This window comes from Augochlora pura, chromosome 1 (genome assembly GCF_028453695.1).
Source record: "Augochlora pura isolate Apur16 chromosome 1, APUR_v2.2.1, whole genome shotgun sequence".
Lineage (NCBI taxonomy): Eukaryota > Metazoa > Arthropoda > Insecta > Hymenoptera > Halictidae > Augochlora > Augochlora pura.
Window position 1 is genome coordinate 7432029 of NC_135772.1, and position 144179 is coordinate 7576207.

Genomic DNA, 144179 nt, shown 5'->3' on the forward strand with positions numbered 1-144179 from the left:
TGTTTTTGGATGGATCGTGGTTGTCGATAGGTAGAGAGAAAATAGAGCAAATTACGAGAATCTTAAGGACGAACGAAACTATCACGACGAAACATTACTGATACCATATGCGATTATCAATTACCGTTCGCAAGCAGGCATGCATCGTGTGTGTTGAACTATAATATACCTATGACTTGTACCCATGAGCTACCATTTTTCCCACTCACATATGCACAGATTTTTGTCCATCTCGACGCGTACGTATTACATACATATATCCGTTTTTTCTCCTCACGATACCAGTTATTTTTAAATTTTCAAAACTTCGCTGCGCCGCTCCCATGTGCGAGTGTTGTACAATCGAATGTCAGTAGAAATTCACAAATATAAATAGACGATTGAACTTGGCGGGATGTTTTCTTTCAAAGATCCTTGTGACCATTGCGAAGTAAAATAACTACCACCGCAAGTAAAAAGAGAAACCAGATTTGCCAATCCTCCTGCAATCCTCATTTAAATCATAGATTCAAAATAATATTAATAATATTAATAATGTTCATTTTATTTCTTAAATATGAAGCAGTCTTTGAAGAAATAGGAGCTTGACACAATTACAATAATTACACAATAATGATAACATTAACAAAATGAAAATGCGAATTGTAAACGCAGCAGAGTTGCGAAAATTATGGTTTTCTGACGAATACGCCAAGCATGTAATTTCGATACGTGTGTTTATTGTCATAGAGTGTTCTATATGAATCAGCATGCGCAATTACAGTAGCTCAAATTAAAATCATCAACACAAGCTGGTCCAACACTGTCTTCGGCGAAAACAAGTTTGACAAACATCATCGTTAACCACAAATAGTTTTAACTCCTTGTCTTGTCAAATCACGGACGTTTTAAAAATTTTAAGTTGAAAATGTATTCAATAAATACATATGAATATTAAATACATTGGGTAGCAATCTTAAATAGAAAGATTATTAGTTCAATCTGCATTTTTGTGTTTCTAACATTTCAAAAGAACAAAGTTGCCAATCAATGCGTAACATCGAATTCTTGGTGTCTATACAGTAATCACTTTACCAAGAATTAAGTTAGCTATGGAAATACGAATTTCTTTTACGTAATCATGAGCGCCGTCGATATAGTTGCCCTTTTTGTTGGCGTAAGTTCAGTTGCCTGCGTCCAGGCGCAGCAAACACGGTTTTCCACGTTCTAGCACCACAAACTTCAAACACGTACTTCTATTGACTGTCAATTATTTTCGTAACGAGAAATATTGTTCAAACGTAGGGGCAGTTAGGCCAAATTATATTAATATGAATGCATCCCGTGCAAATAAAGCCTTTAAATTAAGAAGCAAATCTATTTAAATATGGCAAATACATATTACACTTCAACTTAAAATTATGATTGTACTCCATATTAAAAATTATAGTAACACTTAATTTAAAATATTGTTGCCTTTATACTCAAATATTGTAACTTATTTACATAAATATGTAATTTATTATCATTTTCTTATTATTATTTCTGCGACGCAGCTTTTAATTTTTCTTAACGATTTGTAAGATCGTTTTTTAATTTTCAGATTCTTATTTTTTGTACACGAATAAAAACACGATACATAAAAATAATTCGTTTAAAACATTATATAAAGTCTCCCTAATATTCCAAGAACATACAGAAATAAGTAAAAAAGTCTCCAAACACCAGGTACGTATACTTAAAAAACAGCCGACCACAAATTTACAGGCTACTGACCATCTACGACTAAGAAAATTTGACCTGCTTGTCAACGTTTCCACTACATACAAGAAAACGTTACCATTTCAAAGCATATGTATGTGTGGCAGTACATATCATCCGTAGAGCCTTCTTACATCTTCAAATTTATATAGATGCAGTTTTGCAAAAACATCAAGACCTCGTAATGTATAGAATCAAACACAATCTACAAATACTACTCGTCTTGCATTACTAACTGGTAATTAATTATGACTGAAACATATGTAATCGTTCAATAACAAATGAATTGTATCAATAACACTCAATTACAGGGGAACGTAAAATATCGTTGCATAGTCCTTCTATTAATCTTTATGTGTTAAATTACATCGGAGAGGAGCTAGCATTAAGTTCAACATATGCCGAGTGAGATACGTTAATCTCGCCTACGCCTTCTCGGAACGAACACTCAGCAAATCGAATAAAGAAGAAAGAAAGTTCAATTATTTTTCATATTGTTGGTTAATATCTGCAGATTTCAGTGATTCAAAATTACAACGTTGAATCTCTCATTGCAGATGCATCGATCTATCGTTGAACATTATGGCAACATTCTATCTTTTTCCTGATTCCATGTGTACGCACACAACTATACATCCTGAGAATACCTGTATGTAATATATATATATATGTCAGCCGGCACGCCTGTGTGCTGCGTAACCGTAGCCTCGAAACCAAAGCCTGATTTTCTTTAAAGAGTTTCGCTTGGTACGTTTGTGGAAATCAACAGTTTAATAATGCGACTCTATAACGGATATTAATGGAATTGCTCTCCCGGTTTTCCTACCAAATAAAGAGGGTGAATAATGCCCAAACAACCCGTTTATTATTCCACAAGTGATCGATATAATGAAGCCGCTGGGTTCGAGGCTACGGCCGGGAAGCCCTATGCGCATGTCACTTCACTTCGACGATCTCTTTCTGTCGTGGCATCTGGAGGTGAGTGGTTGTTCGTGGTTTTTACACGGGAGTATAATCCGTCGATTTTATTACCGAGAAGGTAGCATCGAACGTCAGGTACGGAATAGAACAACGATCGAAATATCAACGAATTGTGTTGTGACAACAGTTTCACGGAAATATCATTATTATCGGTGAATTACAACGTTGGAAAACAAGCGCATGGCCAATCACCATTTTAGCCGGCTGTTCAAACGCGGACCACATGCTGAACTTTGTTGAAATCGTTTAACGTGGCTTCTAAAAATTGTGTTATTCTGCGGCCGATTGTTAACCATATAAGAAATAAAACACACGCGGAAACGTAAACGACATATTAAAATTCCGTTCGGTATGCTTAAAAAGTTCGGAAAAAGCAAGCAACCGGATGCAGTATGGCCGACGCTTGTCACACTTGGAGATTCGATCATGTTCGTGCATCATTGGAGATGTTCGTTGTGTAATACTACTCTTTGTGCACTCTGCAATTTTAAGAGCAACTTCCTTTAAACGTATTTTCGAAAACTAATAATGAACTGTAAATTGGTTTGAGTCTTCGCAAATGGTGTATGCAGAGCAACATCATGCTCTGCTGGAAATCGTATGCAACGGCGACCTTGTGGGACGACTTGTTCCCAACAATGGAGATCATTTGCCAATCTGCAATATAGCTGCCTCAATTTTTTTTCTTTACCGTTATATAAACAATCATGTTTGTGCAAAATAAAGAATGCAACGAGTGAAATTAACATTATTGCGAACAATGAATGATAAATTTGAACGATGTTCCTGATTCACGTACATGAAACTTATCTCAAGATTGACTATCCGCAGCGCAATGTTTAAGATATTCTCCAAATTCATAACGCATACAATTTGTCTATTTCAATGTTATAACAATTTTAACAATATTAATATAATTCTGAATGTTAACAAGTTAGTTTGCTAATGTAAGAGTAATGCTATCCGGAAGTCGTAAATTTTATCAATAATGCCGGAAATTCTGAAGTAACGTAAAGATCAGCTCGGTAAAGGTTAATTGCAGCTCCTTTCATTAGAAATATTATATATAATTCACAACGTGGCATCATCCGATGCTAAGCGTCAAGCAAATCGTGGCAACGTTGCAATATCTCGCCATCTACAAAATGGCTGCCAGTTCCGTTTTGGAATAGTCAGACGTCGCCACGTGTACGTTAAAATAGACACCTGCTGCATTTACCGAATTTTTATTTGTAAATAACATAATTATATAAATATAATTTCGAAATAAGTTAGCTTTGACGAAATCATATTTTATTAGGTTCGTTTTAATTCTGTAATTAATTTAAACCATTTTATCGAACATGTGGTCTACGCCTATAACCTTCTCGATTTTATAATTTGTTTTGTTCAATTGCTGGTGAAGAAATTTAGTAATAATACTTTTCCTGATTACAGAGAAAACCAGTAGTCTCGCTAAACGTTCAAGATGGGTAAGGAGAAGATTCATATTAATATAGTCGTCATTGGACACGTCGATTCCGGCAAGTCCACCACCACTGGTCATTTGATCTACAAATGTGGTGGTATCGACAAACGTACCATTGAGAAATTCGAGAAGGAAGCCCAGGAGGTAAACTATAGGAAAATATAACGAATATAAAAAATGATCTGGAGTGTAACAAAAATAACGTACAATTTCTAAATTTCTAGATGGGCAAAGGTTCATTCAAATATGCCTGGGTATTGGACAAGTTGAAGGCTGAACGTGAGCGTGGTATCACCATTGATATTGCCTTGTGGAAATTTGAAACATCCAAGTACTACGTTACTATCATTGATGCCCCTGGACACAGAGATTTCATCAAGAACATGATTACTGGAACATCTCAGGCTGACTGTGCCGTATTAATTGTTGCTGCCGGTACTGGTGAATTCGAAGCTGGTATTTCGAAAAATGGACAAACCCGTGAGCATGCTCTGCTTGCTTTTACTCTTGGTGTAAAACAATTGATTGTTGGCGTGAACAAGATGGATTCTACTGAACCACCATACTCTGAAGCCCGATTTGAAGAAATCAAGAAAGAAGTATCCTCGTACATCAAGAAAATTGGTTACACTCCTGCCGCTGTTGCATTCGTGCCAATTTCTGGGTGGCATGGAGACAACATGTTGGAAGTATCTTCCAAGATGCCTTGGTTCAAGGGTTGGGCTGTTGAGCGCAAGGAAGGTAAGGCAGAAGGAAAATGCCTTATTGAGGCTCTTGACGCCATTCTTCCGCCTACGAGACCTACAGACAAGGCTCTTCGTCTTCCTCTTCAGGTAAGAATTGGTATCATACAGGATAATATTAAATTTGTTTTTTTTTTCGTGATGATAACATCTATTACTCATTCGCGGTTTCCACCGGAGGGTTTAACAATCCATTGACGGTTAGAGGTGTCTGACTAAAATTATAATTCTTAGACAATTATTGATAATTTTATAAAACAATAGTAAGAATATATTTTGTTTGATTTACAGGATGTATACAAAATTGGAGGTATTGGAACAGTACCCGTCGGTCGTGTCGAGACTGGCGTCCTGAAACCGGGTATGGTCGTCACATTCGCCCCTGCTGGTCTTACCACTGAAGTTAAGTCCGTTGAAATGCACCACGAAGCTTTGACGGAGGCAGTTCCTGGCGATAACGTTGGTTTCAACGTTAAGAACGTATCTGTCAAAGAATTGCGTCGTGGTTATGTAGCTGGTGACTCGAAGAACAACCCTCCCAAAGGTGCTGCTGACTTCACCGCACAGGTACGTGTTGATAAATACATTAAAACATATAATCTTTATTATAACAATTAGTATAATGATGAGAAATTTCATACTTCATTCGCGGTTTCCACCGGAAGATTTTTGTCTGCTGACGGCCGAAGGCGTCTGAATACTAAACAACATAGAATTTTTTAATACTATTATCATGGGACCTTGTTTAATTTCATCTTTGTCGTAGGTTATCGTGCTGAATCATCCTGGCCAAATTTGCAACGGATACACTCCAGTGTTGGATTGTCACACTGCTCACATTGCCTGCAAGTTCCACAAAATTATCGAGAAGTGTGACCGTCGTACCGGAAAAACTACCGAATTGGAACCAAAAGCAATCAAATCTGGAGATGCCGCCATTGTCACCCTTATTCCAAGCAAACCCATGTGCGTCGAAGCTTTCCAAGAATTCCCACCCTTGGGACGTTTCGCTGTTCGTGACATGCGTCAAACAGTGGCTGTAGGTGTCATCAAGGCCGTCGTCTTCAAGGATGCTACGGGCAAGGTCACCAAGGCTGCCGAGAAGGCCCAGAAAAAGAAATAACTAGTTTCCGTACATATGTATCCCAAGATGGGCGTCGGCGTATAGTAGCTGGAAAGTAGCTTACCTTCTTTCTTCATGTTCCTCGTGCGAGACTGGCTACGCATTGTTTCCATCGCGGACTGCAATATTACCTATGAAATCACAACCAGTGATTAAGAATAGTAGGATTATCAAAGAGTTGCGACGAATGGCTTTTCGTGCACATGAAGTAGCACATTCATCGTACTTCTTTCACATTCGTATATTCCGTTTATCGAAGTGGTTGCGCCGTCACTTTTCCCATCGCAAAGAATTTCGTAGGAAAGGTTGACAGTTCGACGATGGCGAGCGTGAAGTGACCCATATTTTTCTACGAGTTCCATGGTAAAAGAAAGTAAACTACGGGAGCTACTCTTAACATCTGTTTCACAAGAACATCAACAGACATCATAATTTAGCTCGGCTTAATTATATTTTCTAATTATTATACGGAAATAAATCCTATATCTGCGATATTCGAGAAATTTCATTTTTTTTTGTCGTTATTACTAATATATCATTGTCATCCTTATCGTATAGATATCAGTAAAGATATTTTCATTTTTAATTGGCATCTGACATTTTTATCGTAAAAGAAAAACTAATATTATACGTCGGCGCGGAAGTAAACTGCGAGAAACACAAGAGATCGGTAGTTCCAGTGCTGATTTAATCGGGGGAAAAGGGACCTGCTTTTTTATTACTTTTCAATTGCCTGACTCGATAAGGAATTGAATTGCTGAAGATGATATATACACAAAACACTTTTTCTACGAAATATTTCTTTACAAATATACCTTTCCTTTTAACACTTTCTACATTGAAGGGGAGAGTATGTGCGAAGTTACGATTGGGTTTGGAATGGTTCGATACTTTCGCCCGCGTTCTTCCTACGATCGAGATTGATTAACAACGGTTTCTGTACATACCTATAAATAACAATAATAACGGATGAAAGTGAATAAAAGGAACTACCGAAACAATTAATAATTCATTTGTCCAATAATGTCCAATTTTTTATTCCCCCCAAGTGTTCCTCTTTTTGTCATTTTTGAAAATTAGTAAAGCGAGTTTAACAATTTCACTGTCTTTATAGAAAACTTACATGGGTTAGTTTTTAAGAACTAATATTTAGAGAACTACAGATTTACAATTATTTTTTCTACTGTAGCGAAGACCGGTATGAATTCAGTGGAGTGATTTGTGTGAACTACTTTTTTCTGGTAAATTATAACGCAAGAGTAAATGTTTTAAAAAATGCAAATTTATGAATTTTGCAGGAGAAAACATAATTATTGAGATAACGCAAATTGTGTTACTGAAACATTGTACAACTCACGTTACTGAATGCAAGAAACATAATTGTATACATTATGCAAAGTATATGAAAACTAAGCAAATACGGTAAAATAAATATTCGTATAATATGTAACGACAAATGAATATATATGATAAATATTTACACTTAATAAAGAAAAAACAATATTAATTTATAATTACGAAACGGTAATTTTTCCGTTATTTATTCTACAAACGAGTATGTTTACGTGTTTAAATATGATTCCAATATATTTCATGCATTGTCAAGCAGAATAGTTGTCCATTGCATTCTATTATCTACTTCTACAAGATTTTATAAATTTCAATTTTGAAAAGTTCCTCGAAATAATTGTGCCAGCACACTGTCTACTTTATAACTCAAATACATAATTCTTTGTTACCATTTTATTTTGCATAAGTAACTTTAAAGTTATATATATAAAACTACATGTATTGAAAAAAGAGTGAGGGCGGACAACTATTTTGTTTAATAATATATATGCATATACAGGGTGTACACACGTATTAAAAGACATTTAACAAATTTAATTATAATGTGAAAACAACAAAATCAGTGTCACTTTAGAATGTTATATTTTTATATTAATCGTTCTTTTTAAACTAAGTTTCGTTTTTAACGTTTTTCAAACTTTGATGTCAGACATTGTATCTGTAGGAGCATTTCTAATAAGACATTTGAAAAATTCGCATTATGTACAAAAGCATTACATAAGCTTTGTAATGATTGATTATATAAGTAAACTCAGGACTACTACCTTTCAGTTTTTTATAATGTTCCGAACACATTGATATACTTTACAAAAACTATATATCTGCTTGATCTCAATCTATGCTAATTGATTTTTCAAACAATAAATATATAACATTACGTTAGCATTCTTTGGCTGTTGTTAATTGTATACTGACAAGACACTACGATAAGTATTTTATAAAGGCGCAATAGAGTTTGTTATTTTATTACAGGTTCGAAGTTGAAAATGTTTTATAAAAACTATTGATTTCTGTTTTTATGTTTTCCGAATAATTACTAACGTTGTTAGTTGTTTTAATAAATATTGCATACAATTTGGCCTCGACTTTGTTCAACACTCTGTATATTTTTCGAATTATACGCACACTATGTACATTACTTATAAATTTATAAAATTTCTATTACTAATTACTACGTTTTTATAATATACAGACTAATACATACAAGAAACGATGGGTTATTATTAATACATCCTATTATTAATAATAAAATTTCATCTGCTTTCTTTATGAAAGATTTCTTAAAACTTTAAAAATATATTATACACAAATTATCTACCAGCATATTAAATTCTGAGAATCAAAAAATATGTTTAATCTTCTGTTACTTAAATAATTACATTATTTTATTGTAACTTTTGCAACTTTATAGAATTGAGAAATATTAAAATGAGTAAATTGTTAGCCTCAAGAGTACTACGAAGTTTATACTTGACACTATAAATTATAATTCGTTAGACAATAACTATCTATGGAGAAAACTGAATGGAATTATACGCTGAAATAAGATTCCTCAACATAATCTCATTGTCAGATTAATCTAACCTTGAGTCAATGACCTTGACAGTACTGCAAATTGATAATTTCTTTGCTTTATTTTTTAGTTAATGGCATAAATCAAGAATGTACCATGTAAAATTTATCTGTGTTCATATAAAGTGCAGATGCAATATACCAATAAACAGACAAACAAATTGTTTAATTTACGCAATATGAAAGAATTATATAATAGAATATTAAAGGTGACTAGAGACTACGAATGTATCTTATAATGTTTCAAAATTGAAATTGTACTATAAAGTGTATAATTTATAATTAAATAATTATTGTATATATACTCAAAAATGATTCGTACCGGGTGTTACATAAGGTATGACGTAAATTCCGGTATGAATTATTTGTTTCTGAAAGCATAACTTTAGCGCCATTGCACTTAGTAGCAAAACGCTGAAACTGTTAGATAGGATTACCAACAGTTGATATTAACAGTTATTTATATTATACAAAATTTATACATTTACAAACTTCATTAAATTTTATAGATTTAAAGTGTTATTTCTTTGAAGATTTATTTAAATTTGTTACGATAACAAAAATTCGTTGATAGTAAATAGAATTACCGACGAAGTTTCAGGAAAGAATCTTGTCTTCACTAAACACAACATACATATGCCATATGGGGTTTCGCCATCAACCTCCACCTAGTGAGTTTAAGGTAAACAATGTAATTTTCAATTTTCAATAATATATAATTCCAAATATACTTCAACCATTCTACAACAGATTCAAAATCGAAAATTACATCGGGCTAATGGGTATACATTTTTCCTCAATTACTTTTATAAGTTTTTTTTTCAGTTATTTATGAGAAATTTTAATAGGGCATAATAATGTTTTCCAAATTTTATACAATCAAACAAGTTATTCACATTACCGAATCTTTTTTGTTCACAGTGCAGACAATTCGTTATTACCACAGGCTAAAAATCTGTACAGACATTGCATTTTATAGGCTTTTCCGTCTTACCTTTTTAGGACTCTAGAGTCCTCTTACAAATTATTAATTAATGCCATTGTTAAAATAGAAAATTACTATCTATAGAAATTGATATATCTTTATCTGCTACAGGTTATTGTGGCGCCGTGTCAGGATACCAAACCATGAAGCAGACTACATAATTAAACATGGCTTCAATAACAAAAAGTTTGGCGACTTTCGCAAACGTTTTTGTAAAAAGTATAAATTCTAGTGTAGGTGGTGTAAGTATAAATGCATGCTTAAAGTATTGCTTATTAAAGTGTATTGCTATACTTCATATAACGTAAATAAAAGTGTTATCTTATAGTGGATGTATGATTAGTTTCAGCAAATTCGTAACGGATATATTGGTCGGTGGATGGTTCGTGATATAAAACGAAGAAAATTGGCAGAAAAACATGCTACAGAGCGATTGCGATTAGTGGTCTTGAAAAGAAACGATATTTTACCACCAGAAATTCGGGTACGTACATGTACCAAACATAACCTGAATGTGTGAAATATACCTATAAAATTTTTGTTGTGATTAGAGTTACTAATATTATTTTGTATTTCAGGAGTTAGCTGGTAAACAAATAGATGAAACAATTCCTCGTCAAACCGCATTAAGACAATTAACACCTCGTTGCGTATTAACTTCTCGTAGCCATGGTACTGTTCTAAGGTGGAGAGTATCTAGGATAATGTTTCGTCATTTAGCAGATCACAATAAATTAGCTGGTGTACAACGTGCTATGTGGTAAACATTGAATTCATTTAACATATTATTATAAATTTACAATACGTTCAATGTATTAGAATAAAAACCAGTTAAATAAAATTATAAAATAATAGACGCAGTCAGTATTCATGTTTTCTTTACAATTTATAAATGTTTTGATATTTTTTATAAATAATTCTGAGGCACAATAGGTTTGAAAGAAGAAGAGAAAACCCTGTTTTTATGAGTTCATGTGGGAAAAAATAGAACATAAATTGTAATAAATTGGATACATCACATTATATTGCTCGATACTATTCTAGAAAAATATAGGTATACAAATATTTAAGATACAATATATTTATATAGATTCTATTTCATTGAAAAGAATATTTATAGAGCAATCGAAATTTCCCTTCTGTTCTAAAATCTATAATACATTTAAATACATTAAAATAACATTTTTTGTTTTGTGAAAAAACAACAGTTACGATAAGCACCACTTGTATCTGAAAAAGTATAATAAAATGGTATTTTGTTTAATAGAAACATTTAATAAAAATATTCGATCTTTAGAAGTTAGTCTATGTTTCGAAATCTATTAGTTTTTTCGTTAAAAAACAACAGGGGAAACTAACATAAATAGACTGCGGATTTTATGCATTTATGACAAAAATGGGTAGGTACAATGAAAAGTTGCGAATGCAAGAAGAATTTAATAATAATACTGTTACACCATTTTTTATTTATTTAAATTATTTTTAATTGTGTACTTTAATATGCACACCGGATAATAGTTCTATAGACTACTTGATACATGGAGAATGTCTCTTTTAAATTTCTTATTATTTTGGGTCTCAGAAAGTACTAAATATTTTTTAGACATTCTAAAATAAGGGTTGACGACGTTTTTTTTTTAATTTTAACTAATGTACATGTAACGAAAAATACAAGAAGATGATGCTAAAAGTGATTCCTTTTACAACAAAAATTTATTCGAAATTTGTATCTTGCATAAAAATCCACCGTCTAATAATCAACATTATAGTGAAAGCAGCTAGTAGTATAACTACGTATCTGATCAGGCATGCATAGCGCAGGTCCGAGTATACACTTCAATTTTTCTCAATCAAGAAACTTTCCGAGTTAGTATTCGTCGGCACTCTGCTACAGTGAATCACTTTATATTCCTGCAGAAATTTTGACTTGTTGCATTTGTTATCGTTTTCGATAGTGGAACATGAATGAAGTGTATTCCGCGACTAATTAATATTGCGAGATCTTTATGCGGTAAGTAAAGAATTTATTTTAAAATCATGCAGTGGTAACGAGCCGATGCTATGGAATCGATAATATTATGAACCGATAAGAGATAAAAAGTAAATCATTACCACTGTGTTAACGTGTAGTTTATGCAAGGTTGAGTTATATAAAGTCCTAGTAACGTGTGGGTCACGTAATTTTTTTGTGTCAATATTTTGCACGTTTCCAGTTTTTTAATCGAATACAATACACTATTGTTACTATACTATCTTAAAAACAAACAGTATGCCTTCATCCCATTCATTATACTTTACAAGGAACATTAAACTTGTTTAAATAATCCACATTTTAAATTTTGAATTTTTGACAAACCGCTCTTGAAAGATCCTAAATTGTAAATTCAAATAAATATTTTAATTTTACTTTTTGGTGAGAGTGCACTCATGCAGGTAGAACTTATGGCGATAACGTCGAAATATTAATAAATTGCTTGATTTCTTTTCATCACAAACCGTTTTATAGAATCTATCAAGCAGTACCTTATTGCGAATATGTAATAGGAATAAAAAAACTTTGCGCGAGTTAACAAGACTGTGAAGTGTCAACACATTAGTTCATATCCTGAATAAACATTCATTGTCCTCCTTCCAGGAATACACCACATTGTTAGTATCGCTTGCGCTGAATACGCGTCACGCTCGATATGGTAATTAATTAAAAAGTGTGTAAACGGGGAGAAATTGCGTAGCTACCGCCCAGAATTTTTTTACGAGTTTCCCTTTGTTGTTGGTCTTTGTAATTATAGCTGCAATTTAACAGTATATAACGATCGCTAACGGAAGCGCATGATACCAGATCTACTCCGTAAAATAAAGAAATGTCTCGTTTACATGGTAATAAATTATTGCGATTAATCGTGTCACTATGTCTTATCGATACAGCCATTTTATTTGTAAAGCTACTTTTTAAAGCAATATTTAACCTCTCGCATATGTTTTTTACATTTTTTATATCAAAATCAAATTCTCCTGTTTTATGACCGATATTCGAACATTATAGTAAAGGTTGGCAAACAATAAACATATTTTTCTCGTTTAAGAATTTGTTGGAAGCAAAGACATCAAAATGCTACATGAAAATAACAGTTACGTACAAGATAGAAATCCAATTATAATTGTTCATTTTATGATATCATATAATATTACCGTGAAAAACAGGATAGTCAATTTTGACTCGTTCAACGAGACGAATAAGTGAAGATGAAGAAAACCATCAGAGCGTATTCTATTTTAAACTATCTCGAAAACATGAATGAATCTAGCATTGTTCGATGTAAATAGTCGTCACTTATAATTGTTTACAGTTAGAGCCAGTCAATAAGTTCAGACAACGTTGAACAAGAAACGCTTTATTATTTCGTTTATAACTACCATGTGTAACTATTGCAAGTATAAAAGTATCCTTCTACACGATTTTAGAATGTTTTAATTTGAAACTCTTGTTATTAATTTTGTTTTGGTCACTTTGTCGTTTTCTCCTATCTAAATTTTTAGAATGATCGCTTTTCAAGATTATTAATTACCATATTGTAAGACTTAGTCCATTACAACTATTCTATAAGTTTTATAGATATTTAAAAACATTATGTAATCATTTCTTACTTATTTTCTATATCTGTTACTAGACACCCATATGTACGGAGATAAAAATCTATTGCAGTATAATTTAGACGAATGACGATCTAGTCCTTGACAAATTGCCCTCCGTTAGAAATAACTTATTCAAACTGTTCAATCAAAATTGTTTGAAAGTTGTAAGTAATTTCTGAAGTATAAATATTCACAATAGCTCTCCAACGTTTGCTCTAAAAAATTTGAAATCGCTAATAATCATTACATAAAGATAAATTAGTTAATTAGATAAATTCCCGGTTTTTTTATACTGTTCATCTTCAATTTAACTCTCTAATCTTTCAAGATGTATATCGCCATTATTGCTGCTAAAATTGTTGCTAAAATTGTAAATAAGTCATTATATTATGTAAATAACAACTAATATATTTGCTTAAATATCTTTTTTATATAATCCTACTCTTTGACGACAAATATTTATAGTATTTTAGTAAAGTCTGTGTTAAACGATAAAACCTTAAAAAAGGGGTAAGACAACAAAGAGTTGGGAAACTATGACACAATTTCAAATATCGTTTACTATATCAGTATTTGTTAACTCCAAGTTTTCACAGGATTATGTCCGCATCAGAATGTAATGACTTTCAATGCGAATGTTTGTCACGCCATTCAAGTCATGTTTTTAAAGATGGAAATTGCTCTCAATGAAATTCCTAGTAGGACCAGAAAGTCGAATCAAAGAATTTGGCCATTGGCGGTGCAAAGAAAATATGACAACGTTATCCAGGAAACAAGGATGAATGATCAAACACATTTGTCTAGGGATCAGTATCAACCTCGACGAAACTTTCCTCTACATTCAAACGTGAGAATCTGCAATTTTCAGAAATTTTAGCTGACATACATAGGTGCTTATATGTATAGATTTCAATATTATTTTAATTTCAAATGGTTCGAATTTATCTCTTTCTTCGATCTTTCTTCTATATCTGTGATCTCGTTCTTCGATTAACACGTCTTCCTCCTCAATAATTATCCTAATAAAGTGAGACAATTTTTGCTTCCTGTATATCTTAATTAGCTTTCATTTCTAAACATTGATGATAGAAGAATTAAATGTTGTTTCGATCTAGAAGAAATTAAAAACACTTAATTTATGTTATCGTATCTTCGTCACGACTTTGACTCGTGCAAGGGGTTAGTTATTTACTATAATTGTTTACTACCAACATTATTCACTTGTTTTATTCCGTAGGACACGGAGAGTTTTCACTGTGCAATTGGACCTATGTTAAGTATAGCTCAAGTGTTTGGCGTATTTCCGATATCTGGAGTACGATCCCCATCACCATCGAAACTTCGCTTTAACATGGTTTCGTTACTCACCATCTACAGCATTTGCATCATTATGATGTTATTTTTTGCAACAGCCGTGTCAGTGATTTATATGCTGAAAACTTTGAACGCTGCTACGTTTCAAATTCGTGGTAAGTATACATTTCGAAGTCATTTTGCGTTTATTCATACAAAAAGCGAAAATTCATTAACTGTATTACAAAATTTAAATTGCATTTGCAAAGGTATGTAAGGTATTCTAATCCCATTAGTGATCGCATGTCCTGCGATGATTAGTATTCTGAGGTTGTTCCGGAAAATTGAAGCGAACAGTATTTTAATTGGATCTAGCTGTCATAACTAGGTTGTGGATTTTTATACGAAATGGAACTATATTTCTTCTTTTAATACTTTCAATTTTTATTCGATACATAGCACGAGCAAGAGGCGTATCGTTTAATTTGTGATATTTATGGAAAATGATTTATAATATGAACTACTATAACTTATAATATCAACTATAACTAAGTATATATAAGTAATATAATCTGAGTGGCATTCATGTAATACGAATATAATATAAAGTCGTAAGTCGCAACAATAATATCGAATTAGATATTTCATCTATTATACGATTTCGTTTTAATTGACACTGAAAGTGTTAACGGTCTTAATAAATTGAAGATAATGGCAACTTAAACTTAACTCATCTTTACGGCACAATAAAACCCGCAGTTTTTTCTTGAAAAAATGTCTGTATTTTGAAAGTAACTATACCGAACAATAGTAGTTATGTATTTCCGAATACGATAATTGTGAAAATTAAAAAGTAGAATCAAGGCAAGGTTTTTTAAAAAAAAGTTTACTACATTGCCAATGTGTATGCTATGAAAAGTGTAACAATTTTTTGTGTTACATACTAATAAATACATCGGTGTGTCAGAGGCATAAGCTTAAGGATTCGTCAGTCACGCGACTATGATTCTATCTCGCCCACTCTCCATCGAACCTGCTAACTCACCGAGTAAGAGACGTAAAGCCGCAATTTTCTATACTGTCACGGACTCTTATCTGAAAGTTTGCGAGGTTGAACTACCCTGATTCCCGGAAATCATTTGTCCAGCGATTCGTTAAACAATATTACCGGATATCACGAAGTTGAAAGTGCTGTCACATAATGCGTCTATAAGTCAACGTCTCCTGCAACGTGAAAGTGGCAATAAATTCTGTACTTCTGGGCAAACTTTTATATTAATTATGTTGAATTTTCTTTGAAGCCTAATGAAATTGTTGCGCAACGATTCGTTGTCCGTGTGCAAGTTAATGTTTAAGTAATTGGTACAGCCCTATAAAGAATTGAAAGGTTACGATTTATTAGAGTAATCCTGTAAACTCATAGATCTTGACTACTTAAGGAAGATAGATACTCTTTTATAGTTCATAATTCCTTTCATAAAACTGAATGAAAAATAGGTAAAACAATAAATATCTATAGTTCATAAAAAATTGATTCGATGAAGCATAATTTTTTTTCAATCCTCAAAGGTGCGATCGGATTTTTTGGTTCCTTATTTTAAAATTTGTCAATAATTGTTTCTAAATAACAACTAAATATCGGATTATATAATGTTCATTTCCTATACTAATAGAATAATAATTTAGAAATAATTATTAACAAACCTATAGATTCTTTTTGTACGTTTTTGCAAACTTGTAAAATATAAGGAACCATAAAGTTTTATCGCACTTTTGACGATTGGAAGAAAAATTGTACTTCATCGAATCAATTTTTGTGAACCCTAAATATTTATTCTTTACAGTGGATATTGCTATTCCTTGATCACATGGTATACAAATATTTATTTATAAATGATAGGGGAATAAAAAACTAGCAAGACATTGTAGCGAATTTAAGAGAAAGTTAGGCCATGTGTAGGGTTAAATTTAACATAGAATTATTGTGACAACTATCGCATGTATTTCAGGTGGCATAGGTGCAGCAACGGTCGGCGCAGTATTCTATGGGAACAGCCTGCTGGGCTCGATTTTATTTCTCTGGCTATCTTCGCGATGGGCGTCCTTCCAATGCGAGTACAGAGCTATGGAACAATACATAGATAGGTCAATATCGTGCTCGTACGCAGATGGAATGCGTGACATAGTTTATTACTAATCGTGTTGTTGATCGTTTATTAGTGGTCACGCGATTTTAGATAACTATAAATCGTCATTACGTACCGAAGGAAGAATAATTGATTTATTTACCGGTAGCACGACTGCGCATTTATTTACATACAGTGCCGGTTCATCGAAATTACTATTCAGGGTGTCCCGGAAATCGTAGTACAACCAGACATGTGGTGCTTCTACATAAAAAAAGAAGTCAATATTTTGGTATAACATTTTTTCATACGGTGCTCCGTTCTCGTGATAATCGACTTCAAAGTTCAACTTGTAAGCGATGTAATACAATTTGCTTGTCGTGTATTATTTATCAAGTCAAGTGTCGTGCTCGTGTATAGCAAGTTTACAACATGAATGATATAATTTGCATGTAGTAAATGTTACATATTTGAAACATAATGTTACTGAGGCATTCGAAAAATTAAAAAGCGATAACAACTTACAATCTGTCCAGATATCGTTAATTCATCGAGCAAATTTATGTGTATGCAGCAGCGAGGAGGACATTTTCAACAATTATTGTAGCATTGTAATAGTAAGTAGTAAAAAAGAATAAAAAATGATTAATCAGTAGACACACTTTGTATTGTTTCAACCATACAATTATCACTGTTTGTAAACACTATCCCGGTCAGAGACAAGCAAATTGTATTAAATGGTTTACAATTTGAACGAACTTTGAAGTCGATTATCACGAAAACGGAGCACCGGATGAAAAAATGTCATACCAAAATATTTTCTTCTTTTTTAATGTAGAATCAACCCCAGCCCGGTTGTACTACGATTTCCAGGACACTCTGTATATATTTGCGCGAACTCATATTTTTATAGGATACTCATCGCAGTGGTGAACGTGGATGGAGTTTCAAAAATTTTCAACCCCGTTTATTTATTTTGCATACGTAGCATGATTTATAGATATGAGTTAAAAAATACGTACAGTCGTTGGCAAATACACATGGATATCTTTTAAAACGTATTAACTTTTTTAAAATTGTTTCGAAAGATTTAATTTTTTTTTCGAGATCATATAGGAACACTAGTTTGGTAGACAATGCATAAACAAATTTTTTTGCAAACAGTGAAATTAAATAAAATTGCAATAAAACTTAGATTGTCATACTTTTCGACTTCTTTTACACGAGCATATAGGGAAAGTTTAAATAAATTCCCTTGTTAAGTTTTGGTAACTTATATGCATGCCGAATATTTGCTGTAAACTAAAAACAATTAAAAGATGCAAAAATGTTGTCCAATGTATTATATCCAAAAGAATAAGCTTGCGTAGCATTGCAATAAGAATTTAGTTAAAGTGAAATACTCGTAGTTTATCGTGAAAATTTATTTGATATTATTCTCATTATTGTTGGTATGTGATTGATATTACAAATATAGGAAAAGAGTGACTTTGTATGTGTATGCACATCTACGTAATCTTTGTTTATGTATCTCGTGTAGCAACTGCACGGAGAGACTACCCCTTCGATGGAAATTCTTCTTCATAAGTTCTGTAGTTCTATTGTTGGCACTCGTTGAGCATATTCTGAGCGTACTGAATAACATCGAGACCACTGAATGGCGTGAAAGGCACAACGCCACGTTCGGAGACTTCCTAGAAGTGTACAGTCTAAAATCACATTCCTTTATCTTCGACATATGTAAGATTTTATTCGGTAGATGTTATTGTAACGATTGTAATTTTGACAACATTGTAGCTTTTTTTGGTTTCAGTGGACTACAATTTTATTTTTGGATTGTACATATTCTTCGTGAGCAAAGTGGCGACTTTCGTATGGAACTTCACGGATCTGTTTCTCATGCTGGTACGTATTACATAATATCTAATCTGCAATTCCTTTGTGTATACTATTATTATATTATCCCTCATCATCTTATCTTTTGTTATTAGTTTATAATTAAGTCCAAATATGATCAATGTCTAAATCAAAACTATGTTTGTTGTGTAAAATTTTTAGATTTCCACAGGTTTGGCGGAAAGGTATAAGTATTTGAATAAGAAATTGGCGGTCACGGCGACAAATAGTCGAACGACTATCGGTTGGTGCGAGCTTCGCGAAGATTACGCCATCTTAAGTTGCGTCGTGAAACAAGTGGACAATTACGTTTCGCCAATAATTCTACTATCCTTCGCAAATAATCTCTACTTCATTTGTTTGCAATTATTAAATGGCCTTTCGTAAGTATATGTATTTGTTTTATCTTCCTATAGTGGCATAATAATAATTATATTAATAAATAGTTTAGATTTTAAGCGTGAAAAGCATTCTCATGTTGCAACCTGCATAGAAGAAAGTACATTTATTTATAAAATTTACCAAAATATGCTAAACTTTTAATTGTTGGGATGGATTTTATTTTTTACTCGGAAAAATATATTTAATTAAATTTTAAATGAAACAATTATTTCCTATACAAATACATATGTAGAGAGTCATGTATAGTTAGCAAACAAAATATTCAATGTTTAATTAGTAATACTTGATCAAATTTGCTTTTCAAATTATTTTTAATCCGCTTTTGTTTGAAGAACTTCAAACAACAGTACTATTCTAGAGGAAATATACTTTTTTGGTTCATTCACGTTTCTGATTGGCCGAACTGCCGCGGTTACTCTATTGTCTGCGAGGATATATGATCACAGTAAACAAGCGTTACCATATTTGTACAACTGTTCGACATCCTGCTACGGTATTGAGGTATCTTTTTATAAATATCTCTTTTTTAATATTAAATAAGTTTTCTACTCAAATAGTTATCTTTTCTTTCTTGTAGCTCTACTGAACTAAAATACTGATTATTATATATAAAATAGTAGTAGATCTACTTACATTTTTAGCGATATTTTCAGTGTTACAATAAAATGTTCTTCACAGGCGCAAAGATTGCACTATCAATTGACCACGGACGACGTAGCGCTGACAGGGCTGCGTTTCTTCTCTATTACGAGAAACTTTATGCTTGCGGTATAGTTACCTTATTCATAACTTGCATTTTCTCGTTATAACTCAGCTATAATACAATACTGACCCTTGCTCAGAATTACGTCGTTTTGGTAGGGGAGCAAAGGATGTATTCCATTCGCAACTTAGTCATTTATAAAACCTTTGTCTTATTTTTTCTACGTAAAATCATCCCTTGCTCGCTTTTACTACAAATTCCAGCCCACCTTGTATGCTTCTTTAGATTCAAATTTCGATTTACTCTAATTTCGTTCTCTTGTCTCTCGTGACAAATTAAAATATAATATATTATTATAATATATTATTAGTTAAATATATTATAAAGTTAAAGAATCGACACGATTTATTACTTACAGATGGCAGGGGCGATTATAACGTACGAAGTGGTGCTTTTACAATTTAATAAGTGAACAAATTATACGGTGCGTGTCATGTGACTGTAAAAATATAATGTTTAATTAAAAATTCCTCCTGACCAGACGATTTTATTGATACGTGTTTCAGTACCTCAATTCGTGGAGATGGCTTAACAATTTTGACGTTATCACCATCCGGTGCTATCACTAATGCTACGAGTGCCAAACCCAAACATTAGAGATTGGATTGTGGCAATTCAAGCTCATTACCAAAATGTTGGCTTTCGACGCTTAGGAGCATCGCTGTTTGGCACATTGAAGTGTTTTATGAACTTACTCTATTTCTTCCGCACGTTCAACAATCTGATCATTCTGCGTGATTGTCACATTGTATCATTTTCTTTGGCACATACTATACATTGACAAACTTTCGATTTACTAATATTTATAATATATAGAAATTGTCTTTCTCTTTCTCACCGAAAGATTCGTAATGCCATTTTTCTGGTACGTAAGTATTTTATGATTCTTTTTTCTATTTTTTATATACTATGTATGCAGTGACTTTAAAAATATTTTAATTTTCATCTTAAATCCTGCAATTTTGATGTTCAAACTCTTCTTATCTTCACCAATTCTCTAAATGTTCGATGTTCAGTGGGTACTTAAATATCAGCGTGATACAATACAATTTCAACCCACTTCCGATTATTTTACAATCTTGCAGATTTATTAAGATCAATAAAGATAATTCTACAACGTTTCTATTTTATAATTAAAACGAAATTAACGATTGTTCACAAAATATATGGGTGTACAGTGTTTTTGAATCCAATCTTTGAAACTAAATTATGAGATTCATATAGAATTGATGTCATAAATATGTATACTATACATAAATCATCGTTCTTGTCATGGTATGTTCGAAACGAAAATGTGGTGCGTTTTTTATTTTTGATCTTACAATTATTATCGCTCTATTAGATTTGAACGAAGGAATGCATTAATATTTTCTATCGCTTTCGAGATTTGTATGCCTCGATTCTAGAAGTGAATTGTGCTTACATTTGTATCTATTTTATTTTACATATAAATCACAATAAACAAAATGTAAAAAGTAGTATTCCTTAAGTATTACTACAACAACATTTCTTTCGTCGCTCTACATTCACGCGAATTATAATTTAAGAGATTCTGCAGTTTGTCAAGTTGTTAATGTTGGTCTACACGTACACTGGCAAGGATAAATCTCCCATGAATCAAAACTGCAATAAATAAACAAATCGGCAATTATAACACACAACTGTGTTTTTATAATATTCAAGCAAAAATATATCTTATTTTTTCACTTGATAATTTTAGTAGTACTAATCTCTTGTTTTCGGTGCGTAATATCTTACCTCTATAAGTAACTCCACCTGTAAATGATTAGTATAATCATTGTTATAATTACATAATGATATTATATTTTATAATAATGTAACAATTCTTAATATATTTTAATAATCACTAACTTTCTACTAATTTTAATAGTACCTCCTATTTTTGATGCTATATATACATGGTTAAGTACGCCGTTTATGACACTTATGTGTATAGTGAGTACCTGTGCGTCATAAAATGTAGATCAGTTTTTTGCCTCAGGGTTTTGTCCATTCAAATTCCTTTATTCGTGATCTATACAATCAAGTTAAAATAAATATTTGTTTAAAAACTCGATATTTAGAAACAATTATTACTCTCTTATTTGCTAAACGATAATTTTATATACAACAGTTTTAACCCTTTCATAATCCTTCAGAAGTGTTGATACTAGCTAGATATATATAGGGTGTCCTAAAATTATGACACTTCCAGGAAATGAGCGGCTCCTGAGGTCATTTGAAGTAACTTTTTTCTTAGCAAAAATGCAATCTGCGATTTTTGTTTACAAGATATTAATGAAAAACAGTGACGAATGCGAATGGACTAATTGTTTTAGCAACTTTTTAAATAATATTAGGAATATGAAATATTCTCGACACTTGTTCGTCGTATTATTTTTCTAAAAGTTTATAAAATAAAAGAAAATGGCCTTTTTGTTTTATGTCGTAAGTATATTGGTTAGTATAGCGAGAAAGTTAGGAATTATGAACGCACTATAAATTTTTGAATACATATTAAGCCCGTATATTACAATTATCGAACATTCCAGTCTTCATGTGTATGTATACATTGTGATATCAAGGACGACATTGAACAAATCAATACTATATTTATGAACGAATACTACAATTATGATCTACAGGGTGTTTTATTTTACAGGGTGATTCGTTAGAACGGAATATTAAATTTTTTTATTCAAAATATAACAGCTGACACGATATCATCTTGGGTTTGATAAATAAATGAATAAATAATCAAAAGAATAAATAAATATTATGTAGTCGACTCTCATGACCTTCGATCGTGGACCGATGCATTATACAAGGAGTCCCGGAAATCGTAGTACAACCGGGTCGGGGGTGATTCTACATCAAAAAAGAAGAAAATATTTTGGTATAACATTTTTTCATCCGGTGCTCCGTTTTCGTGATAATCGACTTCAAAGTTCGTTCAACTTGTAAAGGATTTAATACAATTTGCTTGTCATGTATTTTACTGCTCTGCTTGTCTTTGTCTGGGAATTGTGCGGTTTAAACAATACAAAGTGTGTCTACTGATTAATCATTTTTTATTCTTTTGTACTACTTACTATTACAATGCTACAATAATTGTTGAAAATGTCCTCCTCGCTGCTGCATACATAAATTTGCTCGATGAATTAATGACATTTGGACAGATTGTAAGTTGTTATTGCTTTTTAATTTTTCGGATGCCTCATTAATCTTATTTTTCAAATGTTACACATTTGAAATATCGTTCATGCTATAAACTTGTTCTTTGATAGGACCCGATATAAGCTAAACGAGCTTTGAAGTCGATTATCGCGAAAACGGATCTTCGGATGAAAAATGTTATACCAAAATATTTTCTTCTTTTTCAATGTAGAATCATCCCCTGCCCGGTTGTACTACGATTTCCAGGACACTCTGTATATTTATACACTCACAAATTATCTTTATCGAATTCAGATTCATATTGTATAGTCTTTTCTGGATTTTTCTCAATGGTAGCTGTTATATTTGGATATAAAAATATAGTATTCGGTTTGAAAAAATTAGTTGACCTTGAAATCCTATCAAACACCTTTTGTAGGAACATTTCTTTTTTAATTTCAGCACCTTCCGAGATAATCTACTGTTTTCACTGAAACAAAATACCTTGTATATTCATACGAAGACTACATTTTTAATATTTTTTCTACCGGTGGTTGTTTTACAATCTCCTAAAAGTCGACAAACTATTTAGTTTCTCCACTGATCCGTCGCCTTCATTAATTGAGGATCTTCTTCATATAGCATAGTTACGCGAAAAAATACTAACGAGCTTCCGATAGATAAAATTTTAAGGTAAAATATTCAGTGAATCAAATATTAAGAATTTTGGCTGATTGTGGAAAGGATTATTTCATAATGCTTGTGCAACAATTGATGGCAACTTAATGATCTTTTTAACAGTATTTTACTTACATTGTTCCCAACTGTATTGCGTATAGTGTGAATAAGTGCGACAACTATTACTAAATTAAATATATAGAGAGACAAATTATAACATATAGCATAGAATTCTTATTATAAAAATAAAATCTAGCAAAGACCTTGCAAATAGTGTACAGAATTGTTATATTTACAAACAGCAATTATAATAAGCATCCGGAAGTTAGAAACTCAATCAATCTACCTGTCTATCAGTTGCTAATATAATAAATAGACTGTGGATCCTCGTGCAAAATCAAAATGTTCTCTATTAACACATTGTATGCGGGTCACGTTCTAGTACGTTTTCTGACGATTGATACTTATGATTGTTATTTATATATTTGTTTATATATATCAATATAAAATAAGAAAAGTTGGTTAAAGAATTAAATAATATTCGATCTATTAAGGTTTAACTGAATAATTAAAACGCGCGAAACGCTCGCTCCCGGCACAATTCCACTGCAACATGTATCTGCACACAACGTGTTAAGTGTAAGAAGCGGATGTCAAATAAAACTGCATTTCATCATTTACCAATTTGAATAAATTAAAAATAATATGACAATATTCTAAAATTCCTCATTTATCCATTTGTACCAAAAATGTATAAAATCCGCAGTCTAGTAATGAAAAATTGTTTTTTGTCTAATCGTATACATATATAAATATATATATATATATATATTAAGCGACTCTACGGGCAAAAAATTATTTAATAAATTTTAAATATACAGTGGAAATTTTCTCTGTACAGAAAAATCATTTTCTGTCGATTCTTTCTATATTTTCGCTAAATTAACTTAATAGTTAAAAATAAATATTGACTATAAAAGAATATCGGCATATTCGCTATTCTTACAGATTATATACATAGTATTTATAATTACAGACAGATTGACGTACAACAATAGTGAACGATAACAATAACAATCACAGTATACATGGAATGAGAGCCAGTTGAGTAACTGGAAGGCGATAGCGGAGGCCATAAAGCATCGAACGTTGTATATACAGTAGCAGTTATATCTCGTATGTATGCATAGCAAATGAACAACTGAGGTGGAATGGGGATAAATTGGAATCTTCTACGCTTTGTAAGCGTCTTGAAAGGTGCTTGAAAACGCGTTTACTTCACCTCACAAGCGTTCGTTACGTTTGCTGAGTCCATTTGTTGAGCATAATTGAACTGAACGAGAACTAATTCGTAGGTGACTATGGTCCCTGCAACCTGGAATATATCGTCGATGAGTAATGCTTATATTGTTGTAACGAGGAGTGAAAAGTAACACAATGCGTATTTTGCGTTTGATATGGCAAATTGCATTTACTTCCCGAGCGGAAGCTAGTTTCGGTTCTCAGTAGGGATTTTTAATATTGTTCATTCAACTTGAAACTAGCTTTTTGATAGAAAAGTAACGTAAGTTGTTTTATAAAGCTGACAAGATTGATTTTATTCCAATTTCATATGAGTACATAACACAATTTATAACTGAAGAAGTTTACTTAAACTTCTAATAAAACTATTCTTGTGATTTTAGTTACCGAAAAGAAAAAATTGAATTGTAAAAGTATGTAGTTACTTTTAGTTTATTTTTAGTAGTTTAGATCTAGAACGCTATCATATCATGTATAACAAAATATTCTGACTATTATGATAAGAATCTATAGATAAACGTAACGAGATACAGAGCTAAGGTGATTGATACGTACCGTTAGTACAAGGCTTCTGGTCACTGAGAAAAATTTCATGCCTGTCAAGCAAATACTGTCCGTCGTTACCTGGGTTAAGAATCTCATTACCTAATAAAATAAAAAAATTAATTTGTGAAACATTTACGTGAAAAATAGATTCATGAAAGATTCTGTCAGTAACTTGAAACAGTGAAAATTCTTTTATAGTTTTATATATCGACGTAATTTTATTGGGAATAAAAATTGTTTGCTCCTATTGTAAAAAATATCAGCTAAATAGAAATTGATTACTTCTTCAAATCATAGTGATAAATAAAATACAACGTAACAGCATTCATATCCATAATAAATGCATAACATTCACAGTCAAACTATTGGAATTAAAAGTGTAAATGAAAGTAAGTTATAAACATACCAGTTTAAACGAAATTGATTGTTTAATACGTCAACTTTCAATCTTTAAATCTTTCAATCTTTAAACTTGATAATACATATTTAGAATAAAAATGAAATGGAAGTCGTACTTCGGTATTGAAACTGCTCCCAGATACGCTGTATAAAATTGGTGCCGGGAGCAAGGATTCGTCATGAATCGATGCAGCACACAAAGAAACCAACGTCGTCCTTGCCAGCAGAAAGCCAAAGGAAAATCCGAAGTAAATTTCTTCAATATAACTCCGCATTGGACTGTTTTAAAACATTCGGAATTAATTAGAATTTATTAAAGGTTACTGGAAAATAATAATGCAGCATCCAAATCACGATCGAACCAGATGAGAACAATGAATGAACGTAATAACGAAATAATGTCTTTATTTTATATGAATAAAACTGTTTCTCCTGGCATTTTTAAAATTTAATTGAATTCAACCACTAAGTAGATATTACATTTCAATTATTCCAACAGATATCCATACTTTTCTGCGAACTGTCGTTATTATGTTTAAATTCGGCCTGTTTTGACTGTTCGATTGTAAAGAGACGTAATATATTATATATTCTGTTATCTAATTTTGCGTTGCTGTTGAATTCTACTGTCATTATCAGTAAACTGAATTTCTATGCAAAATAAAAAATTTTCTTAACGAATTGTCGTGAACAGAAGTTAAATAAAAAATTTCTTTTTCTAATACAATAATGACAATTTTGCTATGATATCATAATGCTATGATAATTCTTCTAATTCTAATTAATAGAAATTCTTCTAATGACCACTTAGACAATTTTAACATAAATTCATAAAATCCGCAGTCTAATTGTCACTTTAAGATTAAACCTGCCCAGCTTAGAACGTATCTAACGAGTATTACTTTGCAGGTATGACAGGACTGCATTTATTAAAAACTTGCGCAATTTTCATTATAATGTATGCTTAGATTACGAGATTTATTCAATCATTGTGTATGAAAGAGTCGTTACAATTTCAGCATTTTTAAAACGAAAACTGTGATACTGGATGTTTTATCCGTTTCGGTAGATTTAGTGATAAAAATAAGAAAAAAAAATAGAATAATTCAGTTTGTATAAAAATAGCAGCGTGAAAGAGGCATTATAAATTAAATAAGGACCCAGAGGATGAAGGTATATGAAATAAAGAGTGTGCAAGAATATCGCGTGCGGACTATGGAAGTTGATTATCAAATGACGGAAATAAGATGCTTCGAATAAAGCAACGTTGCGAGGCACATATTTAACATTTATTGTTCGCAATGCGTACTTGAACGAGAAGAGAAGTTGTATGCAGATGAAGTAGAGATCGGTGGCGAAGGATAGAAGAACCATAATGGAGATATGAGAGTCCAATTGCCTCGTCAAGCTTGCCAAGTGGTTATAGTCACTTCTTGCTTCGGCCCACCACCATTCTGGCATCGCCTTAACAATGAAATGATACTAACGACCAAGATTCGCTATTAGAAATGATACTAAGGTTGTTCCTCTGTGATGGCATTAAATTAGCGGCACAGTTAGTTACAATCGCAGTTAAACATGAAATTAATATTTTTAGCAGTCGAATGCGTACTTGGTAGGTAATTATCAAAACACATGTATTTATATTTTACTAATTGTCGATGTTGGTTATCCGTTTTTATCGTACGTGTAGATTATCGATACTTTTGTGGATTGCTTGTTATGTTCGAGATTATTTTTTTGGATAGTTGTTGTGAATATCTAATTGTGAAATTAACTATACATTTTAAATAAGATGGAGGTTACTATATGTTCAAAAGCAATTAAATGAATTAAAAATAGAATGTATTTTTTAAAAGAGAAATCATTGTGTGATTGTATTAATGGTTAAGAAATGTTGGTTTATTTATTTTATTTGTTCATATATTTATTATCTATTTATGATGTCTGCCAATTCTATATTTTGTTTTCTTTATATAATGAATTGTTGCCAAGATTAATTGTTATATAATTTTATTTTGCCATTTTTATATTTTTCTACATGCTGAATTATACTATATGAATTGTTATCTTTTGATTTTAGCGCCCGCAAATAGCGGTTTTGTAATACACCCGGGCATTCTTTGTAAACCCGGGGGAACATTCATTGATGAAATAAATCACGTAGTATCTTGATAACTTTGGAGAATAAAACTTTTTTTATAGCAGCGTATAAAAAGATTAGTAAGCCTTGTGAAAAATAGCTACTATCAAATTCTACAGATTTTTAAGATAAAATAATTTGTCAAAGAGTAAATGATATAAATACAAAGAGAATGTACAAAAGTTAATGAGCCAAGTGAATGGAACAATATAAAAAGCTACAAAATAGAAAATATGTTAATGTAGGAAAGATGTAATGAATGCTGAAGATGTAAAATATATTATAAACTATATCAGCAGACGCTACGTGGAAATTAAATAAATTTTGCTAACAAAATACTTAATTCTTTCAATATTTCACATAACCTTAAACAGTTTAAAAATTAACTAATGAAAATATAATCGCGTGAAAATGATTAAAAACCCACTCTATTTAAAATCTTGCTTGGTACTGTACATTGTCAAAGAAATGCACTAACATTACTATAGCTATAGCTATAGCTATATAGGAAGAATTTCTGTTTTAATTGAAGCCTAAGGTATGGTATTTTAATTTTGAAACATCGAACGTACCTTGCCTTTTATCGAGGACAAACGATTGTTTAATTGACGAAATTGCTCCACCAAAGCAATGCTAATTAAAATGAGGAACAGATCGACGAAGTTCCAAGAGAATGTACTCAAAACGTTGATGAGGTCCACTAAAATTCCCTTCCACAGACTGTACGAAATCATAGTGAATACCTAAACGAAAATGTCATTTAAGAATAAAGTTTTCAATCGATGTTCGTATTCGTTTTAAATTATTAAAAACTGAAATGCTTTTTTACCTGTGGAAATTGGGACTGGAAATAAACCCCGACAACATCTGAATTGCCCTGAACAATTGCACATTCTTGGGCTCTAATTGAGCCATGAAGAATGGAGAAGGTATGCTCCACTAAAAACACATGCAATAATTTATTAGACATCAGAAAACGACATTAAAATCCACATTTGTATACTCGTTTGTACGACAAAAGCTGGTACTCGTGTAACTGAATTGATGCATTATTCTCTTCACTGTGTTATTGTTATATCTTCACTACGTTAATTCCTTGTATTTCAATTGAAATGTCGGAGAGCTTGTAATTTCGGGAAGCATATAGAAATATTAATTTTCTTAGACATATTCTTGTATAATTAAATATAATTGAGACATTTTAGCATTGAATGTCAAATTACTCCCTTTGTTTAAATTAAAATACATTTGTCGGCAAAAGTTAAGACATGTGTTATGGGATAACATTTGTGTGAACAAGAATATTAATTTTTTTTGTTTTGAATATTAATTTTTTATTTCTATTTTATTTCTGGGTATCATTTTGTTTGTTCGTCGGGTGCACCAAATAAAACAATGTTTAACTATAATATGTATTATATATAATGCTATAATATTCGCTACAATGTGTAATATATGTAAAGTTTCTTACCTTTTATCGTTAAATGTATTTTTAATGTAAACAATATTACTTGGAAGTCGAAAAATATTTGATTATAGATATCTATTCGGATACTTTCATAGGATACATTTAGCATAGTGCAGATGACCCAGATATTTGCATCGAGCAGCGAGGCGCCAATTAAGAGTTCAGTGCTGAGAGACTTTCATGGTCAAGTACTTGGTAGAGACTACTCCGACGAGTTTGACTATACGTTTTCAGAATATTTAACACGTAGTCGCCTACGCCACCGATGCGCAGTGAACTAGAATTGCAATCAGCTGGGTCTAAATCGAATTTTCTACTTCTCCCAAACATAATGAAATTTTGATTAGCTGTTCTTAAAGGTTCAGAATATTGGACGATATAGACAGAGTTTTGAAAATTACCAAAAATTTTTATTCTAAAGAAGTTGCATTTCTAAACAGAATTACCAAAAATTTTTATTCTAAAGAAGTTGCATTTCTAAACAGAATTCCCAAATACTTTCCAGTTACACGACCACTTACTGGACAATCTATTGCTTACCAAACGTTTACAGAAATCTTTTGGAATTACTAAGGTTTGTCTGAAATGTGAACGACTCCGTCAAGACGGTTCTCACTTACCTAAGGCAAATATCATCACTATTATAGTAACAATCTTGAACTTGGTGGATAAACTTCTTTTTGATACTTTTCTGTATCTGGTGGAAAATTCTTTTTCGAGCTTCTCCCATGTCAGCATCAATGAGGGCCATTGTATTGCCAATTTTAAGAAAAGGAATGATGCAATTAAATTCGTTCCATTGAATACAAAGGTGGCTGGTTCATAATTAAAAAGGAGGTTGTTAATTTCGTGACACAATTCATCAACCAGATGTCACGCGATTGAACTTTTAACAATTGTCCAATTTATTTCATTTCGATATACATGACCAGTTTCATTTTATTACTTTAACACGTTGTAAACTATACATTGCCAAACAGTAATTATAAAAATTTGTTCATTTTAAAAACCAATAAACTGGTATGATTAATGAAGAGTTCGTTATAGTAAATTAATAATCATTTTCTCTTACTCATTTTCGTGGAATTCACACCCGTTGAAATCATCCTCATTATGTTAAAAATCGTCAGCAATATCAATCCAAACAATGATATCGCACAGTATATAATCTTGGGACTACGCCAGGTAAACCTGAACAAGCAGGTAAATTATTATTAACAATTTAGTCTTTAAGAGACTCCGGAAGTTTATGCAAGTGTATTGCTAGCATTTTTCCTTTGGTTAGGGACATGTTTTCTTTATTTATTGATATACATATAGATTTTGCATGCATCTTGCATATTCTTTGCATTTATAGTGCATGAATTTCCGCATTCTAATAGTTACCGACTGCATAATACATCGAATTGCATAATATTTTACAAGCTGAATAACTAAAACTACCGTATTTGATTGTAAACAATTGTGTGGATCGGTAATTTTGACGAGATACTATTTAATATTAAGTTGTAAATATCTCATTCCTTATTACTTAAGAGAAATAAATTACCTGAGATATGACGCATCAGGTGTGTTAATGCCAGATACCGGAAACATGGAAAAACATTGGGCCAACATAATGATCGGTCTCATAGACGCGTGTAAACTGTCAGTTTGTGGATCGAAAGTACTGGCGGGGGACATTGTTGGACCTGACACTGAAAATAGTATTTAGTAATTAAAATAATACAGAGAAAAGTAAACAAATTCTTTGTAAAAGAGAACAAACCAAATTCTATAGCATGATGTAACTTAACACCTTATCAACCGATTATCCAGCCGTAAATATTTTTATATTCTCATAACATGAGCATTGAACACTATTTATTTGATCTGTTTGATTTATTTTATTTTATTTATTTTATTCATCGTGACGGGTGTCTATTATTAGAAAATTATATAATGATATGGGAGCTTGAAGTAATACTTTTACCTCAATAATAGATAACAAATTATTGGTTAGCCTATAAACGATTTCAGAAAACGTTGATTCATTATAGTAATGTAAATAATATATTGATATCAAAAATAATATAAAGAGAACTATTAAAACAAATAATTGGAATGTTAAATATTGTACAAGATATATTGCATAATCACGTAATTTGTAATAGTAATTAGTCATTTCATGTCAGTAAAGCTCCATGATAAAACAATTCTTGTGAGTTATTTAAGAAACTTAACTTTATATTCACGCGATTTAAATTACGGTGATTTGTATTATTCATTATTTCATGACACACGATATGCTCGCGGCAAAAGTTTGGTGACTTACTTTCAGTGGTCACCAAGTTGGACTTAAGACTGTCGAATTTGCGGAACGTGGCAATGTCTCTCGGTGATCTGGAAATATCATTAGCAAGTAGTTACACAACAAACTATCACTTATGGTAGCACGTGGCAATTAACTAATCGTGATGGGCAATGCGAACGTCAATATGAATATGGCGAAGCGTATACGACGTCACAGCACTTGCGTTGATTCACGAAATAATAGGGATCGCGAAACGGTTTAAATGCGATTGTTTCCCGATGAATTTTCGAATGCATTGATCTGTGAACCTTGTTTGCGGCGCGTCGCGATCGACGGTCTGCACGACGCAGGATCGCATGGCGTATAGAAGATAAACTCGTTATTTCAGAGTTTTATCATGCGTTAGCGGTAAAGGGTGGAGGGTGTTTTACACACGGTGGAAGCTCAATAAACGTCTGCTTGTGCAATCATTGGGAATGTCGCGTCGGTTTTGTAGGACTTTGCACACAGGTATATATCACCTGGCGATGGAAAATAATTTGTCTTCTCCATTGTGAAGCTTTCCTTGTGCGAGAACCTTTCTTACATTATGTAAGGAGTACTAAATTTAGAGGACATAGGAGTTTATTCATGGTTTCTTGCAGCATAAAAGTCATAATTTATGTTTTTGGGTAAAATTATAATGACTAGACTGTGGAACTGTATGCAAAATGAAAATTGTCTAACTTAATTGAAAAACATATAATTCAGATGAAAATATCTTCTCTCTTTTGATAATGGTAATAAGTTGGAAATAATGAAATAATAAAAAATATTCTGAGATTCGTCAATAATATATTTACAGATTTACAGTCGATCTATTACTTTTACAGTTACTGTAATCATAAAAATATTTTGATAGAAAACTTTTTCATAAACTTCTTTGTGTATATGATACTAGAAATCGTACGAGGTTTGAATAGATCCTATCTTATGATTGTTACGAAATGACACGCATTAATCGTGTTTCGAGCTCGGTAATTCTAGTGTTAATGTTCTAATGGTTAAAGTGCTAATATTGAAATGATAGAAGCTTAAATATAAGATAGTGAGCATATTAGACAAATTTAGGAATGTTATATTATTTTCAATGCATTAATATTATTTAAAAAATTCGCATTACTTTAATTTTCCTCCATTATCCATAACTCATAGGGTGCACTTCTGTTTATTTTTAGTCTCTCTGAATTTGCCTACTATTTTAAACATACATAAACATCCACATTTTTGGATCCACTACTAGGGAAATACACCTCTGTTAATCAGTTTCTGACAATCAATTTGACTCTTAGGTTATGCAATTGAAAAATTCAATGAATCTTGATAAAAGTTTCTTTAAGAATTTAGTTTCAAGAAATGACGAACTATTGTTTACATGAACTTAATGATCGTTACTTGTATAATTGTCAGACACGACCACTTTGTGAGTGTAGTTGCGTAGCATTCGTATTAATTATTAGAACATGTGCAACTTCGATTTGGGAACTTTCGTAATTTGGTATGAAAGGATGTTTATAAACATGGCACAGAAATGTACTTGAGTTGTTACAACCATGCATGATAATAGAAATTCTCTATTTCAAGATAACTATGCATAGCAAAAGATGTAAAATAATATTGGTCAAAAAAGTGACCATAGAAATAAAAAATTACCATACAACCTATCGTATTGTATTCTGAGAAATAAGACAAGGATATTTTCAAGACATGGCATGTGTAGATAACATGCTGTTGATTAAAATGAAAGTGGGTCGAAGATAATGATCGTGTAGAGTGTGTCATAAACAAAAAAGATGTTCTTCAAGTTAACACTATGTGGCTCTCAACGAAAGAACAATTTGTCTATTATATAAATATGTTGTCCTTCGGATAACCTTCGTATGATCACTACGATATCGACACTGCAGATGGTACTTTTGCAACTAAAATGCTTGTGAGCACGCATGTTGCTCTTTTACGCTAGATTAACGATTCAAAAAAATTAATCCCCAGAGGTTATCTAACAGAATACACATGTTATACATAGACGATGTTGTATTATCATTTATAGTAACGGAATTAAACTATACTGCGCTGTCGAAATGGAATTTTTTATAGATATGCGGGTAACCTTGAAATTGAAGTGTGATTAGCTCTTTCACAGATTATTGTTAAATATAATTGTTATTCCTATTAGTCCTAGGTCGTAAGAGATTGTAAAAAGTTCAAGGTCATCAAATACGATATTATTCTGAAAATAGATTAGCATTCTGGGTTTAAAAGCAAAGTTCTTGATATATTTTTTAATTTTTACCAAACGTTGTCCAGTTTTAAAATAATACTAATTAGATAAACGACAAAGCCCGTCGCTATTTCTGTAGGATATAAATTTAAGAAGTGCAGGATCAAGATTAACAGAGTAATTGTTTATTTGTTAGAATGTATTTCACCGAGATATGACAAAATTTGACTTGTTAAATTAAGAGTGAACCGAATTCAGTGCTGATACTTACAGGACAACAGAGTGTAATAGTATTTCCACTTGCAAAACCATGCAAAATACCGAAGTTTGTAGTTTTCGTTTGAAAATGATAGGGGAGTAGATAACAAAGCGATAATAACTGTTGCCGTGATATGAACATGTAATAAAAACTTGCGCTAGGTTTACATCTATCGTATGATCTTGGCTGAATGATCTTCCAGCGATAATCGTCTATTGACATAAATCTAATGGCTTTCCTCGTGTCCATACAGCTGATATATGTCGCAAACCCTCCAACCAATAGCGAGAATCGACTGCGTTTTTCATAAAAACCTCACTCGTGCGATCCGATTACGGTTATTATGAAAATATTCTTCTTTCCCCAAATAAATTGAACTAAATGTTTTCGTTTAATTCTTTTCAGGAAGGAATAATTTTTAATTTTAATTATTGTGGGAGATGGAATGCTGATTAATTTCACTGCCAAGTATGGTTGTTTTCTATTCTCAAGTCTTCGCTTTGTTTGATTTTTATTCTAATTGCGAAAGCGGTTTGAGTCAGACAAGTAGTTTTTGTTTCGAGATAATATGAGCGCTTTCGTTTGAAGTTCAATTGTATATAAAGATATTGAAATGATATGGTTTGTTGCGACGGCAACACCGAAGGTCGAAAGTGCCTAGCCATCCCTTTAGTCATTAAGTCATAAACATGCGAATAGACCGGCAATAGGTAAAATCATACTGTATCATCAATTTTACTGTAACAAAGAAGACGACACAAACCAGAACTTTCTAGCAAATTTCCCACTCCTCATTCCAAGTTTCTTACGACACACCCACCTCCAATCAAAAACGCTTCATTTCCTCCACCAAAAACTACCCTCCACCAATTAACGGAAAATCGAGGTGACAACAGACAGAACACGACGAACGAAAGACAGATCAAACGTAACGCATTCATAACTAAGATCAAAGCAAACATTCAAACATAACGTAGTCATACTAAGAACGAACGTAACATACATACGTAACGCATTCATACTAAGATCGAATTATAACTCGAACATAACGCATTCGAACACATTCAGAAATCGCGAATATTATACTTGTACAGTGTCGTAAATAAAGTGTAAATAGAAGCAACCAAGCGTCTGTATCACTACGGCATTGTACCAAACGCGTACACAATTTGGTCTTACAAGCCGGATCAACAACCGCGTAAACATGGTTCATTAGCACACGAATATTTTGAGATTTTTTTCTTGCATCATTTTTGCGATTGTCTACAATCGTTGCGCATTTGAAGAGCTCTATTTATCTGTACAGTTGATTTCATTGAGGGTTCTATTTATCTTTTGATGGGTGCATGGCTCGCAATCGTTATCTAAAGCGAGTTGCACGTTGCAAAATATAGTGAATTTGCTATAGTAAACTAAAAGATTGGCTTTGTCAATATCACTTAATCACCTCTTTTGCGATGTGCATTTGAATGAAAAAGATTAAAATTTATTTTAAATACAGCTCAGCCATTAACTGACAAAAATATTCTTGATAAAATATTCGATTAAGAAGATTTAGATACTATAAATTTCCCCCAATATAATAAACTATTAATTTAACTCTGAAATAATGTAAGATTCGGTCTAATTGCATTAAAAGAATCGTATTCGACGTTTACTGTTTATTATCCTGACTTTAGTACAACATTCTTAACTATTTGTTGTCAGGAATATGTTTATCTGTTTCCGAGAAAAGCTAATTTATATTTCTTGTAGTCATTAACTTATTGTTAGTACTGTAATTTACAAGCACGCAGTATTTTTTCTATAAAAACTTGAGGTAAAAGTTAACGAAAATCCAGATGTTAATGAAATCGCCACAATAATAAAAAATGTGAAACCACTATTTATACGTACCCGACATTGATTGACATAATGTTTGGTGTTTTCGCAATCGACAAATTAATAGGCCGCATTTTGTTTAGTATCGCTTTTGCGCCACTATACTTTGACATATTAGAGTGAAATTAATATCATTGTAGCCTACATAACAGAATTAAATTGTACACCGATTACTATCGACTCAAGAATAATTAACTGGATCCGTTCGCTGTATTTTAACGGTCATTTCAGCAAACACGCTACATTCTACATCGTACGAAAATGCAAACATATGAACGAAAAGTCAAACGAATAATTTAAATATAACGATTCGATATAAATTTTAGAATAAACTGTTATGTGAAGGTCAGAATAACTCAAATTGATTGAAATGTGGAAAGCGGAATTTGCAACGCGGCAGCGAGGAGTCTCGAACTCGTTCCGTTGGAGAACGCGTCAGAAAATGAACTGAGGATTCGCGGGACGACTGCATCGGGTATACACTTATATTGTTTATACAGCGCCTCTATAAACTATGCCAGAGAAATAACAGATATGCACCACTTCATAAAGGTTTATATATGGACGGACATTTGACATACTGACGCAAATGGTGTTCAATGGATGCTCATCCTATCGACTGGTTCTCAACTTCATGGTATGTTCCTGCATTAGAAAACATCTCAAAGTGTCCTTTGAAAAACTTTTCTTTCGACGGATAAAGTTTTCCAATTTTTTCCAAACACTGTTTCCTTTAAAGCATGACTTTATAAACTTCATTATTGACAACTACAGAAAAATTACTAAACGTTATTTTCCTTCTTTTCTAGTTGCCAATATTTATGCAAGCGGATGTTCTTTCTTTCAGAAAATAAAAAGTATTTAAAAATTGATATTGGATGGTTAAGAAACTTTGTTTTGATTTTATAGAATACATCTTGTATACACATATTTCTTAATTAGCATACATTTTCTTAATAAGTATACAATAGTTCTCTACATTTTGCATATTTTATATTTTTCAAAAAATAGTAAAATTATATATAATGTTTTCAGAATAAATTACTAGATATTTACTTACATAATTAATTTTATAATACACTGTTATTGTAAAGCACCTCTTTATATCATTAGTATAATTAGAAAAAAGGTATATTCGGTAGATTGACTTCATTTTTAGAAATACTAATCAATGTAATATTATATGCTTTGAAAAATTCAATTTACTGAATCTACCGGAGGTGGGAATAACAGATTTTTGTTTAAATTGGTTTTACACGAATGATAAAGCTCTTCTCTATCGATTCACATACTGACCTGTTTCACTGAATTTTTTACATGTCTTATTTTCTTACTAACAGCTGTGAAACTTATTGATGAACAGTATTTAACGTTTCAACTAGCAATCTAAAAAAATATCGAAGCTGCAAAAATCGAAATCATTCGTATTTCTTTCTAATAGTGTTTGTCCGTAGCGTGGCACAGTCTTATTACTTCAGTATTTTCCATGGTAATAGTGTTCCGCATATGTGAACAAATGATAACCTGACAGGTTGTGCAAACAGAATTTTTCCATTGTCGTACCGCCTGCATTTGTTTCCAGTGAAATAGGGCAGGTAGTATGTGTATTTTCTCCCATAACACCGACCCACTTTGGTATCCTTTCGTTTTTAGTAGTGGAAACCGATAGATCCGATACCCGGTACTCAGTTGTTTGAACTGTACAACGTTCCGCGAGTATCACGTTTTTCAACAATGTTTTTCGACAATAATTAATCTTGTCATTGCGTTTCAATCACCCTCAACTTTTGAGAAATCTAATTTCGTGGGAAAGAAGTCTTTTCATTTTCTGCTTTAATAACAAAAGCTATATTAACGATTCTAAACTATTTTTGTAACATTAACAATGTTTAAATATTTTTGAAAATAATACGTTGACATCCGTAAGTTTCTAAAAATATATTCCTCGTTTTAAATTTTGATTCCCCATTTTTATCATAAATACATCAAATCCGCAGTCTATTCATAACCAATTACTGATTTGTTATGTAGCACTTATTCCCATGAGAGTGAGTACTTGAGATCCACTGGCCACAGTTGCGATAAATCAGTTGTCATATCTTCATAACATGTCATGATTGATCTATGAAGTATTTGAAGTAGCTAACGACGAAGAAGGGATAACACGGGAGGAAGGTAAAGTTTGTCAAAACATCAACAATGGTCGGCTGACATTTCCGCCTTATTCAGAACTGTCGTGACACTTTCTTCTGATCAAACAAAATCAGAATAATTGGTTAGTAATATTTTTGTTTAACACATTAACACCACCGTGGTAGCAGTTTTAGTTGGAACATCATTATTTCTCTACCTTTTAAAAATATACCTTATGAAAAAGTTTTTCATAGGAAAATCGACTACGTATAAATATTCTTTCGTAAAATGAAGCATTTGCTTCGCTGAAATCATAGTTTCATTCTACTTCGTTCATTCAACTTTAATTACTTTTTTATCATCGATACATATTAATTATGTGTAAATTGTATAGTTAACGTTATACTGTAACTTTAAAACATGTAGCTAACTAAGTTTCTTTGCAGGAACACCGACCTCAAAATTTCTTCGGTAAAATCATAATTGTGTTTTACCGTTAACCTAACTTAACGCATTTAGTATCACGATGTACCATACTGTAACTTCGTTACATTGTACATGTTATGATCGTGACAGCGACGTACACAAAGTGCATTAGGTTTCAATAGGCCTAAGAGAACGGTGTGTAAGTATATCAAGCACAGGAAAATACGTAGGAGGACGACGTTAGTTTCGCAAGGAGGAGAAAGTTTAGAATATCTTTCCTGCCACAGACAACTAAAGTAGAAAAATTAAATTAACGTCTCATATCGATAAAAAGTGAGTACGGTAGAAACCTTGGTTTACCCGTGCAAAAGCAACAGAATGAGTATGTCCATTTATCTAGAACACTTATCATATACGAGAATTTGTTTTCATATCACGAATCGTTAAAGAAATAAATCATGGTGACGTATCGTAGAATATAGCAACATCATATATCCACGCAAGTCGCACTAATTAATCGCCATGTTTCAATTAAATATTCATTTTTCCGTGCGAGATACTACGAAACGATCATTTGTCGTTAATTATACACCACTTTATGCCCTATCTGTTTATTCGCAGTCTTGACCTACGATCACAGCCAGCTTTGAATCCAAGATAATTATCGGAAAGATAATGGAGCAAAAGAACAATGTGTTTACACCGCGGTCAACTCATAAGTGTGATTTATATTTATGTATATCGCGTTGTCGTGTATGCGCCGCTTGCGATGTTGATTCTCAATGTGCGGTAACGAGTTCTCAAATAATTTTAATCATTGTACATGGATCTCTCTGCATCAATTACAAGAAATCTAAATCGCGTATAAGAAAATTGACATTTATAAATTGTAACATTTGATACTCATTCAATTACTTCAATACACAACAATTGAAATCGAGAAGAAGTTTTTCTTAATCTATGAAAATTTTCAACATGTATCGCGCAAAATAAAAATCCCGTTGATCCTTTGATGGTTGAATCTACTTTTGATCGATCTCAACATACTATTTAAGTTTTCAGCAGTTAATTTAATTTGGAGACTGTTCAATGTCGCACAATAAGAAAATGAATGAGATTACAATGATATTTTATTCTTTTTGTAATAATTCTAAAATTAGGTTTTCAAATATCAATTTTAGCGCAAATTCTAACCCCCGCCGTACCATGCCCAGGTCTTTTTGGACTCAAAGCCGAGACCAGCCTTGATCGTATGACACGTGATACCATTTGTTTCTTGTATTATTATTTTATTGTATTATATGTTTATTATTTTTTAATAAAAGAAGTATGTTAAGATAATATTAATAATAATATCCGCCGATACTGCGAGGGTTAACAAATAATTTATATAAATATACTATACCTATATCAATAATGACACAAAATAGATATAGCAAATTTTACAACGTCCCCTTATGTTCCAAACAAATTGGTTCGCAAATGATCAGTCACTCATTGTGCGGATCTGTTAGTAAACATGCATTAGCAACTCAATTTGCTCCAATTTAGTCTCAATTACCGTGTATCACGAATCGCAAGGAGCTTCACGCGAACGTTACATGTGAGATCTTTTTATAGAGACGTGCTACGAGATTAATATTCTATCAACATTGCCCTAACTAACTCGTTTCACGAAATCCACTCATATTTTATTCATATCTTAAATAAGGCTACAGCTACTTTTTTCTAGAGAAAACATTGTAGCGATTCATTGTAGTGACTTTATCTCCAGACCCGAAAACATTCTTTGAATACATTTTATATCTATTTTTTTCGATTCTCTGATTACGAAATCTTAAACATGAATTTGACAAGCAATAACTTATTCAATTCTTACATCAATTAATCTTTCTACGGTATTTTGGGTCTATATGAATTAGACTATGTATAAATTTTTACATTAACACCTTACTTGAAGCCTTTCTTTTCTTTGCTTATATATGGTTAATAAATTTAAAAACATAATAATATTGTATTATAATACATTTTCCAAAGACATACAGATTTAGTTGGATCTATATGACGTGAACACTATTAATAATAATTTTATAAACACCGTAGAACTAATAAATTGAACTATAAAGATTGTTAAATCGTTGGCAACTAGTAATAGACTAAGGATGATTTTTAAGTAAGATATGGTTCGATCCAGTTCGAGTGTTGCTTATATCTATCCATTAAAATTAACTTTCTGTGCTATGAATAAGGTATTGTATGATCCACTTCGAATGTCGTTTATTTTTGTCTATTTTTTGGGTTACCTGTTATATTGTGTTTTAACAATAGTACGTTTTCTAGTCAAGTAAAAGATAGATGCAGAGACATACGCTTTTTATTTGGTAAGATTTATTTGGAAGGTTTTATTTGCTAGAAAGAGGGTGAGCGGATGAGCTGTCGTCAGGCAATGATTTATGACCATATTGGATCATTAATTTGTAAGAAGTTGAAAGTTTGTACGAAAAAAAGCACCACAAATCTAATTGAAGGAAATGTACACGTAATGCTGGATCAAAAATAATTTTAAGTGTACCACAAATTCTTCTAGACCATGAAATATGATATGTTTTAAATTGTTTATTTATTGTATACCTTTTGAAAAGGATGTTAATAGGTCGAGCCATAAGTTCGTGCGATTCTAATTTATTTAAATTTGTCGCATAATAATTTCTTAACAGTTATGTCGCATACGTCACTCGATAACTTTGATGTTCGTCTACTTTGCGATTATTTAATAATTCGTTCCTTATAAATAATAAAGTAATTAATCTTTTGAAAACTATGAAGTGTCAAGTTAACAAGGGTGAATATCTCCGACATGTTTTGCTGTACTGTTATGCGGTACCCCAAACATTTACCGTGAGTCACCGATTAGTGTGTGTGCCACTTTTGCCAAAACACTGCGTCATCAAAAGCATGGATCATGCTTTGCCCCCTTTTTAGCCTAGAAACTGCATCGGGTCTAGGTGACCAAAGTCCGGTGACTCCTATTGTGTGAGGGTATAAAAGTGCATGCTTTGCCATGCTCGGGGCTCAGTTTGGCAGTATGTAGTTCCACGTGATCTTCACCTTATAATAAAGTTCTTTGTAAAACCCTGTTTGTGGTTTATTCCGATTAAAATCTCTAACCGTCCAGCGGGTAAGACTATGGAGTCTCGAGAGATCCTTTTCCTTCTCCTCACGGCATAACAGTACGATTACATTGTAAATGTTCTTTCTTGTTAACTTGAAATTCTATAGTTTTCAACAAATTAATAATTTTACTACTCACAATAAAATGATAATATTAATTTTTATACTACTTACAATAAAATGATAATATTAATTTTTATACCAAAATGGAAGCCGATCGATATTCATGATAAATGATGTGATAAATGTCGCTGAAGGAAAACTGAGTTGATCAGTGGGTTAATTAAAGTCGAGGATATCACTCCGTCTGATCTGAGTCTGCACAAACGTTTTTTACGCTGCGTGACTCCCATTGTGTATAGATCATCTGACTGCGTCTAATGTATTTTAATTGCCTTGAACACACCAGCGGTTTCCGTAATGCATGCTACACGATACCGAAAATGTCATCTAAGTGCAACTATATTTTAATGTAGGTATAGCATCTATAATCTATGACGTATAACATACTGTACACACTACATGTTTTGTACTGATCCTTCCCTTAAAGAAGTATTAAATAATTTTAACAAAATAAAAGTCACATTTATGCAAGCATGATGACCGATAGAACGCGGATCTTTATGCAAAATATAAGTTGTTTGTATCGATAGCATAAACGTACACCCATATCGTGAAGTCAATACAAAATTATTTGAATATTTCGCTTATCAGTTATCATTTTTTGAAGCAAAACTGTACGATGATCCATTTACCTTATATAAAAAGCTGCAATCACCAAGCAACCGATAAACTACGAATAAAGTGAAACAGTGCACATCAACAAAGTCGAACTATAATTGCTTTCGAGCACGTGAGCACTCGTTAAATACAATAATATAAAAGCAGACCTGGTAAAACAAATATTTTTCAACAATTTTCATTTAATTTCAGAAGATTTCGTTTCATTCAGGATGCGAATCTTGATTTAGGTGAGGTATGGATGGTAAAAGACAATAACCCAAACACAATTTTATTCGCATAATCTTTAATTTGGCCACATAATATTTTCATGTATTGTTGATACAGAGACGTTTTGTTTCAGTTACACATTAACATGAGTTTCCACGTTTTAGCTATGCGAACTTTCTAAAACTAACACGTGTCCATAGAAGTCATACAAAGGATTGTGCTGGCTCTTGGAAGGTATATCGGACACAAGAATGGGCATAGATTTCTAATTTAAAGATAGTTCTTAATGTAACGGATCCAATGATACCGCGTTAATTGTTAGAAAATGCTGCCAAGGAAATTCTGGCAAATACAATACAAGTTTGTAGGTTCGCGGTAGATTCAATGGTAGGTTTACTATGTCCAGATCGCGACAGTGTTTCCAGTGTACCAAAAGATTCATTAAAATATCCTCAATTAGAGTTTTAAACACTTGAATATCGGCAATTCTGGAGTTGAAACTGGAAAATAATTAGTTTATTATGTAGCTCACGCAGAACAGAATCTCAAAACTTAGTTTATAAGCTTATAGCTTCAATCACTAGGTTACGCAAAAATTTGGACCATTCTCTCGTGTAATAAATAGTGCAAGCGATGCAACATTTACAACGAAAACTCTATCTTGTCGTTCTTGATTCAATTCGTTAAAAGGTACAGTGTATTTGCTGCAATGTAACAACATAATATTATACATCATATATGCATACATGTATTTCATATTTCTACAAGAAACACTCAGCATCGCGAAACTAATTGTGCCTATGTATGCCTACTAATTGTTTCGGAAAATATTCCTCTAGACCAGGGCTCGGAATTAAAAAGCGCGCAACATGAAGATCGCGACGACTACGCTTCCTGGCTTTCGTCGTTTGTTTCGCTCCTCGTGATTGCTACTTTCGGCTGGGAGCACCTCAAGCGCGTGTGCTGATCAATCACCAGCTTAGCCCTCGCGATCCTCATGTTGCGTGCTGGTTAATATCGAGCGCTGTCCTAGACAGCTCGTTTTTTTCAATTATGACGCAGGTACGTCAGAAATGAGTCACTTGCTTTTACAAATCTGGAACCAGTAGCAGTTTGTAAACAATACTACGAAGAAAAATAGGTAGCTAAGCAGTAGACTTATAAAATATACCACAGTTTTAAAAAATGCAACAGCATTTATAAAATTATATGCAAAACTGTGTTCTTATAAATTTGCATCAATAGCGATCAGAATTTTTTTCTTCTACAGAATTTCTCTAACAAATTAAACAATGTACTACATTATATAATATAAGATAAGGACTAAAATGCTGTTATATTGTTTCTAGATTTATGTATAAATAAATATTAAAAGATAGCGCACAGTGTATGTACAATCCCGTGATAAAAAAATGATCATAGAAATAAAACTTGTTTGCCCATCGTAACAAGATTTTCCTGCAAATGTATAGGAATCGTTGTACACCACAGGTCCAATACACCTTCAAGAGTAAGCCCAACCTTTCCTAAAACTATCACCGATTCCCAATGTTGGGATACAAAAATTATCCGCTCTCTTCCTCCTTTTCGTTGACAGTTACGTGCTATGCAAAATCAAATTGACAAGAAGTTCGCCAAAAAAGACTAAATGCATATAAGTCGTTTTAGGTCGTAAGGGAATCATCAGAAACGAAGCACCGTCAGCTTCTCAACAGGATGTCGAACAATACAAAATTTTCAAACAACATGAGAAGTATGACAATATGCTCCGCAAGTACAGTATACATCTATCTCCAACATCTATCACGAACTGTAATAGTAAATAAAATAATGCTTGCACCTTACGTTTATTCACACTGTTTGGTAATAGGCCTGTTTGCCGGTTCGATGCGTGAAATTCAGTACATGAGATCTGGAGATGGTTCGTTACTCTTGATTATGGTGGAAATTAGATACATTAAACGACATGTACAGTGGATGTGTTGCCAGCAAGATACTCATCGTCTGGAGCATCCCTTTTAATACAACAGCCACAACAATTCTTGGTACCTCGTACTATTTCGTTAGGGTTCCAATGTAGGTTTATGCACCGTGTCTTCGGTCAGCAGCTATCGACTTTTTACATCAACTCGCAATTATGAACCTTACATATGAATGCGACGAAGAAACAATTACATGCTGCGTTCATGACCGTGGAAGTTCTACGCGCCGTAGTTCAGAGTTCGTCTGTTCGCGTACACATGATCGCGCGAAGGTTGATGCTTCAGCGACCAGCCCCGTGGGACATCCATAAATACCTTTCCTGCGGTACTGTTCCTCTCGGTGATGATGTGCGTCGTCGATAGAGAGATCGAGATAATCACGGTCAAAATACGCATTCGCGTCAACCCTGTTTCGATGTGCTCGGTGCGTTCGGATCGTGCGCGCCGTTGTTCGATTGACCTGCAATCAAATTGATCGAATTCTTCACTGCGTAGACCCGTTTGTACACGAATGCTTTTTTGTTCTTATCGGGAATGATGGGAGGTCTTGGAGTGGAGGGTTCGGTCCGTTCCAAGAAAAATACATATGAAATCGATGATAGACTATGGAAGAAAAGTATAATGGGGCGTAGTTGAATTGGAATCAGCCTACTAATGTGGTTCAAACAGATTAGGTTTTCTGTATTTTTTTATAGATTTTTCTGTAAAGTATAGTGAATTCAATCAGGTACAGATGTTTTCATAATCCCGTTTTAATACCACATCCCGTTAACATTTATTAGTGTTCATTTTTGTTGACTCATAATGAGTTACTTGATACATAGTTTATTAATAGCCTTGAATATCACCAGTAAGGAATACGTCATACAAGCCTTGCGATGACGAACTAGGTTGGAGTATAATATGTAAGCAATAACGGTGTTATTACTTTAAATTGGAATTCTGTATTGCTTCGTTCTTATATCAAAATTAAATTTTCAATGAGACAGTCAGCAGCTTTCATTTCAGGCAGGATGTATCTGTTTCAAAGCTACAGAATGAATGTAAGTAAAATAATAAACGCAATGTTTTCAAGAAATTAATCATTTGATAAGCAAGTTCCCCACAAATTGATAAAAAAGTTATTATCATGAGGTGTGGATTACGCTTCTTTCGTGTTGTAAAAACAAATAATGTCCTAACTAAATTATTGCACATAATATAGCACAGATGATATATGTATAATAATTAACGTATACTGTAACCATTTTTCTAGAGTTCTTTGCAAAAGTGAAATAAATCTTAAAGTTTGTTGCGAACTTCGACCAAAGTCTAGAGTTTGATATAAAGTATTCTAACGAGTCGCAGAGATTGCGTGATAAATAACCAGCGCTTTTTGATCGATAAGCCTGTATTTTATTGCACGACAACGCTCTATCACGATCACGCATTTCAGAAGAAAAATCCTGGATTTAAAAAAATCAGTCACGCAACACAGTACAACGAGATCCGATACTATTCATCCGATAACCAAACATTTCAATTGCAGCTTTAGACAAAAAATCTAATCGACCTGTTGCTGAAAGTATGTTTGAACAATATATTGGCTGGCCTTTGCTTTGATTAATAAAGTTTCCACTTAGTTCAGTGAAATTATTCTGAACTTTACGAATCAAGAACTGTAATTTATTTCTGGGAACCGTAATTTACTGTTTTATAAGTTTCACGATTCAAAATTTAGTGGGTGGTTAAGGAACAGGAAATCATGCGACGATGAATACATAAACAAAATAAGACGTGTACGATGTTTTATAACTTCACTGAATTGGGAAATTGGAGATAGCACTGTAACAAATAATATTAGATTGAATGATATAGAAAACATTCACGTAAGTGCAATTTCATGGGAATTTAATCATCCGGGAAATCAGCTACATATATCTTTTTAACCGATAAATAATTTCTAATACAAAAATTTTCAGATATCCTTGCGAATAAGATTCATTAAATATTATTTTCGAACAAAGTCTTATGGTTTTTTAGAGAAAAATTGCTAAGTATTATTTTTTCAGTTTCCCGACATTGAATTCTTAAGAAAGATAGTTTAAATTTCATTTTATTTACCGATGTTCACGGAAAGGTCCTCGAAGCGATCTGGTAGCTCTAATATTCCAGCCTCAGCGTAACAACAAAGATCCGTTATGGCATTCCTTCTAGTGGATCTATCAGTTGAAAGAAATTTCCATAACTGGGAATCTCGTCTGCTTGGTGTCACCGGTTCACTTCCTATGGTAAAAATTTAACGTGAAACGTAATAAATATATTTAGATTTTATACTGTTACCTGAATGTAAATCTACTAAATGCAATACATTCACTTCAAATATAACTTGACAGTAACAGTTAAGAAGCTATTTAATATTAGAAATCTATTACACGGATTATTTAACGGTTTTACGGTTTTAATTATGGAATGTTAACATATTAATCAAATCCAATTTTGTCAATGTTAATGAATGTTGAATTTATTTGATTCTAATGTGTGGATTCATTTATTCGTAAATTTTTTCTCGAGTCAGTTTAAAAATAAATTGTCATCCTTTCTAATGTCTAAATTATTTCTTAATTGGAATGCTGTTGTATGTTCCACTATACACATATGTAGAGAACAGTTTTACTATCTTTATGAATTTTTCCATCCAGAATTATATCGGAAATGTGGAATTTTATGCTTTGTATGAACAGCTCGTTCTCCAATGTTTAAATAACTAGACTAGAGTAATCTTTTAAAACGTATTTATGTGAAAATTAAACTGCTTTTCACTTCATCGATATAAATTACGGATTAACAATTCGATTACCTGTATTCTGTATTTTAAAATTAACGACTCTGATTGTATTTTATTCCACGTTTTCGTTTTATCTTGGACAAAATATCACCTATTGATCGATACTGTGTCTTTCATAAAAATAAGATCAAGTGCGACATACTTGAAGTTATGAAAGTCTTGAGATAAGATTACATTTTTGGGTTTCAAGATTGATTTCTAAACATAGTGTGTTCCATCTCAAAGCAATAATGGGACAAGTTTTGTTACAGTTCAGTGTTTATAGGACATTCAATTAATTTAAATGTTTCTTCTCAATCTCTTCCATTAATACTCATGACTAAAGCATCGCTACTAAATAATTTTTTTATCGAAATTAAATAAAATTTTTACAATGGTGTTTTTAATAAATCACACACGTAAAAATTATTTTAATGAATATTTAATAGTTACTCGTCAATTACTATTAAAAAGTTGAAACTATAATTAATTAATGTAATAACTAACGGAATTGGTGATTTGAGAATAACTACAGTTATTAATGACTACAATTATACATCAATTACAATGAATCCTGCAACGATATTCGCTTTAACAGCGCATTAAAAATAATATTAAAAGAGGAACTCACTAGTGAAAATTTTCCCATTATTATCCTGAACATCAAACAATTTTTGGGAATATGAAGATTTATTAAACAATAATTAGGAAATCATAATAATATTAAAATGGTGAAAATACAAATTATATGAAAGAAAATCTCAATCCGCGTAGCAGGGTTAATAACTGGATCGTTCATTGCAATTGATATTATTGGTATTATTATTAAATATTGCCTAACTCTGGTTCAAGGGTAGATCCTCAAACCGGTCTGGTAGATTTAGTAACCCTGCGTCTGCAGGATGGCTTAACATTTCCATCGTGCCTGGAATCACCGAATCATCAGCTGTAGTACCGGGCTCCTGCTTCTCAGATTCATCATCGATGATATCATCATCCTCTTCGGGAGTAACAGATCCCGATCCGTCCGGCGTTTTCTTCCTTTTTCGCCACTGCAAAAATAACGGGCACTTCGAATTTCATCGCTGCCGACTTTTAGCTTTATAAGAAACGTAAACTAAAGAAACACAAAACTAAGAGAAAATTCAATTGTTACCAAAAATTGAACTCCTATAACTTGCTACGAAAAGATGGTACAATATTCTGGCAATACTCACAATTCAAGTACACTAGATATTTTCAGATCTTTTCTGTCTGGCGTTATAAGAATTCAAAGAGTAACAACTTAATCGATTAGAATTCCTTTAATTCTGCAGTTTATATAATAAGCATCAGGCAATGTATAAGCAAACAATGTTTTATTAAACCTTTGTACAATAAGAACAAGTCAGAATCGTCGTTCCATAGCTACATGATCTAGTAACCATTAAGCACCTTCACTGTCTAATCTTTATATTAAGAAATAATCGTCTTAGACAAAATAAAAGTCTGATAAATTTATGAACACAGTAATGACAATTTCGGTTTCGAAAAGTAGCAATAGTGTTGGTGATATGAATATAAATATTACACGAGAAGTAGAATTCTTACCCCAACACTAAAGTAAATGAATGCTATTAATTTCTTCTAAATTGAAATAAGATTTGATTCTTCAATTTAACAAATTTAGGTATTATAACACATGAAAACATACAAGAACTATCATCAACAAAAACTATCTACGTTAGGGAAATTATTAAAGACGAAGAAGTGTTAATTAACTCGCGTGATTAACTTGATGAGGATGTTTCTGAAAATGTCTAAACTTAACCCTCAGGGCTCTAAATACTCCCGGCCGAAACGATCAGTAGGGATGGCGCGCGGTTAGCGCAGACGGTCGCTGGGGACGGAATATTTTTATGCTAGACTGAACTAAGTATTTGAGGCGCAATCAGTAATAAATTATAGTAATCTTTTTGCAAGGGGTTAAATAATTAAAGAGTGTTATTTTGAGTGTTTATTTAAATTACTAACGAGTGCCTCTGTATTATTTTTGAAAAAAAGTAACTGCATATTGATCGAAAAAATCGACAGACGCATATATGCGCCCTTAGTCCACGCCAATGACTTAGAGTAAACGCATATCTGCGTCCTTCGGCCACAACGGTGACTTTCGATAAACGCATATATGCGTCCATAGAGCCCTAAGGGGCTCAATTTTAGTTACTATTTTTGAAAGGTCTACAAGAATTGGATTAAATAAAAATTGTTTACAACAAGAATTTTGAAAAAAAATAATTAAATAAAATTGATTCCCCCATTATTTAACATCTGCCAAGTACTAGACATTTTCTTTGGTATTTTTACTTGCGATTAGATAGACTAAATGAGTAAATGTGGTTCTTCTGATACTACCCTTGTGGAGGGTTGAAACGTGGTAGACATTTTTCGATCTTTAAACTACCAAGCAATCCATTAAGTTCATGAGAATTTATAACTACTTTACTTGACTATACTTATTCTAATTTTATACAAAACTTAATAAGTCTTTTAACTTTTATGCATCAAAATAACAGAGAAAAATTGTAGCACAAACAACACCCAAGATAAATGAACAGCTGACACGTAATAATGTTCGTGCTTGATTTTCACTAGCCGAGTACGTGAACAAATGCGAGCCATTGTATTATAATATAAATAATACACAAAATATAAACAATGGTAATTAACTGTATCATAATAAAGTAATTATCGATATGATATAAAGGAAACTACACATGCTACACTATGAATGTGAATAACTAAATAGTGTTGTATAGTTAAACGATATCAATAACAACAACAAAGTAGTATAATATAGTTAAACAACTAGTTAAGCAAAGCTATGTGAACCTGTTTTCTGGATTATTAAACATGGAACACGACAAATGAAAATATCACAAATAAAATTAAAAACAGGCAGTGTAAGAGAAAATAAATGTACTGTAGTACTTTAAGGTTCAACAAAAGAATTTATTGTACCAATTGTTCTTTTTACTTTACTTTGAGAGTTCGATCTGAAAAGATTGATTATGAAAGGATGCAAATTAGACAGTAAATTCGTACATATTGATGTTCCAGACGACCCTGCTTCAGTGAATAATGTAGTGTTGTCACACAGTATGTACTCCGAATCTAAGAACTTATATGTCACGGGTACCCTAAACTTACTACGCAAAAGAACTTCTACCAGAACTAAAATCAAATTTAAGAACTAATTTATTGTTTACATTTAATGCAAAATAAAAATGTTCTAAATTCATTGCTAGAGATAAGAGGTAAATAGAAAATTCGTTTTTTATTAGTAACTGTTGTAAGTTGACTTTAACACTTTATCTATCATGAGCCTATTAATTGGATTTTCAATTACTTTAATGCTAAAGTTAGTTATTAGCTTGAATGTCATGAAATTATTTATATAATAATTACTAAAATTAAGAAAATTATTAAGCAATTTTTAACTGTTTTGGAAATCATAAAAATGATGAGGGTTGTTTGATAAGAATGCATCTTATCGCGTGGCGTTGATCACATGAAATATTCTCCATTATTTTATTACTTTACAATCTTTATTTTGTGTAACTAAATATTCTTATGCAACTCTTCCAACACTGATATTAATAATTTTAAAGCTATAATTATTTCAAGAGGAACTGAAATATTCAGCTTTTTAATGACTATTGACAATTATAATTAACCCTATGCTGTACAATTTTTGTCCCCGATAACTGGAATTTGTTTATCCTTAAGAATTTCCTAAAAAAGAATGTATTCGCCGTTAATAATTTATACCAAAAGAAAATTTATATTTTCATTTTATATCTTCATTTAGAAAATTTCGATTTGAATCTCACTTGATATTATATTACAACAGATTAATTACTTTGAGTTGGAATTACACTGGGAAACAAAATATTGATCTACTATATGGAAAATGTACGTACAGACCTAATAAAGCACCAGTTTTTAACGTAAACAATCTACATATGCCTTTGAATAGGTATTATTATACGATTTCATCGCAATAGGAACAAGCTATACACCTTACGTTCGATAGTTTATACAGTCAGTTTGCGTTGTGTCAGTATGCCGTGAAAGTAGCTGCGAGCATTAATAGCGTTTGCTCGTTACCAGCTACGTATGTAGTAACAATCTATGATAGATGTATTTTTTAGAACTGTAAAATTACATGACAATCGAAATTTGGAAGCCTGAACTAATAACATAAAGTTGTAGGTAGCTCAAAATTTTAAAAAATCGTTGAAAGATCGACATTTCCAGCTGCAGCAGAAGTTCAAATCGGAGTGTGGACGGTTAGATTTTGATTTTATTTTTACTAAAAGTAAACTAACCATTTCCTTCCTGGACAGAAAATATTAACATGATATTTGGCAAATCGTGTGGTACTTGCTGATCGTGATGAGAAGAAACCCGTAATTTTGAGAAGAAGTCAATTTATATCATTTCGATAATAGTTTCAAGAGTAGTTACTGGCTATATTTCATTGTAAAAATATAGTAATCTCCTGATTTCGAATGGACGTAAATTTTCCATTAATCCTATTCTGGAATAAATCATTTCACGTGATACCGAAAAAGTTTATTTACTCATAAATATGAACGATTATAAAGCAAATGTTACAAAATATTACTTATTGTTATTTCAGTGATTAACATTATCCAGGTTGCATTAAATAATCTGTCTCTAAGATCACGTACAGCTGTGATGTAATTGCCCGTTTCCTTATCGCGAAACATAATCGCATGGAATGCATTACTAAAATTACAAGCTTACATGCATAACATCATAATTAGTGGTCTCCATCCAACAAGTGTACTGTTACGATAAAAGTTACACAACCGAATAGATGTACAGTAGAACTCCATTTATATGAACCTTCTAGGAGACAAGATGATTCACATAATCAAATGGCTCATACAACAAGTTCAATTCAGTTAGCCAGGCACTGCGAAAATTTATTCCATATAGATGGAGTTCGTATAAACGAAGTTCCGTTATATGTACTTCTGTATTATAGATATAATAAATGCATTTACAAAATCTTCAACCTTTCGCATGCCAAGTACTTCCCTTCATATTCTTCTTGAAGAAAGTATAATAAATATTTTATGATTCCAGAGCTTTTAATATTGCAAAACGTGGGAACAGAATATACATATTTTAACTAATTTATACACAAAAGTTTCTAATAATTTTCATATTAGAGTACCTATCCTGATTCGTATTTGTTTCGTCAAATATGTAGTTTAACAGAAGAGAACATTTTATAGCGGCGGCATATTCCCGGCTTATTTATTCTGCATAATACTTTCTTCTATTTTAAAATCTGTTTACGTGATCTGTGTATGCGCACTTGCTACGAAATCTCACAGATATAACACTATAGAAATTCTAAAAATAAAACGTTGAGTATTTCGCAAAATATTTATGAAATTCCACGCAGTAATGAATAAATTATAGGCTGTTTCCCCAAAGAAGAACACTCTGATATTCGTAACAATGATCAATCGTATTCTAATCGTTTCGGACTCAGTTGATTATTTTTGAACGTAAATGAGAAGATTTGGCTTTTAAATACATTCAAATAATATATGTGCATATATCGTCAGTATCACCATCGACTTGATAGAGCTGTATGCAATAGTTTTATATCCGCGCAACAACCCTTAAAGGCAGAGATCGATTCACTTGAATCCTTCGTCAGTACACACGAAAGAAATACCCAGCCGGTACACTACTGCAATCATCATTAATTCAATATGCTTCTAATCGGAATTATTAGAATTTTCAATGCTGGTATTTAGAATCAGTTCGTAATGAATGTAAAAGAAATTGAATTCATTAAATAAATTCTGCATAAATATGTCTTTGTAATTTTTACAGATCATTATTATTGAAGAATTTACTGTTACATATATTTACTATACGTTTTCAAACAATTATATTGCAGTAGATGCATTTTATTTCATACTAATTTTGAAAATTTTAAGAATTCAATAACTTTGTTTTTAATGATTTTTATGAACGTATATTTAATGATATATGAACATAATTGATATACGTCTGTACAAATTAAACCATTGTTAATTTGTTGACTATTTACAAGTAATCAACATCGCCAGAAATAATTTCCATTACTTTCGTTGAAGTGACTCCATCTCGTAAGTATGTAATTGAATTAGAAATTAATTAAATTCGAAATAAGGTTAGATTCAAATATGTGAAGGTTATGAATTAATTTCCTTAAATTATTTCCAGGAGCCTTTCATTATCAGAAATAAAATGTATACAGCTCGAAATATAGAAGCACACGCTGTTAAGCCGCAGAAAACTGATCATCAGTCGTATACTTCACGAAAGAATGTGGCAAGATAAGGAGGTCAAAAGCACCCTTAAATGAAACTGGATTAACGATGGATCATTCAATAACCTGGCAACAAAAAGACATACTCTATCATGATTAACCCTAATGTTTTGCTCGTACATGTGTTCCCCCCTTCCAAAGTACAAAATGTAATAATTCGTGGTGGCATTAAAATGCACAGTCGAGCAGAGGGTGATGTAAAAAATAAGAAACATATCTAATATTATATCTTTTTATCTGGAGCTCCGTTTTAGAGAAAATCGGCTTTAAAATTCGTTCAACTTTGTGAAGGATTTCGCACAATTGCCTCCGTTCAAGATAGTGTTTAAAAACTTTAACTATTGCGAACTATGTAGAAAACAGAATATTTCAATCATTGTCAATATTTGTAAACACTATTTTGGACAGAGACTCCTGCGGTGGAAGAATAGACGACAACTAAAAATCCTTTACAAATATGAATAAACTTTTAAGTCGATTTTCTTGAAAACGGAGTACCAGATAAAAAAATATTACACCTAATTTATTTCTTATTTTTTCATGTAGTATCAATCTCAGCTCGGTTGTAGAATAAATTCATTCATTATCATCCTGTATATATAGAAACTTTTTCTAATTTTTATTTCAATGTCAGCGGTACATGTTTACGAGAACATAAGTGCCTGTTCGGATCACATTAATCCAAACTGTTCATAAGCCATAAACCCCCTACACTGACAAGAAGGGTAGTAACGGAAAAACCGGATTATCCGCCTTTGCTCTACTTTTCGTGCCCAGTTGCATATTAAAATTAAGATAATATATATGCTAAGGAATTTTCTCCAATCTTTTGAATCGGACCTATTGTATAGTTGCAAATTAAAGTCGCTAGAAAATGCAAATTTTTGTTTAATTATTGAACGGCACTAAAATTATACCTGAAGTATTTAAGTTTTATAAGAACTATTTAGTTTCAAAATTTGTAGCAAGGTCAGGTTGGAGATAATATTAAAAGTTCGTTGATACGAATCTGCAAAGAGGTGGGTGAAAAGGTTAAATGAGGTTAAATGTATATGAAGTAACCGCGACCATTCAACAATCACACCAAAATATCTGACGAATTTGTGATGTCTGATACTAATTCTTGTTAAATAATTATTATTACTAAATTTCATTATATGACGAATCACTAAAGACTGTCACTTAATATATTATATTATATTAATACTTAATTGTATTAACTTCTTCAATAAATATACTTTATCAAATATATTATATTCAAAGAAACTTGTTGCATGCATAAGTTTTCATATTTTATATTTTCGGAGATATGGAAGTAGCCTTAAAATTTGTATAATAATTTGTTCGCATAGTGATAAACACAACCTGTATCAATAATTCGCCAAAATTTAATAATAAGTAAAGTTCATAAATCAACAAACATTTTATAAGTATTTACAGTAATTGCATTTTAAAGACAAAAAAGCATTTAGATATTTTTTAGTGGCATTTCAACAATGTGAATCAGTGACAAGTAGTATGAATCTTCCAAAGTGGCTCACTGTCGATCATCCAACACTACTGACAGGTGCATGTACACTGCCAGAAAGAAAGCAACGTGGAAGAGAGAAGTCAATAAAAGCATAGCGATACGATGGCAATCCCGCGTAATGCGAATCATCGACTTACCATTGGGGTATCAGTTGCGTTTGTATTCCATGTATGCGGCGTGCTGTTGTCGGACACTGTTGTTGCTGCACACGTATCTGCAATCACGGGGCTACTATCTTCGGTCTCAACACAACAAGCACGCCGGTTGTAAACTTGCCACCCACGAATCGATACCGCGCGAATGAAACTATACGGTCGGTTTCACAAGAATAGCCTAACGCGATAGGGACAATAATCCACGAGGCATTGTAATCGCTGCGGGAAGCAATGGAATGAACAAAAACCTGTATCAAAACGTCGACGAAATGTTTTTTTCACCGGTACATGGACTCGCAAACTGAACGTACGCGTCACGCAAGCAGACCGTGCGACGACCGCTTACACAATACTTGTCGACCAATCGTGATTCCTAGATTCCACGAGAAATTAATGACAGCCGCGACAAGCACGACGGAAAACTTTGGCAACAGTTCGTAACTGTTTGTCTGTCGGTAAAACTGATCGTAGCGCCACAGACGGGGTCTAAGAGTAGATATGACACCTTATGTATTTTCAAAGACGAGATCCTCACCTATGGTACTATAGCAGATGAAACGGTATTATTTTGTGATCCAGAAACAGGGCCACAATTGACCAGTCATTTCTAATAATTATATAATTAGTAATAGTAATTAAGAGATTGGTATTATCTCTTTTAATATCGGGAAACTTTCAGGATATTTGAGATCGGAGCAGAAGATTGTTCGCAGTATGCGTTAACAAAATAAATGAAGCATAGATCTATTAGTATGAATCGAGTATAGATCTAACTAGTATAAATCTAGTATTCTGTATACTTCATTTTACTACGAATTTATACAATTTGTATACAAACATAAAATTGAATAAATTGTATGTTTCTAGTTTTTTTTATAACAAATAAATAATATTGCTCGAAATATCAACAACTAACTTTTCAATGACTTTGTAGGACTATTAAATTGAACACATTTTATTAGTGACGATGTAATCTGGAGATAAAGTGACTTGTATTCATAAATAGGCATTAAGATATAAAATCTTTATTTATATAGATAGATAGATAATCTTTATTTCGGCTTCACAGCCATGAAAAAATGTGGACTTGGTTTACAATTTTTACTCTGTTTCCACTCATTCTGTTCATTCATTCCATTCTCTCATTCCGTCCCTCTACTCTATCGCTTAGCTATTTCGTCTTACCTACTCTTTGGCCCTTCTGTTGTCTTTCTTTTTCTCTTCTTAAATTTACATATTAACCTCATTATCTACTATATTGTCCTTTGATCCTCAAAACTATTTATTTTTTACTTTCTTATATAAATGTATCGTCGAAGCCTCTCCAACATGGAGAAATTCCGTATTTCAATTTTTATTAAGATGTGAGGATGTGGTAGGGACAAAATTAATAAGCGATTAATACAGAATTGAGCCGAAATTAATGGATTGATTTATCGGCTCATTGGGGAAAAAGCCTTACGGCATAAAAAAACCCCATAAAAAATAATGGACAAAGATTTTACAAAAGTCTTTACATTACGCGATGAAGGTGTGAGCGGTGTTACATTGTTTATGGTTTGTACGTTGTATGACAACGGGAAACTTGAGCCGACACGATATGCTGGCTTGGGTGAATGACAGTTTGCAAGCATCGTTTATAAAGATCGAAGAATTGTGCAGCGGCGCGGCTTATTGCCAGTTTATGGACATGCTTTTCCCGGGTAGCGTACCCATAAAAAGGATCAAATTCAAAGCGAATCAAGAGCACGAATACATACAGAATTTTAAAATTTTGCAAAGCAGTTTCAGAAAAATGAAAGTAGAAAGATTGTTCCCGTCGATAAACTAGTAAAAGGCCGTTTTCAAGACAACTTTGAATTCCTGCAATGGTTCAAAAAATTCTTTGACGCGAATTACTCTAGAACGGAGTCGTACGATGCTCTGGCTATGAGAGCAGGAGATACCATGGGTCGTGGTACATCCCATGGCACTAATCCAAAGCGTGTCACTCCTCGTGATGTAGTTTTATCTAAAGAACCAGCTCGTATCGGTGAGGGAACTACGTCTGCTGCGCACGCAACTAATGCCAAGCCTGCAAACAATATTAATAAAAAACCAGCACACCGTCTGCCAGTGAAAACGGGCCTTGCCAGTAAACGTGAGGACGAAAGAGTTGAAGAACTCCGCGTTCAGATGGATGAGTTGCACATAATGACGGAGGGTTTAGAAAAGGAACGAGATTTCTATTTCGGCAAATTGCGCGACATCGAGGTAATGTGCCAACAAGAGTGTCAGAAAGGAGTAGAGAAGATTCCCATAGTACAGAAGATATTAGATATTCTTTACGCCGCGGAGGATGGATTTAGGGCAGCGGAAGAGTCAGAAGAAGATGGAGTCGCGGTCGACGACGAACAAGAAGAATATTAATTTTACTTTTCTATCCAAGCAATGCGAACAAATGAACAGCATAGTACCAATGTACGTTTCAGTTTCTTGCGTTTGTGAGACTGTATCAACAATCTCTGTAAGATGGACGAAGCTACTGTGTATAGATATTTAATAATTTCGCGGCGAGTTCGCCGGAATTCATTAGAGGCTTGCGTGTAATTTTGCCTCCCGATTTATTGCTGTATGATTGACAGATCTCGTGGTCTGTCTGTTTTGTTTTACGGATCTCGTGATCCGTTGCTGTATGATTAACAGATCTCGTGGTCTGTCTGTTGGCGGAACTAGTGGTCCGATGGTTCGACTTGGATTGCTCCAAGCGAACACTATTTGTGTATATATTTTTCTGTATGTATTGTAGTGTATGACAGATCTCGTGGTCTGCCTGTTGACGGAACTAGTGGTCCGATGGTTCGACTTGGATTGCTCCAAGCGAATGCTATTTGTGTATATTGTTCTGTATGTATTGTTGTGTGTAAGAATTGTAGTTGTGACTACAAATGATATGACTCGATATTATTCACATTACGGTACATTAATAATCACGATCCGATTTACTATACTATTTCGTTTAACCTTGTCCGGAGAAATTCTTACGCGTGACTCTACTGAATGCCCGTCTCGAACCGTGTCTATCTGCGTTCAATCTCGTTCTGTCGCGTTCTGCCTTTTCCGTATAAAGAACCGAGAATTTATAGCCGATTTCCTTCGCATTCTTTTCTGAAGGACTCGGAAAAATCCGGCGCCGAAAAGTCGTCCGAATGTTTAGTTTATGGCCCGCACGTGTCTATCTGGGGACCGACTCGCGCTAGCTACTAACAAAAGGGGTCCTGTGGTGACCGCGTCCCGGGTCTAAGTGTCTTCTCGGGACCGCCGCTACGAATACTTGACGTGGTATACAAAAAATAAAACTTCGGCGCGGAAAAATTTTTCGTTGTCGAAGAATAATTACTCTAAGATTAAAATTAACCTAACTTTATTTTGTGCCTTCTTCTTTGGCTTATTTCTTCTTATTGCATCTTGTCCCTTGTCAAATCTCTCTTTTTCTTTGTCCCCTCCAGCCATCTCTCCACTTTCTCATCCTTCCTTCCATTGACTATCTCTTCTATTTTTACCTCTCTACTACTCTCTCTACAGTCCCTCGCCAGATGGTCCAGTGTTCCTCGAGCATCATTGCACAGGTCACACTTCCTCTTCTCCTCCTCTTCCCAATACCTATTCCATTTCTCCATACTCCCGCATCTTGCCTGAGCCATCAGCTTCTGGCTGTTTCCCTTTCCAGTTTTTTTCAAGTACTCTGGCAACCCCACCGTTGTGATATACTAGTATCGCTCGTTGTATCGTGATCTTTGGATCTTGTTGTGCTGTATTTGGCCTTGTTCTTCTATGTCGCACCTCCTCAATTCTTCAGCTATAGCCTTGACATCTTTTCCCTCTCTTCTTTCCTTCTCCAGTCCTAACATACTCATTCCATTTCTCTTTATGTAATCTTCCTTTTCTTTCCCACTTATTGTCTTTTGATTTTCTTCCTCCTACTTCTTCAAACATTTTTTTACTAATACTCTTTCTGTCCCTTCCTTTACTTTCTCTTCATACATTAAGGATCTATATCCCGCTACCACCCATACTTTGGTTCTCTTTGCTTCCTCTAAAACGATGTATTCCGGCGTTCTAACATCTAATCCTAATGTCCACTTTATATATTTTACATTTAGTTTTTTTACCTCTGCTCTCTCTTGGAACCCCCATAATTCTACTCCATACAACAAAATTGACATGACTAGACTTTCCCATAGAAACATTCGCATCCTGAAATCTGCCTTAAATTTTCGTTCTCCTATTCACCACACTTGATTTAAAACGACGCTTGCTCTCTTTACCCTTTCTTCTATGTGTCGAACCATGTTTCCGTTTCCTTGGAATACTATCCCTAAGTAACTAAATTCTTTGACCACCTCTAGTCCTTCCCCTTTCCATATCCATCCCTTTCTCGATTTTTTGCTTCTTCCCGCATTCAGTGTCATGTCTTTTCTGTCCAGATATCCTTCCAATTTCTTCACTAATCTTCTTAGGTCATCCTCGTTAGTGGCTAGAATTACTACATCATCCGCGTATGCTAAGGAGTAAATTCGATGTTTTCCTATTCTGATCCCTCCTCCTATCTGACCCTTGCTCAGATCTTTTTCCAAATCTGCAATGTATATGGTAAACAGACTCGGACTGAGCGGGCAGCCCTGTCTTAATCCAACTTTCGTCCAGAATTCTTCTGATTCTTCCGCTCCTGCTCTTACCACATTTTTTGTCTCTTCGTATACTTCTTTTATCCTTTCTGTTAGGCCCAACCGACTTTTTATTTCCCCAACTGACTTTTTCCTTTTTTTTTCTTATTAGTATGGCGACTCCTCCATGGGAGGTGTCACGGTCTTTTCTGAGGACTTGATATGAGATATACTCAGTATTTTCTGAGAGTGAGAAGTTTTTTGACCGGTTGAGCCAGGTTTCTGTGATAAGGGCAATGTGGATATTGTGTTTGCGGAGAACGTGAAGTAATTCGAGTCTCTTTGCGTGAAGGGACTCGGAGTTCCATAGAAGTATGTTGCGGAGGGGGGTCATTATTCCAAGGAGAGGGCAACTTCAACGAACGCTTCCATGCGTTCAATCTGTGTTTTACAATTCCTGAGTTTTGATATGAGGGCTTTAGCTGCTTTGATCATTAGTTTGAAATCACAAAGAGTGACTAGCTCTTTGTACAAGGAGAGGGCACCTGCAAGGGAATCTTCGCTCAGTGGCTGGCTGGTTGCTAGTTTATGCGTGTCTTTGAGGGTGGGTGGATTGTTACCAGTAAGGGCGTCTCTGTAAGAGAGTGTTTGTATTTTTGGTGGTGGAGAGGTTTGGAATTGCGTGAGGGCCGGGGGGGGGGGGGGGATTTTTTAAGGGGGTGGAGTTTTTTCTTTTTAAGTGCTTGATTAATGAAGAGCACTGCGAGTAGTTAGCGGTATGATCACCTTTGCAGTTTGCGCAGGTAGCCGGAGTGTCTCTGGTTTTTGTGCATTCCCTGGTAAGGTGTGCACCTGCGCATTTGACGCATTTGGGTGCCAAATTACAGTTGTTTGATGAGTGTCCGAAGGCCTGGCAACGGAAACACTGGGTGTATTTTTTTGGGGAAAGGTATTTTTCCCAGTAGATTCTGGTGTGGAAGAGCTCGCACGGAGAAACTGACGGATCGTCCCGGCGCGGCGCGGATCGTCACTTGGGTCAAGGCGTAACGCCTCTCTACCAAGATACAGACTTTCTTAAGGAAGGTAGTCAGAAAGGTCAACGTTATCGGTATCTACTTTCTACTCCCTACTGGTCTCTTAGAAGAGTGGGCAGAGAGGTCAACGTTATCAGTATCTACTCTCTACACTGCCTTTTTCCAAGATTGTCGCAAGACTGACTTTTTCCTTTCTTTTTTTTTTTGAATAGGTTTGTATGCGTTGGAGTTTAAGGTGGAACCGTTCCTAAGAGCTATGGCCCTTTTACCTGTAGCTTTGGGTGGGATTTAGGGAAGTTTAGCTGGTTCGGATGCCCGTGGAACACAAAAGTGTTCTGCTTGTATAGGACTTGTAAAAATTAACTAGTTACACAGAAATCGTCTTTAAAACTTTATTTCCTGGATAAAGATGTTATCTCCAAGCCTCCAAAAAATAAAGTCCGCGTATTTTCCCGAGGAATCGAGTTTTGTTCCTGGGTTCCTTCTTCTTTTTCCTTCTTTGTCCAATAGGAAAATTGGGGTCCTCTAGCTGGATGCTGATTCGTCGGATGATCCGTCTTCCGGTTGCAGATTGGTGGTGATTGGTGGTTCGACGGTGCGCTTGCGGATGGGAATGCGCGAGAGTCGAGCGCGCAGGGGTAAAAAGCCCGCCGAAACGAACGGTGTGGGGATGTGCCGCGCGCGAAGATTTCGGCTCGAGGACTGAGTAAAAGAGAGAGGTCAGAGAGGGTTTCGAGAAGTTCTTGTCTAAAGATTTACAACGTCCTGTACTTGAGAGATCCGAGTTTACTATTGTGACTTGCCGAGTTCATGTGAAATTGGAGAGGGACTTACGAGAGGCTACGTGACTTTCTCTACATTCCTCGATTAGTCTCGCTAAATAAAAAAAGGCTCAACAAAGAATTTCGTGGGAACTTTCTCATTATCTCCTTACATATTCTCAGTTATTCCTCTCGGCCGATACTGTATCCCTATATAACTATACGATATAAATCTGTATTTATATTCGAATTTCCCTTCTGTCGGCATCAACTAAGTTTATAAGTTGCATAACCAGAGGCGCTAATTTGTAACTATGTTCGCGTGGTCACGCAACAAGTACATGTAGTGAGGTGATTTATGTTAGATTTGTAGTATCTAGGGGGAATTTAGTTTTAATTTTATAGGGAATTCTGTTGCGGTCGTATAGCCCGGTGTCTCGAATAAGTGGGTTGGTATGATTGGCGACTGTGTAACATGAAATTAGTTGGTGAATGTACGGGAGGACGTTTTCAGTACCAGTCTCTATGTGAAGTTGGTTGGTGCAGTAACGTGGAGGTTTACCGGTGATTATTTTGAGTAGCTTATTTTGGAAAGCTTGAAGTTTTTGGAGAGTGAACGTAGGGGCGGTGCACCAGATGTGTGATCGGTAGGTGAGTACTGGTCTGAGGCAGACTTTGTAAAGTGTGACTCTGAGATGTTGTTTTATTTTAGATCCATGTGAGATGAGCGAATGGATGGAGGCAGCAGCCTTTTTGGTTTTTGTTAGTCTGTCCATGACTGCGGGGGTCCAGCTGAGCCTATGATCGAAGACGACCCCAAGATATGTGATTTGCTGTGACCAGGTTATAGGGTGACCGTCGACTGTAATTGGGATGCTGATTGGTAGGGAGCCTTTCCTTGGGAAACAGATGGCTTTTGTTTTTTGAGGATTGAGTTTTAGTTTCCAGTTTGCAAAGAAAGTTGCTTCTGTGTTGGCATATTTTTGAATTCTAGCGTGGAGGGCCTGGGGAGACCACGAGGATGAGATGAGAGTGGTGTCGTCAGCGTAGAGAGCCAGCTGGCAGCCTTTTACAGTCGGAACGTCGTTTATGAAGATATTGAAAAGGAGAGGGCCCAGTATGGAGCCTTGAAGGACCCCAACAGTTATTGGTAGGAGATCCAAGGAGGTACCAGCAAGGGAGACGAAAATATGCCTGTTTTGGAGATAAAAGTGAATGAGTCGGGTGAGAGTTATGGGCAAGCCTAGTCTATGGATTTTGTAAAGTAGAGCCTGCGTCCAGACAGTGTCGAAGGCTTTGGTAAGGTCAAAGAGAATCATGGCTGAAGAGCGGTTGGTGTTATGTTCGTGGGTGAAGATCTGTGCGATTCTGACAAGCTGATGTGTAGTGGAGTGTTTGGCTCTGAAGCCGAATTGTTGATTGATAAGTGTCTTAGAAGCATTAATGAAGTCTGAGAGCCAGAAGTGTATACAGTTTTCAAATGTTTTGCCTATTACAGGGAGGAGGCTAATGGGTCGATAGTTGCCAGCTGATTTATAGTCCTTGTCTGGCTTAGGTATGGGAACTATCCTGGTTATTTTCCATTTGTTGGGAAAGTAGTGGAATTTAATTGAATGATTGAATATGTAATAGAGCTGGAGGGCTATTCTGGGAGAGGCATTCTTGAGCATGGGTGGCGTGATGTGGTTGTAGCCTGGGGTTTTATTACTACGCTGGGTTTTTATGGCTTTGTGGACTTTTTAGGGTAGTGGGATGTAAAAATTAGAGGTGGGGGTTGGATCGAAAGGAGTGTCAGAGTAGAGAACTTTGGATGTGAAGTGGGTGATTTTGGTCTCGAAGGTTGAGGGGGTGTTTGAAGCGTTATTATGTATTTTTTGGAATGTCCTACAGAGGTGGTTTGCCTTGCAGAGGTCAGAGGTAAGTGTTTCGTTGTTGGGAGAAAGAGGTGGGATAAAGAAGTTTTTCCCTGTGAGGGTGCTGTGATTTGCCCAGAACGTGGGGTCTGGCTTGGTTTGTTTTCTGATTTTTTTATCCCAGGCATTGCTCCTTATTCTTGCAATTCTGGAGGTAATTTGAGCAGAGAGTAGTTTGATCAGGTCTTTGTGGTAGGAGAGTCCATGCTGCTGCCATAATTTCCTAGCGACGTGTCAGGTTTTGATGAGGTTTTTCAGGAAAGGGTCTGCTGAGGTGTCAATATGGTGTCTGTGGAGAGTGAGGTGGGTTGTGGCATTTTTGGTGCACGCAAGGAGATAAGCCTGTAGGTTGGTGATGGCTGAGTCTATATGCGCTATTGAGTTGAATGAGGTGGTGAGTTTGATGTTGTTGTTGTGTTTGTTGTAGGCTGTCCAGTCAATGTAAAGAGTCATGTGCAGTGGAGGGAGAGTGCTTGGGGTGGTTGTTAGTAGGACTAGTCTGTGTCGAGTTGTGAAATCGTCAGTGGTTACACTATGGAAGGTATTGTGGTGTTTTGTGAGGAAAACGTCCAGTGTGGATTTTCTTGAATTGGTGTTTGATGGGCAGAAAGTGAAGCTACCAGGGTGATTTATTAGATAGGGAGCACTTCAAGAGTGGTTGAAGAGGAAGTTGCCAGAAGAGTTGTTAGTGTAATTGTTCCATGAGGTGTGTTTAGCGTTAAAGTCACCCCCATTGATGAAATTACCTGGGAGATTAGTGAGGTGGTCAAGGTCGGTGGTAGTGAGTCTGTGAGAGGGAGGTATGTATACTACGCCTATGATGAGTGCTGGGGAGGGGATCTTGATGTAGAGGGCATCTAATTTTGTGGAAGGGTTTGTGTGGACTTCGAATTGGAGGTTGTTTCTCATTAGGATGGCAACGCCTCTGTGTGAGGTATAAAGTCCAAATTGCCCACGGGAAAATTATTAAAAACACATCTAATCTCCCAGCATGATCTCCTAATCACCTGATACCCTTGAAAGAGTGGTTCAAAAAATCATAAAAAAATCTCAGGACATTCCACGGGAATCTACGTTCCGGAGACTTAAAGTGGACACTTCCAGCTTCAATTTATGCTATATAATGTCCAAGTTGTTCCCCGGATACATAATTGAAAACTCACCTAATCTAGCAGCATGAGCTCCTGGCCACCAGGACATTCCACGGGAATATACGTTTCGGGGTCTTAAACTAGACACTTTCAGCTTCAATTTATGCTATATAATGTCGAAATTGTTCCGCGGAAACATAATTGAAAACTCACCTAATCTAGCAGCAGGAGCTCCTGGCCAACAGGACATTTCACGGGAATATACGTTCCGGAGTCTTCAAGTGGACACTTTCAGCTTCAATTTATGCTATATAATGTCGAAATTGTTCCGCGGAAACATAATTGAAAACTCACCAAATCTAGCAGGACGAGCTCTCGGCTACCAGGACATTCTACGGGAATGAAGGTCCCGGGTCTTAATAAGAATATATATGAATATTTTGAGATTTGTTTGTCTTGATTTATCAGGCAGCGATGAGCTCGAGCTCCATGCTGCATATTTATAGATAAGTAAATAAGAAAAAAATATCCCTACTTTCGCTTTTTTCTCCTCTATGAAATTTTTCTTGCAACAAAGCTTTCCTTAAAGCTTGTGCGATTGCTAAACTCTAGGATCGTTTTTGCACCGAGAGCAGTGGTTGGGGATTATCTTTGTATCCAGTGCAGCAAGTTTAGTAAATCCAGCAACCGCTTCGCCACACGCAAAGCTGTGGCAACGATACGTCCGAAGCGATCGGGTCGTTCATCATCCATCTTAGCTACAATTGCAGCCAAGTCCCTTTGTAGCTAAGACCCCTTCTGTACAAAGTGAAAATAAACGAATTCTCCGGCGATTGGCATTACATCCTTTCTTCGTTAAAGCAGTTGTGATCCAAGCCGCTAAACGAGGCAAACGATACAACGCCACAATTTTTGATCCTTCAAGCCAGATCTGCGATTTACGGAGATACAATACACTTTTAGTCCTCGAAGCGGATCTGAACAACGAACCAAGGCCGAAACAATATTTTCTCGGTTCTTCGAGTGGTCGGAATCGCGATTGATATCGCGGCATCACTCAACGCAAAGCAAGCTATCGAGACAACGGGAAGTGGCCAAGTGACGAAGAAACATCGGTGAACTGCAGCAAGGACATCAATCTCTAACAAGGATCATTTGGATCTCAACTTCCAGCAGTAAAGTACTGCATCGCAGCATCCTCTTCTGGGCCTCGTCAAGTCATCGGAAGGGAGCATCATTTTACATCAAGCAACGACAATGGGCCACCTGAGTGTCCTGGAAGTCAAAGTGGGTGTTGCAAAGGGCTGCCCAATCGCGATGGGCCCATAGCAGTGACGCGGAGTCGCAAGGAACAACGTTTGGGACCGAGAAGATGACACCGCGAATCCTTCCGGGGGTCCCGGGCCGCGCGCGGTCATCGGCAAGTCGCTAACATCTGGGTGTAATATTCTTAATTGCCCCGCATCCCAAATGTGTCGTCTTCCGCGACCCGTGGTGTACCATGTGCCTTGGGACGGTTGGAAGGTAGATTTCGAAAGTACGGTTGACAGGCCCACGCCGTAGCCAATTTCAGAGGTCCCAAGTACATGGCTCGTCGCCATAAAATCCGACTAGGCAGTGCTGAACTGTACTTTATAATGTATATTGTATTAGTGCAGTAGGACGTAACAATGACTGTACTAGAAGATCGAAAAGCAGTGTTAGAGAAGATTCTCAAGGAATTTTACGCGTTACAAAACCAAATAGAAACGATAAAGGACAGGGTAGACGAGGACGTAGCTGACAATTTCGAAAATATCTACTATGAATGCTCTGACTTATTAGAGAGACGAATGTACCAATTAAAGAACGGAAATCAAATTCACACCGTTCCGAGGATGAGTGATGCGTCGCCTTGTTCTAGCATAGCTCCACAAAGAATCCTACCAGAAATTCGAATCAAGCAATTCGACAGAAACTCTCTAGAGTGGCAAGGGTTTTACGATACTTTCGTATCATTAGTCCACGACGTTGAGACGATCCCTGTCATACACAAATTTCACCTATTAAGGTCATATATAACGGGTAACGCGGCTAATGTCATAGACGCTCTATGCGCATCCGACGAAAATTATTTTCTAGCTTGGGAGTTGCTATAAAAAAGATTCAATCAACCGCGGAAAGTTGTTCAAGGACAGGTCCGCGCGCCTTTATAACTATCTGAGATAGTAAAGGAGAAATCATCCTCATTGCGCTCTTTAGCAGAAACAGTTGAAGTGCACATGCATTCATTAAAACCGCTAGGTATCTATGGGTAAAAACGAAGCATGAGAACCAAAGCATAAGCAACATTTTCAAGAGTATACAAGCTGTGCTGGGATTCGTAGTACAATCGAGCAGGGATGATTCTTCATCCCTTAAATCATCTTAAAAACATTAATTGTTGCGAACTATGCAGTAAATAGAATATTTTTGTTATTGTCAATGTTTGTAAACACTATCTTGGACAGAGACACCTGCAACAGAAGATGAACATAGCTGAACACAGATGGACAAACTTTAACCCTTAGCGCTCCGTTGGCACCACTACGGAGCCATCCGTCATTTGTTCCGTAACTCTGTAGGCTCCGCTGCGGAGCCCAATTTTTTTAGCATGATTAGGCTTAACCGTTAGAGTGCTACGCGGCGCAAAACTGATCCGATAGTTTGTGTCGAAAATTGCGACGCGGCGCAAAACTGCTGCGCAGGGCAGTGTGTTTTTGGTGCTCCGTGGGACTAAACGTATTCTAACCTCGCGCATAATTTGTTACTAGAGTGCATTCTTATACTTTTAAAAATAATTTTTTACAGTTATTATATATTATTTAGCAAAAATAACCATGTCACGTGCTTTTACTTCGGGCGATGATTCGATCTCTAGTGATTATATGGAGAGTGAAACAACGGATTCAAACAGTGATGATAGCAGTATTATAATGCATCGAACAAAACGATTGAGGATTGAAAGTTCTACTTCAAATTCATCTTCAGAAACAGACGAAACACCAACTTTCGCCAATATTCCTCCGACAAAAGTGTTTTCTAAAGCAACAAATAATTTTTTCGAGACTTCTGGACCTAGACGGGCGCTTCCTCCTGATGCCGCACCCATAACCTATTTCAATTTATTTTTTACTATGTCATTGCTCGAAACCATCGTAAAGGAAACGAATCAAAATGCTACCCAGTTTTTGGCTTCACATGCAGTTTCTGCAAATTCTCGAGCAAAAAAGTGGACGCCGACAACAGTACACGAAATAAAAGCCTTTATTGCAGTATTGATCGAAATGGGGATTACGAGAAGGCCAACAGTTTATAGTTATTGAATAAAAAATTCCCGATATATCCCATGGTTTGGAAAAATGTTTTCAAGGGATAGATTTCAGCTGATTTTGAAGTTTTTTCACTTGGTTGACAATAGGTTATTATTTGAACCAGGCCATCCAAATTATGACCCATGTGGCAGGTTTGATGTGCTTGTCAAACACGCAAACACTGTATTTCAGCGACATTACATACCGAACCAACAATTGTTTATCGTTGAGTCGTTAGTTGGTACTCACTGACACTCTGCCATAAAACAATACATCCCAAACAAGAAACATCATAAATGGGGGATCAAATTTTGGATGCTTTGCGATTCGGTTTCTAAATATTGCTTGGGCTTTTTCTGCTACAAAGGAGCTAAAAGCACAGACGACAGAGATTCAGTAAAAAAATATGGTCTTGGATTTGCCGTAGTGCAAGAATTGCTTTCAATTGGAAATTATCTAAACAAAGGTTACCATTTGTTTACAGACAATTTTTACACAAACTTACGCCTGGCAAAATCCCTTTTGAAACAGAATACATACCTAACTGGAACAATAAGACGCAATCGAAAAGAGATTCCTCCGGAAGCTAAGAAAGCAACCGTAGGAGAAGCTAAATACCTAGCACATAAAGATATTTTGATGTGTTCTTTCAGAGATAAAAAGTCCAAACCAAACCCAGTCATATTGATCTCATCCAATGCAGATACTGAGAATGTGACGATCAAGAAAAAGAAAGGGAATTTTGAATACAAAAAGGTGAAACCGAGCGTGATTGATGACTACAATAAATACATGGGAGGTGTGGATGAGTCGGACAAAATGTTATATGTGTATTTGGACGAGCGAAGAACCCTAAAATATTGGAAGAAAGTAGTATTTAATATATTTGGAAGAATGGTGCTGAACTCTTACATTTTATATGTCTCAAACACTACTGAAAAACAAATTACTCGGCTCCAATTCACATCGAAGATTATCGAAGATATCGAAAAGGAGTGGATGAATCATAAAAATAGCGTGTCAACACAACCATCTTCATCGACCAAAAGATTTGCTCTGGAAAACTTACCAGGACGTAGCTTACGCCAGTGCGTGGTGTGTAGAAAAACAGGGATTGTAAAGCGATCCCGATTTATTTGCGCCCGCTGTAAGAAAGGCCTACATGCTGTTTGTGCGGCAAAGCATACTTGTTGACATATTTTTCTTTAATATTTTTATTTCCAAAAACGAAAAAATTAAGAAAATAATATTGATATGTTATGTTTATTTTTTTATTCATGTCAAAGAACATTTTTCCTTTATAATAAAAAAAGAATTATAATAATTAAATCATATTTGTCTGAATTAGAGTGTTTTATTTGACACCATTATTCTTTCCTTTAAAATAATCAAAATAGGCATAGCACTTTTCATACATATTTACAAAAATTGCTTAACACTAAAACGGTTAAGATGTTACGGAATCGTCGGCGTTGGCAATTGATATCTGTAGTTAAAACGTGCCCCAACTATTCTTTTGGGAAATGGAGACGTCAATAATTAATTCATACATCTTGTATAAAACACTGAGAAAGCACTGACATGCATTTAAAGTACAGGAAAATTTTAGTAGATCAACTTTTAGGAGATTTTCGTCAGGAAAGAAGAAGAGTTTCTACATCAATTTCTGAAATCAGACTAAACGGAAAACTGCACATAATGGGGAAAGGTCCAAAGAGGGACTGTGTTGTGTGCTCTACAAGGAAACAAAGAGATGGCAAGACGACAAACAAGTGAATACTGTGACACTTGCTCAAGTAAACCCAGAATGCACATGGGAGATTGTTTATAAAGATATCACAGCATGGTGAATTACAAAATTTAAAATTTACATTTCATTTACAAGAAGAAGGTACATATGTATAAAATAAATAAAATCAAAAACATTCACAAGCACGTGTAATTTTTCTCACTTAAAGTAAGACTCCTTCTTCACACTCGTTCCGCTGCGAAAATGTGCCGGAGTTGCTGGTAGGCAATGGTACAAAAACGTGCGAAGAGCTCAGGGTTAAAGTCGATTTTCCGGAAATTAAGCTCAGGATAAAAAAATATAATGTCAAACATTCGAGAAATTAAAGAGTGCAACAAAATGTATTTTTCCATCACAAACGAAACCAATTTTTCGAATAATCGATTAGATACTTGTCTGTCCGATAAATTCACTTTACTTTGCACGGTGACAGAAATTCTAGGCCACCTTGTATGTACCGACAGTCTAACACAGGAATTGGAACGTTAGAAATGTGTGACGCGTGGTAGCGGCCGATTGAACAATGTGTCTTGCGGGCTGCAAGTACGGCTGAAGGATGTTTACAGGCGAAAACAACGAAAGTGAACGCTCAAGTCACAAGTAGCAGGAACGTCGACGCTAATATCCGATTATGTCCTACGTAACGGGGTTGCGTAAGAGAAATAAGCCTAATGTCCCTTCGATGAACGAATGCTGAACTCTTCCGTGGGCACCTAGTCGAATGTAACGAAAACATTGGTCTCCTCGTCCGCCCCGTTTATCATTCCATGAATACAAATACCGGATCACTGTCCTTCCTTACTTTCACTGCATCTGTTCCCGGGAACCTCTGTGACAAATGCATTTCAATCACGATGGGAAATCGTTCCTCGATTTTCAGTCGTAAAATCTACGATCTATATGATTTTCGACAATGAAATACTGGATACATTGGTGGTCAAGTGTTCAACTTATGTGATGCGATAAATATTAGTTTGACTAAAAATTTATTCCTAGAAACAGTTCTTAATCGATAGCTTCAATTTTGTCTAATTAATTTCCGTCGTTTAATTAATGTGTGTACTGTGTATTATCTGTAACCATGTTATGAAACTGAAAGGATAGTTTCGTCGATTTATTGTTAATATAAAAGTCAATATCTTGATACCATTCCGTCTGTACAACAAAGAAAAAAAATGAAAGATATTATGTAAGACGAAAGTATAGTTTGGAAAGATGTGTTTAGACGTGGAGCTGTTTCTACAGAAATTGATTCTCACGAATCGAGCGCTTGAGTTGCAAGATCGACAAAGGAATGTATATATATATATCTCTCTCTATGTTCAACGCTATAATGCCCTTAATACTTACTATAAATGTCAAGAAGTTCCCTTGTATTACCTAGAAGTTTCCCGTTTCATTGACTATCTATATTAGTATATAGCTAACACTTCCAGCTTATATTGCCGAATCACTATCTTAAAGTTTCCAATCTTAATTTTGCTTTTGGATACATTATCTCTTTAAGCTCTTCATAAAAATGCTAAAAATTACTTTCATATCAATGTTAAAAATCAAATTCTTTGGCTTTTTAATATTTGTTTGTTTGATTTAATGTTTTCTGCAAATGTATTCGCAAGGAACATATACAATAAACAACTTATCTTTGTGCGCAATGCGTAGTATTGAGGATATTGTCCTTGCAAAATGTATTTATCATCCAGAAGATGACCTTGTACAGACTCTTGTGCTTAAGGGCTCATTCTTGACTTCAACCGCAGTTTTTGTCGTACGTTCGATAATCACGAAAGCTACACTTCCTTGGTATTGCAGTATATTAACACATTCGTATCGGGCTATTTTTCCTTTTTTCATATAAATCGGGGTATTTTAGCAATGCAAAGATATTTTAACATATATGTATTAACACATTCACATCAGAATATTTTTCCTTAAATTTTCATACAAATCGGGGTATTTTAGCAATGAACACTTCTTGCAAAACGAGAATTCTCGTTTCTCGATGACAACGTTTCTCTTTTAAAAAGGAGAATTCACGTTTCCCGATACGAATGTGTTAAGTATATTTATCTGAACAAAATTTTCATTAATGATATCTTGAACTCAAATATTTCGCACATTGCTTCATACAAAACCAGCTTGAGTTTCTAAAGCAATCATTTGATCAATATTTTCTGTTACGTAAAAGAATTTCAAAAACATTTCTCTAGTCCATTATATAATTTCATTTTGTTTCGTCTACTTGTTCCACCAACACAAACTTGCAAATTCTAAAACATCTGCAATTCTGGAATCGATAAATTGGAGTAAGAATCACAAGATCTTCATTTCCAATTTTGTAGAATAAATTACCAAATCTACTTTGTGCGCATGTGTGAAAGTATTAAATCTATACAATAATACATATAAACTTATGAAATTGAATACAGATGGGGATGACATTTTTAAAATCAAATAACACTCGACAGCAAATTCTTCAATTTTCGTTACGTAAAGAGCTTACCGAAAACTTGGCTTAAAAGTCACGTCAGTTCGAAAGAAGGAAATGAATTCGTTAAACTGGCGTTAACCCACTTTCCTTTAAATACTATAGTGTCGGCAAAGTGAAAATTCAAATTCGTGCCCCGATGTCTCCACAATTTTCCTGTCACCGATACTCGACGATAAATCGACCGATTTGCGGTCGAGTGACGATTGAGCAGTTCTTTTCAACGCTTCGGTAGATACGAAAAATAGCGACCACGCCGAAAGCCGGAGGCAAGTTACGCTCGATGTTGATCAAAAATTGGCAATGCTAGAAATTTTCAAAGTCGGGGTTCGGTGCGGTGAACTCGCGCACTCGGATCGCTGCGAAGTCGAGGCGGTGGTCGGGCCCATGGGCGGGCCCCGCCGCTCCCGAAGGGGACCTATATAAGTTGACTCGCGGCCGGTGTAACGCGATCCTATAATACAATCGCGTCTGCCTCATCAGCAACCAGACATGCGACTTCCCGTGAGTACTACTTCACTTTTTTCTCGTTCAAGTAGAAACTGACTTCGTCATCAGGTTAATCCAAAAGTCATTACACCTTTTCCGTAAGCCTGCGGCACGCGTCTGTAAACACTGTCCGTGAGTGATTTAAGTACTATTCTCACCAAAACTATCTGAATACTGGTTGTAGAGTTTAGTGAAAAGTGTTTTCCCATTGAGTGCTTTTTGAAGAAACCTATCGATAAAATGTTTGCGACTACTACTATGTGCATTTTTTATTATGTTCTTCATGGTTTATTTTATTATACTAGAGAAATGTTTATTATAATTACTTGCAAAATAAGTGATTTTTTTACGAAGTGTCTTTTAAAAGAAATTGTATATCGATAAATTGCTCTTCATTAATTTATTTTATACTATTCTTGCAATCGTTTATAAGAACTTTTTTATAAGAACTGTTTATTGTTTAAAACGATGAACAAATACCGACAATTAAGTGTTTAGCGTTGTAACTTTGAGTCATGATGGTCCGTAATATAAACCGTAACGTGAAAAACTAGTTCTAGCATTTCATGTTCACACGATGCTTGTAAATCAGTGAAAACGCAAGGATGTAGAATTCAATTCAGTGCCAGTGATAGCAATGTAAAACAAACTCGCTTAGTGACACGGTTGAACAGAAGTGGTATTTAAGTTTTCTCGAACTGTCTGCGCAATCTTATACCAGTGATACTTATTCAGTGAATCGTAGCGTAAGCATTATTGAGAAATCGCAACGTAGAGATCGAGCAGGAGCTTTATAATCGAATGGTAGATCCTGTTTAGTAAATTTTTAGTCGGTTCTACAATGATTCAATCGCATCTCCTGAAAGACAGAAATATCGACCGTGCAACCGCAACTATCGAGAATTTTTGCATTGCGAACGAGGTTATTGGAAAGTGATTTGAGTGCCAACTGTTTTATGCAAACTTCTGTCACCAGATACTGTTCCTTTGGTTCTGCTGTGGCCTTGCGCTCGCTCAGCATAATCAGTATGAAGTGACCACACCGGTTCCCATTTTGAAGCAAATCAACAAGTAAGTACTGTTATCACTCTGTGCAATCTCACTCTCGTTTCTCCCGAATATGAAAGCGGCAAGTGCAGTTTTAATGTTTCAATATTCCTTTATCAATAGCAAACTTGTATCGTGGTGACTTTGGAAATGCACTTTTTTCAGAAAACCTGATCCTTTTAAAAATCTGCTTTTTTCTATTTATCTGACTTTCCCAGATGCTTGTTAGTATGATACATATTGAATGAAACGATCTTGGGTAAACATTTAAAAGATATTGTTTAATTTTTCAGTGAAAATGCATGTTTATAGAAGAACTTTAATGTTTTGTCTGCTACGCTATAATCTCAGAAATTTCAAATTGGGAGATTATAATAGATTAGTACAAACATTACTGTCGAAATCTGAGCATTATAGTTCCGTCGTCCACATATGAATTACACAGCAGTCAAAGCGTTAACGAAGAGAGGACGTACATCTTGCAATACGATTACCTTTTAAAACAAAATTACGAAAATTAGTTGGATCTGTAGAGGCGTGATTGCCAGGTAGCGTAATTTATGCAGATTGTGAGTTAAGTAATGAGTGACTGCGAAAACCGCGTTTAACCATCAAAGTAGGCGTGCCTTTGAATAGTTTCGTAAGGGGATTCGTTTGACTGCAATATCAAGGCCAAATATATACTTTTCTTGAACTCCGCAAGAGGTAGACCATTATTGCAATCTGTTTTCGAGTAGTTTCGAAACCTTATTTTATTTCGATAACCTTATTTTGACCTTGTGCTACAATTTTTTATAATTTTAATAACTACACGCGTGAATAATACACATAGGCCGTCATATAAGGATTAAAACTCAGTGTTTCACAAAAACTATCATCGATGAAAACACACGGTTAAAGGGAAAGTTATATCAATTTCATGGATAGACTAATCTATCGATTTATTACGATGTCATTATCTAGTTTAGCTAATTCTATGATATAATATACACTGTTTTCTGTCATACTTACGCATGATTTATGTTCTTCAAGCTTTCTAACTTTAACGAGTGAAATTACATATTGCTTTTAGTTTGACAAAAAGAGAATCATTCCTTCGTTAAATACCATAGCCAGCTAGGAATTAATGAGATTTTTATCACAAAAACGAAAACGTTTATGATTAGCGCAAGACATAAGATATCTGCATAGCAAACCGAAAAATTCGTTGGTAGTTAATAGAATGTGAAACGTATTATACATTCTGATGCCAAATATTCTAAAAATTGTCATGACATTAACATTGTTTCATTTTACTTTTGATTCACTGAAAACAGGATTGCTCTTGCATTATATTACATATGTATGTATTTTATGTACTATTTGTCGATTATTGTTTAGATTGCTTATCTAGTCAAGGTAACTTAATCAGCCAATTGTTGTGTGCAATTTTAGTCCGTAATATGTATACTATTAATTTTTATTATTTTACTTTGTGTCTATTCTATTTATTATCAGCCAATGTTGTCATTCTTTTACTTATTCTAATTTACTCTATTTTATCTACTATTTATTATATTTTAGCGTGCGCCTAATGCGATATATTTGTGGCTACCTCCGGGTATCATTGTAAACCCGGGGAACATGAGTTGAAATAAGTAACTAGTATCATGCGGAATCGATTTTGTTTAATGTGCAGGCATAACGAAGATGGCAGCTACAGTTACGGTTATGAAGCAGCGGACGGTTCCTACAAGATTGAATCGAAATATCCAACTGGAGAAGTTTATGGAAAGTATGGATTTGTCGATGATACAGGAAGCATTCGTGAAGTCGAATACGGTGCTTCAAGACGTGGTTTCGAACCAGCTGGGGCCGGAATAAACGTTCCTCCACCAACTTTGACCGGAAATAGCATTGCCAATCCCAACGAACCAGATGACGATGGTCAATACAGAGAGGACCCCTCCGTTTATTATACTGATCCTCGATTCACTAATGGAGAACGTTACGCGCCGGTCCCCCGCCAACCAGTTCGGCAACCACTGCAACAGCAACCACAACAAACACCACGGCCACTTCCAGCGCCAATTTATACTCCACCAAGGTAGGTTTTATTTACAAATCGTTCGTTTCTTAACACGTTAGATGCAGAATATCTATGTACTCGGAAATATAAGAAAGAGAATAAATTCTGCTGAAACACAAGAAAATTCACGATATCAGAATCATTTAATTAATGTCACCGAGACTATAAAGTGAAAATTTATTGGAAGAAGTATAACAATTTTTGTAACGTTCAGTTTGATCAATACCATGTGCGTATATACCCTGATCAAACCACTCGTTACTTTAATATTCAAATCTTTAAACGAAGAATTAGAAATTATTATTATGGATTGATTTAATTTAATCCACAGAAGTTTTTAATGACAAATCTAATAAGTTAAATTAAAGCTTTTTATCTTTTTATCTTTTTATTTGAATACAAATATTACTTGACACCCCCCCCCCCTAATCCCCCGTTTCTCTTTCTCTCTCTTATTCACCTCCAAGTTATTCTTTGTTTTATTGCAGTGGGGTAAATCTGATTTTCGATCTGTGAGAAATTTTAGGCTCACAATTTCAGCCCTGTTCTCCGTTATTACGTTAAGAAGCAAGTCTCGTATTATTAAAAACTGTCAAAGTCAGATTGAAAATACATTGTTCTAGACTAAAATATTTCCTTAAGGGAACTCCGTGAACGTCAAGTACAAGAGTTTACGGTGAACCGCGCAAATGTCAAGTGAATCTCGTTCGAAAGTGCAGCGAACGTGACTTGCTCAACTCTCTGGTTACTCTTTGAGTCGCGGGAAATAATCAGCGGAATTAACAGACAGAATCTCTTTCACGGTGTTCCAGGTACCCTCCTCGGGTGCAGTATCAACCGAAGCCGCAGTACCAACCGGAATACGAACCGCAGTACCGATCGCAATACCAACCGCAATATCAGGGCCAACAACAGCGGTCTATTTATCCAGCTTCTCCTCCACAAAGTGTACTTCAAGGTCGTCCGGCACCCAATGCTGACCCCAATGCCGGGTTAGCCTCTTACACGGTTAATTACAGGCGATAGACATCCATTTATCGTCTAATTACGTGTAAATAATGCGCCGTTCCCGTCGAATCATGGCGAACGTCTTATAGATTTTAGGTAGGGCCAGTTTCTCCGAAATTCATCAATTTATTGAAAAATTCTAAACTCAAATCTTCTACAAAAATACTTTTCTATTGATCCTAGAAAGACTGAAATTCCTAGAGATCATACGACTAATCTGTGATCGTAATTGTTTATACGTGACTGAAGTTATTCTTCAATGGCAATCTTAAAACTGTAAATTTAACGTTTTGATCTTGTCTATAAACGAAGACTTAACTGATCTTTATTTCCTCCTGTTTTCTAATATCGCAGTTATAATTTCTTAAGATCTTCAAAGAAGAAGGGAAAGGAAACTACTCAACATTTTTTTATAATTACTTATGACTATATATTATTATTATTTTTTTATAATTACTTACTAATTTCCGAAGAATAACAGGATGGGAACTGCTCGAAATTTTTAATAATTACTCAAGATCTCCAAAGACGAATGAGTAAGGAACTAGTTAAAGAATTAAGCAATATTCGAAATATTCAAATGTTGTGTTTGTCTCAGTCGAAGTATAAAAGTTTAGAAGTAATATCCATGGAGATTCTAACTGCGATAATAAGAAAATAGAAAAATATCGTTCTGGGGTTAATATTTCGTAAAAGAATACGACATTTTTGTCCCTTGGTCTTTTTAAGGTTAATTATTGTAAATTCTGCGATCATTTTCGTCTCATCCCCCAATTTATTCATTACAGATAAAAATTTCATTGCCATGGTATTTCTCATGGTATTTGCACTAACATCGAGCGATTTATTTTCTAATACAAGCATGATCTTCAAATTCTCCTTACAGACTGGCCGCAAGTTAGCCTGTTCATTCAGGAACTCTTAATACCTCAACTGACGTGAGTTAGGGAACATAAATCTTGTTACACCATCGAAATGCACGATCATTTAACCATTAAAAAATTCCATCATGGCGCACATAAGTCATCTCATTTCGCGTGCTCGCTACGCCTTCGTAAAATGCAGTATGCTTACGACACTTATCTTGCACACGTTAAATCTTAAAAAGTAGTTCCTCCGTAAAACTCTACCTCTTTCTCATTGTTCTACCTGTTTTTCTACCTCTTAAGCTTCCATAACACTCTCGCACGTATTTCTTGCTACCGCACGAGCTCTTCTAACATTCTCTGACTTAATGCTCAAAACATGGCATCTCAAATTACTTGCACTGCGGTAAAAGGCAGACGTTTACACCTGATCCTTTCGCTGACGAAATTAAAAACGTACCGACCTAGAAAATCACGCAATAGACACGCATAACTCTGAAAACCAATTATTCCACCTTCTATAAATGTAGTAACCGATTAACCCTTTGCGTGTCACATCTACCATCTAAAAAACTTCAAATCAATCAAAATAAAATTGAAGAATGAAATTGTATTTTTAACAAATTGTACGTTTTGCGGATCTTCAAGAACATAGGAAGATATTTTTTATTAGTGTACAAATTACATACTTGTGTGACAAACGTCTGCCATTTCATTCACTGTACGTGCTTCAAGAAAAGACTTGTCTCTTTGTTATGATCTAAACCGTTCTTTGTCAACTTTTTCTTAACGAGATGCGTGTCCACTCAAATAGATTACAATTCACCACCAACCCATCATCGATGGAGAAAATATGTTTAAAAGCGATTATTTGACTATGAAATGTTGAACACGCAGATGCGTTCTTCCGCGTGGTTAATGACGAACGGGGTGAACAATTCACGAGGTATGCCTTCATGAAATGGAATACCGTTCATATTAATCATCGCGTCACCAGCAATTATGAACGCAGTCATGGGTGAACTTGACTGGATAGTAAAAAATCACGATGTTGGAATAACTTCGAGCGGCCTTCGTACGATAGTGATCAAGTGACGCAAGCGAACAACCCGTCCATTACCCCAAGCGGTCGATCCGCAATGTAAATCTCGATCGTGTCGATGAGATCCACGCATTCGACCCCAGAAACGCCAACCAGTTTGCATAATATTGTTCGGATTTTCCTTCGCGACGGATCGATTAGAATTGTAAATGCTTTCCGTGTCTGCATATTTTCAGGATTGCATAGCATTGATCGGGAAGCTGGTTGATGCAATTAGCTCTAGTGTGATCGTTGTAAAATTCTAAGGTTGGAAAGATCGAAATGCGAATAACACACGTGTAATAGTACATGTGTGATAATAGTAGTTGGAACATTAATACGATCTTATATACTGTCCTTGTTGGTCGATGAGTATTTAATAGAGACTGTAATAAAATATTTGTGAAAGAATTTAATGGTAATTCATTTGAACACGAACTTGGCACTTAAAGAATTTCAACTATGCTAATAATATACAATTTCTTATGCACAATGTTTATATACACACAAATATATAACATAATATATAAACACAAATGTTTTTACTTGTCATCGATTTAAGGAGCAAGATTTAAAATAACGAAAGTTTAATATAATAAAATAGGAGAAAAAATAAGTTTCATAAAACTGAAAAAAGTAAATCGTGACAGCATCCATTTTTTGCAAGAAGTAATCCTTGAACTATTGAACAGAGAATATTGTATATTTCCCTGAGATTCCAGTTTTCATACTGTTAAAGGTATCATAACACTTTTTGCTCTCTTTAGCGACCTAGAACCAAGCGCCTGCACTCGATCTTCAAAATAAAGGAACTTATTTGGCAAAAAATCTTACATTATTGCGGCATAAAAAAATATTTCCGTCAATTGTAGTTCCCTAGAAACCGACGCTAGACTTTTCGGTCCAGATTGACCAAACAAAAACTGATATCGCATAATGTAAATGTTCAGTCTCACAAGAACGCGCGTAGCGTTTAACGTGTTAATATAACAGAGCACTTATCATAATTATTAGGTTGGCATTATTACTTATTGGCCAACCTAATACATATTTCAACTATTCAGTATGTAGATCCTAACCTGTATGGGGTATGACTATAAGTACAGTTTGAAGCTTCCTTTTCTTTGATCAAGATGAAGCTCAAACTTTTTATATATTTTTAAATATATTTATATTATATATTATATTCTACACTTTCAACTAATTTTTTGATACTTCACTCCATTCGCGACTGTATCACCCTTAGCAGATCACCCGATACAAATAAGCCTTACCACTCTGTATTATTATTAAACTTTTCAGATTTATGACAAAAAGTTACCAGGAAAAATACCAAACCGTAAACATATTAAAACTATTTAAGAGCGTACTCATATTCTTCTCAATTTATTACAATTATTAATCGTTTATATTTGAATAGTGACTCTGACCCACTAATCAAATTTTCCAATACTGTAATTTCAAACAATTTTGACAACACTAAATTTCTTTTTGTTTAATAAATTGCTAAAATTTAGTGCAGGATACGTGTTCAACTTTACGTACAATGAGAGAGAGAGAGAGAGAGAGAGAGAGAGAGAGAGAGAGAGAGAGAAGAAAGATCGAGGAGTAGAAATCTTCAAGCTATGAAGAAGTGGCTAGAGTTCTGCAATTAAAATATCTTCTAGCGCGAAAGGTTAACAGAAGGTAACATTCCTTTTTAGCTTTTCATGGTATCTAACAATTCAGTCCTGTTATCATAGCTATTTGAGTATATTATGAGATATGCAAGCATATCTTCATAAACATTCATATAGTCATCAAGAGTGTCTCTCAGCCTACACAATCGTAGCACAGCGATCCTCAGTCTCGTATACCATAAGCTTTTACCTTGGTGTGTCAAGTGTCGATTCTTACGAAAAAAGGAAAGGTAGTCCAGACTTTAATATACTTTTTCGCTTACTGATATGAACAACCTTGTCTGCATAAACGAAAGCGTCGGACGCTGCAGACGACATACGACCGCATACACCATACAGGTTTTTGCTGTAATGGTGGTCGGACAAAGAAGGCTGTCGCCACACCCAGGAATTTCATCCGCGCTCTTTGACCATCGGATGCATTGTGTAATTATCTGGGGCACCTGTAGGTGAAACTTCCTCCCAGAGTTCCTGGACGTACTTTTATCTTCGCGCTTAATGTTTCGACCTAAAAGAAACGATAAACCGACCTGGCATCAGCGCGATTACCTTTCCTCGCGAGTCTGTTTGGTAGCCTTGGACGTGTAATTTTTGGAAGTATGCGAGTACTCGAAATGACTTTAGCATTGTGTAATTTTACTGTGCAATTTAATTGCAGAATCATACAGTACTTGAAAGCCTTACATATACAGAATACATGCATGCAAATATTCGAGTAAGTCGAGCAATTTGAGTATTTCCGAGCAATTTACATTTTTTTACAAACAGTTCGTCAATTATGACTATCATGAATGAAAAATTCAAAGGCTTGATGCGACTCGAGAGATCGGTCATCACGTGACTTGTGGTTCGAGTCGAGTATTTGCACAGCTCCAGCAATTTCATGTCCCCCGGCGCGACGTTCCTTCGCCATTGACACTACCACAGAAATCGGTTACTGCTGCTTTGCAATTACCATTCACCGTATTCGCAATGCGCTTCTGTAATCGACGGCGATCTGTAATAACGGGAAATGATCGTTCCGCGGGAGTTATGAAATTCTAAAGAGTACCGTTTGAACATGAAATTCGTGGCTGCCTAACTTTCTTTTCCTTCCACTGTCCTTACCCGTTGAGTGGTCTTGAAGTTTCTCCGAAGATTTGAACTTCCGCCCCGCCTAATGTCGACACGCGCTGCTTGTACTGTGGCGGAAAACTTGGCATGGTTCAAGTGATTGATAGGTCGAAACCAGCGTTGGTTCTAAAAATACTTTTTACATTTTGCTACTACTTGGAATGACAAAAAGGAGAAGAAAAGGTCACGTAATTTAACATTTTTACTGAGTGCACATCGAAAATTTAAAAATGCGTTTTGTAGATCTTGGTAACCTATGTACATACTAAAGATTTCATCGAATTCGGTTAACGCAAATCTTCATTAATGCGATTAGTAATTCTTACTAGAATCAAACGGAAAACTGTCTCATTAGGGCAGAATCAAAGCGCTCAGAAAGAGAAAGTAACATATCACAGTTGTGTAAACATGAAAGCAAGGAAGCTCCCGGTTTGCAACGCGAAATGAAGCACTCGAGTCTTTTATAAATTACAGTTTCCTGAACACTCGAAGATGATCTCAAACTCCCCGTGACTTCCTATGTCCGCGATCGAGCAGTTACGTAACCCTGCACGTAACGACAATCCTGCTGCCTACAAGGCGAACAACGGAATCGCAAAGTCACTGTCAGAAAATGATCAACTGATTGAAGTAATATCCTATTCGAGATTGATAGACGTTGTTCGATAAAAGCGTTCGAGATAATCTGTCAATGCGTGTAACGCAATCGTTCGCGTGGCTCGAGTTTCTATATTTAAGTCAGCCTTGGAACACATCGATTTTCTTTGTTCTCCGCGAAAATACGATTCCGATAGATGACTGACGTCAGCGCGGACAATCAAGATTATTCCGGATGCGGAATATGTAGGTACGACAGGAACCGTTGGCTGGCATCCTTCTCCAACCTCTTATTCTAATCCTGAACTGTCCTATGTAGAATTACACGTTACGCATACCTGATACGTGGAGACTGCCACGGACCACCGCCCATGCCCACCTTTCACAATATACGTGCCCTCGCTTCGGGCTCCTCGACCGAGCCGATCTGTTTCGCGATCGGGCCCGTTGGAAGCGTATCCTGATGCCCTTTACCGAACTTATACCCGCGGACGATGCCCGGCTTTCGATTTTCATTATTTTGCCGACAAAATTTCATACTGTTTAACAATCTGTCTACCGTCGATTTTCCAGTAGCACAAGTCGAAGCAAAAGTCAGCAATTGAGGATTTCTTGGAAAATTGTTGAAAAACGAGAACTCCTTCTAGATAAAAGAAGTATCATTCCTTCATCGGATATCAGAAGGATAATTCCTTCTAGATAAAATTTAATCATTGAGAATACTAATCTGGCATTACAGGGTCTGCACATTAAATTAATCCTTTTGTATCGCAAATTAACTGTATTGTAGATCATATTAATTTGCTTGCAAATAAAATTAATCCTTCTGCAGAGCATTCTGCAAACAAAACTAACTTTTCTCCAAATTAAATTCACTCATTTGTAATCGTTTGAAGTAAAATTTATGTTAAATTGAAGAATTGAATTAAATTCTATAAATCATTGACGAACATTAACCATTTCCACATGCGATACAAGCAAGAACTACATTGCTTAGGTCATGGTATTTATAAAGAACTTCATTTACCATGACCTTTATACGATTTATTCAGTGACTTTATATGGTAAAGTCATAAAAACAATATAGAAAAATGGATATTACTTCTGTAATATTGTTTCATTTTAGTCAACATTGAAAATATTAATGATGATTAATTATTTGTAATGAAATTCATACTATTCTATAAATAAATATATGAATTCACATTGAATTAAAAAATTCAGTAAAAAACAGCGAATTTTGATCTGTGAAAAAATTCATTTATATCATAATTTGTATTATATCAAAGATAAATTGTATCATTAAAAAGAATGAACAGTGAAAACCATTCTATAAAATTGTACAAATTATACGCTACAAATGTATGGAATCTATAGTTTATTTATGCTTGATATACGTAAGCTTAAGATACGTAATTTTATGTAATAATTGAAACCCCTTTTTCGCGGGCATACGTTATGCAACCCGAAAAGGAAAGTACGTTGATCTTGTCTCGTGTAACGGTTTCTTTAATTGGTTACGTTATCGTGGATTCTTATAGGAGTTTTCAGTTACCTTTATCGTGGAACTGAATATGGAATGGTATTCGCTCTGCATTGACAACACGTTTATGTCATTTAGCTTAAATAATTCTCTATTGTAACAGTTCTGTATTCCTGACTCAAGAAATATGTTCTGCAAATTTAATTTTTGATTGCACATAGATTGCGCGACTTAATACACGCAGATCGATAAATATATTAATACTTTAACTAAATCGCGGCAGTTCCCTAATAGTTCAGAATTTCATAGAAAAAAGTGCAACAGTAAGAGTAATCTCATCCATAACCCATCAGAATGTAATTTAACAAGTTTTTTGGAAATCATTATTTAACTGAAAATGATCGAGCTCCTTTTATTAAACAGAATTCAGTAATTGCAAAGTCTCTTAATAAGCTTCAGTTAAATAAAGATGTTAATTGCACTCGAGAAAATGTAAAATAAAAATTCCTTCCTTAAATCAAATATAATGTCTGATATAATTCTCTGATTGATTAATTTCTGTTTGTACAGACCGTATTGCAGAGCTTAGTGTGTGGAAAGCGGAAATGTCTCGAGGTTATTTAACAACAGTAATAAGAGTAGACAAAATAGTAATGTAATAGGAAAACGGAATCATTATTTGGTCACGTATCGATCGAAGACAAGCCTATTTGCTTGCTACTAAATATTTTATCTGCGATGACAGAACGCAGGGATAGGAACTGTTTCATCGATATAACCGCACGCAATTTCGTGATTCCGCGTTCACTCTCGGGACATTCTGATGCAAGGCGTGGTGCGACAGTTTGTCGAGCCAGATAAAACTTGCTTTCCTTTACGCGCACAATACATGCATGTACACGACTTTCATCTATGATGGCTGCGTGACTATCACATACACAATTACAGCAGTACGTTGATTATGGATCTATGAACTAATGCAGAAACAAATTAAATCTGATACACGTTTTCATTCGAAGAGTCGGTATACGGCTACAAAGGTTGTAAATATTATTATCATCGTGTTGTTTTGCTGTACAAATGTTGTTCGAAAGTTCACTAGGTGGTCCCTTCAATTACACCGAGTCCTGAGCTTGATTACTGTTAGGAAAAGTTGTACTTATTCATTTATAAATAATACGCCTATGAAATATAACCGCACTTTCTCCTTCATAATGAATTTGTACATATTTCTGAAAGTAATTAACTATTAATATAGTTCTCCACGATCTTAAAATTACATGACTCGTGAGATTTTGTAGTTATCTCTGTTTATTACATTCTTGCAAACAATAATTAGCAAATTTCGTTATAAAGATCAACAAAAAAATTAACCTTGAACTTTAGGTCAAGGTCAATTTTAAGGACACTTTCCTTAACGAAGACGTAAAATTATTAGTTAAAACAATTATTGGTAAATAATTTCGTTACGATTGTAACGTCAAGTATGTTACAATACAACAGTTATAATGAAATATCGTCGATCATGTTAACGAGATCATTTACAAGTCATGAGGAGAAACACAATCAAATATAACTTTCTCTTGGCTTTGTTATCGAAAAGAAAATAACTTCTGTTCATTGTGACCTAGCACAGCCGTTGAGAAAATTACAAGATTTCCAGTAGTTAGGGTATAAATTGGATCGAATTTCTAACTACGTTTTACCAAATATATGCATAAACGACACTTGTTTGTATACACTTTCAGTTATAGGTCATATCTATGTTGCTTATACATTTATTATCACCGAGGAATCAAAACAATGTTGCGTGAGTTCTTTCATTCAACTGATTGATGCGTATCAAAGTTTCGCACGTATTCCTTATTTCTCTCGTGTAATTACGCGAATGTTCACAAAGCTTTCGTGCATCAAGATGTCCGTGAAACACGGGACGTGAGAGACTAAAAAATGGAAACAAGTGTACCGTTTGTATTGTCATATGAGGATCACGGGTAGGTTATTCGCATAAGAATTCACAAACTGTGACCTTCCATAAATAATGGTCTGCGATTGCTGCATCGGATAATGCCTTCGTGGAGGTTACATTAGTCAAAGGATTCATTTGCACCCAGTCATTTATGGATTCACATGAGAATACTTACAACGTTTCAGTATCTATCGAGCAATAATCATTTAATGGTGAGTTAATTTGATACCATCATTAATATGAAGCACGTTCAAACGTACCATTATATAATTTCAATAACTACAACGTGAATTTATTCAAAGAAGTTGTTAAAGTGAAGCAAAGAAATCATATCCACAGACGAAAATATTTTTCAAAACTACGTTGAACTTAATTGAATGCTATATTGTATGTAGAGCGCATAATGTAGCGCGCGAAGAAAAAGTTGGTCAACCCGAGGAAAGAATTTCTCAATCACGGCTGCAGTATAGTTTAATCACGTCTTTGCAATAATACTCCCAATTTGGGCCAAGTCGGCGTGATCCCGCTGTTAGCTGCGAATCAGATGTAACAACGTTTCGGATTGTTACATAGAAATAGAAAGTGGATTCAATTAAAGAATGCTGCCCGTTAAAAAGAATGCAAGTGAAAACAGGACAGACACAGTGGACAATAAAAAATGTCACAGAATTCCTTTGATATGGTAAGATAATACAATTTCAATTTCAACGAGCCTCGATAAACGAGTTTTTATGTTAGTCAATTAAAAAGTCTAATACAGAAATAATGGTAATGCACGTACAACACAACGTTACTGTGCTATTGGCGCATGCAGGTAAAATGGGAATTCTTTCAATAATTTATGTGACCTGTGAAATAATATATGAATTTAGAAACATACAAGAAAAATTATTCATTATAGATCACATTTAAATTTGAAATTTGATCTGTTTTAGTTAAGAATAGTGTTTCCAAAAATTCTGTTTTGCGTTTATAGTTGCGCTGATCATAATAACGGAAAATGAAGTTTTTGTAAAGAAAACAATTGAAGAAATTAATTCACAAATAGAACTCAAATGGCAAATGAGTATTGAGATATTTTAATACGCAATAACAAATGAACTAAACTGCATTGTTTTATTGAGGTAAACAGTAAACAGTCACATTTTTTATTGGCAATGTAATTCTATAGAAGGGAATTTTATTTATAGAATAAGCGACTAATTACTGACATTTGTAGAAAACTTCAAAATCAGTTTTATAGCGTAATATGGTTTTCTACGCTCCTAAAGAGAGTGATACGTGAAAGGCAGGAGTTTGCAGTTCGTATTGACCTTGCATTCCTTCTACTAACTCATATTATTCTACAGGTCGCGTGTCGAGCCTACTGTCTAATCCTTTGCCAGGATTCTACCGGAAGTGATAGTACTGTACAGCAATATTTTCGCTTCAAATTACATTTCGGAGTTGCGGTCGAATATTACAGAAATTTGATACACTTTACGATGTAGTTTTATCAATGTCGATTATATCTTTTATCGTTATTTCTGAGAAGAGTGCCGATTATGCAATAAAATTATATAGAATGTAATGAGATAAACAGTTTGATCCTGTACCGATTCACAGGGCCCTCTCGTCGATCCAAAAAGATTCGAAATAATATTTTTTAAAAAAGAAACACGCACGTGGTGTTATAAAAGAGAAATCGTACTTCGCCAATTTCTCTAACACATTAGCAGATAGAGTCGAATAGCTTTGCGGTTCGCTTCTCAACGCCTCTATCAATCTGTCAAACTCATCGAACCGTGTATATCTTAACATGTGTTATGATTTTGTAAAGTGTTAGCAAAAGTATGATCCTACAACAACCAAAAATGTTCATGATAACAGTAATACTCGTACATCTTCGCTTTTAAATTTTCTAGACTTTACTAAACAACAGGTTTGCTATATTTCGCTCAGGGACATGCGACACTTTTGGTCGGCATTAATGGTTAAATTTCACAGCCCTATAGTTGGAAAGTAAACGAAATAAATAAGTAACCGTTATATACGTACGACCGAAATTAAAATACATCGTCTTAAATTGAGGATCGAAAGTGTAGGTTCGTGGTTGCTATAGCTTCTGCCCCGTAACACTTTCTGTAGCACAGCCTGTACATTTCGGTTTACGACTTCCTAAGAATTGCAAAGGGATATATCTTGATGGACGTACGAAATTGACCAGTCGATCTCCCTTTCACCGGTTGGCATTGAAACTCACACAGCGGAGACAGATTATCGGCGGACCGAAGCCAACCGAAGGCGTAATTCGGGTCTCTGCAGGATAATTGCTACGGCCCTTAATTGCGAGGTGCACGCCCCGTACAAGATTGCGCTGAATGGGATCTTCCGGCGGGCCTTGGAAACGCTACGTATACCGTCGCAAGACGGGACGATACGAACATTGTCATCCGTTCTATCGCGGTAATTACATCTGCGACTGTTCCAACTGCGTAATAGAATCGTGCGTTCGCTGTTATAATTAATATGAGAGCCGCAAAGGGATTCAAATGGGTCGCGTATGATGTCCGCGTGGGAATTTCGGTAGAGGCCGATCTTTGTTGCATGGTGCAGCAATCATTCGACTTTGAACAGTACAAACGTTGCCGTAATAAGTGTGCTATTGAGTCTGGCTTTCTTAGGCATCCGATTTTCTTCGCGAGTATATTCGATCGTAGCATGAATCGTCCAGTTTTTTCGCTTTAAAAATTAAATAGAATTGCGACAGTGTCTACGACTTTCAATGTTTTGTGAATAGAATATTACAATACTTCTGGAACAAATCCATTTTATACAGCTAGATTCATGATTGTATTGATAAAGATAATTGTATTAAACGATTACTCGGCAAGTCTTATGTAAATTTGGATTATTACATTACTATTTTAAACAATTTTTGGCAGTCGTGTTGTATTGTATTTAGTAAAATATATGTTTGTAACTGGTAAAATAAAAATAATATTAAGTCTTCCTTATTTTGACATTTTCTCGTATTTCATAAAGAATATCAACTAAAATACGCAAGAAAAATGCTGTACATCTTTTCCCTTTTAAGATAATGTTACATAATGTTATCATTTTTTTCTGTTCTATTTTCTAAACCAATTGAATTGGTGTTCATAATTTATAATAATATAAAATAATAGAATCTTTTACTCTGCGTCATGCGTTGGAAACATGAAATTATAGAAAAGTTAAGATACCATTTCACTATAACTTAACTATAATTTGTGTTACCTTTGTAGACCATTGAGAAAAATATTTCCCAAAAAATTCTGAAAAAACCATATATTTGTTATGTACTTTTCTTACGCTTTTTATTTATTTTAAATCTAAACAAAGTAAAATAAACAGTTACATACTCTTAGCAACTCTATGGTCCTCTGAGAGTGAAGAAATATAAACATCTTTCGACTAAAATAATGTTAAAAACAAACTGATTTCTTTAAATTCAATTAAAAAACACATAAAAGGAACATAATGTCAATAACGACGTAAATTTACAACTGCTTTAGAAAACCAGGAAGGAAAATAAAATTACTGTGGCACTATCAAATGGTTGCGAACGTTGATAAATGGTATTCGAAACGAATTTTCATTGGATAACCTCAAACATCTACGTAAATGTTCAAAACCGAATATTTAGTTACTTATTGTTGTTGTTAGGTATATTAAAAAAAATCTTGCCAGTGTTCATGGTTAATCGTACAGGAATGGAGTGTTGACGATTAATGCATAAGCACTGTACAACTTCAGATTCAAAGAAAGATAAGAGAAACAGAACCAGGGCGTAGGAAATATCAATCCGTTAACAGTTGACCGACTAATATGCCAATAGAAAGTTACAAAATGTCGATCGACCGGCGGTTTTACGGCAGAAACGGAGGCAGTTTGCGTGTTTCGCAAAAGCCAAGTGAAAACGCCGAGTGCTCGGCGCGTTTCCAAAGGCCGAGATCTGTTTCACCGAATCTCCGTTCAGCCTTGCGCTCGGTCAGTTTCAAGGTGACAAGTAAAGGAATCGATACTCTCTTCATTCCTTCTCGCCACACGCACTGTTAATTTTCACTATAAATCGAAAAGTCAACAGCGTTTGTAAACCTCAAACTTCCGCATTAAATGAGTTACTGTATTCATAAACACAAAGCAATCAATGAAGAACATAAATATTAACGCATGACATAATAGTTTAATGCATGACTTGAAAGCTCAATTAAATATTAATTATTCAACCTACAAATAACTCTATAATATATTCGTCCATAACTGTTCAGTATTAGTAATAAAATAAACTGACTGGTACTTAGTATGAGTGTAATACATTATTAGGGCAATAAATCTTTCATTTATGTATTAAACAATTAAGATTATGCTAAGCGGTTAAGTATCTGCACTCATTTAAATAATTTTAAAAAATTCTCAATTTACTCCAGGAAAATGTTTTTGAATAAGATTAAAGATTTACTTGTTTGAACTACGTTTATTGAATAATTTCCTATCAAAGAATCTTTAGCATCTCAACAATATTTGAACAAAAACTGTGAAACCGGTGAATTTGGCCGACACGGTAGGGTTTGGTGTTAAAGAATCATTCTTATTGAAAAAAAGAGCGGTAATAGACGCTGGCGTCATCGACACAATTTCAAGAAACGTTCTGCGGAAAACAACTTTTTATCATTATATAACTCCATTATCGCAGAGTTCACAGACACTGAACAATGTGCATTTCATTTCTTGACAGTTATTTCATCTGTTGGATTAATTATATAAACGTTACTTAATTGACGTGATTATTCTTGCATCACTGAAAGTAAAATCGTAGACAGTGCTATAATTAGAGTTTAAACGCGTGCTAGCTGGCTCGTTCTATCTCATTCTACTCCATAAATGCATGACCAGTCTATAGAACGACAAAGTTGCCTTATCCGTTTTTAGCAAAATTCATCTTATAGATTGCGTGGTTTTTTATCGCGGAGATGAAAAGATACTGTGAATGTGTCTAGCAACCTGTTCACAACGGAAATATGAGGACTTTTTCGGTTGATTGCAATCGCATTCTCAATCAATACGGTTGCTTATTTTAATATTGTTTTTTAATATGTTTTCAATAATATTTTAATATTTTAAATATTGATACCCATGTCTTGCATCATCTGTTACACAATATATGTATCTAGAAATATTGATGAGAAACGTTTTAAACTTTATAAATATATGGGTCATTAGTGAACAGTAATAGTAACACAATGCAAAATATAACTTTTCATGATACGAAGAGTCAATATGACTTCAATGTTTTGTCACGTGATTTAGTTCAGACAATTGTTTTTTCTGAGATGCATATGACTTATTATCTTTTCTAAGATGTATATAAATAAATATAAACTAAGGTTTATATCTATGCATAAATGATATTAGAATTAAAACTTTTCGTGTAGGTGAAATAATAGCCTTTCGTTATTTCGTATTTTCGTTTCTATCGGAGTCGTTATTCACCCAGTACAGGAGTTTCTCCACGAAAAGGATAGTCATTCATTAACTGCAAGGCGATAAGCAACATAGGCAACAGTACTTGTAACGGTAGTTCAAGTCTGACATTTGAACTTTGAGACTTTTTTATCGACACGAAGCCGAAGGACAAATAATGACTATACTCAGTGAATGCGTCACTAGGAAGCAAGGGACATTACACGCGAGTTTATCCTTTAAACAAATAATTAATTATTCTACATTCAACTATGATTGACATGAGAATTACTTACATATTAATTTAAACTTGGATAGTTCTTTATTAATTCATAAAACATGAAATGTATAAAAAATATGTCGTAGAAATATAATTGTAACATTTACAAGTAATAAATAATGTTAATAATAATAATAATAAAATGTAATAATAATAATAAAAAAATGGCAAGCTATAAGAATTGGAAAACATTTGAGGAACAATGCATGAGCACAATAGGAACAATGAATTTTTAATTCTCTTTTAAATTTTCTTTTACAGGAAACTATTTTTTACATGCTTGAATTCGAATCAGCCCAATCAAAAGTTCATTTCACTTATCGTCATTTGTAAGAATTAATTCCTCGAGTGTTTATAAGTTAGAACTGCAACGAGAGTTGTAGAACTTGTTGAGTTAGTAGACCTGTATCGCCCAATGTAAATTTTTCGATAGAATTTCAGCGGAACGATTTTTACAGACTCCGAAAGCGGCGGGGACAGAAATGTATTTTTACACGAGACAGTACATTCGTTAAATTATTCCGTTCGACTTGCACACTGAAAATTTAATCGGTTGCGTAATATCATTATCTACATTCCTACTTTTACATAATAATTTCACTACAGAAGCTTAGTGCAGAACAGTTTCGCATGTTGAACTCAATTTTTCGTTTGTAAATTATTCGTGCACGCAGACGAGAAATTAAATGCTGCAGCTTAAGGCATTGCTGAAACGTACACTGCATACCGCTTATTAAATACGTTGTTTCATTGTAATTATTAAATAGTGAATCTCCTGCTTTTATGCCAAAAATGAATTGGCCAAATTGAAAATAGTGAAAACGTTCAACGATTTTTAAAATATTCTTGCATTATTTTCGACTCATTAAAATAATTAAAGAACGAATATTGATGTAGCTCCTGTGTCCTTATAATTGTATTCCTACAATCTAACAGTTATCTATCGCTGTAATATATACAAAAATCAATATTATATAATTTCTTAGTGACATACAAAATTTACTTTTTTTACAAATCTCTACACAATCAAAATTATTCACAAATATTTACAATCGTTACTAATATTTAAATTCAACTATCTCAAGGAAGATGTTATTTTTTGTTTCACATAAAAAAAAACTGTATATAAAACTATATACAAATACTTTAAACAATTACAAACATTTGAAAATGTTACGCATTATGTACCTTGCGCGCAATGATTCATTTTACTCAGACACGAGATTATCTACTTGAGCTACTCTTACTTTCGTTCACCGTTCATATTATTCATTACAATTTCGCAGAGTTTATAAATCCTCGCCGTCTGGCACTAAGATATAGTGCGTATTATGCTAAAACTACGACGAACCTGGAAATCCAGCAAAACCATAACTTGTCGCCCGGTAGACTACGTTCCTCCGATTGAAAACAGCGGATTTGTAATGTATGACGCTATAGGCGTGCTAATGAGACACACACGGTGACTCGAAGTGCATGACGATTGTGTAGAGCATACAGTGAAAGGTTCAACCGGGACAATAAAAATTCATCGGCTCCGGATCGGCAGTAGAATCGAGAACATAAGAATGATTTTCAAGAGCCACGAGAAACTGGAACAACCTGCCAAGCAACCAGGCAGCGTGTTCTATATGTGCCTGGGTGTTACTGCAATGGTAATACAAGAGGATACGGAGACAAATTAGAACCATTCTCCCGATCGAAAACTCGGTGGCGATCACGCCGTCCAAACTGTTTTGTCAATCGCCCGCGAACTAAGCAAAATAATCCACCCTCGCGATCGTTCGCACGACAAACTTAAGATCTCGTCAGGGCATAATACTGAATGAAATCATCGTTCATAGCGGACGGTTAGAGCAGCTGTGTTTTCTGACGTGCAGATAAAGTTTGGATTTGTGCGATTATTACTATATCTATGTTTCTTTGTGGGAAATCTTTATTTTATCATATTTTATTATCTTTATTATAATATATTTTAAATCTTTATTTCATTTAAATTTATTTTATCAAGAAATTAAATTTTCTGTTTCACAAAAAATACCCATACTTTTATCCTTTAAATCATCCTTAAACAAATTTTAAGACCCTCGTCTACATTTCACACTCTTAACCACTTATCTTCTAATCAAAATTTCGATTGCAGCTTCCGCCGAGATAATCTTTATCCCTCGCATTCCAGAAGCACGAGATTTATTTATTTTATCAAAACAACAATATTAATTACTTTGGCTTCAGCTGAGACGAATCGGACGAAAAATCAAGTTATTTTTATGAGCTTTGATAAAGAAACGAATTTGCTCCAACGCGGATGGAGAGAACCGTTACAATGAAACTACTCTTATTTATTTAAAAACATGTGATTCATTCGTTCGTGCGCACGCTAATCGTCCGAATATATGTTCGATATGATCGTATTTTATTAATTTTACGTTTCTGCAGTAGCAGTGGCGAGGGATTAGACAAAAGATCAAATTACGCGCTACTGTCGCTTGTTTTAAACCGTTTCATTTGTTTACGAGACGAGTTAATTATCTAAATACGCACCCGGTATGGCCGTACCGTAAATCGCGAATGGAATAAGAAAACGTGTTTCGCAACTGGGTGAAGCGTGTTTTATCGAGAGTCCGCGATCGGTCAACAAATAAAAAAGTCAGTTAATTTCAAAGTCTTCCCCGACGATGCAGGTTGACACCGCGGGGAAGACGGAGGAATGCAGGGGCCGATTTCGCCGATAAAACTGGTGCATGGGCGACGTCAAAGTCGCTGGAGGGTCCAGAACGGTCGCGATCGATTTTCCAGATTCCCGAGAAGCCGGGACAGCCTGGTGGGGAATATTTAGGGGATATAAGGTGCTGTAACAAGACAAGGTGGCTGTATATACAGGAGTCGAATAGATAGTGAAAGTCCCCCAGAGCTAACAGGAGCGTAGAGGGCGAGAGGGGGGTAGGAACGGGGGACCCCAGTAAGGTATATGAGGGCCTCAGTTCGAGCAACCGCTGGTACTCTAGCCTCGCTGCTTACTTACATTCACATACACTAACACAACCCACCACCTGGAACACAATGCAAACCGTCTCGACGGTACGTATACAAGTGCGCCGTCGTCGTCATCATCATCGTCATCCTAGTCGCTCGTCGTAGTTATTGCGAATCCCTTCGGTAAATTTTCGTCAGCTCTGAACACGCGGCTGCGTCCGTCCATCGATCACGGTTGCTCTCACTCGTAGAGCCATCAGCGTGATTGTGATCATTGTCCTAATTGCTGCCGATGATCGATCGACACCCGGACTGGAGCTCGTGGTCTCGCGTGTGATGTGATCGTTTCTCGTCGTGACGGACATTGTGCTTGTGACTTGTGCATTTGCTGCTGCACCTAAAAAGAGAAAGACAATTGAAACTTGTATCGTCTGGCTGCGAAAGAATCGCCATGGGCAGTCACGGAACGATTTAGTCAGAGCAATTCGACGATCAAGTATGCGAGCTAGTTCTGTAACGCTAGAGCCGGGATCGGACGGCGTCTCTCGATCTGATCGGCACCACGCCAAGAGATCCACGCGACCGTGTACCTGGTTCTCGACTTTCTGCCGCGAGAGATCGCTATCTGCCCGTGAAAACCGGCCAGCTGAATTACGATTACGTTCGTGCGAGTCGTTCCCAATCGACGGTCAGACCTGTTAGTTAATCCCGATTTGGAAGCATTTTATTCGGCACGGACTTTCTGCTCCCCGTTGCCGAAAAAATGTTATGAAAGCGGTTCTCTGCGCGTGGCGAGCCGCACGCCGACTAGTTTTCACCGCCGCCCACTCGCTCGAAGAAAGAAAATTATATAATGAGTTACGCCAAACAGGAACACGTTCGAGAATTATGTCGGCCAGAATGCGTAGCGGTAGAAACCGTTTTCTCGTTCGCGATCGTTCGCGCGGAACTGCGGGGAAACGTGTTGCGCAGATGGAATCGCTCGAACTTGTCGATCTTTTTGATACTGATTTCAAACGCGGCCGGTTCTCGCGGAATCGTATGGCACCCACGGCTTGCCCACCCGATGGACCGCGGGGCGCGCGTAGATCGGCGGCGTTCGACGCGCGATTTTTCCACCGGATCACGATCAAGAATCCGGTATCCTTCAAGTGCGGTTATCTTGTCGACGCGATGTAATAAAGTCACGTCTGGCGGTTAAGGCTCTGGTATCGCGGAGGGTCATGCATCCTTACTCGCAGACCTTATCGCGAGTAATCACGATTTATGAAGCTGAGATTAATGCCTCGCGCGACCATTAAGATTACGATCTTAACAGTCTGCACAGACGATATTGTTTCAAAATCGGGGATCGTTTAATTTCAAGAACATACATCTCAAATATGAGTTTGTAACACCTGTAATATATATATCTCATTCAGGTTTGCATCTGATTCCGAATCTGCATTATCTAAATTCTCTATATCAATTATACAAATCTAAACCGATCCATAAATAACTTAATTGATTGTACTAATCAGTGAGGTCTTATTCTAAATAGTATTTCCAGTATAAAGTATCTATTTCTATGATAGTTATTATTTCTAGGATATGATAGTATTACAAGTATATCTAGGATATACTGCATAATCAAATTTGTACTGAAAGGAGCAAAATGTCGATTCAAACTTTTTAGAAGTAACCCTTAGGAGTGTAATTTGCACAAAAATCTGCAGAATAGTTATTACCATTGTCACTTTCGTATCATCGGTATCGAAACTTGAAATTCAATATTTTCAAAAACAAAAGCCATCCTGAAGAACACCTTGACATTTGTGCAATACCTAGAACCACTTCGAAAGAAATTTCATAACAGGCATTCTGCTAATGAAGCCCGTTGAAGAATGTTAAATAATTTAACTAGTTAATATTTTCTTCTTCCCCAGGTAATACTAGTGGTAGCTGCCATACTCGTAGTATCGGGACAGCAATACCAACAACCGGGTGGAAATTACGTGGAAGATTACTCTGCTTACGAATCGGCAAGACCTGCTCATCCAACCCCGCGCAGTTATGCGTCGGATGCGGCGCCTAATCGGCAGGCAGCTGGACCGACGACTCCGAAGCCAACGCCGGTGGCGATCCTGAAGCAGATAAACAGGCACAACGAGGACGGCTCGTACACTTACGGTTTCGAGGGTGCCGACGGCTCCTTCAAAATCGAGACGAAGCTGCCGACCGGAGACGTGAAGGGTAAATATGGGTTCGTGGACGACACCGGCAAGGTCCGTGTGGTGGAGTACGGAGCGAACCAGTTTGGCTTCCAACCTGCCGGGGAGGGTATCACCGTTGCACCGCCAACGTTGGTAGATGAAACCCTCAATCCGGAGGCAGTGGAAGGTCAGGAATATCAGCAAGCGAACCAACAGGCTGGCAGAGGTGTGCCTCTGCGAGGAGCAGCGCCTGCGCCCCAGCCAGCACCCCTGCACTACGAACCGGCGGCTTACGAGCGAGCTCACACACAGGCTGTCTATCCGGCTCCCAGGCAACAGCAAGCTCTGCAGAAGCCTCCCATCTTCAGTCCCGCCGCTGCCCCCAGACCCGAACCTCCCAGGCAATCCGCCATCCTCCAGCAGGAAGACATCGCCCCACCGTCCCAGCTTTACAATCAAGGACCTGCTCAGTTTGGTCCAGCTCCCATTCAAGAACGCCGATCCCAACCCCAACCTCGTAGCCAGAGCGGCGGCATCCTCGACCAGCTAGCTAGAGACTATGCTCTGCCGCAGGGCGTCGCACCGCCATTGCACGACATCAGCTTCGGTTATTACTAAGTCTTCTAGTCCCTCCTGTGTTCTTCAGGGCGGTCCTCGTTCGATTTGGTCTTTTCGTACGGTTTTCTGAAGACACGACGCTTCGGCGCCTGCGATCCTCGTGTTACCTCGCGGCCATTAGGCTGATTTTGGCCGAAGATGTGCCGAGGATCCGACGCCCGAATCGGAAAGGTTTGATCATTCACGCTAGCGTCTTGCGTGTGTACATTCTATTGTCTCATGGTCTCTTGAATTATTGTATCCGCTGATTTTCTTGTAAAGTCAAAGAGAGTCGCGGAAGGAAATTTCTGGTGTCCGCTTCTCTAAGAAGCGTTTTGTATTCTTGCCATTGGAAGGGCTCGTTGGAAACATGCCGATACAAAACTAGTTTTTTAAGTTGGAGTCGCGCAGAAATTATGTTCGAATGAAATCGTTTCTCCCGACGTGAAGACCTTTTTGTTTATCTTGTACAACTTTAAATACACGTTATGTTAAACACTATCAAGTTTGTAATAATTAAAGAATGCTCAGCGAGGGTTAACACTTACGTTTCTTTAACCTTGCGGAGGTTGTGGCCGACGGACACGCTAACATCCAAGAGTATTCGGGCATTTGTATAGATCATTTTATTAGTGTATATTATATTGCTTTATAAATGTAAAAGAGTCGTCGATTATCTCGAGCAGTATCTGTCGATAGACGATGTTTCATTTAATTTTGTTCTCTCGTTTTATCATAGTGCATTTGACATATGGTCACTTATCATCTGAAATAGATACTTATATGAATTAGAAATGTTAGAACCAAATATTCATATTATAAACAGTTGTATTTACAATTGAGTTCCATTTTGCAAGAAATTCAAACATTAATTGAATTTAAAACTTCGGCATTTAGACAACATTTATTTGAAATTGTTAAGTGTTCGATTACTTTGGCGATAATGTGCACGAGAAAGTTTTGCCAACATGTAGGTATTTAACAAGGAGCATGTTCGTTAATAAATATTCGAATGGAACAGTTACAGAAACTTTCTCGTTTTAAGAAACATATTCGTTTTGGCGCAATCGTTCCAGGACTGCAACCTCCACGGGGCTAGAACTTTCACACTGCGGTGAATACATGTGAAATAATTTGTATCGTGGCGAGGAATATTGTAAAAATGGTGTAAATAAAATTTTACGAACCACGGTTTGCGCACGTGCTGGCTTTAATCGTAGGAAATGCAGTTTGCACGCGTCGCTGCAGAGTTATCGTTACAATGTCGTTCCGAGGAGAACCTCTCCGTGTTATCAAGTTGCGTCTTCGGGCTCGTGTCTCGCGGGACTGCATCATAAATTCAGCACGCTTATTGTTGTAACTAGATTATTGTAAGGTAAATAAAGCGAAATAAAATAAGACCACACGTCACTGCAGTGGAAATCATTAGGCTATGGATATTTAGGCAATTTCCAGGCCTTAATCTGCCCAGTGGTTCATTTTTTCATATCTGAACGCCGAAAAAAACGCTATACGTAACAAATAAAATTGGTGGAATACAAATTATGTCGTAACCGACGTAACTCAACATAATCTGGACCAGTATGACTATTATGGCACGCGGAAGTGAAAGAAGTATTATTGGTCTATGAAGACAATATGGCAATTCTTCTTCTGCAGTTGGAGAGAAATTATCGATTGAAGTAAAAATTTTGTCAATTCGTCTCATGCAGATAATAATAAGTTGCTGGGCGTCAATATTAACACGAACTTATTTTTATCCTCGTAATCAGAGTTATGATACATTCGAAGCAAGAAAAGTGTTTTGATGCATAACATTGCACAGCATATAAACCGTGAACGTGTTCGTCAGAACCGATTATACGAGAAATACCTCTTTCAAATTTTCTGAATAAAAAGTGAAATTCTTAACGGAGCAAATACTAGCCGATAATCCAATTCGATAACGTGAAATAAAAACAGCTTCTACAACTTTCTAACTGTTCCTGTTTTTGAACTGGTCACCGACTTATGTAACAGTTCCCAGCGGACGACCTTTCAAATTATTTCTTCTGTGGCAAAAAATTAGAGAAGGTAACGAGAACGCTTTAACTCTATTAAGCTGTTCCGGAACTACGGAGTCTGGAATTTTCGTTACGAAATTTCTCTGTTGACCTTCACGGCAAATCAACAGAAAGGGTATCTATCTATTTGTATAATTGTGTATATTCGTTAGGATAATGCTATATCGCTACAAATTACTTTTAGGTAACTATTATCTTGTAAATTTTACCTCCGTTTTCTTGTAGTTAGACGAAACTACAGTCATTCGCGAGAATTCTACATACAATATTGATTCTTAAAAGTGAATCTAAGCAGACTCTTTTTATATCTTGCGATCTCTGTGATCTTTTTGTGAATTACGCGTATATTGAGAAATATGATTCTTCATTCATGTATATACACAAACACATTCATATTTGTATCAACTAAAGTACGATTATTAATGGTTATTAGTGATTTGTACGCATACATTAGTTCATGATAGTAAGATCATTATCACGTAAAAGAATCTTATATAATTCTACTTGTGCTCATTTTAAAGGATGAAATATATCTACTTTTGTAATCTCGAACTCGTTTTTCGTGAAGTTCCGATCTTATTGTAAAATAAAGTCAGAGACTGAAACTGCTTTTCTCTTTATTAAAACTTTACCAATTAAAACGACTCTTCACAGCTTAAATACATGATTCTCGCATTCACTTCAGTCTGATTTCATATAGTTATTCTATCGACAAATAATTGTTTATTTTCTTTTGAATACAATTTAATTAATTACTTTGCTATAGCATACTTTGCTTAGCATATATAATACACGTTAAAACTAAATTAGCTCCCTCATTAACCTATTCTGATCACATCGAAGAATTTATTTAACTGAGGTTTCCCAATTTCACTACATTTCTTGTCCTTTAAGAGCAATGGAACGATTTACCAGTCGGCAACCTCATTTGAAGGCAACCGCGACTGCACTCATGCAAGGAGGAAAGCGTAAGTAGGAAATGCAAGGACCAACAGCTGTTCGCAGTCGAGTTACCGACTAAAGGCAAATTTATGGAACAGACAAAAAGATATTTACTTAAGACAAAATTGAACTTCCTGTTTATTTCCCAAGGATATAACAACAAATATAAAAGTTTACTAAGTGTATCGATCTTTCGACACAGATTTGTCTACCAATCTCCCAAGATAACAAGATCCAACCGAAGTAATTACCCACTCGACACGTAAATGCTTTTAGTATTGAGAAAAGAGAAAATGATGTCACATGTAGTAAGTCGTTCATCGAATATTACATTTAGACTTATACTTACTTAAAATATATTTATGTACCATGACGTAGACATAATTTTGTAATAAAGCATGATTTAGTTTTATCTGTCTTTACTAATGCACGCAATGTCTCGTATATCGTGTAAAAAATCGTCAGAATTACATAACCCAGCCCAAGCAAGGTAGAGGACAGTGAACATCCTGTCTTTTCCTTCTCTGCCCTTTTAGACGTATCCTTCAGACCGTTTACAAAATATTACAGATAATGCTACGTCTTCCTGAACTATAAAATGACGAAATTCGCGCGAACGAAAGAATAGAATTTGCACCGGGCTCTTTCACGTAGCAAATAAACTCAAAAGCGAACATCTATTTAATCTCTCGAATCTCGACCGCCGAAATTCGTATTGTTCCCAGACGCGTTCCTTTGTTGTAACTTCGCGGGTTCTACACCGCGACGACGCTTCCCTTGGTGTCGTCACGACGGCCATTCTTTGGCCACTTGAAATATATTTGGGTTTAACTGAGCATAACAGGTACACGCGACTAAATTCTGATGAAATCCTCATTATTTAAAGCTTTCGGAAATTTACTGAAACATGCAAGGCAGTCGATGTAACGGGTGTAGTACAAAGAAAATTAGAGCAATTGTTACTTTATAGAAGATAATCGCCATCTCACAACTGAAAACTATCTACAAAAAATATCTGGTTTTATCAGAATGGTAAAAAAATTTCAAATCTATTGTTTTAATCTTTTGTATCCGTTATAGTCTCATTTTCGTGTAAACATGCAGTTTGAAATTAAATATATATTCAACGTTATAATTTTGAACAACATGTTTCTTTGAATACAATAGGCGCTCTTTTTTAGTCATAAAAATGCTAAAGAGATAGACGAATTCTAGGTAACAGGAATCTAATGCGTTATATATGAGATTCAAACAAAAAAGGGTGTTTTAGAATCTAAAATTTAAATTAACTTTAACTCTGTAATTCAGATTAAATCTTCTAAGATTTATGTTGTATAAGTTCAAAACAAAAGAAACATTATATTGTTACTATTTTAAGAAATTAGGTCTCAGGGATTGCAATTACATTGTTGCTATTTTATTCATTCATATTTTCATCAATGGCATACATATGCATATAAGTACGTTTGTATTTTGCTTCGAGCCTCTTTAGTATAGTGACCTTGAAAACGTTCAATTTGGAGACGTTGATTTTAATCTGTAACATTTTTTCGCATCATTCATATTTGTCGAGACGTTCGAATGTTTTTCGAAAAATTCATCACAGTGTATACGACACTTTTCGCAATCCAGCGATTATAATTTTTTCCTTCTTCCTGGTACAAACATGATGCGAATAGAATGATAAAGTAGGTACTGTTTCTTCAAGTTTGGAGAATAGCGGTACATGTGTCGCTCACAGATTAGTATGAAAACGGTGTTAAAGATTACGAAATAAATGAGAAATAAATGTGTTGGCAACGAACCAGACTGTCGCGTCATAATGCACCGCAGCTCGGACTGTTCGAAGGCAGGTATTATTGTATATATGTATGTAGATACATTGACCTTCTTCAGTGGAATACAAGGCTGTCGCCATCACGTTTGCGGCGCAGGTGTAATGTTATATGAAGAAGAGTCGCTTGCGTAATCCTGTATAATAATATCCAAGCGAGTCATTGACTCCGGGCGTATAGGAAGCTGTCTTTATCAAAAGGATCTTAATTTTCTTCCGCGTTCTGTGCGATTGTTCCAGTTTTCACGCCATCACACATTGTTTCGTTCGATCGACAAATATAAAACAGTCTAACTTTAAAATCTGCGGAATCTTCGATTGTGACGTAATAGTCGCAGACTGCGATATACTACACCATCGGCACCTCTTACCGAATCTAGTAATTTGTCGATTTAAAATGGGGAGACAGTTTAATGGAAAAATCATTAAATTTTTTCAACCATTTATAGAACATTAATTTCTTTACGTTGATTGTTGTAGTCAGATTTTAACGCTACAGGACCTTTAATATTAACGAGCAATTATAATTAGATAACGATGAACATTTTCTATGAAAGATTAAGATTTTATGCACTAATTGTAGATTACATTGAACTGTGTACTAGCGTTGATTTTATTGAAATTTGTTTAAAATCAAAAATATTGTATAAACTGAAATGCCATTTGTACAGAAAATAATTCATCTTGTATTTTCGTCATACAGAATTCATTAATGTTTTATTAGACAGACATCAAGACCATTTAGTCATTTTATGTTGCAATGAAGTAATTCTCGTCCAATCATTGAGGTATAAACAATGTTATTTGACTATTTAGTTTCTGACAATAAAATTTTTACATATGTTAATAAGATCCGTAAAAAACTAACGTGTCTAATAAGAGTATCTCAGAAAAGTATATAAAAAAATTAATAAATGTAATTGTGAATGACTGTAAGTATGCTCGGTCAATTTTCGGTTCGAAAGGTACGCCGTTGAAGTGTTAAATAGTATTTGCAAAGAAGATTGTAAAAAATTGTAGATATAAAAGAAATTTAAAGTTTTAATCAAACATTATATCTTTCGTACAGCACTGGTAAGATAAAAGTGATAAGAAGTGTTAAGAGTAGATGATTAACACTTTACCGACCGGTCATTCGGTCATCAAAATTTAGTTCAACGTTAAATTTTCGTTTCTATTTTGATTTTATTTATTTTATTAATCGCGAAAGACATTTAATATTGAAAAAGTTATATAATAATATTGAAGTTTACGGTAGTACAATATAAACACATTTACCTCAATAATAGATACATAATTATGCTTATTATTGCAACCGATTCACAGGCTACCGATTGGGGTAAAAAGCTGATTTATAGGCTACCGGTCGATAAAGTGCTAAGAGAACTACCGTTTAATTGTTTGGTATGCGATGACACAATCTGTTTACCATTGTGTGATACGAACAACAGTTTGACAACGTTTGTCATCGTCTAATCAAGTCACGCAAAATGTGCCCACAGCTTTCGACATTGCAGGCTATGGTTACAGAACCTGCCTACTTTACCGGAATTTATCGTCATCGCTGAAATCGTCGATCGGTTGATGCAAGCTTTCATGACCTAACTAACTTAGCTCTACACAAGTGATTGAGAACACATCAGAATGTCGCCTTCTCATGGACATACTTCTACAATAAGAAATTCGATCCCACTATGAAGAAAGTAGTAATATTTTACAGCGTGATAAAATTATAAATTATGTTGTTTCTGGCACATTCTCAATAAAATTTACTAATTGTGCTGATTTTTATGTTTTTGAGGTCGACCAAATAACTTTACGGTCTATAAGAAAGTCATAAAAACGACGTTGACAAATGTCATAATTAATGTTTCCAATTCGAATGTTTTATTCATACTTTAGTTCATTCCTGTTCAAACAAGCGATGCATTTAAAAGTTTTACGGACTTCTCTACACCAATTAATGTTAACTACAAACTCACACGAGAGAACGTTTTTACATACTGTATGAATTTATATAAATATATACCGTGACTCATTTTTCGATGTAGGTATCGGTTCTCAAAACGCACCACAAATTGATGTAAAGAATTCTAAAATTTCATATTGACAACATTTGGACATTTCTATGTTTTCTTAAGATGCTACGGCATTGTATTCGAATAATTCACGTTCGCACGTTCTAAATATTAAAGTATAGATACTAGATACTAAAGTAGATACTAATCATTCATTTTCAGATCATATTTCCTCGGGATAATAGTTTTGCCAGGGGTACGTACAACATTGGCGCCTTACGTCAGAACCTAATAGCATAATAAATAAATAAATAGGTAGATAAAATATACAGTATCCATAAAATTCGCTAAATGGTTTATAATAAATAAATATAAAATAGAATGGAAATTAGAGTCAAATAAGATATAAACAAATAGATGTAGAATACGCATGGTAGCCAGCTAAAATGATTAATTGATATAATAACATAAATGTAGTGAGTAAAATACAGTTAAAATGGGTTCATATATAAATAGAATAAATAGTATCCGAATTCTTGGCATTGAACTATATGCGTTACAGATGAAAAATGGTCAATTAAAAATGTCGATCGAAAGTGAAACCCTATACTAATAAATATACGACTGAATTTATATTACAGATAGTGTTCGCTGCGATGTGAAAACAGTAAGTGTATCGAATAGAATTTCACTTTTCTTATGTATACTTTAGAACTCTTTTTATGTTCAACTAAGAACAAGTCTGTGAATGGCGAGGACAATCATGTTACAAGGAACAATGTAAATGAACTCCATCTGTGCATCCATCCGTTTCGTGCCTCCATTGATGACGCTGAGAGTGAGTTTCGGTCGTTGTCTCCTTCTCGCGGCAATGAAAGTAGGTAAGTACATTTTCTTCCGAGAAACCGGCTTCGCGAACGGGTATAAATCAGTACCGATAAAGCAGGTTGTTCACGTTTATAGATTTCTGAGTACGGTACGGGGACAAAATTTGCGAATTCGCCAAAAATTTTTTCGTCAATTAATTTGCAGTTGGGCATTGCAATTGTTTTGAATTTGTAGTTGTCAATGAGTGAAATCTTTTAGAGGTCAAAGATGAGAATTTGATATTGAGAATTTGAAAAATGATTGAAGAACCGTTGAAGAATTATTTAATAAATCGATAACGACGCCAACTTGGTTCATTAAATTAACTTATCTGAAATGTTATCGTTTAACTACGTTTCGTGAGGTCACACGAGAGAACATTTTTGAATTCCTCTCAGACACAGAACAGACATTAATAAGTATATTAATAGCTTTCCGGTAATGAAAGTGTTAACTTACTTCCTGATATGAAATGTATGTATCGTATGGTGCACGACTTTTTGTTGTGTCTATCTTGGATTCTGAAATACGTTCGCACTTTTACCTAGCGTATTTTACAAACTTGCAGTTCGGTGTTTCATTAGATTGCAGAATTACTTTCTAAATACAAAGTTCTACCGTCATTATCGATGGTGTGATAATTAAATCGTAGCTTCAGAATTCGATGAAACAGCCTGTATTGTATATACACCTACTAATCTTGAAAGCGAAAGTCTATTTCATTTTGTTTTCTCCTTTTGACTCTATATACGGTTACCTTCCCTTGCTATTATTTTTTATTCTATGATTCTTAGATTTATGAAACTTCAAATCGCACATTAATTACATTCTTCAAGTACATATCAAATACTCGTTTAACGATTCTCACAATATAACATATAAATTGATCAATTCCAACGACCTTATCCGAATATTTATAATCAATTCATGTTTAAAATTGCACGTTAAAAATTCATTCGAATCCAATGAAAAGTGCAGTAACGTTTTTCCACAGTCTATTAACATCGAAGCCAGTTTAAGACAATAGAAACATGAAGTAGCCACTTTGAGATTTAGCACATTTCTTCTGACAATGGCTTGAAACTAATCAGCGACAGTGGTTTAGGATCATAGTGGTTTAAGTTACATTCTCAAAAGCTTTGACTTACCTCTTAAAATGTAATCTATACATACCAAAATAATAAAAAAAACTATTAAAACTATTGAAATTAATTATAAAGTTACTATAAATTAACTAAATTTACTACTATTCACTATAGTTAAGTTACTATAAATTAACTTAACTCTTGTAATCAGAAAACAATGTTAAAAAACCGTAACTAATTTAGTTAATTAATGGATAACTTTATACTTTATTTCTACTTAACTCCGAATTGTCTCAACAACCAATTTGTTCAGTAAGCAATACACATGTTAATAAAGAATAACACTCCTCATTTCCCATAGTGAGGAAAATGTGACTTACGTCACTATTACTTATCGATGTAAATGGCTTAAGTTCAATCCCCTGCGATTGAGTTGCAAATAAGAGTAAACAGTCAATTCCTAAAACACGTTAGGCTAGTCGATGATTTTTTAAGGCGCTCTAAGTTTGATTTCAAACTCTGGACTGTGGTTACTGTGTTTAAGGAAGCTATCTGCAGATCTTTTGGCAGTGAAATCAATGTAAATACCTTAAATTCATTCCTCTCCGATTGAGTTGCAAATAAGATTAAGTAGACGATTCCTGAAACTCGCGAAACTGGTTAATAATTTACAGATGTACCGTAAACTTTGTTTGTGGTTTCAGGTTCCAATTAATAAAATTAGCGAAAGTCTGAATCAAGCTTTCAGTGATTGCATCCTACTAATGTTCCGTATGCGGCAACGTCAATTACGACGACTCTCCCAAATTAAGATGCGGTATTTTCAAGGTGCTTCAGATACCGTCGATGATCGCGCCACGCGATACCACTGTTACTTTCTTCTAATATACTTGTGGATTTACGACGGGAACATTCCACGCAGTTAAAGGATTCATACATCAGACATTAGACGCACTGAATGAACCATCGAGCTTCCTATTTTCTAATAAACTTGCCGATGGTTCGCTTATAGTTTCAAAGTTCTTTATAATGTTATTTACCGCCAAGCTTGGGATCGTCGCTACACGACTGGAAACATATAACATTATCCTTTCATTTAATTGCTATGTTATACATGTTATTATTCAGTGATTCAGCAATTTTGTAATTTATTATATGTCTCTTTACCGCAGAGTTCAAATAAACTGAAAAGATTCATATCAACGATTTGATATAATAATTTATACAATAATATAAATATAATAATTTATAAACATAGAATATAAAAGGATGCATTTCTGCTCGTGCATACTTTCACTAAATCAGGTGTGAAAATATACGTTTTTATATTTAGATTTGAAATGCAGTTGAAAACAATGCCTGTAAATACATTGATTTGCGAAATTAATATGAATATTCGAATATATTAATTTACTGAGCTAACATATTTGTAGTAATATTTATGGAAGACTTGTTTTTGGGAAAATGCCCACGTTTTCCAGTCTGCTGATTATAGAAATGTGATTGCCACATAATAAGTATTGTATGCAAGAACCTACGAATATTTATGTCCGGTATTAATTATTCACATTGTCTATGTACTACTTTCTTAGCTCGGCTAGATTTCTCGAACAAAATCTCGGGCGATGCTGTTGTATAATAAGCAACCAGTCAAGGTCATCATATTATAACCCGCTTTCAGAATTCATCATCCCGTCGGCAACAATGAGTTATTTAGGAAACATATGAATTGACCTTAAAAAACACAAGTTCGCCTTGATACCATGAAAAAAGCAAAATACAAAAAAATGAAATTGCATTCATTCGACGCGTTCTTTAAAACGCTACATAACTCATTCAGAACGGTTTTGATACAATCAATAGGAAACCAGTTATTTCGTATGAGTGTTCCTATTGACTCGATCTGTATTTTCGGTGAAGGTTTGCCAATGAATAGGCTGTCCGAAAATGATGCGAACTGTTTTAGAAAGATCATAAATCATTCCTATGAGTAATCAGAGACAAAAGAAAATCAATACACAAAAAATTCCACGCGTCACAACTTCAACAAATTGAAACTTATTTATTGTTCTACAGGATGTTGGTTTTACGTATTTATTAAAAAAAAATAACATGAAAACAAAGATGAACTCTATGAAAAACTGCAACATAATAGGCTGCTAATATGAATAGTTAGTGTTCAGAGCTTCTGGATAACGAGATCATTCGACATGCGTTGTTTTTTTTTGCAACCACAGATATGTATTTGAACATAAAATATGTATATGTCTACCCAGATAAAAAAGATTAAAAGAAAAATAAATTTATGACAAAGAAACTTTCTTGCAACGTAATTAGGCCGCCCTCTAAAATTCGATTGTCCGTTGTTCGGCGGTATTTCATCGGTTGCACGACGGTATCAATCACGAGTCAAAATGCGACCTAGAGCGAGTAGCATTTCACGTGGAGCGCTTTAGATCGTTATCTGCTTGATCTTATAAAACACATCTGTCAATCCCCGTGCGAGTTCGACCTACATCCTAGAGCAAACGCAAACGTGTATTATATCGACGTCGCACATAGAAGTGTTTACACGAAGAAGAAACTGAGATTATTTTACGTAATAATTGAGAAATTTATATAAATTATTTTCAGGGAAATAAAGACTTATCTTGTATTATATATAATACGGATTTTTCATTTTCTTTTGGCTGAATCGTGTAGTTTAATCCCTTACAAACATCTATATAATATATGAAGTTAGAATTTAAGAAATTATTAACTATTGAAGACTTTACAGGCGTTTTTCTTGAAACAACGATTACGGATAAGGTATTGTACAAATAAATTTGAAATTTTAATTGTATCTGTAGGAAGAGTTATCTTGTGACCTGTAATTGAGATGGCAGATTGTATAGATACTTTTTAAAGTTTAAAGTACGGAAAATTTCCTACAGAAAAATTGATCATTTGGATATTCCAGTCCACCCTGCATGTGTATATAAATGAAAATTTCTGCGCGATCGATAAGTGGAAAGACAAACATCATTTCAACCACTATTATTACATTGCGTGCCGTATCGGTCACATATGAGTGACACTAGTCATTAACTAGAATTAGAATTCAATTTTATTGTAATATATTCGAACAAATTAAATTTTATTAGTATGTTTAGAATCGAGAAGAAATAAGATATCATACAATAGAATAAGTTATAACTTTTTAGTTTTACCATATACATTATTGTATTAATGAAATTACAATAATTGTATCAATTAAATTATTTTGATTTTGTTGAAATTATTGAGACTGGCATTTAATATATTAAAGAAATTACGCGGTCTACCGTAACAATGGAAGTATGTAAAAAACCAATGCATTACAAATTACTTAGCTAGCAATTTCCATATTTAAAAGATGCAAAGAAACTCAATAGTTTTGACAAAGAAAAAAGAAAGTAATTACCACCTCAACGTTTGATCTGTTACCCCTACAATCTCGAAAATTTTGTAAACTTAAAAAATGCAACTAAAATTGAGATATTATGATTTGTAGCACCAGTCGATATACCGCATCCCTATGAACGCAAAAATGAATTGTTAATCGATACTTGTTTCAGTTCAAGTGTTTAGCAAACTTTAAAAGCGCCGGTAAGAAAGTCGGCTCTTTCACGTCTGTCAGATAAGCAACGCATTGTACGACGGTCGTGTTAGGCGTTGGTATGACCGTTCACATGATGCAAGTTACGTTCACGCGTGGTTCCGTACAATTTGGCAATGTCAGGCCCATGGTGTTTCGATTTGGCAATGGCCATGTCATGGCCCGGCCTCCGTGGAATCTAATTTGCGGGTGTTATGTACCGTCGAAAAGGACGCGACGTTACTATCTGCGGTGGCCCCCACTATAAGCAAAACCGTTCCTATAGGTTATAAAGGACCGAGCACCGTACTATACGACTGCACTCTCTCAGTGAAACTCTCGAAGGATCGTTCACCAACTACTCGTTACCTCCACGCCTGCGAGACGCGTGCACCATGAGGATTATATCGTTGGTATGTAGGCTGTCTTTTGTAATTTTACCTCGGTACGCTGCACTGTCCCTTTCTTTCGCGCAGGGTGGGCCGCATCACATTGTTTTGACAGTTGCCTGTCCCCGATATTCCACTTAACAGCGGACATAATAATGAGACGCTCACGCAGTCTATTTCTAGAGATTGTGTCTGAAACAATTGGAGGTTTGAGTTCCTTGTCATGATAGAAGTATTTCTATTCTGTTGGAGATAATGTTGTCTAAGATACTTAACTGATAACGATCTACGAATAAAAACATTGTATTTAGTACAATATCGTGTGAATATCTAGGTTTTTTTACTACGACGTTAGAAATACTTGATAGTATCAGTAGCAATTGCATCGAGGCTACATTTATTCGTGAAGAAATTAAAGCATGTTTTGTATAATATTTCGCATAAATTGTATTGCGACGTGGACTATGTATAGGAATCGTTTGCGAAAGCTACATGGCTACGTTTAGTGTTTACAATTTTTATCTCGATTAAATAATATATGTACATTTACAAGGCTCACAAGTGTTACAATGTGATAGACGAATCGGAGTGTTTTATGTTCATTTACAATTTGTGTTTCACATACTAAAGCCGTGTCTGTGTTACCGTCATGTTCGACGCCTGCTGGTGATTTCAATGCCGGGCTAGCATGGCACCGTTGCTGTAAAGTGTCGAAGTTTCAAAAATTACGCAACCGAGTGTGAGCCGTGTAACGTCTACATGTTCGTGCATTAAGTACAATATTCTATACTGTTCAAAAATTACGATTTCAATTATACGTAGATACGATAATAAATAGAATAATGATGCTTTAATTGTCGTTCGATTTTCGTAAAATAATCGATTAACTAATACTGTCATTAGTCATTACTCCATCATTCTATTCCTTATTGACATTTTAATGAACGCTTATTTTAATTTACATCATTTTAATTTAATAGTATACAAATTATTATTAATAAATCCGTAGGTCATGTAAGATTTGTTCTTACCAGCAAGAAATGGATTTTAATTAACTGAAAGACAAATCTATTGTTCTTACAGTCGCTGTAGACAACCATGTGCCAGAGAATAATCTCCATCGCCGCTTTTCCCATATAAATAACGATATATTAAAACTCTTTGTACGCGTTCTACAACTCCTTGTGAATCTCACGATAAAATCAGTCCCAAACGAGAGTGCCACTATTCTTCGACGAATAAAACGCGTATTTCTATTTTATGAAAAAAAGGGAAAATTAGAAAACGTATTGTATGGAATTTTAAATTGACGGTCTTAACTTTCACCTGAGTAAAAAAAAACTTAGTATAATCTTTCCATAAATCATTATTTAGAATCGTTCGTCAGTGAAATTTGTTGAACTTACGAAATAAATACATTTTCTGAACTGAGGATATTGTTACTTCTGCGCTTTCAATAATTCACTTTCAATAGTTCACGATTTACGGCATCAAAGTAGCTTGTACGAGATAGAGGAACTTTAATTTGGGACTAGAAAATTGAACAGTTTATTAATAGAAGACGGCCGTTGGTTAATTTCCGTTCTATTTACGCATTCCACTTGATGTGACTGAGCTTCGTTATGAATTAACAAGTATGTATATGGAGCAATGAGCGTGTCGCAATTTTATGTCGCCTTTCGCATTCACGCGTCGTCATTCATAGAAAATTAATCATAATTAACGATACGCTATTTTCCTTATATATTCAAAGAGCCGTTCTCTCCTCCATAATTCCTGTGGGAACTTTCATTAGCTGCGGGTTTCACTTATGAACTTCGCGCGTGAGATCGAACAATTAATTGTGCGAAAACACGTAGAAAAACGTGAGTAAAACTGTGATTTCTACATTTTTCTTTTGTGATGTTTATTTACTCAAGGGAAAACATTAATAATTCAAGTTCAATTCTGGTGGCTTCTGTGTGATATCGTTTCTCTTCCTATTCAGAGTAGTGCTTTATTGCGAACGTGATTTGTTATTCATAGAATTATACAAAAATTGATCATGTCGATTTATATTTCCGTGAAATCTGTCGCTCTGTGTAGAAAGTTTCAATGAATCGTCACTATTACATTATACACAATGGTCAATACATTTATTAATATTAAAAAATTTAACTGTGCGTATAATAATAGTTTGCTTTTAATTTTATATTTATTGCGTATCTCCAATCCAACTAAAATTGTTGAATGTTTTACTTTACCGAGAAGACACGTAAGAAGCTGACCAAAGACCGACACAAGCAGCGTTAACGAGTTTAGTTGCAGTTGCTTTCACCAATTTAGTACGAAACCTGTTATTTCGGATGTTCTTCTACGCTAATAAAACAACGTTTAATTTCATCGTTGTAATGATGATGTTTATCAGGTTCATTAAACGTTATCCATTCACGAATGTTATAAATTATATAAATAAAACATTCAATCAATGTTCAAACTACGTCGTAAATTAATATCATCATTCAAGTAGCTTCGTTTGTTCTACACAATTTAAGAATCTCGGACGTTAAGAATTTAATTTTGGTTACATGTTTAGCTTTTTTTTATTTTGTTACAATACTAAGATAAGTTTTCTGAAGGTAAATTCACGAACTGCATACGATTATTATTCTTTACCTAAGCATCTATATTTTCTCCTTTGAAAAATATAACTCCCATATTTCGTTTTCTTTTTTCATCGGAGCAAACGCGTTACGTCACGAAGTTTATGGATCGATTTCTAGAGCGAAAATTGATCGATAGGCTTTTCACTTTCGTCTCACTCGAACTGGTCGATCATAAATAACGGTAGACGCAGTCGAAACCAATCCATCGTTACGAGCTGCGATGAATATTTCATATATTCTTCTAAGCTGTTTCTTCCAACTGAATCAGCTTTGTTTCTCATTCATTTTAATATATCATTAATCGTATCGCGTCACGTAATCGTCGTTAATTTTTTTTACCGGGCAATCCATAAAACCAGATTCTGTGTTAAATTCTTAACAATTCCTTAACGTTGAAAAATCAATTCGCCGTCAGAATTTTCGTTACGTCAGCTGTGTGCAATTTCCTTGCACTTCTAACGGAAATTTCATTCTTAACGAGAGAAAGAATTTTACAATGTAAGTTACAAACGGCCAGTAATTAGTTGCAGGCTGATGCAAACCTCGTACATCACTTTTATTAGCGGAACAGCGGCTTAACAGTACAAAACAGTCTTCGTTATTCGTTACCGTACGCCATAAAATCAGAAACGATCATCACGGTTACACAGACAAACGTGAAACAAACCCCTCTAGTAAAAAGTAACGCATAAATCACAACAGATCGAAATCAAAAATGCATGCAATAGCCAAATGGTTGTAAATGTTATGTTAGTTATTTACACATCTTACTTACTCTTCAACCATGACCGATTTGTATATAATGTAACATGTGGCTGTAATTAATTGTCATTAATTAAGCTGTGAACTATAGGATTTACGTATTTATTAGAAAAAGATCGTGACAACAGAATCGATAGAATCGATAGACTCGAAGAAATAAAAAAGAAGACGAAGGCACATTACTAATACAAACAATTCGTTGATTACGAGTCTTGATGGTGAAAACAACGAAATGATTTTTCAAAAATTTACCCAAATCGCTTGAATATTTCTGAAGATGTTAAACAAACTATTTTACTAGATAATGTCTGCAAAACTTTTTTTCATAAACTGTAATTAATTGGTATGATAAAGACAAACAACAAAAATAAGCAAAATAAAAGATATTAAACTAAAATAGAAAATAAAATAAAAATAAAAAATAGGAAAATTATACAAAAATAGAATTAAGAATATGAAAATTTTGAGAACCTTCTTGATCGTGTGAGAGTACCCTGACTGTCCGTGTAACCAAATCGTTGACCAAATGAAAACAAACGTGATTCACCTCTCACCGACAGTCGGTTGCAATCGAACCAACCAATCACACACTGTACAGAGACGTGCTCGGACGTAATAACGACTCATCGATTTTGAACGCGTCGTCGCGTCGCGCGTCGCCGAGACCCAGTTTCGTCTCTTAGAAACCAATGGCGGAGAAACTGTGCGACGATAAATTGCGAAAGCGCGGCTAATACGTACGACTCGGGGGTAAATCACAAGGCTGCTTTCGTCGGGCATAAACAGCCATCAGGTAACGGAGTTACACTCTCTACCATGGGCACGAGTCTTTCCAGCGAGTTGCAAAAATGGTTCGGAGCTGCTGGCCGCAAATTAGTCGTTGTTAAAGCTCGGTTTACGATCGTTTTTCTCGTTGCACAACGGAAAGAACATTGCCCGAAGCGGCTTAATGAAATTCAAACAATTAGATTGTTGACGGCCATTGCTTCGGTACCGTCTATCCGCTTCATCCGTTGCGCTGCAATTAATAGGCTGTTTCTACGGTATTTTTAAGCTTTGGAATTCTTTTGTCATTAAATTTCAAACACTTTTGCTCGGGTGATTGATATAGATTATCTTTTTTCATTAAAATATTTCAATGCTCTTATTCTTGTGCAAACTTATTTTATGTGATCTGAAAATACCGCTGAATGTCGTAATTGTAATGGAATACTATACATATAATATGAAGCCAGGAATTAAATGAAGGGTTAGTATCAAAAAGTGTATTATATAAATAGATTACGGATCTTTATGGGACATAAAAATACCTTTATCAATTACCATTGGAGCCAATTTGTTTCAAGCCAATCAAATCTCACTGTAGGTTCAAATTGATACATCAATATTCTGAGCATTTTTAATCTCGTCATAGTTCCAAATTACACCTACTAATTGTTGACATAAATGCGCAAAACCAGCAGTTTATACATAATCGTGAACGAGTTTTAATGTTGTATTATTGTACAATAGACATACATTTAAAGTGGGCCGATCTAGGGCAACATTACCGAAATGCCAAGTTTTTGTGATTATGGTAATTGCGGTCCCATTTCTCAACAGAGACAAATAGGAAATGTTGAAATATGTCCGGCGAGTTTCTGACCAAGCTTTAGGAAACCGGTGTGACGCGAAACGGTACGGCTACGGTTTCCAATAAACGGCATTTTAGCGCGCGCTTTCCCATTTCAGCACGCGTTCGCAGGAACAGGCTCATTAGACAGCCAGACCGAAGAAAAAGTGTGAGCGATGATATTCCTGTGCGGGAAGATTCGTGATCGACACCGAAAACTACCACACCGTAGCTCGCAAGGGTCATCGGTTTATTTTGCCACATATTGTTAATCAGGAATATGCGATAATCGGCCTAAGTTACGGTATAATGCAGAACTTTAGACGATCACGGAGCTTAAGAAGATTATTGACACAGTAGTATAAAAATAATATAAATGAGAAGCAGAAAGAACTGCTGCAATTATGTTATGTAACGAATGAAAGACATGATACAGAATTTCTTTTGATTTTTCAAGCATATACAAGAAAATTCTATAAATGAATTTTTCCTTAATCTACGTTTCTATATAATCGTGCCTTAATAACTTCGTTGAGTAGGTAATAGTATAACAATATTCTCAAATTTTTGCCTTTCAGTTTTTTATTTTATCTACGAATGCATAAAATCCACAATTTCGTCGTATTTTAGGAAAAATATTACTGTATGTATCGTATAAAATATTTCACTACGCTAGTTTAAATCACAAAATCGTAAGTCATGGTAAGATGGTGACAAATAATAAGAACGTTCCTAAATCTACTGTTATTGTAAAAAAGAATATACCAATACTTTTACGACCTACTCTACCTCTTCGCGGTCCGTGGAATAATCTTTTAGCTCAATTAGACGTTAAATGAACTATATCTTGAAGCCGCAGCTTTCATAATTTTATTGGCAAAAGTCGCTCGTGATTAGTCGATTGGAAATATTTAATCTCAAAACCGCCGGGTACAAATGAAAAAGATTAATAAGGATAAAACTTTATTTTAAGCAAGTAAAATCGGCATGCACACATATATACTACTGTGATCAAAAAGTAAGGTGAAATTGTCATTTAAAACTCCCGGGCATTAGGAAGGCAGGTAAATTTTTTTCCTAGGTTGGTAGGACTGTCTATAACATTTGCCAAGCGTCTGTTTGTCAAAAGGTTTAATTATCTTCGAGTTACACGTGTTTTTGTAAACAACCAAAAGTGAATTTTTCGGTTTTTACAATGAGTGATTTTGTTGAGCAAAGAACTTGCATCAGATTTTGTTTGCGGAACGAATATTCTTGTGCGGACACGTTGAAAATGTTGCGGAAGGCCTTTGGTGATCAAACTATGGCACAAAAAAAACGTTTATAAATGGTACAACGAGTTGAAAGCGGGCCGAGAACGCGTTGAAGACGAACCGCGCTCTGGACGACCATCAACGTCTACCGACGAAGGCCACGTCCAAAAAATCAAAGGTTTGGTGCTTGAAAATCGTCGATTGACAATTAGAGACCTCGCTGATAGTGTTGGAATATCATTGGACTCAGCCCAAACCATTTGCGTGAAGCTATTTGTCTGAAACGGCGGGAATTATGGGCGAACAACTCTTGGTTCCTTCATCACGATAATGTACCATGTCATACTGCACTGGATCTTCGCGACTTTTTTGCCAAAAACTCGACTCATATCGCTCCGCAACCACCGTATTCGCCTGATTTGGTTCCGTGCGACTTCTGGCTATTCAGCGAACTCAAAAGGCCAATGCGGGGACGCCGTTTTGACACGATTCAGGAGATAAAAACCGAATCCAAGAAGGTCTTGAAGGCTATACCGGAAAAAGACTATTCCTACTGTTTCGAGGACTGGAAATAGCGTTAGCAAAAGTGCGTTTTATCGGACGGGGATTATTTTGAAGGGGGTGAAATTGATTTGTAAGAATAAATAAAGAATTTACATTTTCTAAACAAATTCACCTTACTTTTTGATTACAGTAGTATATATATATATATATATATATATATATATATACGTTGTCCTTCTTCATAGTCGTTGTCGAATTCTAGATATTTCTTTTACAATGATCAATAAACTTTCTACGAACATTCTAGCACCTGCATTTAAACACCATTCAGTAGCATACATCTTCTCTGAACATTGAATGCTGACTTGATCAAACAGATTTGAAAATGATCTCAACTTAATAGAACACAAGTAGAAGACAATAAAATTGTTTTATATTCTTTAGTTTTGCATATTATTAATATATTATAACATATTATTTCTATATTTTAGAGTATTCGAGATCAATTATTTATTGTCGTTTATGTCTTCGAGATCGATATTGAGTTACTGATTTTAAACTAACTTGAATATTTTCAAAAATTGTTAAATGTCGATTATCTCCAGAAAAAATGACTTATAAAAAATTATGCTTATTTAAAAGAAAAAAATTATACTTATTTCTGCGAAGATATTAAAAAGACGAAGAAGATAGTACAAATTAAGTCAGAAGTGAATCATCAAATGCATTGATGAAGTGTCTAACCTTCAATTAGTGAATCATGCAGAAGTCATTGAAACTCACGATCCCCATGTCGTCATCTAATCTTTATTAAGTAGATAGCAATATGCATTTCCGTTCACTTTCATCATCTTCTCTCTCCTCTCCTATAATTTTAACATAAAATTGCATTGAAAAATACGTACTAAACTGCTTGTATTCTATACTTATTAGCCAAACTATGGATTTTATGCAATTGTGCAGCCTGTTTATAACGCACGTAATAATAATTTGTGACGCACTGCTACAAAAGAAATAATCTGAACATTTCACTTAACACGTTGTGTGTCGAATATCAATTGCAAAAATTCCTACAATAGCAAAATTCTCCTTGACATTCGAGTAATCGCACGTTGCGGATTGTCTAGTCAAAAGTAATTACGTGAATAAAAAAACTGACTACGAGTTTCTCGTGATTTATTGCCTGGAGCGTCCATTTGATCGACAGAATTCTCCATTTCATCGACAGAATTCTTCATTTCTAATTGAAAACCAGATTCGCGCTCGTTTTCACGCGCGAAACACCGCGACAAAACAAAAACTACCGAGTCGGTGAAGCGTGTTTCCGATTTGTTTGCATCGCGTCACCAGCTTGTCCGCGTATGTATCTGTTCAAAGCAGCCGACAGTCAGCTTTCGTTCTAAAAACCACGGCAAATTCTTTCGCCGTTGTAAAGATATGCATCGGCAGGTCCGAGGCTATCGATTCTATGCTCCGAGTCACGAGAAATTTTCGATACGTGTTTAGCGGTGAAATGTGAGAAACGAAACGCAAAATGGAGTGTGGGAAACTATGGTCGGAACAGTAAGAGTGAAAATGCAAGGCAAGGGTTAAACGTGGTCATGCTTGGTTGGCTCGCAGCGCACCGTTGCAACGTGCTCGTGCAAGCGATATCTAATTTTCCAATGCTTCCTTAATCGATGCTAGATAGCACTATTTTTTTCCCTAACTATTCGCCGGGCTCGCATGTATCGGGCAATAATGAAAACGTCTCGTGCGATGATTAACCGTCAATAAACCGTTTATCGTTTCTATTTAAACGATCCAGCTGTCGGTAACCTTCGCATGATTTCTCAGCAGATTCTGAAACACATAGAGATATATAATGTTAATACAGAGGAATACGATGTGTGAATTTTATGCACGGTCGATATTTCCAGTGTGTAAAAACATGAATAACGCTATATTATACATAGCTATTGCATCGATAACAAGCAATTAATTTTACAAATTATGAAAACATAAAATTCATATCTGCTGTGCGCCTGTGTAACACGTTTCTTAACTTTACCAAGCAAGTGTTTATGTGCAATGCTATTTTTCGATTAACAATCAAATTGTTTGTTCGCTAATCGCAGTCACAGTTTACAGTGAATAGTTCTTGTCAAGAGTGAACGGTGTAGCGTGAAATAACGATCTGTGTTGCACTTTCCGTTTTCTATTGGGTAGCTGAAAGAAAGGAAAAATTTAGTGGAGGGTAACTGTGGTCGTCAGACAAGGGCACAGCAGTCCTGTGTACCAATGCCGCGTCCTTAACGTCCATATGAAATGAGTCACATTTGCTCTCACAGTTCCGCTTGGAGCCATATTTAGACTCTAAATTCTAAACCTTGTTTCCCTCCCCGTTCGTTTGGCCGGGCCCCGGTTTTCTCAACGGGAACGTTTCGCTCTTTACACTTTCAAATATTTGTTACGACCTTACGCGACGAACAATCGCCTGCTGCGCATACCGTTCGCGGACCCTTTCACGTCCCCGTGGCTTCCGGCGGATACATTCTGCCGGGAAACGGGACGACACCGAGTGTCATCTTGCATCCTCTTTTACGTCCCAAGGAGCCTTATGACGAAGATCTTGAGAAATATGCCTCGAGTTGTTCACCTGCTGCCGCTTTCGCACAAGATTTATCTGGAAGCCTGATCGAGGCTATGAATATCAGATTATGAATATAACCGAACAAGAAACCTTTAAGGCTCTATTCTGCGGGAGATAGAAGTGCGAAATTGTAGCTCGCAGGGCAATATTTTTTGCTGTTCGAAAATATACCGGACTCTATTTTTACGGGACTAAGCCATGCAATGCACATGGATAATGAGAAGATTGATTATGCCCGCAGTCACTAATTATACTAAATAAGGTGTTATCGAATTAATCATATGAAAATCTTTGAATAAATACTCATTTCGTAATCTTTGTTATAAACTTTTTTCTATATGATTGGTTTTACGTCCAATAAAAAGACTTTAGGGTATGTTTATATTATGTGTTTTATAATTTTGGTTTCTTTGATAAAACTGAATAGGTCTTGTATTTTGTCGTTATTCAGAATCGATTTTAGTGTATTCTCTATTTTGTATCTTTTGTGAAGCGCACTATATTTCGGGCATATTTTATGCAGTTTTAAGAGGAGAAAATAGATTTATTAAAATATGATAGAAGATTCTCATATTTCTATTAATTACGATGAATGGTCATATGTTCGATCAAAATACAATTTTAAAAATGGTGCCTATTTACGTGATATCGTATTTCTCTATTCTAATGTATTGATAATGACGTAATATGAGGAAACGAATAAAATTAGGCATCCAAGGGAAACAACACATTCTGATGTAACACAGTATCGTATTGAAAGAAAGAGAAAGGATAGTAATACTAAAAGTTAACGATGTTTAATTCAATGAAGCATATTAACACGTTGAGCGCCACGTTACCCAAATATAGGTAACGCTAATTTCTGACCAATCTTGAGAATTAATTTTTATTGTAATATATTTGAACAAATTGAATTTAACTAGAATGTTTCAAATGTGAAAGAGTTCCAATGCCGCCCCCTATAATAAATATTAACTTCCTAATTTCGCTTTAATTAATTAAATTGCTTTAACTATGTGTGGATTTTAGTGGTCGATTGTCGGCACTCAATGTGTTAATTAAATAAATTGCTTTAATTATGTAGAGATTTTAGTGGTCGATTGTCGGCACTGAACGTGTTAATCACTTAGATCGACCGTAACTGCATACATGAGTGGTAGCTTTTGTCAAAATACAAACGACAAATTAATTCGGTAATCTAATGCGACATAAACAGACCATTAACTATACGATGCGATAAACTAACATACACGCGTTAGTGCGTCACGGTCTATAAATATCCACAACGTGAAACGTAAATACGTTATAAATATTTAATAAAAAAATATGAAATAAATATATATATTATAAATATTACAAATCTTTTATTATTGTTCGAATAAAAACATGAAATGTCATTTACGAAACTAATGTACAAAATAGCCACTTATTTGTCTTTCTTTAAAATCCCAGTAAAAGATAACATTTACGACCTTTTGAATAAATAAGAAGTTTAATCACTATTTGCAAGCGAGATGGTGATTTAATTTGTAATTTGTTGTTTATTATTTCAAACAAAATGTATCCAACCCTATACAGTGCCGACGTACAGAAATCAAAACTTACATCAGACGAAAAGAGAAAGTCACATCCCAGTTTCATTGCAAACTAATAACCGAGTCATCAGAATCTACGCGTATCATGGAGAAAGATCATTAAATTGGATTAGTTCGAAAGTGAGTATAAATTTAGGTAATCGAATCAAACGATTAAGAAAAGAAAATGACTTGCAAGCGTGAATACGTAGAATTGAAATTGTCAGGAACCTTGGAACGAGCGAAACTTCGCGTTCGATATAATTTTCTACGAAACGAGCGTTTCCGGTTTTGTCGCGAGTTCGAGCCCCATATACGTAAGATAACAAACCCAATCACTGAATAGCTCTCTGCGGATGTTTCTTGCTTGAGGTAGAAACAGTTCGCCGTTAAACGATGTAAAGGCACGGACGCGACGGGACGTTCTTTCGTTAGAGTGGTCGTCTAATTAAAATACGTTGGCGGGTAAATTAATCTGACGCAAGTCATCGATCGTGCCCAGCTTCCGCTACGGAAATACCCGCGAGGAAAGTCTAGCCGAGACATTTTAACTACTTCCTCGCTTGAAACGCGATATAATCAAACGCATGGCTCTCGTAGCCGTATCTAGATCAGATATGCGTTACGCGTACGCCTAGCCCGTGCGCGAACGCAGTACGTGCTGCAGCCGGGAATGCGATTCGCAAAATGTGACCAGTTACCGGTGCCATGATTCTTTTTTTTGCTCAAAGGCAACGGTTTACCTTCACCGTGAAAGCGCCCGTTTGTTAGTGCAGTGTTCCCCGTTACTGTCCACGCGTTCTTTCAGAATCGATGCATTTGATCCTACCGGCTCACCGGCTACGCGTTACCAAACGTGGTCAGCTAATTAGTATCTCGTTTGAAAATTGTGCTCCGCTATTTCTTTCGAAATCGGTTCGATATTACTGGATAAACATTAAAATTCTGAAGCATTGGCGGCCTTCGATCATGTTAGTTACGCGGAATCGCTACGGTTATTATTCATATTGGAACTGTGGGTATGCAAGTTGAGTTAAATAGCTGCTATTTAATTTATAATAACAAGGTATTTATGGAAAATAAAAACTGTGTCGACTGCAAACAATTAATTTTTTAATGACTTAAATAGCTTGCTTAATGTTAAATTCTTCAATAAAATCCACAGTCTAATATAATACGATAATACGAATATAATATATATAATACGAAAATACTCTAATGCTATTATGTTTGTTTCATTTCACAACAGTATCGCAAATAATTCTATAGTAGCGCTGGATAAACATACATATAATAACATCTTTAATGTGATATTTCATAAGAAATATTAGTACTATTGAGTAAAAATAATTCCGAGCAAGTTCTTTTCGATTCGTTAAGCTATTGGTCTTATTATGATCGAGAACTTCGCAATTTGAAAAATCGCAATTTATAGTTGTAGTAAAACGCAAAAAGGAAACGGTATTCTGGATAATGGTTTTCCTGATTCGGTGGAAGTGTACATAGCGGAAATAAATTGTAGCAATAATAGCAAATAGGAACATTGCCCTCAGCTACTGCCTTATTCAAACAATAGTCTTACTTTTACTTTCGAAAGAATAGTTCAGAACCACTTGATCACACCAACTGCAATGTTGCCCTCTTTCTCTTTCTGTTAACATAGTTCTCGAAAGGTTGTAAATGCAACTATCACGTGCTATCATTGCGTAATGTGTATTTATATAAGAAAACTTTTAAATTCAAAAGGTTCGAGATCAGAATCTTTTTTAGTCAGGCAACATTCGGTCGAGTGCACTTGATGCCGCTGCGATAAAATCTGACAGAAATAATCACCTACACGTGGTTAAACAATTCGAAATGCTCGTATAATAATTGCTAAACAGAATCAGTAAACGGCCATAAGTAGATTGTGAGATGTAGAAACTACATAGATAACTATTTATTTCGTTCCTTAATTATTTTAATGAGTTGACTTAAATATTTGTGCTATTTTGCATCTGATCTATTCATTTCTACCACAAATGCATAAAACCTACAGTCCAGTCATAAATTATCGCAAACATCTCGCAAGAAGTACTTCTTATTCGACTTTTAAAAGTAATGGAAACGAACAAATGATTTTAATTGACATGCCATCGTGACATTAAGTTAAATTATTTTAGTTAGGCTTTGCATCGAGTTGAACTATTTAAGTTAAACGATGTTGAGCTATTTATAAGTCAACCATACTAACAATTCGATTCGTAAAACCGATAAACAATTTCGAAAGTTGATGATTTTTATTGATATAATGTCATATATTAAATATTACGAAGCTGAAATATCACAAACCGTCCACAAACTTCATCTTCTTCAAATACATTTCACGCGTTATCCCGAGAATTAGTATATTCTCAAAATAAATCAAATCGTCTGGTTCTATTTTGAAAGAAGTTATTGTCTTTCACAGAATGCCACGAATATTTATACGAGTCACTGAACGTATAGTAAGAGGTTAATTACGTCCTGTTTCTAGCCGTGGTTTCATGGAAACCTGGAAACAAGCGAATTCAGCTAGCCGATAAAATTGACTTTCCGAGGAGTATTTTAAGATAAGACAGGTCTATCTGGCGGTACTGTTCTTCCTTTCTCTGGAAAGTCAGACCTAGAGGGCTAGACAAGGCGTGGTAGCGCTGGGGCCGATTGCTTTCAACTAGATCGACCGAATGTGTCCGTGCCTCTCACTGTATGTGACTGGCATGCTCTAACGTTGATTATAGGAGCCCAGCCTAGGCGTCACGATTTTCCCGACTAGATGGAGAGTCATTAGACTATACACGCTTCCATTGAACTAGCCCGGTCGGGTTCGCTCCGTTTCTCGATAATAATGACAGACCAGTGAACTACTATGATTTCGTACGACTTTAATTGCGCCCGGTCGACGATCAGCTTGATAACGAGCAAGGATAAAAATTGATCTTTCCCTAGCTACTTCGCTTCGTGTTCCTGCGACGTCTTTGTCGGGGTGTGTTTGTATCGGGGCTCCGATGAGAACTGATTGCAAGCGTAGGAATACATTCTATTGTTTTATAATGGGAGTGTTTACTTTGAAGCAGAGAGCGAGGCAGTCACAGTTCTCGATATACCATGCTCTCAAACTTGATAATAATTCTTCTTCGTTGTACTATTATCGCAATCTTACCGTAATATACCAAAGAAAGATAGGTACGTCGCTTTCAACGGGGACGTACTTTTAGATTTTCGATAATCTCCTATCTCTCGAATGAGAGATAATTGATCTACGAGTGTAAATAATATCTCGATCGTGCATTTCGATTTCCGTGATCCTCTGCAGACGATCCTTTCTCACATCCATGCAAGCAGAATGAAGTTTCTACTGCCAAGAAGTGAACTTCCTTTGAGGTTTCTTACTGCAGTGACCATTATGGTAACTGCTTGTGGTAAAGATCCATTTCTTCATAGTCGTGAAAAGTACACTAAATTCAGTCAAGCGCGAAATGAAGAGCGAACACTCGTTTTCAACTAGGTTTTTATCGACATCTCGAGTCTCCTTGACGGGTAAACTACTCTTTTGAAGGGAATAAATTTAGTTCGTTATGGTTGCTAATATAACTCTGTGTTTACCTTAATTGCAGGAATTACCTGCCTGCGAATGATCTTTCATTATGCCTTAACATCTTTTTAAAACTAAGTGACCGCATCTGGATAAATTTCTTCATTTAGTTCAATTACTTGAAGAACTTTGTAGTATCATATCTCTTATCAATATAAGAACGAATTGTGGAGACTAGTCAATAAAATTGATAATAAAATGTGAAAAATAATAAAATTCCATCTGAAACAAAAAGATAGAAGAGTATGTTTGAAACAGTCATATCATATTAAAAAAAAACAGTTTAATAAAAATTTCGTTTTCATGATAAAATAGTTTATTGTTGCGCAAAGCTATTCCTTTTTTACCGTTTATGTCTGGCATAAAGTGTTTAATGTAATTATAATTCGTTCTATTATTTTACAAATATTGCAAACTAGTGAAATGCTTCATCTACCAGTCTTATTAAAAAAATTCGTCTTTGAACCTTTCTGAAATTAGTACCATTTCTTTCGAACAGTACGTTATGATGTTGAGAAGGCAAGAAAATAATTTCGATTTTGATACAACGATTACAAGGTGTAACTATTACACTGTCCTAATAGCAATATGAATTAACCTCGTGACAGACATGCGAAATAGTAACGATTATAAAATTTCGGGTCGGTTAAGTTGCAATTTACGATCAATTGATCAGTCTATAACAATTGGATCTAATGAATCGAAGCTGTCAGTAGTTTGAAAAAATTCCGTAACGACGTCAATAGCCGAAAGAGACTGCATCATGCTTTTTCGTGTGGCCATTGTCTGTGACCCAGCTAGCATGAGTCCAGATTACTGGGGAGTGACCTTCGAGTGACTTGCTCACACGTTGTTACGAAACATTCATTTATCATGTAGAAGTCGATTCTGAATGTTTCGTCAGCGCAGGGGAACACGTTATCCGAGCTTATAGGCACGACCAAAGGATAGCCGCATTTTATCACGGGTCGACTGGAAATTAATCGGCGCACGCTCAGAGAGCATGATGCATACGGTATCGTTCGAAAGTCCCGCAACAACGTGTACCTCCCTGTTTCAAGGACAAACCGTATGCCAAAGCCGTCTCGAATATTCCGACAACCGCGCGTTCTCCACCAACCGAGCCACCACCGGTATTGATATTATCGTTGTCGCCATGGTACCAGATACCGGTCACAGGCGTCGTACTGTGCAATCATCTGTTTCACATTTCGCCAAACGTATGGTAAAATCTCAATTTCAACCTTGGACAACCTAAGAAACCTAGAGATAACTTCTGCACTCCACCGTATCCAAATTAATTAATAGAAGTGCAGGCATTGTTTGTAATTTGTAGTTCCATTTGTTTATGTATTTCCAAAAGAGAAACGCATCTATTATGTTAGAAAAATTTCTTATTTTTCACTTCCTAAGTCACCTGCGTATTCATTTCTTAATAAAATCGTGAAACAAAGATTTTGAGAAAATCATGCAATACAGATTTGAATCTAATTATCTAATAATTACAATAGCCACTAATTCCAATAAAGCAGCTGATCGCTAGTCATTAATTCTATTTGTAAGGATCATGAGTGAGGAAAAATATTGGGGAATGATTTTCTTGAAGTACTGTATCAAATTCCTAGTGCTCTTTCTGATTTTGTCAGTACAGTACCGTGAAGATAATAAAACTGATTTAACAATGTAACATAACATGTAAGTCGCTACCGTTATATATTTGTGATAACCACAGTGTTATATGGATATATGTTACGTGACCGTAACAAAAGACAAAGATAATACACATATAGCGTATTGCATTTCAGCTTCATATTTCGTCAAATATTTTACAAACGGTATACGTTGTGAACCGCTATATAATTACGAAGGCTGTTACCGAAGCAAACGATTACCAAACATGTTATCAATGGAAACCGAATTTGTCTGTTCAAACGAAAGTGTTTTATAGCTCGAGAAGCTCTTCAGTCTCGTGTTGTTGAATGTTCAGATTAAGGTTCAAGTAAAAGTGATAAATCGGTAAATTCAAGCTGTAAATTTGCACGCAACAGTCAGAAATCAGTAGAGCAGTGAAATAGAAAGAAAACATAACGGAGTGAGTAATAAGGGATTGATATAACGAGAGAATGTGTTCCTCTTGTGACCATTATCTCCTGGAAAACGTAACAATCCTGGTATGCGCGCGTACGAAATGGAATAATTAAATATGGTGTCGCTTTCTGTAGGCTTCTCAAAGGTGTGTGCCTCGGTTTTATGCAAGAATTTTCTCTTGCGTCGTTTCTACGCCTGGTTCTACATACCACAGCATTCCAAAACAAGGCATCGTGTAATTGTACACGCCGATACGTTCCTCTGGAAACCTGAGAGAACTGCGGCAGACGCGAGGAAACCGTGTTACATGGCCAATACTATATGAACATGCATTAAAGCATGAAAAATGATCGTTGGTTTTTGCGTGTACTCTGGTTCCACTTAAGGAAGTTCGAAAGCTGGATAAAACACCGATAGAGTTGAGAAAGAGGTATATGCAAGAGGGAAGAGAAGCGTGCACTGTTTCGTCTTCGTTAAAGAAATGAAAAGTTGTTACGTGATAATAAGTAGGAAACATTGAAGAAAAATACTTCGAGAAAAGGCGAAATGTAGCGAAGATGTGGGAGTGACGCAATTGAAAATCTACGATAGCATTTAACTGATTTCAGTGAGCTGTTATTAAAAATTACGAAATTTTACTTTTATACAAATAATCGCACTGTATATCATATAATCGAGTGTTCTTGATTGATATTTGAACTGGTAACTATAAAGATCGTATCAGTTAAAAAAGATAATTTATAGTTAATGAAGGATGAACTAAATGTTCTGTGAAATAAAATGTAAATACTCTTTGAAACTTTAATTTAAAATAATCCGAAAAATCAAATAAAATACTAAATTAACTGTAACTTAATAGCATTAAATTAATGAAAGAAAAATTTTACATGTACCACTTTTGCTTTAAACGGCTCTTATTTGGTAATAAAATTATGAAAAAGTGATAGTGATAAATAGTTTATGTTTAACAATTTTAAGAGTGTTTCAGCGTAAAGGTCAGGCGGTCATATTCTTTAACAAGCCTAAAGAATAAATCGAGATGTGTGGCAAGTACAAGCTACGGAAATCCCCGTTATAGGTTCTGCAGACTCTGCGTAACCATTGAAAGTGATAGTTGAAATGACAGTGTTTCCTGTAAGCCGACGAACGTGCAGTGATTTTAACGAAGGAATTGAGTTCAGAAAACCATGGCTTATAATTACTGTAACGAGCAGAATTCCATTAGCAGTGGGAGTAAATTACGATTCGTTGTATGAAATGGAATTTCTACTTTATGTTGAAGTGAGAGGAAAAGTTGGTATTATTATGTCGATTGGGTATCTTATTCGATTTTGATTAAATTTATCGTAAAGTGTTTCGATAGTATTCATGAACTCCTATCAGCCTTAAGAAGAATGAAAATGCAAACCCATTCCAACGTAGCTATACAGAACAATTTGATATATAAAAAATAACCGTGAAAATTTAACTATTGAATGACACACCATTTTTAAAATTGGATACTCAAAGGGGCCCACAAAATCATGCTTAAATGTCCAATTTTTTAAAACTGGTTGATAATAAACTTGGAATACTTTTCAAACTGAAAGACTCTAGTTTCGATAGAAAACTGAAGATGCATTACATGTGAAGATCGAAGTTTTCCTTTACCATAATCCCATAAAACTTGATATACGATCTTAAAATCACAATCTTGAATTATCAAATTGCACATTATCTAACTGTACAAATATTTAAAAGTCGTCAAAAACCGAACCTATTTTAACAGAATCAATTAAACAGTGCATTGCCATATACAGCCTACTGTGAGAAGATACGAAATTAAATTTAGCATAGAGTCAGCAATCGCTCTGTAGAAAACGTTGAGCAATTGCGATAAAACTTATTCCTGTACACTCAGGCGATGTAAAATAATATATCACGTTCTAAAATAACTGTTACAATATTAAATTCGTTTATATTTAAAGGAAAGGTTAAAAGCGTAACTGACACGTAAGTTACAAGACTCAATTTCAGTCATATTTTAAGTCATATTTTATATGACTTATATAAAATATTATATAATATTGTAATAGTTATATTATAATAGTATTGTAAGACAAAAAAGCTATTTCGGCTTTAGTGGTGGTAAAATAGTTTCGAGTGCAAAGATTTGAGCTCGTTTTGCATTTGTCCAAGTGATAACAAAGTAGTTTGATGAGCCAGGGTGAGCAGAAATTCGTTATGTAGCGTAATAGGAAGACAATCGCAATTAGGGACGTTTACCTTATTCTTTGTTTCGCGTGCCACAAACGAACGCGAAAAGTGACAGTCGGTTAAGTTTTCCTGTGGGTCGTCGCGAGGTGAGGCGTGGTGCGGTTGTGTCTTTTGTGCGAGCATTTGCTCTCGGCTCGGTTCAAGGAGATCCAGAAGCGACGGAGCGGCGCGCGGCGTAGTGAAACAGCCGCGGCGAGTTACGACGCTCTGAATCTGAATCTCTCACGGTTAGCACGCCGCCATAATCCTGCCTCGCCCCGTATTCGGGTCAACCGAGTAGTAGAAATTACGTAACACGTGTGCGCCGGGGCGGTTCCCACTGTGAGTCGCTCTACCGGAAGTCAGGAGCACGTCTCGCTATAAGGACATACGGCCAGCCTGTCGGGCATGGGAAATCCTGCATGTAATAGGAAAACCTCTCAAGGATGAATCGAGTCGGACCAAAAGTATTACAAGGAAACTGCTACCATATATCGGCAGACGCTATTGAAATTAGACTTCAGATATGCAAATCGTCAAATACGGCAGAAAAAAACAACACATTAACACTTCATCTACCGACAGTTTTCCAATAATTCATTAAAAGGATTTAGTGTAAATTGAGTATTAATATAACTTTCTTTTGGTTCCTTTGGTGAGGAGATTTTTTCATGTTTCGACTGCTTTGAAATATAGTCCAATTTTTAAAGAATCGTCCTATTGCGACCATTATTGCAATCATTTTGTTTACCTGAAATGAAAAAGAACGTGTAAGATACCTAATTGGTATCAGATTGGTTAAGAAAGAAAAAAGTAGATAATTAAAAAGAATGGCGACACTTTGAGATTTGATTATCGATTTGTAACACCATTTACATGACACCGAGTATATCGTTTGTAGAATAGAAACATTTCTAAGTATCAGGAATGTTTCGAATTGTTTCGAATAATTTCAGCTTCATTAATCATCCGATACAGTATTAAATGGAAGAATGAATAGATTTCGAATCATATACAGATACGTCTACTCTTAACTTGTTTCACCATTTACGAGCAATTCTCCAAGTTTTATTACGTTATAAAGATATCCGGAACTAAAGTTACAAGGACGTTGTACTTTTCTTCGGTCGAGTGCCAATGCAACAAGTGTGATTGCGGTCGAGTCAAGTACGTTCGTTTCTCTTTTACTTTTACCTGGTGCGAAAGAAAAATAGCAAGTTTAGGCTGTCTATCTCTATGCCAAATTCTACTTACTTTATCATAAGAACGAAATACGAAATCTTGTTAACCGCTTGCACTACCGCTTCTTTCATGCTGTGACAATTAGCACTTATTCGTACTTAATAATTTTCCTAGTAGGACCGGATAATTTTTGTTTCCTGTATTGTCTTTATTTACCTTCGTTTTTATACTTTGATAACAGAAGAATTTATTTTTACTTCGATGTAGAAGAAATTAATGATATTTATACTTAGTAGAGCTTGCATAAAATCTTCACCACGAGTCTGACTCGTTATTGTAGTGCAAGGGGTTAATATACCTTATGATGTGAATTGCTTTGCAAATAGCTTTGAAAAAATTTGTCAGAAATATATATTATAAAGCGAAAGACACATTTTTGAGTCTGCTATTTTTTAACAAGTATTAATTTCAAACGGTTATTTTAAACGTTACACTGTAATATTCTAAAAGTTACACCTTCAACAGTAGAGATTCCATAGTGAAAACTCTGAAATAGAACTGTACATTTACCGTGCATGCTTCCATTTGTTCTCCACTCTTCTACAAAGAAAAACCGAAACTTAACATTGACACTGGTCGAGTGTAACATTTGTGTGCTATAGCACACAATAAGTTGTGTGCAACCTACTGCGTTCTGAAATGTTGAACAGGCTCTCTATAGCTTTACATAACAAAGCAATATTTTCGCTGCCATTTTTGTTCTGGACGGAACCGATCTGGCCGAAGTGTCGGCAATGCCCGAGGATCGCAGCATTTCACCGACATCGCCATAACACTTTCCTTCCACGGTACTTCTGGACGGTGTGCATTTGCACGGTTATGAACGTTAGGCCTGGTTCGAGTGAGCGATAAGGAATTTCGAGCCGCACATACCATTCGCGCGTACTCGAGTTCACCGATCCGCGAAACTCGCTCTCTCCTCGCCATCTTCTGTTTCCTATTGACTATAAACTGCACGCCGATGCAGATCCGGTTTCGTGCCTGGAAACTAGAATAACAGGCTGGTCTGCCTGCATTCTATCGTTAATCCGACTATTTCGATTACGGCTCGTGTGACGTGATAAAGGTAATTCCCTCTCCCCGAACGTCCGTGCCTCTGGCTTGTCTCGTTTAGACCGTCTGACATATGACGACCGCTTCCACTGGCTCGTTTATACTATAGTAGAATTCCAATCATCCGACGTCCTCGCACAGATCGACTTCTCAAGTTTTTATTTTCGTTTAACGTATATTGAATTCTTGCCAAGTGTAGTCTGCTCGGTATTATTCTGTCAGCGACATTTTCATTTTATTTTACCAAGTCGTGTATTTGCTTTTACATTATGCAAATCATACGTACGAGTATCACTATTTATTCTTGTATAACTTTCTAAAATATAGCTACGACACTATAAATTTTTAAACAGTAATCAGTAGACTGTATCTTTATACAAAATAAAGATCTCCTAAATTGATTTCAAGAAATAGATGAAAATGTATTTCTTTCTTCAATAATTTTAATGCGTCGAAGACAATGTAACAATTTTATTAAACTCTTTGAAACTCTTTATAATTTTCTTTTCCATTCGTATATTTTCATGAAAAATGCATAAAATTCGCAGTCTAATGGTATGATGTCTAGCTGTTAGATAATGGTTTGTTCATTAAAGATAAAGAAGAAAATCTAGGAAATTTATTCTGTGGCAATATTAGTTTTCTTTTTTATTAATTAGTCAAAGATACATTAAATACAGCAGAAAATTCAAATTTCTGAAAAGATATTGAACTTTATTACATACAAAACCCTCCTGATGTATGCATTTTATATTATATCCTGTCTGATTTATCGTCAGAATTATCGATTGACGATTAAATTAAATGTTGTGTTCTAAAGTAACAATATAAAATCATCAAACACTAAACTCTCGATATTTTATTCTTCCTTCGAATCGAATTTTTAATGTCCAAGTGAAATTTGGTATTAGTATATAAATCGGTGAATGTACTATCGAAAAGGTCACGTGACATACGTAATAAAGAGAAGCGTATCATTATGCCCATGATTTTGATGGTGATTATTGAAATTATATGATAACATCGAACGCAGTGTACGCTTACTCGTAGAAAGTCTGCGTCGGTAGATATGAAAGTTGTAGGATTACAGGTTCACCGTAATAATTTCCTGTTGTCAACAATATTTTGTAAACTCCAAATTCTTTTTAACTTGTCCTGCAGTTTCTAAACTCTAAAAATAGTCATAATTAAATACTAAAAGTATTTTATTTATTCAGGTACAAATTGCAAAGAACTTGTAATATGAAAAACAAGTAATGTAATATGTGAAATTTCTTATGGTTTCTTATGCTATTGATAAATATTTAAAAAAAAAAAAACAAGTATCAAATATCTGATTTAGCTTCGAATAGTACAAAATTCCTTTTACAAGTATCAAATATCTGATTTAGCTTCGAATAGTACAAAATTCCTTTTACACAACTCAATAGTTATTTGAATTAGTGTGCAATAAAATGGAGTACGTTTTCACTTAAGAATTTTTGGTTTCAGATAATCCCAGTATGCTTTCTGCTGCTGATAGAAGCAAAGCGAGTGGAGATCCGGCCTCGCATAGCAGAACCGCAGGTTTATTACGAAGAAGACGACAGTCAAGCGGCAGAGGACGACTATAATCCAGCGGTATACCAGCCTCGCACTCGTGCGCTTCCTTCGCCGCGATCGAAGGACGCTCTGCACCCATCGAAGCCACCACCGGTCCAAACAATTCGCAATTACAACAAGGTGAACGACGACGGGTCCTTCACGTTCGGCTATGAAGCGGCAGACGGCTCGTTTAAAGAGGAAACTCGAGGAACCGACTGCGTAGTGCGCGGCAAATACGGCTACATCGATCCCGATGGTAACAAGAGAGAATTCACATACGTTTCCGGCAATCCTTGCGACCCGAACGCGCCAAAGGACGACGAGGATGATCTGTCGGACAAGCAGGAGGAAGAGGACATCAACGCGCCAGCGAACTATCCATCGGTGAGACCTGTACCAAGACCTATTAGACCCACCTACCAGCAATCAACCACTCGGGCACCACCTACCACGATCTTCCAAACGGAATACCAGTTAGACGACGACGCCAGTCAAGAGTTAGGCGAAGGTGACTACGTGAAGCCATCGCAACTAAGAGGAGGTGGCTATCGAGCACCCCAGCAACAGAGCTATGTTCAAGCAACGCCATCGACGGCTCTGTACGAACCGTCGCCCACGCCTAGCCCAGGACTCTACAGACTAGCATCACCGACGACGCAGTATCAGACCACCGCGTCGCCTGTTCATCGTGGCCAGCCCGCGGTGTCCTCGACCGCTTATCAGACCCTGGAAACGACGACCCGCCGCCCGGTCACGCGTCACCCGAAGCCGCAATCGGTCGCAATCACTCCCCGACCCCATGTTGCACAGGTAGCCGCCCAGTACGTTTCCCCGAGTAGCACAGAGCGTGCGGCGTTAGCGTACACCCGCCCCTCGGCAGTCACTGTATCGCCCAATCTACGCACCACAACACTAGCTAGCGCATCTCACCTTGACTTTGCCGCCGAGCTCGAGCGTTACGTGAACACCGTCGGCGTACCCGCCGGTCCTAAGCACGCCCAACCGTCACCCCAGTCATCGAAAGCTAAATCGCCGGTTGCCGCCGCAGATCCCATCTACCAGTCGGAGCTGGTGTACGATCCCTCAACCGGTCAGTACAATACCCAACTATATCAGACGCTACCCCAAACCGTGGGTGACTTCAGCTTAAGTCACAAACTCCAACCGTTCGTAGCCCAGCCCCAGTCCTATCTCGGACTCCAGCAGTTGCAGCAGCTACAGCCCCAGCAGCCCCAGCGTCAGTCTCCGCTTTATAAGCAACCGGTTGCCCAGCAGGCCCAATCCGTTCCCACTGCTGCTGCTGCTGCTGCTGTGAACCAGCCGCAGGAAGTCCTATACAGGAAGCAGCAGGCGCAACTCTTTCAGCAATCCCAGCAGCTGTATGCGCAACAACAACGTCGCCAGCAGCAGCAACAACAGCAACAACAACAGCAGCCGGTACAGTCGCACAGGCTCCAGTTGCTCGAATCCCAGACGCAACCCCAGTCCTTCTACTATGTTGCACCCGCGAGGTCCTCCAACGCTGCTGCCAGCACACCCCTAACCGCAAGTCAAATCGATCACTACCTCCGGGCTACCGCCGCCGGTTACTGATCGAATTTCCAATCGTGAGTCTTTTCTCAATATCTGAAATTCACAGGGATACCCTGCTCCTGTCTTCTTATACCATTCGAACGCTGGACCCCTGGCGGCAATATACCTAGCGAGACTGTGCCGCCAGCACGAGTGCCAGGTGCGCTTTCGGTATTCAAGCGTGCACCTGAAAATTTCGTTGAATCTTCCTCGAGAACGATCGAAATGCTTTTAACGCGTCGCGGTATAAATTATTATTTCAAGTGATCCCTTGAGAAACCGGCCGACGGTTCGCCGAATTCAACGAAAGGTTTCTTGGTTTTTGCGTATGGTGTTTTAGCGCATATCTAACGTAATTATATTTATGTATTCTGATATTACGAGGTTGGAGAATGGTGCCGCTCGTTTCATTTCCAACACCACCCTCGAATCGTGTCGTGTTTTCGATAAAGTAATTGGCTGCTTATAAAATAACGATACCGATTTACGCTCGTGGAATGAATCGACCGCAGTATTTTGTGCGGTTGCACAGTTATGACAATTCCCGGCAGTATTGACACGCAAATCGTGTGAAATTTGAAAGTACGTAGTCGTGGTCGAGGCTCGCTGAATTTCTCACGTTTTTCCGAGGGGAAGCTCGTATTTGCTTCTCGGATAATTGTATTTATTTTCTAACGACGCTTGTTAGGGTAACGAAGATTTGCAAGAATAAGGAGAGCAACAATTTTGAATTGCGATTCCTAGACCATTTTTCTAGGGTTTACGTTGAAAACGATTATCGTCGAGAGTGAAAGTCAATGATTTGACGCAACACTCACGTACACGAGATACATTACCACGGCAATTTCTCATCGCGTCGATCCGCACGGTAACATGCTATACCGTACAGATTCCACAGGCACACACACACACACACACACACGACACACGAACACACACCGTTGCACAGCCCCGAGAGGATATTCACCGTGTACACGCGAACGTTTCAGACACGATCCCGGCCCACGTACTCGACTTATTTGATTACAAAACACAAATACGTAGGATCGAACCGGATAAACATTTGCTGTCGTAACGATGACGGTACTTTTTAATCGCACGGTGATAACTTTTCCCAGGACAAGCAAACAATTAACAACGAACTACCGAGAAATTAATTACAAAATACGTGTCTTGAAATCGAAGGAAATCGTTAGCGAAATGTCAGACCGATTGCAATTACAAAATTCTCTTGATCTCAAATTTTTTAAATTTTTGTGCACTTTGGTATTTTCATATCGACATAGCATAATTCTATCATTGCAAAATATTCGACGAATTGAAATTTACTTAGTTCGTACGTTTGTTTTCAACATCTCATACATTTTCAACAAACCGGTGCCATTATATCAGGATGGCGTAACGCTTGCTGCTATAAATATTCTATAAAAAGCGTAAGACAATATTGACAATACGTAACCGGGCACATTGATTACCGGTAGTAAAATTGTTTTTAAGAATACGCGAAAAAGATATAGTGTCCAAGTAAACTTTTTTATAGTTATTATCCCTTCCGGTTATTCGCGGTAATTCGCGCGCGAATTCGAATTTCTACAAACATGAAATATCTCAAGTGTTTCGTACCAAAAAGGCGACACTTTCCGGACTTTTCGATCGAGTTTCTAGCGTAGTCTGATACTAAAGCCTTCGCAATCCTCCTCTCAGAATTCGAATCTGGGCGTGATATCAGGTACGGTATCGATGTTTTGCAACGGAAACTTTTGCAAGCCCGCCCGAAGTGCGATCGGTCCTGGGCCGTCTGCAGAAAAGTGACTGTAACTTTCATTGGCGTGGTCTCGGTGCGCAGGGACATTCTATTCGACTCCGAGGAACTTTCTATTTGCATTCCCTGTCGCGAGTATGAGAATCGATTCGAATCTAATGCATCCTACGACTCGATCCCGTGGCGAACCAATGCGCACGTATGCCCGCGGAGATCCGTGGCGCGATCGTAAATCGAAAGGCGTGGACCGGCGATCACACGAAACAGATTTCACACGCACCGAAAGGTTCGCTCTATAGCGGGTACTATTAACGAGCGTTTTCTCTCGGCGCAGAACGGTACACGCTCCGCCTGCAATTGTCAAGTTCGTTCTGTTTATTCTGTCCATTAATTAACACGTCTCCTGACAGCCCGTTTTCAGGAGCCGTTCTCAGACCACGTGGGACGTGTTCACCGAAAATGGTACACGTTTCATAACAACATTATCAAAATTACGTATTTAACGAAACGAAGAATATTCTTATAATTGTTTTTGTTTCAAATATCGCTTATATTAAGAATGAATTTCAAAGTATACTGAAAATGATACGTGCGACAGGAAACGTTTTAATACGTTACTATTCACTTGATTGAAATAAGAAAAATATTGTTAACGGAGTATTTGTAAAAGGTACGAGTAATCTGATTAATCATAAAAATGTGCCGAAGTATTCATGATTTTTATTACAGCAAAGCTTTTAGAAAAGTTAAAAATTGTAATGCGCTATATTTGACACATTTCGAACGAATGTAGAATCGAAAATCATTAGGAATATCATTCTGTGATTGCAAGATATTAAAAAAAAAATTAGACGCATACAGCATGCAATTATAGAGATCAATTAACTGACGACGATTACGAAATTTTTAAATAATATTAATAATGAAGCACGTGTTTATCAGCAACTATTTTGTCACAGTGTTCTCAAAAATAGTTATTTGTCAGAGATTCCAAAATTGTAGTAAGGTTAAGCGCATTACTCAACGTTTGATCGTTATTTATGATAATTTTTAGCATTAAAACCTCTTTCATGGCAAGAAGTAACATGTAAAATTTTCATGGCAGTCGACGTGTTAATAACGAGTTTGAACAAAGCCGAGTGAAATCGTGGATTCCGTGTAAAAATTGATATCTTGGCGAAATTCGAATTACAATCAGTATACCTGTGAATCTCGAGCGAAAGTCAATATAAAAATTGTGAATCTATAGCATACATTGGCATAACTATGAATAACTATTTGTAGTAATGACAATCTAGATTTGTTATTTCTTATAATCGAGAATAATCTGAAGGAAAAACGATGGGAATCTGGAGCGAGGATCGGTACAACTGCGAAACTAGATTGAAGATTGGCATAATTACGGATCTGAAACAATTTAGTAATGATAGAATTCGCAAGTTTTTGTTAGCGGTACCACGCAGACGTGTCGATATGCTCTTTGTCTACTCACATTGTAAATATTTCTTCGTTAGCATTATTGTTTAGCTATTTAGCAATTTATAACGTTCATTACTGTGCCGGTAAGGAAAACGTTTCTTACGTTTAGAGTTGTTTTTATATTATTTGTAAACGTGATCAAAGAAAGATATATCGTAACAAACGCCGACGTGTCATTTATTTCATTGTTGAACACCTGGATCGTTTACAGTGGTGAACTCTGTGAGGAAAAAGAAAGGAAGGAAGTAAAAGCACCCGCAGAGCCGTAAGTACAACAAAAAGATACTGTCGACGCCCTTCTTCCGCGATTTTTCAGCAGATCAATTGTGTGGTAATTATTTGACAACAGAGTTTTCAGATGGTAAATATTCCATTTTGTAGAACTTTCTCTTCCTAACACTCGAGGTGAAACATTTCACGAATCCATAATCCGGCAGGTGTGTACCGTGCAAATAAAAGCCTAAATATACATTTCCAAAGTCCGATTTAGACATGAACCTGCATAGAATTAATTACTGTATTGGATTAGATAGTTCAATCTACAACAACATTCGCGCATGTAAGTATTTCATCGATTGTTTAGTAACTATAAAGATTTTAATTAGTCGATATATTGTGTGGTTGTAATAGTTGTAGAGCTATCTCAAGTATTAATCGGTAGTTGCACTAATTATCTCGGTGATTATGTTTCGTTCTAACGAATGATCTCCTGCCATCTTGTGGGTAAAACTACTATTCCGTCGGCATAGAATTCCTGCGGTTTCCAATTATAAAAATAATTGAAACAAGTTTTCAGAAATGTTGCAAATCGTTTGACAATTAAATGGAATTTGCATCTCTTTACGAACTTTTGTTCACATTACAAATTAGAACAAGTTCTTTATTGGACACTTTCAGCAATTATATTTTGAGATGTATTATACTCGAAGAAAATGCAAAAGTGAACTTGATTTTCTATATTACCCAATAACCATTCAATAATAATTCACCAATAATTTCACTACCAATTCAGATTCTAGGACAGTTTGAATGCACTCGTGTGCTTAGCATTTAAATTTTTCAGAATAGGACTTAGTAATCGAGCAAACATTTCGTTTCCGAATATTTAAAAATGTTCAACCGAATACAGTTTTTTATTCTCAATTCATATATTAATTTAAAGTACTTTGGAATGAAATGTTTGCTTGAATATTAAACATCAAAAATAAATTATTATTATATTGTTAATATTGAACTAAAAAAAAACTGCGCAGCTTGGATTGTATTTTCAATGAATTGAAGAATGCTTAATACCATAATTTTCGTAAAAAATGATATTGTAAAAAGAAATTAAACTATTAATATAAAATTCGTTAGACATAAAAAAAGTTGACACAGTTGAGAGATACGTTTAACTAGTTTTTCCAGACAACACAATATTTTCTGGTCGTGTTTTACTACATGTAGTTAGGCGCGTACGAAAGTCACTTCCGTAAAAAGAAATTAGAAACGTAAGGAAGTCTACGTCTCTGGTGTGCAAGGCTCATTACATCACCAGAGATCTACGTTATACAGTCACTTTTCACTCATCGCTTCATAATCGGAGTACATATGTAACCGTTTCATCCAATTACGGATAAAATTCTCGAGGAGATTGAATTCCGCGATCGGATCGAACACGGTAATGTGTAATAAAATGGCGTTGGAACAAGTTTAAAATTCTATGATATTTTCCTAATAATATATACGCATTTCAAAGATGAAAGAATATTTCTTTGAATAACTTTAATTTTTTCTGTTTCCGAAATAAAATAAAGATAATCATTGAAATAGATGACGAAGTCTAGATATGCAAATACCTTTGGAATGTGTTTTTTTTTTTTAAGTTAAAAAAACCATTCGTTGATGTGATGTAATTTTAACATTAACATTTATCCAGCAAATTCAAGAATTTTAATTTCGACAACTTATAGAAGCTTCACGCTTTGTGTAATACAAATTTAGAACAAATCAGTAAATCTTTTCAAAATAATGGGAAACGAAGGCGGATGTTTAGTGAGAAACAATGATCAGAAAATAGTCGTTGAATGGGAGCGGATATATAATTCATTATAAATAATTTCGCTTTTGTGGTAAAAGTGGAATGTGCCTGCATCGGTGAAAGCGATTGAAAACGGAAGGTTCTAGTTAAAGTATTAAATCAATCAGGCCAACTATACATAAGGCGGACCGTTACTCATACATAATTTTTTAAGTTTCAATTTGACACGCAATTGCGAAAGCCATCGAATGATCTATGTGTGAAGGAAAATTTCAACATGTTGAGAGTGATAAATGTTTCTCGAGCCGTCGTCGTTGAACTGTTCTGCATTGTCTGTTTATAGAAATGTCTATCAAAGAATGGAGTCTAGAGAACTGTTAATATATTTTTATTCGTGCGCTTTCTTATATTATATCTGTGACATTTAATTCTAAATCTAACAAGCCAACTATTATATAATCACACATTTCATGCTTGTTCAATTACTTATATTGTTCATTACTTATATGTAGTTTATATAATAGTTTACTTATAGCAAACAACTAATTTTCAAAATTATTGAATTACAGTGTTGATTGCATATTCAAATTCAGTCATATTTTATACTTGGAACTTTAATGTAATGAATAATAAAAATGTGTCGATGAAACATGTGATAAAGAAATTAATGTGTATTGTAGTAATTACTTTTGTTATCCATATGCATCCTGAGGATTCAAACATTATAATAGATTTTAATAATAATTGTTTTCAAGTAGAAAAATAAGTTTCATGCCAATTGAAATATTTTTAATGTGAAATTTATTTAAAGATAATATTATTATTTTGAATAAATAAATTGAATAACGTAAATAAGTAGTCTGTTTTATATGGAATGATTGTAATAATTAACATATGAACGATTATAACAATAATAAGAAATTATTATTATAATTATAGTAAACAATAAATTATAACATATTCATAAATGACAAAAAGTTGCTAAAATTATTAAACTATTAAAAAATAAAACCGATATAATATTGATATTATATGCTATGCAACTGTATTTAATAAAAACTTGTTTTACTATAGTGATATAAACAATCATACTTGAACTTCACTCACTTATGATAATGACCTCAAATTAGAAGGTGAAGCACTTACCAATCATTCTACAGAGTTAACGCTGCCCACAACATACTAGCGAAAGCTGTGACTCGCTCTTCAGTGCGCTATTTTACCGATTGTTGATTAATCAGAAATAAGAATTCTTATACTTTAATCAAGAAAAACATGTTGGATATATAAATTTTTTAATTCATGTTTACAGTGTTCATTTTATATTTAAATATTATTTTTGACGGTATAAACAAAAGTATACATTGTACTGAATATATTTTTACCAACACCTTACCATGATACCGGTTGCCAATACGTATACTTTTTAATAATCTACATACAGAAAATGATGCTTAAAATATTGTTACTATCATGCTCTATTTACAATCTTGACATCTCGAAATTATTATATAGAATTTTGAAAGTTTATTTTTGATATCATCTGCGGATATTAAATTATTCTAATAGACCAGCTAAAGAAATATTTCATATATACATATATACAAGTAACCAACATAATTTGAACGTTCTAAATGTTTTAATATGGATAATAAAAAAAAATATAAAATAAAAATGCCAAGGTTATATTTGTCGAAACTTCCAGATCATCCTTGTGTTATTTTGAAGAATATAACATTATAACCAGACTATGAATTTGTATGCAATATAGGATCTGTTTGCATTAATTGTAGTGCAAACAGGAACTTCATAAACATGTACTTTCGTTTTTAATTATTTTTGTGAGTAAAAAATAATTAAACAGTGTTAAATTTTTTAGACGTTTCTGCTGCTTTGCATTTGATGCATTCATTCTTATATTAAATGCATAAAATTCACTATGTAATTATAATTTAACTTCGATCAAAACAGAAGCGATCAATTTGTCGTTGACGACAAATTTCGTCGTCGAATTTGAAAATGTGTAAAATTTACGCCTGCTACTCTTAAAGTATTAGATTTATCGGAAAATTCTGTCCGTTTGTGAGGTGAAAGAACATAATAAATTTATACTAATATTTAAATTAACTTTAATAAATAAAATTAATGTTCATATTTAATAATCTTAACACTTGTTGTAAATTTAGAACAATATTTAATATATATTAAATAACAATATAATTATTTAATATTTAATATTTAATATTTAATATTTAATATAAGAATATAATAATATTTATTGTACGACATAATTTCCGCGATGACTTCTATTCAACGTGATGACAATTTATAGATACCATTTTTGAAAAATATATGTCTCAAATAAATATGTGTATAGTTATTGAAAAAAATGACATTATGTCTATCATTGATATCTATTCAATAGTACGCATGTTCGCTGAATTCAAAAATTTTTAAATTCGACATGAATTCGAAAAAAAAGACATCGAACAAGAAATACATTATTCTTTTTATTCAACTTCTACACGAATATCTGTTCACATGAATTAAGCTGTTTTGAAATTTGAAATTTTTGATTTGACAAGACATTGTCAAAAAGTTTATAAAGATAAGTACTTGTAATTGTTTCATGTAGAACTTCTTTCAGACAAACGCTTATCTACTCTGTAGGTATGCCCAATTATAAATTTCTAAGAGAGTTAATTAACGATGCTTCCCTATCAAACTCAGTCACGCGATACAGGATGAACTTGTGAGAATGCATGATGTTCTATGCAACATCCTGCTGTTTAGTTAAAGATTAAAACAACGACGTTCATTTCCACTTTAACTATGTGACAAACGTATGTAACGCGTGCTGACATAATTCACTGTTGTTAATGCCATCCGTAAGAATAAGTCTGACGAGACATTGATTATGTACACGCAAAGAAGTTGATGCACGCTGGTGACATTACAAGATGATTTGCTAAAATGATTCAAAACTAGATTTATAGTGACAATGAGTAGAGAACTCAATTACGTAGCCTTCTATTAATTTGGGTCGATCATGTAATGCATAGTTCACTCTTCTTTTTTGACTTTACATACACGATTTATTTGCAAATATTAACTTGAAGGAAATGATTAATTCTAGATTTTTGCTACCCTACTGATTTAATAAACTTGTCCGTCTATTTAAAGCAAAAAATTTTAGATATTGTAAAATATAATTAACATTTAGACTTGTTTTGAAATTGGTGAACGACTGTTTCGTTTGATAATAGAGATAGCTGACATTAAAACATATAAGTATAAGATACGTGTAAGATTTCGTTCACCTTGAGTTGCCTTCGTAGACTGAATTATCGTTTACAGGTTACACTGTCCCACACCGGTCAGTAGCGTGGAATCAATGACGTTTGAACGGTGGTATAGTCAAGGCGTTTCAAGCCATCAATGAGTCATTAAACGTTCGATAATTCATTGGAAATGATAAAATATGTATCTAGTGTGGGAAACACTTTGTGCAGCGTAAATGGAGTTACTGTTGAATTGTATTCGTCACTTGTTTCTCGTAACATGTTTAAATTAATTTAGTACATTTTACTAAATTCTTCCTTAAAGAGTTGCACAAATACAAATATGGTATATTCACACATGAGAGCGTTACTTATTTCTTCAATAGTTCCCGTGTTTGTAATATTTTATTAAATACACATTTTAATGGAATAATTTTGTTGATACAAGAC

The 144179-nt window shown here is 35.1% G+C and overlaps 8 protein-coding genes and 1 pseudogene across 19 annotated transcripts; 7 read left to right on the forward strand and 2 right to left on the reverse strand.

Annotated features, from left to right (window-relative positions):
- Positions 1-2688: 2688 nt before the first annotated feature.
- On the forward strand, positions 2689-6549 carry Ef1a-f2 (elongation factor 1-alpha F2). 2 transcript variants are annotated; one of them, XM_078180469.1, is made up of 5 exons: positions 2689-2718; positions 4159-4333; positions 4414-5022; positions 5224-5499; positions 5699-6549. In XM_078180469.1, the coding sequence occupies exons 2-5, from the start codon at positions 4190-4192 to the stop codon at positions 6053-6055; spliced, it is 1386 nt and encodes a 461-aa protein (XP_078036595.1). In that variant the 5' UTR covers positions 2689-2718; positions 4159-4189; the 3' UTR covers positions 6056-6549. The 2 variants fall into 2 exon arrangements, with proteins under 2 accessions (XP_078036595.1, XP_078036585.1); XM_078180459.1 differs by having other exon boundaries at positions 2696-2796.
- A 2985-nt stretch (positions 6550-9534) lies between these two features.
- On the forward strand, positions 9535-11040 carry Mrps14 (mitochondrial ribosomal protein S14). 2 transcript variants are annotated; one of them, XM_078176904.1, is made up of 4 exons: positions 9535-9659; positions 10074-10216; positions 10306-10446; positions 10541-11040. In XM_078176904.1, exons 2-4 carry the CDS (start codon positions 10130-10132, stop codon positions 10724-10726), a joined length of 414 nt encoding a protein of 137 aa, XP_078033030.1. In that variant the 5' UTR covers positions 9535-9659; positions 10074-10129; the 3' UTR covers positions 10727-11040. The 2 variants fall into 2 exon arrangements, with proteins under 2 accessions (XP_078033030.1, XP_078033038.1); XM_078176912.1 differs by having other exon boundaries at positions 9542-9659; positions 10074-10204; positions 10541-10973.
- Positions 11041-11840: 800 nt separating this feature from the next.
- Positions 11841-21209, forward strand: LOC144468409 (gustatory receptor for sugar taste 64f). 2 transcript variants are annotated; one of them, XM_078177858.1, is made up of 12 exons: positions 11854-11973; positions 13631-13759; positions 14192-14442; positions 14833-15064; positions 16898-17033; positions 18555-18754; positions 18828-18919; positions 19073-19293; positions 19645-19813; positions 19991-20080; positions 20434-20499; positions 20582-21209. In XM_078177858.1, exons 3-11 carry the CDS (start codon positions 14215-14217, stop codon positions 20485-20487), a joined length of 1422 nt encoding a protein of 473 aa, XP_078033984.1. In that variant the 5' UTR covers positions 11854-11973; positions 13631-13759; positions 14192-14214; the 3' UTR covers positions 20488-20499; positions 20582-21209. The 2 variants fall into 2 exon arrangements, with proteins under 2 accessions (XP_078033978.1, XP_078033984.1); XM_078177852.1 differs by lacking the exon at positions 13631-13759 and having other exon boundaries at positions 11841-11973; positions 14183-14442.
- A 324-nt stretch (positions 21210-21533) lies between these two features.
- Positions 21534-36867, reverse strand: LOC144468419 (gustatory receptor for sugar taste 64f). Of its 3 annotated transcripts, XM_078177879.1 has the most exons (13): positions 36476-36867; positions 32082-32149; positions 31317-31464; positions 30840-30958; positions 30388-30582; positions 29129-29238; positions 28872-29042; positions 27466-27638; positions 26273-26435; positions 25767-25856; positions 25192-25284; positions 21834-21851; positions 21534-21698 (listed from the first exon to the last, which is right to left on the reverse strand). In XM_078177879.1, exons 1-13 carry the CDS (start codon positions 36571-36573, stop codon positions 21693-21695), a joined length of 1452 nt encoding a protein of 483 aa, XP_078034005.1. In that variant the 5' UTR covers positions 36574-36867; the 3' UTR covers positions 21534-21692. The 3 variants fall into 3 exon arrangements, with proteins under 3 accessions (XP_078034005.1, XP_078033996.1, XP_078034014.1); XM_078177870.1 differs by having other exon boundaries at positions 21534-21851; XM_078177888.1 differs by lacking the exons at positions 21534-21698; positions 21834-21851 and adding an exon at positions 21903-22110.
- A 6344-nt stretch (positions 36868-43211) lies between these two features.
- LOC144469108 (uncharacterized) lies at positions 43212-56369 on the reverse strand. 2 transcript variants are annotated; one of them, XM_078179045.1, is made up of 4 exons: positions 56001-56369; positions 48855-48981; positions 47227-47388; positions 43212-45583 (listed from the first exon to the last, which is right to left on the reverse strand). In XM_078179045.1, exons 1-4 carry the CDS (start codon positions 56001-56003, stop codon positions 45525-45527), a joined length of 351 nt encoding a protein of 116 aa, XP_078035171.1. In that variant the 5' UTR covers positions 56004-56369; the 3' UTR covers positions 43212-45524. The 2 variants fall into 2 exon arrangements, with proteins under 2 accessions (XP_078035171.1, XP_078035162.1); XM_078179036.1 differs by having other exon boundaries at positions 48771-48981.
- A 1219-nt stretch (positions 56370-57588) lies between these two features.
- LOC144468302 (microtubule-associated protein RP/EB family member 1 pseudogene) lies at positions 57589-58427 on the forward strand (annotated as a pseudogene).
- Positions 58428-62962: 4535 nt separating this feature from the next.
- On the forward strand, positions 62963-80090 carry Cpr27 (cuticular protein 27). 6 transcript variants are annotated; one of them, XM_078176580.1, is made up of 6 exons: positions 62963-63106; positions 63172-63342; positions 63454-63683; positions 74538-74632; positions 76287-76694; positions 77489-80090. In XM_078176580.1, the coding sequence occupies exons 3-6, from the start codon at positions 63675-63677 to the stop codon at positions 77700-77702; spliced, it is 726 nt and encodes a 241-aa protein (XP_078032706.1). In that variant the 5' UTR covers positions 62963-63106; positions 63172-63342; positions 63454-63674; the 3' UTR covers positions 77703-80090. The 6 variants fall into 6 exon arrangements, 2 of the variants coding, with proteins under 2 accessions (XP_078032706.1, XP_078032692.1); XR_013493706.1 differs by lacking the exons at positions 62963-63106; positions 63172-63342; positions 63454-63683 and adding an exon at positions 73537-73576 and having other exon boundaries at positions 77489-77780; positions 78571-80090; XR_013493709.1 differs by lacking the exons at positions 74538-74632; positions 76287-76694; positions 77489-80090 and adding an exon at positions 69449-70931 and having other exon boundaries at positions 63454-68448.
- A 15176-nt stretch (positions 80091-95266) lies between these two features.
- Positions 95267-98365, forward strand: Cpr97ea (cuticular protein 97Ea). The gene is made up of 2 exons (XM_078176559.1): positions 95267-95317; positions 97138-98365. The coding sequence occupies exons 1-2, from the start codon at positions 95300-95302 to the stop codon at positions 98020-98022; spliced, it is 903 nt and encodes a 300-aa protein (XP_078032685.1). The 5' UTR covers positions 95267-95299; the 3' UTR covers positions 98023-98365.
- Positions 98366-110805: 12440 nt separating this feature from the next.
- Positions 110806-135279, forward strand: LOC144468495 (uncharacterized). The gene is made up of 2 exons (XM_078178027.1): positions 110806-110842; positions 133523-135279. Exons 1-2 carry the CDS (start codon positions 110825-110827, stop codon positions 135206-135208), a joined length of 1704 nt encoding a protein of 567 aa, XP_078034153.1. The 5' UTR covers positions 110806-110824; the 3' UTR covers positions 135209-135279.
- The last annotated feature ends 8900 nt before the right edge of the window (positions 135280-144179 follow it).

What these genes read in the sequence shown, in the direction of transcription:
- Ef1a-f2 (XM_078180469.1), top strand. Translation starts at nt 4,190, where the DNA reads ATGGGTAAGGAGAAGATTCATATTAATATAGTCGTCATTGGACACGTC. An exon ending in TCGAGAAGGAAGCCCAGGAG is followed by an intron (nt 4,334 to 4,413) that starts GTAAACTATAGG and finishes CTAAATTTCTAG; the next exon opens with ATGGGCAAAGGTTCATTCAA. An exon ending in CTCTTCGTCTTCCTCTTCAG is followed by an intron (nt 5,023 to 5,223) that starts GTAAGAATTGGT and finishes TTTGATTTACAG; the next exon opens with GATGTATACAAAATTGGAGG.
- Mrps14 (XM_078176904.1), top strand. Translation starts at nt 10,130, where the DNA reads ATGGCTTCAATAACAAAAAGTTTGGCGACTTTCGCAAACGTTTTTGTA. An exon ending in TAGGTGGTGTAAGTATAAAT is followed by an intron (nt 10,217 to 10,305) that starts GCATGCTTAAAG and finishes ATGTATGATTAG; the next exon opens with TTTCAGCAAATTCGTAACGG. An exon ending in TTTTACCACCAGAAATTCGG is followed by an intron (nt 10,447 to 10,540) that starts GTACGTACATGT and finishes TTTGTATTTCAG; the next exon opens with GAGTTAGCTGGTAAACAAAT.
- LOC144468409 (XM_078177852.1), top strand. Translation starts at nt 11,928, where the DNA reads ATGAAGTGTATTCCGCGACTAATTAATATTGCGAGATCTTTATGCG. An exon ending in ACTTTCCTCTACATTCAAAC is followed by an intron (nt 14,443 to 14,832) that starts GTGAGAATCTGC and finishes TTTATTCCGTAG; the next exon opens with GACACGGAGAGTTTTCACTG. An exon ending in TTCCTTTATCTTCGACATAT is followed by an intron (nt 18,755 to 18,827) that starts GTAAGATTTTAT and finishes TTTTGGTTTCAG; the next exon opens with TGGACTACAATTTTATTTTT.
- LOC144468419 (XM_078177870.1), bottom strand. Translation starts at nt 36,573, where the DNA reads ATGTCAAAGTATAGTGGCGCAAAAGCGATACTAAACAAAATGCGGCCT. An exon ending in CAACTTCTCTTCTCGTTCAA is followed by an intron (nt 26,436 to 27,465) that starts GTACGCATTGCG and finishes GTTTTAAAACAG; the next exon opens with TCCAATGCGGAGTTATATTG. An exon ending in CCAGAAGCCTTGTACTAACG is followed by an intron (nt 25,285 to 25,766) that starts GTACGTATCAAT and finishes GATATATTCCAG; the next exon opens with GTTGCAGGGACCATAGTCAC.
- LOC144469108 (XM_078179036.1), bottom strand. An exon ending in GGATCTACCCTTGAACCAGA is followed by an intron (nt 47,389 to 48,770) that starts GTTAGGCAATAT and finishes TTTTTACCATAG; the next exon opens with GAAGTGAACCGGTGACACCA. An exon ending in GGACCTTTCCGTGAACATCG is followed by an intron (nt 45,584 to 47,226) that starts GTAAATAAAATG and finishes ATTTGATTGCAG; the next exon opens with GTCAATCGAACAACGGCGCG.
- Cpr27 (XM_078176566.1), top strand. An exon ending in ATTTTGAAGCAAATCAACAA is followed by an intron (nt 74,633 to 76,286) that starts GTAAGTACTGTT and finishes TTTAATGTGCAG; the next exon opens with GCATAACGAAGATGGCAGCT. An exon ending in CCAATTTATACTCCACCAAG is followed by an intron (nt 76,695 to 77,488) that starts GTAGGTTTTATT and finishes ACGGTGTTCCAG; the next exon opens with GTACCCTCCTCGGGTGCAGT.